Source organism: Erigeron canadensis, chromosome 9 (genome assembly GCF_010389155.1).
Source record: "Erigeron canadensis isolate Cc75 chromosome 9, C_canadensis_v1, whole genome shotgun sequence".
Taxonomy (NCBI): Eukaryota; Viridiplantae; Streptophyta; class Magnoliopsida; order Asterales; family Asteraceae; genus Erigeron; species Erigeron canadensis.
In genome coordinates, this window is record NC_057769.1 from 30,983,435 (window position 1) to 31,127,613 (window position 144,179).

Below are 144,179 nucleotides of genomic sequence, written 5' to 3' on the forward strand. Positions count from 1 at the left end.
AACTTACACACCACCATGATCATCTTCGACCACCACCGTGATTTTCCGACCACCGCGTCGCCGGAAAATCATGTGTAAGTTAACATACACATGTATAAGTTACACATGTGTAAGGTAAGTAACTTACACATGATTTTCCAGTGGGGTCGTCGCCAGAAAGTCTTGTATATCGTAGTAGATGATGATGGTGATTTGTAAGTTACAAAAAATACATGTCCTAATTGGTTCTAAAATAACCCACCCATATATATATATATATATATGAAAGTTATTTTTAGTACAAGGGTTTGAAAAAGTACAAAAAATACAAGGTATTTCCTCCTTCTTCTTCCTTCTTCCTTCCATCTTCGGCCACCACCACCACCACCACCATGATCATCTCCGACCACCACCATGATCCTCCGGCCACGACGACCATCTCCGACGAGACTTACACATGTGTAAGTACAACTTTTTTTTAGCATTTTAGGGTTTAAAAATTCTAGGTTTTTTCCTTCGCGAGACAACCACCACCAGCCTCCATCATCTCCGACCACCCCAACCACGGTGCCGGCGCCGGTATCAAGGGCTTCACCCGTACCGTGGCAAACTATCACCATCTCTTGGATCGCCGCCCATCAAATCCATATGATTTTCCATATGCGTCCCTTGACAGTCAGCTTAGAACGGATGAGGGCCTCTGGCCCGTACCGTATCCACCCGAAAGTTAACTTACACAGTGTAAGTTGTACTGACACATGTGTAAGTGTCGCCGGAGATGGTCGCCGTCGCCGAAGGATCATGGTGGTGGTCGGAGATGATCATGGTGGTGGTTGTGGTGGTCGGAAATGGAAGGAACAAGCATGTGTAAGTTAACTTACACATGTACTTTTAAGACACATTGAGATGAATGCTTTTAAGACAATTCTTATTAAACTTGCGATGTACGAATAATTTGACAACGAAAAAGAAACAATGGTATGTAATCTTTCTATATGATCAATAGGCAAATCTCATACCCGATAACAATATCACATATGTCCTCATGAAAGATAAAAATAATTTTGGAGATGACATACATTTATATGCTCATGGCTAGATGTGGTTGTAACATCATGTTTGGCAAGAGCGTTTGGAGAGCTTTACCTTTTAATTTTGAACAAAACGCTCCTATTGTGTTAAAAACTTTGTTAGGATGATGCTAGCTTTAACTTTTAGTTGAAAGAAAAAGCTTCAAAATAGCGTTTCATGAGCTTTAGTTTTTCAATGAATCTTTTAGTCATATTAAGCACACAAAAGCTCCAAACGCTATTGTGTGTTTTTGCCTAACGTTGGATGTGTGACAATTATGATGATAAAACAACTCATCACCATGTTAATTCTAATATGTGCTTTTGGATTGTTAGTAATGACTTCAAAAGAGTAAAAAAAAAACATAAATATATAACAAAAATAAATCTTTTGTACGTCTAAAACAAAATAAATGTGGATATTATCACATTTAAGGCTTAACATTTAGTTGCTTTTTTTTTGTTGATCTTTACCTATTCTACATTTTTCTTGATGTGGATAATATTAGTTTTATTTCATTTTATATATATATATATATATAAATAAGATAAATATTGAGAATAAAATATGGAGTTGCCACATAAGATAAATCATATGTGGCATTGTTAAAATACGTTTTAATTTGAGTTGGATAGTTTCAGAAAGTCAGGATTCTTATTGTTTTAATATATAGATATAGATATAGATATAGATATATATATATAGATGTTTAATATTAATATTAACATCAATATATGGTTTTTTTAACGACATTTTATTCTACTTCTAGACCTAAATTACACGTATGTCTGAAAACCAGAACTCTCAAAAAACCCCTATTAATTCACTCTCACAAATGTGAGAAGTGGGATTCGAACCAAGTGGATCCTCTAAAGGTCAAAAACCTTAGAGTCACCAACCCCATTGGCAATATTAAATTTAGATAGATGTTACTTATGAGCAATGATTGATTGCGTTGTGCTTTGCGATTGATGTTACGTTCTCGTTATTAGAGTATCTCCAATGGTTAAGCTTTTTTAAGAAAAGTTATTGATAAAGTTGATACTCCAATGGTAAAAATTATTAAAAAAATCTTTTAAATATTATATAATAACAAAACAAACATAAAAAAGAGAGTGTTATATTCTTCTAAAGACTTGAAGATTGTCAAGTTATTGATGAAAAACTTTTCACTCCAATAAATAAAAATTATGTAAAAACTTTTCTGAATAGTGAAAAGCTTTATAAAAAGTTTTATTAGAGATGCTCTTAACATATACAGTAGAACCTCTATAAAATAATAGTCGATAAATTAATAATCTCGATAAAATTAATAATTTGTCTAGTTTCAACTTGGAACCAGTACAAATATGGACTCAAATCAATAAAATAATAAGATAATAACTTTTCGGAAATCCTAGTGTAAATATATTGGTACTGGCGAAACTATAAATTAATAATTCCTATCTAAAATTTTTAAAATTATCTAGTAAAAATGAATTTATAGTCATTTGTTTTCTGTGGAAAAGGGCATCGGGAGTTACTTTGCCTGTTTAGTCATTTATTTTCTTTTTTAACTTTAAATCTATAATGAGTTTTTTTATATAAATTTTCTTATTGTACTTAAGAGTTTAGATGTTATCGAAGTTGTAAATTGTTGTTGCCACTTACAATGCTTCTTTTCAAATGACCGGTTCAAAGTTAACAAATCTTCCTCAAGCTTGTCATATATGAATTTCATTAAATTAATAATTTATTAATTAATCGATATAATAGTATCTCGCTAAATTGATAAAATATCCGGCTGATCCGACGTTACTAATTTGTAGAGGTTTATATAAATGATAGATATAAATTGTAGATAGCAAAAAGTATTTCGGTTTGGCTTAGAACTATAATTGAATACATGAGTTTTAACTTCACGACTTCACGTAGTATGTCAATTCGATGAACATCTTAACAACTTTGTACGGCGTAATCAACAAAAATAATGATAAAATCCCAATTGAAAACGAGTCAAGTATAGAATAAGTGAAAGTTTTCTCCTGATGACGAGTTTTTTTAACTAATCAAGTTGATCCCTATGATGCCAGATATCGAAGACGTACGACAATTTAACAGTAACATAAAATAGTAAGAGTAATTAAATATTTTAATGGGTTTTTTTTATTATGAAGTGATTCATGTGATATGCTTAACATATATTGGCAAATACAAATACAAATAGAGGAATAAGATTATAATTATGGTGTACTTAGCTTAAGTATAAAATACCCATATTTTAATATATATTAATCCATTAAAAACTACATGTGCCACAATAATTTATTCATTATACAATAAATGTTAACATATAAGTTTGTTAGATTAACTAGATCTAAGTTATAGATAACAATCACACATTCCCTTTTTTCATATTTATACGAAGTTGTCCGGAGGCTCTAAGAATCATGATCAAAATATTCATGAACGAATTGGTTATATCTACAATTGTAAATATTCGCTTTGTTAATTGTGAAATTATATGCTTAGCTAATTTATTCCACTTAATTATAAACATTTTTAGCTTCATGCCTTCAACCCAATTATCTGTATACAGTTATCAAGTTTAATTGAAACATACTAAAAATTTGTTCCTGTTGCAATTTGCAAACATTTCGATCAACAGTCTGTTGGAAGCAACAAAAGTTATACGTGACCAAAATGGGATATAAAAGAAAATGAAGGATCCAAACTGTAATTAACATGAAGTTTAGGAGTAAGTGAAATATTGAATCGTACGCCACTACGCCGTGCCGCTGTGGTGTGGTGGTTGAAACTTGAAAGGTCAAACTTTGACTTTATATCCGTGAATTACGTACAATACCTTGTTTTATTCGAGCGATTTTCTAAAAGCATGCCATAGTTTCCATTACTATAAATATTATATTGTCAACCATACAATATTTATATGTATACAATTTTTTTTATACACTATGCAAATTGACAACTTATCAAACTAAATTGATCACATGACGTTTTTTTTTTTTTTTCATTTAGATAACTATTTATTGTTGAACAGCAAAAGAAGTTCGTATGATTCGTCCAATACTACTGTACGGAAGATTGCACCACGCCATAAAATAACGAAAAATGGTCGAATATGACGGAATCATAGTTTGGGTTGAAAGATTTTTTTAATCTTGGTATGAAACTCTAGGTAAGTTAATGACGACTAGAGTTCATCCAAAAGAAAGTCTCAAAGTTTATATCTTATAGTTTCATAAATCATTTTAAAGAGCCATGTTTATCTCTATTGAAAAAGATTTGCTTAGTTTTTGCTAAGAGTGCGTATGAGATTAGTGAAGAGAATTATAATTCAAAATAATATGTGTAAGTAATTATATAGTAAAAAATTAAAATTTAAAAAAGGTTTTTATAAATTTTGGGTTCTTAAAATATCCTTTCCCGGGTTTATCTTTGATGACGTAGTGAATTAGTAAATTAAATTGATGTCCTTTTTTAGATCCTCATCTTTTAGGCGGGGGCAGAGTGGTCAGTGCGCGGGTTGGCGAGTTTATGGAGCCATACCGCCGGTATCACCACTGTCGGTGTCACAGGGTAAGCTCAACGGTTTGGTGGGAGGGTAATATACCCGCTACGCATAAATTGAGAGAGAAAGAGGGACATGACCATTTGAAGGGGGGCCATCTCAAATATATAGTTTTCCTATTTTTTTTTATTAAAAAATCAGTGAATGCATACATATATATATATCGAAGGAGAGATCGAGGAAAAACTGAAAAAGGTAACATGAGGGGGGATTTCTCTTTTTTTTATTATTAATATTATTATTTTCAAAACAAACCCTATAATATTGATTAGTTGACGATTCAGTTAGTTGTTTTTATAAATTGTAATTAGTTAATTAATGGAAATAAGTTTGTTTCTACTAATATTTAGATATATATCAATATATGTTATAAATAATTTGTTTTATTTAATTGATGAAATGACATGTTGTTAATTTAAAAGAAAAAGAAAAAAGATAAATTTGGAAGGGTTGAAAATTTATGGAGCGCTAATAAAAATGATTGGGAAGGTTGGTTGGAAGGGTTGAAGTGAGTTGGGAGAATGTTATTGGTTGGATTTGGGAGGGTTGATAAATTTATAAAAACCACTCCGCCCCCCTTACGACAGTAAAAAAGCTACTGCGTGTATTAGCTTTTTATTTTTTATTTCTTTTTAATTACGCAATAATTAGCTACTCTTTGAAAAATTAATTCGTCATTTATATACCGATGATATATGATTCATGGTTATCATTTTGAGTACTATCTCACAATTTAATATATTTTGTCATTCTTCTAAAATAATGTTGTTACTTAGTAAAAGTCATGTCGATATCCAACGCCGCATGTGGATATGTTCGCACCCATGTGGTTGTATAAGCAGCCGTACCTATAGTGCCGTACTTGACGGAGCTTTCGCTTTTTGTTTAATTAATCAAGTCGTCTTCGAACCTTTACTTGAATATTCGGCCACTAGGATTAGATTGTTTTATTTAATTACAGCTAGCTTTTTAAATTCAATTAGTACGTTAGCGTTACTAATCAGTTAAGGAGTTTATAATTCGTATAAGTTTGGTGGTTAAAAGATGACAAATAACTAGTTTGATGCTTTGTATGCGTGAAATGTCATTGATGAGAAGCGAGATTGGTCGATTGTGCGGCTTAGACAAAGATTGTGTTTATATGTTATCTATATAATTATTAAAAGAATAGGAAATCGAACGATTTTATAGCCTTTAACAACTCGAACCTATTTTATAAATTTGCCACATAAGATTACAACCTATGTGGCATTCTCATATATATATATATATATAAACACTCCGGTGATAACACTCTTAAAATAAGAACAGTGAGAACACTTAAAAACATCATTTTGATACATTAAAAGTACATAAAGCTAACATAATGCATAACTAATTATCATTATTTAAGTGTTGAACTACACATTGATCAGTCAAAATTGAAAAATCACGTTTTTTGTTGGATGCATCATTTTGATGAATATGCATCCAAGATGGATGCACAAAACAAAAAACATGATTTTCTCGATTTTGACAGACCAATGTGGTTAAATAATTAAATAATGATAATTAGTTATACACTATGTTAGTTTTACGGACTTTAATTGCATCAAAATGTAGTTTTTAAGTGTTTTTACCGTGTTTTTATTTTAAGGTTGTTCTTATTTGATTATCCTCCAATATATATATATATATAGGGAAGTGATAATCGTACCACAGATTTTGATGCATTTACCACACTGTAAATGTTTTATAGCATAGTGTACAAGTATGTAATGTATAACAGTAGTAAATTTATCAAATTCTGTTGTACGGATATCATTTCTCATATATATAAGGCGTGCGTCGGTTTCCATACGCGTCTCTTTTTTGGCGAAAATGGTCTATGTCGTTGAACACTCTTAGAATAAAGGTCCCCATCGTTAAAGACATTAAAAAGTTCTAACAATCGCTAACAAACGTTAAGTTTCGTTTGATGTTTAATGGGAATTACAATAACTTCTGCAAATCAAGTTCTTTTCTCTAACAGGGAGTTAGATCATTTTCTCTAATGAGTGTAACTATCGTTAAATGCTATTTGAGTGTCTAACAAGAGTTACAAATTAAAAGTTGTTGAAAATCATATCCTTTTCTCTAATGAGCATTAGGATATATAGTAATTGTGTTAAATTTAAAAAAAGAGCGTGAGTTTTCATCATGGTTTTACGTTTTTATTTTTGCTTATACTTTTAACTAAAATTATCGTTTTTTTTAGTTGTTTTTGGCTTTTTACAATTGATTGTACAAAGTTAACATGATATATGCGTCCATTTGTCTTTTAATTTCTACAACTATTTTTATGGTACTTTCCTTTTTTTTTTTTCTTAATCTTGTGTACCATTTGGTACCCATCATCCCTTCCCTGCAAAGTTATGATGCATGCGAAATGCCTCCACATGATACCCACAAAGTAATTGTGATAACCGTCTGAGACTAAGTTCAAACTCGTGACCTTTCGATCTATACCTGTGGGCCCAGCTTCTAAGGCAGCAAGGTGGCCACTGAGCTATGCCCAAGTGGTTACTTTCCATTTCTTTTGTGTTTCACATATAATAGTATAATGTTAGTGTGTTTTTTTTCCTGCTCCAATATATATTTTTACTTTTTTTAATTAATCATATATAGCTGCTACATGATCAATATAACTATTAATACAATTGATCATGTAAATGATTGTTATATCTTATGTTTGTATACGACAATATAAATTTAGACACGTTTAAACAAGAAACAAACAAAGCTGTCTCCTGCCAAAATAATGTATCTGAAAGCAACGTTATGTCTCTCGGGGCAACACCCGAGTAACATAACTAGTTTAATCTAATTAATGTAAATAAAAGATCTAGATGTGTATATATCTATACTTCTACAACAAAAAGAATAGACCCCTATGATGAAAGTTATATGGAGGGAAATGTTCAAAGTACCCTCTACGAAAAAACTTTCTCCATTGATTTTATTTGTAGTCATTCATACACACGCAAACTTTCTCTCTTTCTTTCATTTGTACCCATGTTAATGGTATCCGCTGCAACGCGCGGATACCGTACCATGCTAGTATGTGTAAAATAAAATAAATTGTGAAATCTAATTATTAACGATTAATTAATCCATTTAACGCACGAGTAATGTACATTTTGGCGCCTTTTCGAGAAACCGTTTGAAAAAACAGTTATTCAAACATCTTCTTTTCACCAATTAATAACCGCCATATGTGAGTGTCCGTACGCATAACCGTCACAACCGTACATAATCTATATATACATGTTCAATTTCCATCACCATATATTTTCTTACTCCCGAACACACATAATCCAAAAACCCGGCCTATACATACACACATCTATACGTATATCATTCATATATAAAGGAAATGGCACAAAAAGGTGGTAGCGGCAACAACGACAAGACACCCACTCGGCCCCCCATCATTGGTGGCCGGAATCCAACGCCACCAAGAACCCCCGGGGCCGAAACCCCAACACCCGCCACTCCACCGCCACAGCCCTCAACAACGTTGTCTATTGGGAGGGCAAGTACTTCTGGGGGCAAACGCCCCATGTCTTCTTGCATCTGTCCCGTTTGCGGCAAAGAAATGTACCATGAGAAAGCGCTAAACGGGCACATTCGATGGCATCCGCAAAAAGATCGTGACGCGGCGGCGGAAAGGGTGGCGAGGGCTTTAGCGTCGTCTGTGGCGGTGGTTCAAAACGAACAAGGGAACGCGTCGAAAAGGCATAAATTGCCTGATTTGAATTCTTCACCCCCGCCTGAAGACGAGGAGTGAAGAAGATGGCCTTTTCGATTTAATTAGATTTTATATGTCCAGATATATCCATGCAAAATGTTTATTTTAATAAATAAAAATGTGAAGACGTACATGTATATATACTCTTTGCCTTTAATTTGGATTTGGTTGATATTTATACATATTTAGTTTCTGTAGTATATATATTTTGTTTTCATTCTTCGATTCGTTATCGTTACTTCATGTATTATGATTGAATTGCTATCGAATTTGTGCATGCATATATACATTGCATGATGATTGTTAATTTTGTACTGGCCGGATGGATAAACGCAAACATCAGATTTGTGCATAAATGTTAACGTTTATTTTACTGTGAATTTAATTTAGTTTCTTTAAGATACTGTTATAAATTATTGATGTATGTTTGTTTGAAATGCATTTTGGATCAACTTTTGTATCAACAGGAGACAATCATGTATGTGATATATATGCATATAGGGGGACAATCAAATAAGAACAGTCTTAAAATAAGAACGGTGAGAACACTTAAAAAAATCATTTTGATGCATTAAAAGTCCATAAAACTAACATAGTGCATAACTAATTATCATTATTTAAGTGTATAGCAACACATTGACCTGTCAAAATAAAAAAAATCATGTTTTTTGTTTTATGCATCCATCTTGGATGCATATTCTTCAAAGTGATGCATCCATCAAAAAACGTGATTTTTTCGATTTTGACGGATCAATGTGTTGTTAAACACTTAAATGATGATAATTAGTTCTGCACTATGTTAGTTTTATGGACTTTTAATGCATCAAAATGATGTTTTTTAAGTGTTCTCACCGTTCTTATTTTAAGACTGTTCTCACCGGAGTGTTACCCTATGCATGTATATATATATATATATATGACAAAATTATCAATATGCATACATATATTATATGTAACATGAAATATATGCAAAACATATATTACATGAAATACATACATTAATTTAGGCAAATTCACATTACTAATTCGATCGGTGGCATTCATGTTACAATGTTAGTTTGGTGGAATGCATTGGATTTAAAGAAGTTTTGCAGATTGAATATTTGAAGTTTATTCATTGGTAGAAAAGTATATTGTGTTCCTTCATGTGGAGGGGAATGATATTTGTACCACATGTTTCAATAAATCTATCACATGCATTGCTTTAGTAACTTATATATATATATATATATATATATATAAAAGGGGAAGTGAGTATGGAGTTGTCCCCCATCTAAGCTTAGATGGAGAACTCCTCAAATTTGATTTTTATAATCATGAATATCATGGGGGCCATGTATTTGTTTTAAATTCAAACAAATAATAAAATATTTTTATGTGAGGGGTTCCCCATTAGATGGGGAACAACCCCATACTCACTTTTCCCATATATATATACCAGAGAGAAGGTTCTTAAGGAGAGAAGGGAGAGAAAGTTTGTTTTTTATTTTTTTTAACTTGTTTTTTTGATTTTTTTTTTTCTTTGTTTCACCTTTTTAGTCTTTTTTTTAATTAATTCAATCCATAGAAAAATTTTAAAAATAAATAAAAATTAAAAATTTCTAACCCGAGTTAGTGAGTTATACATGTAAGGGTACGGTACAGGCTTCGCCCTTAAAGATATTAATAAGGGGTAGCTGGTGGGAGTGATAAGTCATAGGGGTGATCGGTGATGGGGTGATCTACCTAACGGGCTTCGCCCTTAGTATTATGGCTCCGCCATAAGCCGAGAGGTTTCGCCTATAGCTTACGGGCTATGCCCTTTGAAAAAAAAATATTTTTAAAAAAATTTATATGAAATAAGTTAATTAAAGAAAGAATGAAAAAAGTGAAAAAAAATCAAAAAAGTTTAAAAAACAAGTTAAAAAAAATAAAAAACAAACTTTCTCACTCTTCTCATTTGATCTCTATCCTATATATATATATATATATATATAGTGTATGTTTTAAATGTTATCTTGTGTGGTAGATTTATTAAATTTGTGATATGAATATCATTTCCCTTTTGTGAAGGATGTTTACATTGTATATATTTTGGGAAGTGATATTCGTACAATTTATTTTGATGGATGTACCACAACTGTGCATTACTGGCCATATTTTGCATTATTTCAATGATTTGACTCAAACTGTTAACTTGCAAATACAAGAAGATGAGAAGGGGTTGAGCACTTCTTGACATCATGGGATCTTCCCTTTTTATTAGTTAATACATAATATGTAATCTTTGCTTGTTTTAGTTGTTAGATTACTAGTTATAGTTTTCTTGGAGTGGCATGTCAGTCTCTCTTTAGATGTTGCACTGATTATTAGTAAAGTTGAAAATAACGTTAGAAGATCTCTATCCATTTAAAACTCATATTTTTCAAGGGTTCTCCTATAGGAACACGCCCATTCGGCATAAACACCAAATACCCATCATACGTAAGTATATATTGATATTTTCCGTATGTTACTTTGACTTTTCTGATCAAAGTTTTAATATGGGCGTATAATGGAATATACAATGCCTCCATTTTACATGTGAAATACGATAAGGAAGGCATTTGATTGGTTCTTTGGTTTCTTATAAAATATGAACAGTGGGAACTAATTTGACATTAAAGATGTTCAAATAATTAATTGTGAACGGTCAGTTGAAGAAAACAATAGTTGATTTAACCTTTTGGAATAAAAAAAATATATATAAAAGTTGTGTTGATTGGAAGAAGTCGAGCACCCTCAAGCCCCTGACCAAATCCGCTGCTGAATATGGATTGCGCAAACAATGGTACCATCGGCATCAATTAGAGATCAGACTCGCCCATTGGTTAATGAAAAGCTACTATGCAGGCTGAATTGCGGTCACTGCAGAAGATTTTGGTGAAAAGCTAATAGTAATCACCAAAAAAGCAGTACGTCTAGTTTTCTTGGTTATACTTAATTTATGAAAGAAAAATATTAAGATGAAGACGATATATATTATCTACTGATATGATTGTCAACTAAGATTCAAGAAAGTACAATAAGAATATTCCCTGAGTAGCATTACTGGGAAAGAACATTCAAACAAAATCTGAGGTTTGAATATGCACAAAAATCTACTATAAGCTTAACTTTCCACTGCCATCACAGGATTTACAAGATCGAGCTGACAAGCATTTCGTGCAGTAACTCCATTTCTTCGGTAGCCTGTCAAAACATTTTTGTAAAATTTTAGTATGAAACCATGTTTTCGTATGCAAAACAAAAATTAAATCAAGTACTATATATACCCTGCTGTGTATCTAGTAGCCATATTCTTCGCATTCAATCTGGCTTTCTCGGCACTTCCATCTGACATTCTTTTCAGCACAAATCCTTCGCCTTTGCATTCAGGACATATCCCTGAACCACCACAATCGTCACAAGTTCTTGTTGGAACAGACTGTGGTTAGATAAAACAGAATTAGACCAATAATGCAACTTGCTGCTGCAGAAAAGGGCCCATTTTGTAGTATCTAGGAGATGCATATAGCTACATATACCTGGGCTGTCTCTATAGACTTGGTTCTCCTAGCCAAAAGGGTGGCAGCTGCACCCACCACTGTGGCGGCAACTGCAACAGAAGCAGCTGTTTCCGGTAATCCATGTGGTATTAAAGTTTCTTTTGGCTTTGCAGGATATGAGACAAAAGAACTTTTATAGAACATGGTGTAGTCTTTAAACTTCAATTCCTTCCCTATTTCAAAACGGCACAAGTAAAAACCAGATATGATGTCTGCCGCAGGTAACATGACTAATGGGCACACGAATAGAATTCATAAAACTATTAACACGAACTTAGGTCTTGCTTGTTTGTTAATGTTGGTAAGTTGTCCGTGAACATTCATTTGTGTTTTTGTTCGTTTATATCTTTCTGGTACAGTTTAAATACTTACTAAACTAGTACTCCTTATACTTCAGGAAAGAATACAAGCATACATGAAAACAATCATTTTAAACACAGTACTTCACGATATGTTTGTTTATGTTCGTTTGTTTTCTTTCTATAAGGTACGAATATGGAAAAGATTATTTTCTTAACAAACAAGTATCCATTCATTTAATGTTGGTGTTTGCTCGTTTCGTTTACATCCCTGACCTTTTGCTTCTTCTATTCCCTTTCTTTCCGTATATCAGATTTTGTCGTTAAACCTTGCAGCATATTCCATATATCATCAAAAAAAAAATGTGATTTTTTTCGTGTATCATTAAATCTTGCAGCATATTCCATATACCATAAAAAAAAATGTGATTCTCTGTGTTGACTTACAAACATATACTTAACCCCCTGCACCCTTTCAGGAGTCCAAATCTCACAAGTCCAAAGAAAAATATCTAAACATTGTTGTAAGACTACATAAACAAACATGATAAAAGACTATGGTCACTATCATATTAGTATTGTGTTGCTGTCATGTTAGACAAATCTCATATAAAGCAACCATTTTTAAATCGAGGAGGAGTTTCTTGGTTCGAATACTAATTACTTAACCGTCCACATTCAAAATTCTTCTAAATTATAACTATCTTCCTTAAGCCAAAAGCTAAGACTTTTCATACTATATACATAAAAATATTTCGAGAAAACGACATACTGCCAAAGGCTCCTCAGCTTCACAGAGAGTCCATTATAAGAAAGTGTAAGAATGTAGAGCATATTTTTGACTTAAAACCAGTGTCTATTTCTGGATGACAACTATTTTGTCTTAGGACTTCCTAATATCAATACTAGGTAACACCCCTGGATACAAGCAAATTATATATTGAACCAATAATTACTACCACACTATGTGCTAAAGAATTTTGATCCTCAAGATAATTATTGATACACATAACAATCAAGATAACAATCATAATATTTGATTGCAATTACCATGGACAATTTTTCACTCAAGAAAGCCACCCTGGCCCCAAAACTCTTAGGGCGCATTTAATTGTGGAAAATGATTCTAGTTTTCCATTTCTAATTTTCTAGAAAATGGAAAATGAAAAGTGGAAAACATTAAAAAAAAAAAAAAGTGTTTTCTAATTTTCTATAGAAAAGTGTAAAACAGTATTTTCAGTTTTTTTGGAAAACATTTTTGGAAAATTATGATTTGATCGCATTTTCTGTTTCCATGTTTTCTTGGAAAGCAAAAATGGAAAACAAGGGATAAACGTACGGTTTTTACATAAAAAGCTAAGTTTAATCTAATCAATAACCTTAATTATACGAACAACAAAGAATACGAATGAATCATAATTCTATAGTTAAATCACATATATCCAAAGTTATATAACTTTCAAAGACAAAGTATTAAGAAAGTGGAAGAATTATTTCATTGATCTCAAACAGCAATTTATAGAACTAGTAGAAACTATCCACTAACTACAAGAATAGTTCTTTAAGTATATATACATACATCTCTACAAGTATAGATACAGAACAGGAGTACAGCAAGCTAATAAATTCTAAACTTACAATATGAGAGTAAATTGTGAAAAGTAAAAAGGATTTATTTTTACCATTTGAGAATGAAGTAACAGGAATGATAGTCTGCAAAGAAAGCTCCATTTTGATGTGGTGGTGTTCTTGTGTAAATATCTAACATATAGATGATTTCTTTCATCCTGTAGTTTCTGTATCAGAGTATCACTTATCCAGTTATCCTACATAAAATCTTTTGCATTGGTGTGAAGTGACATGTATACCCTTTTTATGACCATATTGTATCTTGATAATATAAGTTTTTAGGAGAGTTATAATTGATGTTTCTGTGTGAAAAGATTAAGATTAAAACTCCAGCTTGCGTTTAGTTACCCAAAGTTTTTTGAAAATTTTTTATTTTAATTTAAGAAAAAATATTTTAAAAAAATGATTAGGTATTTTACTTTTACAAAACTTTGAAAAACTTATACAGTTGAAACTTTGAAAAATATAGAGAGTTTAAAGATTTCTAGAAAACTATATAAATGAGTTTTCATAGAGGAAGTTATGAGTTGGAAAACTTTTTTTTTTTTAAATTGTTACATTTAAACATGTTCTTTGTTTTTTCATGTTTTCCTTAAAATTATTTCTAAACAATTCAATGTATTTTTACAATTGAATACACCCTTAGTATTTAAATGTAGCTACGTTTATCATCCTGGTCGGTGACAGTCACACCCTTAAGACTAAATGTCACTACGTGAAGTATTTTTTTACTAGTAAAGACATGAGTAACTAAAGATTGAGAAATCACAAAACTGCAAAGTTCAAATTACATGAATAAACCATTGGAAAGTTTTAACTTCAAGGAGGATGATGCGTTTATGCTTCAATTTACTAATTGATTCACCTTTAAAATTCGTGTGCCTCAATATCGTCACATGGATTTAAAAAAATGGTGCATTCTTTTGAAGTTGTCAGATTTATAAACATATCAATAAAATAAAAATTGCTAACTACTAGTAGATGCATAAAAAACTACCGAGTATAATTTTAGAGAGACTCACGCCCAACAGAAGCACTTTCAGAATATATTTTTTGTCCATTAAAAATGTTTAGTTGTTTATAGACACATGCCAACACTAAACCGAAAAGGCTTTCAATTTTTATCGAAAAGAAAAACTGGAGAGCATTGTTTGTCCCAGCGACTGGACGATGCAACTCCAAAACATTAGGGAAATTAAACAACAGTAGTCGAAACAACCATGCCGAGTCCAAATTGAAAGATGAAATGTAGTTACAAGTTTCGACAGCAGAAGTGTCAACAGTATTCATAACAAAAGATTTCAGCAACTAATATCAATATATAATCCCACAAAAGCCATGACTTTAACATCATTATTAATGATAATTTAGCTGTATAAATCATCATCATCAGCTCCACCGGCAGATGCGGCAAATGGGTCAGAAGCAGCGGCAGCTTGCCCAGATGCAGCTTCTGGGAACCGGAATTCCGAGCCAAATCCACGAGACTGCTGCAGTGTCTGGGCAAATGCTTGATACTTCCGAATGTCGGCATCACTCACACTTCTGCGGGCATACTTCATGGATTCCTCAAAGTGAGCTGCCTTGATTTCCGCCACCTCGTCTTCATCTTCGTCCATAGAGTCTGGATTCTCGCTTCTCTTTCTTTCCCTCTCTATGTCCTTCATAAAACAAATAGCACAAAAAGATTAAGTCACGCAAAGCATTAAAATCATGTGAATTGGGGCCTGTTTCACGTTGTATTGTACAAGTGAACATATTCGATGGAATAAAGCTAACCAGCCATAATATACAAGATGCCTAAAGATAGTGTTCGGATGTATTTTTGTGGTTTAAGGTTGTGAGTTGTGACAGTTACATAGAGCTAATGTTGCAAGATAACAGCATACTAACATAATAATCTTAATGTTCCACATTGCTTATGACTAGTACATACACTGTTTGAGAAAATGTGTTGCACCTTGACAAAAAAGCCGAGAAAAAGAGAACATTTAACGACTAAACAGGCACAAAAATTTATAATTGGCTGATGTAGAACATGGCTAATGATATTCTAATTCATTAACCCTAATCATAACAACCAACTGTACGAGTGTTTGGCAACCTAAAGTTAATACACACCATTACAAGATTTCTTAAGAGAAGTAAAAATGCTTTCATTGTAACCGAACACACCAAAAATTGTCAAATTAAGATCTTCAATTTAAATTAATTATAAGAATGCTAATCACATTGAAAACAGAATGTCAAACCACCTCAGAAGAAGATATGGAAACTTACTTTCTCAATGTTCTCTCTGATAGCATACTTGCAAGCACGTTGGCATATCTCTGTAATATCAGCCCCGCTAAAGCCTTGTGTATATTTTGCTAAAGCTCTCAAATCAACATCCTTGGAAACTGGGGATTTCCTCATTGCCGCCTTGAAAATCTGGTGACGAGAATCCTCATCTGGTAGTGGGATATATATGAGTTGATCAAGACGCCCTGGACGGAGTAGTGCAGGGTCAATGATATCAGGCCTATTGGTGGCTCCAATTATAAAAACTGTCTTCTTGGCAGACATTCCATCCATTTCTGTCAATAACTGATTTAAAACTCGGTCAGCAGCACCACCTGCATCACCAGAACTACTTCCCCTCTGCAATGATCACACAAGTATTCATGAGACTGTCCCATAACAGACAAATTATCATGTAATTTCCTATCTATGTAAATAGAAACGCTCACCTGAGTTGCAATTGAGTCCAGCTCATCAAAGAAGAGGACACAGGGTGCAGACCCACGGGCCTTGTCAAAAATTTCTCTTACATTGGCTTCACTCTCACCAAACCACATTGTGAGCAATTCTGGTCCCTTGATACTAATGAAGTTGGCTTGACATTCGTTTGCAATAGCCTTTGCTAGAAGTGTCTTTCCACACCCAGGAGGACCATAGAAAAGAACTCCTTTTGAGGGTGACATGCCAAATTTCTCAAATTTCTCTGGGTGCTCCACGGGATATTGGACAGTCTATTATATTTGAACAAACCAAACAGATTCTCAATTTTAGAGAGAAAAAATGGTAACACTAATACTATAAAACTAAAGTGTCTAAACCTACTGTACCCATTAACATTACCTCTTGTAGTTCACGCTTAACATTTTCAAGACCTCCAATATCATCCCAGCTACAGTTGGGAACCTCCACAACCTGTTTACAATTTATAAACAAAGATTATAATATATCAATAAATAGTTCATTCATAGAATATAAATAAATTCTTCTTGAAAACACATACAGTCTCACGCAAAGCAGACGGGTTGCTGGTTCCAAGAGCTGTCTGGAAATGTTCATTTGTGACAGCCATAGAATTCAGTATCTCAGCATCAATAGAATCGTCTTCCAAGTCAATGACGTCCATCTTTTCTCTAATGCATTGAAGTGCAGCTTCAGTGCAAAGTGCAGCAAGATCAGCACCAACATATCCATGTGTTTCTTTAGCTATCTTTTCCAAATCAACCTGAAACATTATTTATTAACATCCTTGATCATTAGTCAACAGAATGTGGCTAATTATATAACAAGCATTTACACAAATAAACCTTACATCATCAGAAAGTTTCATGTTCTTGGTGTGGATGCGAATAACCTCAAGTCGTCCCACTTCATCAGGCACGCCAATGTCTATTTCCCTATCAAACCGGCCAAAACGTCTCAGAGCAGGGTCAATGCTGTTTGGACGATTTGTAGCACCCATTACAATAACATGTGCACGAGATTTCAAACCATCCATTAGTGTCAATAGTTGTGAAACAATCCTCCTTTCCACTTCACCATTAGTTTTTTCTCTTTTAGGAGCAATTGAATCAATCTCATCAATAAATATAATCGAAGGGGCATTCTTTTCAGCCTCCTCAAATGCCTTCCTAAGATTGCTTTCACTCTCTCCAGCCAGTTTCGACATAATCTCTGGCCCGTTAATGCAGAAAAAGAAAGCTCCAGTTTCATTGGCTACAGCCCTTGCTATTAGTGTTTTTCCCGAACCAGGAGGTCCATAGAGCAAAATACCTTTGGGAGGTTTAACTCCAATGGATTTGAAAAGTTGAGGATGCCTTAGGGGCAATTCGACCAACTCACGAATCTGAGCCATCTGTTTCCTCACACCACCTACATCATCGTAACCAATCTCATCCAACCGATCCTCATCATCCCTCTTAATGGGCTCACCCTCACAAAAGATTTCCGTGTCCGGAGCAACAACACAGTACTCTCCCGGGTCAGTCTCGATTACCTTGAACTCAACACTTCGCATACCTCCTCTAACCAGAAAATGATCCCCCTTTCTCACTGGCCTATATGCTTCCAGGAAGTAGGCTGCATTAAGCACAATTAAGATCAATTAGACAACAAGTTCATATTTACAAGCATATGTATCATTCTTTGGTGCTAATAAGACTTGGAACTTACGTTTCAAGTATGCATCAAACAAGTCCCCTGTGACACCTTCAATCGTGTCATCTAGCGGAAGAACATGGATACGCTTTCCATACTTCACATCTTGGCACTGATGCACGGAAACAACATCTCCCAGTCGAACCCTCAAGTTTGTTCTAACGACCTTGTTCATTCTGATCTTGGGCTCATCGCAACTTTCATCAGCAAGGGCGATACAGACTGTATCTTTTCTTTTCTTTCCCTGTAAAACAAATCAAAAGAACTTTTTAAGAAAGCCCGAATAATAAATACTTACTACCATCATAAAGCAAGGTAATTAAACATGGAAAACTGAGTAAAAAAATTATATGGTCAAAAGACTGATGTTACCACTGATGTGTCGCATGTTAACATCTTATTATAATACAGCCAGATCACTAATGACTTGAAATATTAAATAGCATCCCCTATACAAAAAGGGGTGTAACACAAATCACAAAGCCAGAATCTTTACAGGTTTGCTTGCAATGCAACAGTTAATTAACCGGTTAGTAATTAGGATTTAGGAAGCTAGATAAAATATTGAACCCATTCCAAACATATCAAAAGACCCAACAAGTAATCATAAACATATTCAAAAGAAGAAAAAAAAGGTATAAAAAAGAGGAGACTTAAAACATGAGTAGCCTATCAAGAGGAGTCTTAAAACATGAGGAGACATGCGGGTTCATCTATGAGTTTCTAGAGTCATGTGCACAATTAAAATTTATTAATTACTCTATTCTCGATTTTCACTTAGTTTGGCCGTTCTCGACGATTTACCCATACATAGTTCAAGAAAACCCTAACACTCACAACAAACATCACAATTCGGTTCTACTTAACTATATTCACATGTAATTAACACTCATCTCAACCTTTTATAAACCTTTGAGGCTTTAAATCTTCATAAAAACCCTGACTTTCACATTAAACATCATATATATCTACAATGACCTGTATATATATGATATATATACAGTGATCACAACTCAATTATATATAACAACTCATAGACAAAAAAGACATCAGAATCTTTCAAAAAAAAAATTTATAGATAAATTATTTATTAAAAAAATAAATATAAAAATAAAAAATAACAAAAATTTAAAAATGAAAAACCTTTAGAAGAATAGTATCGCCACGGAAGAGCTGCAATTTCTCCATAGTATTAGGATGCATAGCGACAACTGAGTTATCATCGTTAACTGCTTCATCAACTACTAATCTGTTTGGCGATTTCTTCCGTTCTAATATCGCCGTCGAAAAGTCCTTTTTGCCGCCCGCCGCCGCCGGTGGTGGCGGTCCTTTTCTGTAACAATAATGATTATTTCAATAATAAACAGTAAGAATTTAATCCGGATTAAAATACATCTGATAAAGTAAAATTAAATTTAGTATGTTGGACTTACGGTTCCGATGAGGAAGATTCAGGCTGATTGCTCATGTTTGGATGATGAGAGTGAATCTGAGAGAGATGAATTGTTGAACAAGATATTGTGTTTTGGATCTGATGAATTGGGGTATATGTATAGTTTTTATGTTTATATTTGACCCTAGCCTATTTACTGGTTTGCAAGTTTGGTCCACTAAAAAAGGTTTTCATGACTTCCTAGCCTATCGAGCATTCAGTCGGTATATAATACCTTATCATATGACGGTGAAGTCTTACATTTACCTTAATGAGAACGGGATGTTGATCATGAGACGTTACAAACAAGGTTGTAAAACTCCCCCGAGTCAGCTCGAGTACCCAAAATAAACTCCTAACTCTCCACCTTACTGAGTCACGAGTTCTCCAACTTGTTACAAGTATTCAAAGGGAAAATCCCCAAGGTTTTCCATCCCGAATAGAACTCAAAACCTTAAGTAAAACCGGAAGTGTCTCTGACCAGCTAAACATCATTGACTACTTTCTTTTTGTTTTTTCTTTTTCGTTTACAGATAATTTATTTTATAAAAAATTTAATATATTACTTGTTTTTCATCGGACTTACAATCCTAAAAGGAAAACACTATATTCATTTTCTCCATATATATATAAAAGGAATATATAGTTATCATGTATCTAAGTTTATGTATAATACCCCTCATCTGCCATTTTTTATAAAAATAAAATTCATGTTGGCTATGTGATTTATTTATTTCACAAGAAATATTGTAAAATTGATATGTGAGGAGATGTTAAGTACATGTTAGTCACATATTTATTTTTCCATATATATATATATACTAGTGCCCAGGTTCGTCCATTGGACGGATAGTCTCAGGATATATAAATCTAATAATAATAATTGTTAAACAAAAAGTGTATGACCAATATCACAACTTAATGAATACGAAAGCTAAAGAAGAAACATATGAAAATTAAGTCCATATAAATATTGATTTCAGTTTACCCTTTTTTTCAACTTTAGTTAAATAAGCGGAGAAACAAAAAGTGTATGACCAATATCACAACTTAATGAATACGAAAGTTAAAGAAGAAACATATGAAAATTAACTCCATATAAATATTCATTTTAGTTTACCCTTTTTTATTCAACTTTAGTTAAATAAACGGAGAAACAAAAAGTGTATGACTAATATTACAACTTAATCAATACGAAAGCTAAAGAAGAAACATATGAAAATTAACTCCATATAAATCTTGATTCCAGTTTACCCTTTTTTTTCAACTTTTGTTAAATAAAAAGAGAAACAAAAAGTTTATGACCAATATCACAACTTAATTAATACGAAAGCTAAAAAAAACATATGAAAAATTAACTCCATATAAATATTGATTTCAGTTTACCTTTTTTTTTTCAACTTTAGTTAAATAAAAAGAGAAACAAAAAGTGTATGACAAATATCACAACTTAATCAATACAAGAGATAAATAAGAAACATATGAAAATTAACTCTTTATAATAATAATAATAACAATAAATAATAATTATAATAATAAAGATTTTTTTATTATAGGTAGGTATATTTTATTAAATAAATATTAAAAAAATAGAGAATTAATAAGAAGAGAGTATTAGGCTAAATGAGGGGGATTAGGGGTGTCAAGTGTACCCCCAACCCTCTCTTTTAGTTATATTATAGATATGTGTGTGTGTGTGTGTGTGTGTATTTATATACTGAGGTTATTATAGGAAGTGTTTTAACGAAATAAATTACAAAAGTGTTTTATTTTTCATTTTTTACGCGTTATACTTATTCCCCATCATCACATGTGGCCTTCTTTCCTTACGCCTACCACCATCACCATTATCTTTTCGAGTGGATATAGTACGGGTGTAGTACTTAGCCGATTGGGTATAGCCAATTTAGGGGGCTTCGTTCTTGTTAGGTGGTTGGTGGCTGAACGAATTTAGATGGATTTGATCGAAGTTGTTGGATATGGTAAAAATGTTGCCCTTAACAGCCATGGCCCTGTCATGGATGGTGGATTGGTGGGAATGAAGTTAAGATACATGTTAGGTTGTGTTTGATTCACAAAATTTGATGGAATCTGATGAAATTGAATTTCATTCCTTAGTGCGTTTGGTTGTTCAAAGAAGTAGGAATCTCATTTCATGGGAATGTAAACATTCCATCATTTTAAATGATGGAATCTCCATTCCTTGGGGATGGAGGAAGGATACGACACTTGAGTTTTCAAAAAATCAAAAACATTCCGTCAAATTCCATTCCTTCAAATTTTAATTCCTTTGATAGATTTCATTCCTTCTATAAACATTCCGTGAACCAAACGCGGATTGTTTCTGTTTTTTAGTGTTAACTAAGATGTATGTTAGTAGTTACATGCAATTTAATTACTAAGATATAATGCATCTTATAATAACTAAGATGCATGTTAGTGTAATTAAAAATTGTTAGTGTAAGTAAAAATATAAGATATGTGTCTTGACCTACATCTTAATTAACGCTTATATATAGTGTTGATAGGAAAGCAATATTTATTTAACTTATATGCCTATTAGTGCTTTGTATAATTGTATGCTTCGCACAACTAACCTAAAAACACTATTAAAGAAAATTCCTCATTAATATTAACTTATAGATTATGAAAATAAGTTCCATAATGAATATATTGCATATGTTAAAATATTTTGGGAAAACACGTGACCTTTTATAAAAGCATGTATACATAAACTAATCTAGTAAACAAATTTAATTAAACGACAAGCATGAAGTTGTTATCTCACAACCTACCACGAAATCAACTCAATGTTTTGTACTTTGAAGGTCCACTTCGAAATTATAAAGGCATACTGCATAAAATAGAAATCACTTTTCGATCGATTCACGAAAATAGCAGTGACGTTTAAAAGTTTTATTTTTTAGAATGAACTTTCATTTATTCCCGAATATAGTAACATTTGACACGTGTACATGATGACATGAACATTTTTTTGATTACGTGACATTTTTTAATGACGTGACATACTTTATAACTACATAAAATAGAAAGGACCTTTCGATCAATTTACGAAAATAGCAGTGACCTTTAACAATTTTACTTTCTAGCAATAAACTCTCAATTATTGTCGGATTACTCAAACATCGACGGTGGCGGTGTTGGAGGTGGAGGTGATTTCTTCTTGATTTCTTCAACTAATTCAGAAATCGTCGGCGGTCTGTTCGAGTTCGAGCTAACCTTTGGACCTCCGCTATCTGGATGTCATCTCTCGACGAACTATTCATAAACACCCCAAATCCGGCCTATGAAACTCTCATCTTACCATGAACATCCTCAGCATCTCCCTCCGGCTAAAAACGACCTTTTGGTATCTAATTTTAAAGATTTGTTATCTAGAGATAGATAAAAATGACGAGAAGAAATACCTTGCTGGAACCGAAACTGAAACAGAGCCATGTCATTTTTTTGGCAAATGACACGGCTGATAAAATTTACATAATAAATAAATAAATAATAATCCGTGTCATTAAAAAATTGCCACGTGATAAAAAAAATTTCACGTCATCATGTACACGTGTCAAATATTACTATTTTCGGGAATAAATGAAAGTTCATTGCCAAAAGGTAAAACTTTAAAAGATCACTGTTATTTTTGTAAATTGGTCGAATGATGCTTTCTATTTTCTGCAGTTATTCCAATTGTAAAACATCAAGATCGAGCCTTAGAATCATAGCTGTAATCATAAGACAATAATAAATATAGATATAAATAAATATAAATCTATATTCCTTTATAAAACAAACTCCCCCTCACCTTCCTTAATTTTAAGAACTTGAAATGACACATTTACCTTCCATCTTAATACATCTTTATTTTTATTTTATAGACTGTGACTAAAATGCCCTTAAAAATAATCCAACCTCTATTTCTCACTCAAGCAAACACATATAGCAAAAACCCTAACTCAAAATTCTTCCCCCTTCTTCCACCTTTCCTATCCAACATAACAATTCATCACATCTCCGATCGCAATGAAATAACTTTTACGTTAATAACCACACCATCACTGTCGCTGTTACCGCCGTTGCATTGTGCGGGCACCAATCTAGTATAAGTATATGACGTTATTTAATCTTAATCTTAATATAGTAAATAAATAAAAGTTGATATAAAAGTTGTTAAAAAAAAGTTTGCTATGTCATCGGTGGAGTATCACATTAATCTCAAATACCGTTTAATGATCCTCTTATATTTAGTTGATGAGATATGTATTATATGTCACAAGGTGTGTTTGGATTTTTTTGGGAGCATGCGGTAATTTATAGGGAGCTTTTGGGGTTCAAATACCGACATGATTTGGTTAGGGGTGTTCTTTTTGACATTTTTACACATGTTGAGATCCTACAAGAAAGAAGTGACGATAGATTTTTTAACCAGAGCCATTGGAAGGGAGATCAACACTTAGACCCAATGAAATTTTTGTTTTTGGATGGATTATAGAAAAGCATCCATCCGAAGATCTAACAGGGGTCTCCCATCTTGTGGGCTTGGGATGTGGCATCTTCATGCAAAGTGGTTAAACACGAGAAGACGTTGGACAACCAGCACTTGTTTATACCATTTACATTTGATACTTTTGGTTTTCACGCACCTAAGGGCATTAAGCTACTTGACAAAGTCCAATGCTTCTGAACAGAAATGTCATGATGCTAAGGTCTATGAATGTAATCTATAAACGTCTTGGGTTTAAGATTTAGCAAAAAAAAACAAAAAACAAAAAACGAAATAAAAACATTAACAACGCAACTTGTTGCCCGTTTTACTTGATATCTAAAGTGTTGTTGATTAAATATTAATATGACTTGACAAAAAATATAGATGGAAAAAAAAACATACTAAGTTTTTATTTTTTTAAGTTGACATAATTTTGATAAATATATATCCATAAATTAATTTATCAAATATATTTATTGTATAACTAAAAGAAGAGGTTAGAGATATACTTAGCAAACCCTTTAAAGTCCTGTTTAAGCCTAAACTCTATCCTAATTATTTAGAGCCCTTTTTTTTCTAGATTTTTTTTGTTTGCTTATTAAATATATAATTATATTTAAAAGTTTATCATAAATCTTTTCTATCAAAACAAATATTTAAAAACTTTAAAGATATATAATATCCTTAAAACTCTCCAAATAAATAAATTATTATATATACAGTCTAAATTTTTATTAATTATTCTCATTTATATTATTCATCTTCTTTCTATCTTTAATAAACAAATCAAGTTAAGTAAATTTTTCAACAAAAAAACATACGAATTTTTATATTACTTTAAAAAAAATTTTGATATTTTGTTCGTGTGTGTTTATTATTTGATATTGAATTGTTATGTTATTTGTTATTTTTCATCTCTTTTAAATTAATTTGTTGTCAATTGTAGTTTGATAATGACTTCGTCTAATATAAAATGGTTTATTATTTTTAAATTTTTTTTCATGTTTTGTTATTTTTCACATGTTTATTATTTATTATTTACTATTTACCTTTGATATAATATATATATATATATACTAGATTATTTTTCCGCGTAATACGCGAGATAAGTATATCAATTTTTTGTAATAACATAATTAATAGTTATAGATGATACATGTTGAAATATATATTCTTGTTCCTCATGCATTTTCGTGCATCAACTTTATCATGATCTAAGGGTCAAGATCTTGTCTTATTTATTTTACTTTAATATTTGTTTTACAATAAGCAACTTCTATATATGTTTTTTTAAATATAACGACACATCTATTTATGTCGAAGTTGGTAAGTATCTAAAGTTAACATATTATCTTTTTGTTAATATAGAATCAAAGATCAAATTACTAACTTTAAACTACAATACATATATATTTTTATTTTTACTTCTTTACTCTTATATAAAAGGAATTAACTATAGAGTTGATTTCTATTTATAGTAGAAATTAATAAGTTTCTAAAAAAATAAAGGGATAACTGCAGAAAATAAAAAGCACCTTTCAACCAATTCACGAAAATAGCAATAACCTTTAAAAGTTTTGTTTTTTAGAAATGAACTTTCATTTATTACCGGGAATAGCAACATTTGACACGTGGACAAGGTGACGTAGACATTTTTTTTGATTATGTGGCATTTTTAATGACGTGTCATTCTTTATAACACAGAAAATAGAAAGGACCTTTCAAACAATACGAAAATAGCAATGACCTTTAAAAGTTTGCTTTTTATCAATGAACTTTAATTTATAGTCGGATTACTAGAACGTACACCTCGTCGGTGTTGGATGTGGAGATGTTTTTTTTTTCGATTTCTTCAACTAACTTAGAAACCGTCGACAGTTTGTTCGAGTTCGAGAAAACCTCTGGACCTTCGCCATCTGGATCTATCTCATGTGCGGACAAACTCTTCTTAAACGAACCAAATCTGGCGTATGAAACTCTCGTATCACCTGAACATCCGCAGGATCTCTCTCCGACGAAAATAAAGACGTTTTGACATCTACTTTTAGAGATTTTAAAACTCGAGATAGACGAAGAAGATATAGATTATGTCTCCTTTATGATCTTCATACACAACTTCTCAATGCTTGAAAATGGAAGAGACACAACAAAAATATATGAAAAGAAGGTGAAATTAGCTTCATAATATAATGACGAGAAAAAATACCTTATCGGAACCGAAACTGAAACGAAGCCATTTTGGGGGGAAATGACATGACTGATAAAAATTAAATAGTAAATAAATAAAATATAATGTGACGTCATTAAAAAATGTCACGTAATCAAAAATGTCTACGTCACCATGTCCACGTGTCAAATGTTGCTAATTCCGGTAATAAATGAAAGTTCATTTCTAAATAACAAAACTTTTAAAGGTCACTGCTATTTTCGTGAATTGGTCGAAAGGTGCTTTCTATTTTCTGCAGTTATCCCAAAAATATAGATTAACTTGTTATTGTAGGTCATCAGGTCAACATTTGGTCAACCATATAAAAATTAGAAAAGTATGTGGGTGATGTATATTAACAATTATGTTCAATGGGCAACCATGTAAATGAAAGAAAATACATTAGTCATCCAGTTCAATGGGCAACCATGTAAATAGAGATTAACCTGTTATAGCAAGTTATCAGGTTAGCAGTTGGTCAACCATGTAAAAAATTGAAAAGTATATGGGTGATGCACATCAATAATCCAGTTTAATGGACAACCATGTAAATAAAGAAAAGTACATTGTTCATTCAGTGACTTAACCTAAAAATAAAATGTCATAAACGCCAAAAAAAAAAACAAAATAATAATTTTTAAAAAGTATGTTATTGACTTAAACTTATTTTAATTTTTAAAAAGTATGTTTGAATTTAACTTATTTTATAAAATAACAATAATAATTATGAAGATTTTTAGAACAATTTATGCACCCGCATATAAACATATGTAGGTTGATGAAATAAAATAATATGACTCCAATTGGTGTTTGTTATGATTCTACTCATTAGCGCACTTTGACTATTAGATTTATAGAAATAACAGTTTTATTAATTTCTTTTAAGAGGTTTAATCTTTATTATTCCATCAATAAATAGAGGATTTTTAGATTATGTTTTTATAATACAAGTAAGGTATCCGCACAATGCGACAATGGTGGTGGGGAAGACGCAAGAACAGCTCCAAAGTGGGGGCATTAGGGGCAATTGACCCCACCCCAAATTATATATATATATTTTTTTTTATTTAGGGGTATAATTAGAAATTTGCTCACACATAAAAAAAATAAAAAAATAAAATATATATCCTTATCAGTGTCACATACGGATTCCAATTTTCATTTAGATCTCAATCTTCTGATGATAGTAACTATGAGAGCAGATAATCTTTATTCTCTTTTTCCATAATATTTTCTTCTTCAACATATAATATTACCTTTATTTGTTCTATCTTAATAAAAAATATCTATATATCAATATATGTTTTTCCCAATTATTAGGGTTTTTTTATTTTCTTTTGACTTCAATTGAAAGGTGAACTATGATGATCAAAAAGAAGGGTTGAAAGTCAGGGGGGGGGGGGTTGGTTTTGGGGAATCTGAGTATCTCACACAGAACACACTGAGCAATATATTACATGTTATCTTTTATTGATTTTATAGAACTTATTATTAAATATATAAATGAGTAGATATATATTATAATATAATATTATCAACTAGACAACTTATTATCTAAAGGTTGTGTATGAACTTGGATTGTTGTTTTAGTGCAGTTTATTTATTATTCTGTATTGATTTTTTAAATGTATTCTTTTTTATATTTATTATTTTTACTTATGTGTATGTTTTATTGTTTATATTCTACAATAACTAGGTTAGTTTGGTTAGTGATGGATATATTTCAAGTTAAAATACCCATGACATATTCTGTACAAACACCAATTAATGAGGAAAGCTTGAAAAGGGCAGTGACGGTTATACGACGAAGGTGTAGTTGAATCGTTATGTCGTCTTTTGGTATGGTTAAAGAAAATGTTGACATGGGTTGTCTAAGCTAGTGAACAGTTAGTGCTTTTGGTTATACGACGAATTGTAGTTGGATCGTTATGTTGTATTTTGGGTACGCATTTTGGTTGTAATTGGATAGTTATTATTTTTACCGTATATGAATTTATCGAAATTAGATCGTTATATATAAAAAAAATTTTACCTACATAATGTTTTAAATTTGCCCCCTTATGATAAAATTCCTGGCTCCGTACCTGGGGAGACGGTCTAGTGGTATCGGTGATGGTACTATTGGTGGTGGTGACGGTGTCAAGTGGTGTAGGTTGATATAATTGTGATAGTGAAAATTTTTAAAAAATAAGAGCTTAAAGTGTTAATTTTTAAAATAAAGATTATAGTGTAAATTAATGATTTGACATTTTATAAAAAAAAAATTTTCATAGTGGACGTTTACTAAAACTAATTTAGTAATTCCGTATATAACTGTTGTGTAACTATTTCTAAAAATGTGGGGTGTGATAATTTTTATAAAAGAGTATAAATATCTTTTAGATTTTTTTAATTTTGAATGATGGTAAACTAAATTATTTTTTTTTTAAAAGGTAGAGCGAATAAATTTTTTTGAATGATAGTAAACTAATGATATGAAAACCAAATGTACTTAAAGTACGTATAAGTTGATCTTCAATGTGTGGCAATTTGTATATGGAAAGTTAATACAAATAAAACATCACAACAAAGAAATTAAATGTAAGTAGACATGCATGTAGATTTGGTCTTACGATAAATATTAAATTCATATTTTTCTAATAAAAACATAGGTTAAGGGGTAGTTAATGGTATTTTATAATAAATAAAAGAGTATTTTTTGTCTAATCATATAAGGTATAAATATTAATATTGTCATTTAACAAAGTTAAAATAATTAAATTTGATCTAATGGTTATAAATCAAATATAAAATCCATCCAAAGGCTCTTATTTGTTTAATAATGATTTTAGGACTTTGTTATATATATTGGTATATATATATATATAACATGTATATATATATATTATATCTATATCTATATTATCTTATAAAGTATTTTGCTTTTTTTTTAAATCTCAAAAGATTATTTGAACTACCTAAATTACCCTTCTTCTTTATTCACTGATTTAAACATCTCTCCCTAATATACATATAATACTCTTAAATCTCAATCACCCCTTTTTCTCTTTTTCCCAAATCTCAACCACTCATTTTTTTCTCTTATCTATATATCATTTAATTTCTCTAATTAATTCAAAATCTTTTATCTCAAAAACCATATCGATAAATTATAAAAATTGATTGGGTGTTTTTAAAATTCCATGTTTTTTCATTAAAGATGTCATTCGTTATACTTTCGACGAATTTTTAAATCTGAGGACGGAACCCGTACGACTATAACATTTGGCTATCACACTCTATGACTTATCACCTCCAATGACCTATCACCCCAACATCGCACTGCCGCAACGCGCGGGTACTTTCTGTGTGTATAAACCTATAACACTCTTAATGAACAAAATAATCATAATATAATAAACGGTAGACCATTAGATCGTTCATAAAAACAAAAAACAATGTATCTACATTCTGCATACATAATTTAATTAGTATAAACCACCATGCCGAATCCAAACTTGAAAGATGAAATGTAGTTACAAGTTTCGACAGCAGAAATGTCAACGGTAGTATAACAAAAGGTTCCGCGGCTGATATAAATATATAAATCCCACAAAAGCCATGACTTAACATTTTTCATGACAATTTAGCTGTATAAGTCGTCATCATCAGCTCCACCGGCAGATGCAGCAAATGGGTCAGAAGCAGCAGTAGCTGCTGGCCCAGATGAAGCTTCAGGGAACCGGAATTCCGAACCAAATCCACGGGACTGCTGCAATGTCTGAGCAAATGCTTGATACTTCCGAATGTCGGCATCACTCACACTTCTACGGGCATACTTCATGGATTCCTCAAAGTGAGCCGCCTTGATTTCCGCCACCTCGTCTTCATCCTCATCCATAGAGTCGGGATTCTCACTTCTCTTTCTTTCCCTTTCTATGTCCTTCATTAAACATGTAGCACAAAAGGATTAAATCATGCAAAGCACTATGATCATGTGAATCCGGGCGTGTTTAACATATTGTACAAGTGATTATGTTCAATGTTACAATATAAAGCAGCTAACCAGTCAAACAAAATGCTGAAAATAGTTTTCCGATGTATGTTTATGGTCCAAGGTTGTGATGTGAATCAGATTTGCAATATAACATACTAATCTGTAATCTCTATGTTCCACATTGGTCATTGTAGGTACCGTAGTACCAATTTAGTCATTAAACCTATCAGGTGTTCCATTTTCATCCTTGTTTATGAATTGTACACTAACCAACATGCATCGTTCGGGAAAAGGAAAAAAAAAAAAAAGTTGTCACTTGACATCATAGCTGAGGAAAATAGAATGTTTACCGAATAACCCGGCATAAATATGTAAACTTACAAACGTAGAACACCGATATAAGTGTGTTGCTATTCTAAGACATTAACCCCAATCATAACAATCAGTTATTTGAGTGTTTAGCAACCTATAGCAATTTCTTTTTCCTGAACAGACCTATAGTTATTAGATAACCCGATCACGTAACTAAGTTTTTTTTTGCAGTAAAACACACTGATTATTTGCCTGATAAGTCAGAGGAGTAATACTGTTTTCACTATAGCCGAACAATGCAAAATTGATCATTGGCGATTTATAAAACGAAGTAACAAAACCTTACCACATTCAGAACACAATGTCAAACCACCTCAGAACGTGATATAGAAACTTACTTTCTCAATGTTTTCTCTGATAGCATATTTGCACGCACGTTGGCATATCTCTGTTATATCAGCCCCGCTAAAGCCTTGTGTATATTTTGCCAGAGCTCTCAAATCAACATCCTTGGAAACTGGGGACTTCCTCATTGCCGCCTTGAAAATCTGGTAGCGAGAATCCTCATCTGGCAGTGGGATATATATGAGTTGATCAAGACGCCCTGGACGGAGTAGTGCAGGGTCAATGATATCAGGCCTATTGGTGGCTCCAATTATAAAAACTGTCTTCTTGGCAGACATTCCATCCATTTCTGTCAATAACTGATTTAAAACTCGATCAGCAGCACCACCTGCATCACCAGAACTACTTCCCCTCTGCAATGATCACACAAGTATTCATGAGACTTTGTCCCGTAACAGACAAATTATCATGTAACTTACTAACTTCTGATCTATTTGAATAGAAACGCTAACCTGAGTTGCAATTGAGTCCAGCTCATCAAAGAAGAGGACACATGGTGCAGACCCACGGGCCTTGTCAAAAATTTCTCTTACGTTGGCTTCACTCTCACCAAACCACATGGTGAGCAATTCTGGTCCCTTGATACTAATGAAGTTGGCTTGACACTCGTTTGCAATAGCCTTTGCTAGAAGTGTCTTTCCACACCCAGGAGGACCATAGAAAAGAACTCCTTTTGAGGGTGACATGCCAAATTTCTCAAATTTCTCTGGGTGCTCCACGGGATATTGGACAGTCTATTACATTTGAACAAACCAAAAAAGATTCTCAATTTCAGAAGGCAAACATGGCAATAAGGTAAAATCAAGATATCTTAACCTACTGCACTAATTATCATTACCTCTTGTAGTTCACGCTTAACATTTTCAAGACCTCCAATATCATCCCAGCTACAGTTGGGAACCTCCACAACCTATTTACAATATATAAACAAATATTATGATATATCTAAAAATAGTTCATTCACGAAAACCAAATAATTTCTTTTGAAACCACATACAGTCTCACGCAAAGCAGATGGATTGCTGGTTCCAAGAGCAGTCTGGAAATGTTCATTTGTGACAGCCATAGAATTCAGTATCTCAGCATCAATAGAATCGTCTTCCAAGTCGATCACGTCCATCTTTTCTCTGATGCATTGAAGTGCAGCTTCAGTGCAAAGAGCAGCAAGATCAGCACCAACATAACCGTGTGTTTCTTTAGCTATCTTTTCCAAATCAACCTGAAACATTATTTATTAATGCCATTGATTACCAGTGGACTGAATGTTGTTAATTATACAAAAAGCATTTACAAGTAAAAAGTCTCACATCATCGGAAAGTTTCATGTTCTTGGTGTGAATACGAATAACCTCAAGACGTCCAACTTCATCAGGCACACCTATGTCTATTTCCCTATCAAACCTGCCAAAACGTCTCAGAGCAGGGTCAATGCTGTTTGGGCGATTTGTAGCTCCCATTACAATAACATGTGCACGAGATTTCAATCCATCCATAAGTGTTAATAGCTGTGAAACAATCCTCCTTTCAACTTCACCATTAGTCTTTTCTCTTTTAGGAGCAATTGAATCAATCTCATCAATAAATATAATTGAAGGAGCATTCTTTTCAGCCTCCTCGAATGCCTTCCTAAGATTGCTTTCACTCTCTCCAGCTAGTTTAGACATAATTTCCGGTCCATTGATGCAGAAAAAGAAAGCTCCAGTCTCATTGGCTACGGCCCTTGCTATGAGTGTCTTTCCGGAACCAGGAGGCCCATATAGCAAAATACCTTTAGGTGGTTTAACTCCAATGGATTTGAAAAGTTGAGGATGCCTTAGAGGCAATTCGACCAATTCACGAATCTGTGCCATCTGCTTCCTCACACCACCTACATCATCATAACCAATCTCATCCAATCGATCCTCATCATCCCTCTTAATGGGCTCACCCTCACAAAAGATTTCGGTGTCCGGAGCAACAACACAGTACTCCCCCGGGTCAGTCTCAATTACCTTGAACTCAACACTTCGCATACCTCCTCTGACCAGAAAATGATCCCCCTTTCTTACTGGCCTATATGCTTCCAAAAAGTAGGCTGCATCAAGCACAATTTATATCAATTAGACAGCAGTTTCGTTACGTACAAGAATATGTGTTATTACTTTGGTACGAATAATACTTAGAACTTACGTTTCAAGTACGCATCAAACAAGTCCCCTGTGACACCTTCAATCGTATCATCTAGCGGAAGAACATGGATACGCTTCCCATACTTCACATCTTGGCACTGATGCACGGAAACAACATCTCCCAGGCGAACCCTCAAGTTTGTTCGAACGACCTTGTTCATTCTGATCTTAGGCTCATCGCAAGTTTCGTCAGCAAGGGCAATACAGACTGTATCTTTTCTTTTCTTTCCCTGTAAAACAAATCAAAAGAACTTAAAAAGGAAACCCCAGATATAAATAATTATTGCCATCGCAAAGCAAGGTAAATAAACGCGGAAAACTAACATATTAAAAGATTTATATCACTGATATGTCACACGTAAACATCTTTTAATACAGCCAGATCACTTAAATAGCATACCCTAAGAGAAAGGGGCAAACAAAGATCACAAAAAACCAGAGTCATCACAGATTTGCTTGCAATGCAACAATCGACTAAGCGGTTGACAATTAGGATTTAGGAAGCTAAAGAAAATATTAAAACCCATTCCAAACATAGCACAATACCCAACAAGTCATAATTAAACATTTGCAGCCAATCAAGAGGTCAATTAAGTAAAGAGACACAATCCTCTACATACAACAGTAAAGCCACATGGAGATATAAGAATCTGTGATGAAAAAAACAAGTGAACTGTGTGACCTGCGGGTTTGTCTATGAGTTTTTAGAGCAATGTGCAAATACTATCTTAAACTATACTAAAAAAAGGTTATCCTAACCACTTATCAACTAATGAGAGGCCTTGTAATTGGCACGAGTTTTTTCCCTCCTTTTGCAGTTCTCACAGTTACTGTCTCGGGTAGAGTCTAGTTATTGGTACTTGAGTTATATCTCTAGACTGTAATTATAATTGTACTTGTGGCTGCTAGTGCCTAGCTAGTTGCCTTTTAATATTAATAGTTCCGCCGTTCCAAATTTAATTTATAACTATACGTCTATACATAAAGATGAATTAAGTAAATATTATAAGTATTACTTTGGTTATGTAATCAATGTTTTACAACAAATGTATTGTTAGAGAATACCAACCCGTATTTGACTTACAGTACCATATGTATATTTGAGAAAAAACGACATTTATATGCGAACCACTCATTTCGATAACATATGGATAAATGATATCATTACACATAATCTATACTATATTATAAAACAGATTTCCCCTGTCTAAATTTTAAGTTTCAACATTTACCTTCCCAAAATGCCCTTGCTATCTATTCTATATTTATCTAAAATAACTATATTACTCTTTTCTCTCTCCTCAAATATCAACCAATCATATTCTTTCTCTCTCCTCCATAAATTATTTATTCCTCCAAATCATTCAAAATCTTTTATCTCAAGACCGTACATCGATAAATTATAAAAATTGTATGAGTGTTCTTAAAATTCCGTGCTCTTTCATTAGAGATGTCATTCAATATACTTTCGACGAATTTTTAAATCTGAGGGCGGAGCCCGTACGGCTAAGACATTTGGCTATGACTCTCTTTGACCTATGACCTATCACCCCACCATCTCACCGTCGCAACGCGCGGGTACTTGCTCTCGTATTATTATAAGAGTTTTATCGTTACTTTTCTACGTGTATTTCGTGTATATACACAGGCCTACATCAAGTTGATTACTAAAAGAGAGGCTTGATTCGCTAACTACACTTTCACCCTTACATGTTTTAACAAAACACTAACACTCACGATAAACATCACATGTGAATTAACACAGAACATGGCAAGCTAAGTGAAGTCATTCAGAACTGGCAAGCACCCAGAAGCACTAGACTAATAAGCTAGATCTCACTACGAGACATTGCACGTTTAACCACACCCTTGCGTCTTGCACTAGAACAGAAAAATAGCTACTAAAGTAGTTTCTCTCGTGAACTGAAAAGGTTCAACCTCATATAGAGTCAAAATGCTACAGCTTGTTTATAATCTTGCAAGCAAGGCGAAAAGCGAATTTCTTAGCCGGCATACCCGACAAATCAAAAGAATCTAACGGTTCAGTGTCGATATTTTATAAACCTTTTAACAGTTAAAAAAAAACCTAACTTTCACTATAAACATCATAAAAATCTACGATGACCTACATATATATATGTATATATACATAATATTGACAGTGAATCACAACCCAATTATATATGATAGCTTCATCAAAACCCTAACATATATGCAAAAAAAATCAGAATGCTTCAAAAAAAAATTATAGATAAATTATTTATAAAAAAAAATAATAAATTAACAAAAATGAAAAACCTTAAGGAGAATAGTATCGCCACGAAAGAGCTGCAATTTCTCCATAGTATTAGGATGCATAGCGACAACTGAGTTATCATCGTTAACTGCTTCATCAACTACTAATCTGTTCGGAGATTTTTTCCGTTCTAATATCGCCGTCGAATAGTCTTTTTTCCCGCCCGCCGGCGGCGGCGGTGGTCCTTTTCTGTAATAATAAATATAATATTAAAATGAACCGAGATTAATAAACATTAAGAACTTCATTCAGGTTGAGATTAATGTAATAAATTAGATTCAGTTAGTTAGACTTACGGTTCCGATGATGAAGATTCAGGCTGATTACTCATGTTTGGATGAATGTGGATGAAAAAGGAGAAGAGAGTGAATCTGATGGATGAATTGTTGAACAAGATATTGTGTTTTGGTTCTTTGGCTGTTTTTATGTTTATATGTGACCCTAGCAAATTTAGGGGGGTGTAAGTTTAGTCCATTGAAAAAGGTTTTTATGACTTTTGGGAAAGATAATTTGAGACCAACTAAAAAAAGTCCATAAAAGGACCATTGATTTTTGTAACTTACACACCACCATCATCATCTACTACGATATACAAGAATTTTTTGTAAAAACACTAAGACTCTGGTGAGAACAGTTTTAAAATAAGAACGATGAGAACACCTTAAAAACATCATTTTGATGCATTAAAAGTCCATAAAACTAACATAGTGCATAACTAATTATCATTATTTAAGTGATTAACAACACATTCATCCGTCAAAATCGAAATAATCATGTTTTTTGTTTTGTGCATCCATCTTGGATGCATATTCATCAAAATGATGCATCCAACAAAAAACGTGATTTTTTCGATTTTGATGAATCAATGTGTTGTTAAATAGGGTGTTCACGGTTTGGTTTTTATCCGGTTAAACTGTAAACCGAACCGTTTAAAAAACCGAAAAAAACCAAACCGTTTTTGAATTTGGTTTTCGGTTTGGTTTGTAACCGAAACCGAATTATATATTCGGATTTTGGTTTGGTTATGGGTAAAGGATAATGAATTTGGTTAAACTGAAAATACCGAATAACTTATATTACTATTATGTATTATTAAAAATATTTAATTCGTATCTTTTTTTTATGGACAATTATTAATGTATTTTTTACTTTATATGTCTATTTGTTTATCATAATAACTTTTTTATGAAATTAGATAAATTCAATTTTGATGAATAATTTTTAATAATGATGACAAACAAGAGTTTAGTTGTTTCACTTATATTATTTGTTTATCTATATGGTTTAAATTTACTACTTTGGTGAAAATTGAAATTATGAACCTATTTTGGTTAATCACAACTTAGACAAAAAGAAATGGTAAATTTGTGTTTTTCATATTTGGTTTTTTCGGTTTTAACAGAAACCGAACCGAATTATAATTTGGTTTTCGGTTTGGTTTTTCTATTTCGAATTAGGTTTTGGTTTTGAAAAATAAAAATAAAAAAACCGAAAAACCCGAACCAAATAGACCAAATAACCGAAAACCGAACCGATGAACACCCCTATTGTTAAACACTTAAATAATGATAATTAGTTATGCACTATATCAGTTTTATAGACTTTTAATGCATCAAAATGATGATTTTAAGGTGTTCTCATCGTTCTTATTTTAAAACTGTTCTTATTTGATTGTCCCCCTATATATATATATATATATATTCCTATACAAATATATTAACAAACTATTATAAGAATAAGTATGGATCATTAGATGTAATTAATTAGGATAAGTTTTTTAGGAATCACTAATATCATGATATTATGTCATGTTACTTTTGTTGAATTTTCTTCTTGAGAAAATTTACTAAGTTTGAGTTTATTAAATAAGAATATATCCAGTAATTTTAGGGTAAAACATAAGAAAAACATTGTATTATTAAATCCTTAATAATAGTATTATATAAGTTTCAAAGTAAAGCAGTAAATTCGGGAGTTTGCAAATGAGTTGTTGTATTGAGTATCAACTATTGTGATCCAATTTAAGAAATTAATAATTTATTTGAAAATACCGACAATGATGGTTTTTAGGATGTTGTGTCATTTATATTATCTTTTTGAAAATTCATTTGTAAGGGGGGAAGGAGTCGAAAGGGAGATGGAAGCGAGATGGCGAGATGGGCGTTATGTCGGCTCCCACTTCAGCGAGATGGTGGCGAGATGGAAGGGAGCGGGCTGAAAGCTCGCTGAAGGTTGGAACGAGGGGACCGTTACAAGGGCTTAAAACGAAAATAATTCAAACGGTCAAGTGACCGTTAGAGGGGCCAAATGTGTATCTTTTTCGAAGTAAAAGGTTTCTTTTGTACCCACAAAACATTAAACCTCCATTGTTATATATATCTATATATATACACGGTTCATATATACATTACACAAACATATATACACCATATCTTAGCCAAAAAATCATGGATCCTAGAATGAAAAACACAAATGCAATGATGCAAGGTTGTGGACGGGCTAATCGAAACGAGACCGGTCTAGCACTCCATCAACAACAACCCGCTCGACCACAACATCGTCACCAACCCATTGCTCGGCAGCCACAACCACTAATGCGACCACATCGTCATCACGTAGTCGTTGACCCATTTCATGCGAGTGGGTCGAGCTCACAACAATACTATCGACCCGAGCCAATTACACCTCTAACACGAAACTCTATTTCTCAACCCAATCAGTCTGAATCTTATTCTCTCGATAATTTCGTGCTACCTGGTGCCAATGAGTTCAACCCTATTACAGACTTCGTTCAGAATGGTGTTCTATTGGAAGGTGAACACGAAGAAGATGCCATGCCCGAAACTCAAATGGAGGACCCACTAGGTAAGACCTTAGCCGATTGATATATGTTTAAATATATATCTATATTTTGTTTTGTGTTTAAATATAAATTTGATAAATAGATATGTAGATATGTAAACAGAATTGATAGTTGAATAGATAGATAGATGTTTCTGTTTTGTGTTCTTGGAATAGATATACGATAGATAGATGAATACATGAATTGTATATATGATTCTGTTTTTGTGTTCTCGATAGATAGATATACAAATAGATAGATAGATATACGATATATATGATTCTGTTTTTGTGTTCTTGATAGATAGATATACGAATTGTATATAAATCTGTTTTGATTTTGTTTTGTCTCTGTTCTTGTATGATTCTGTTCTATATATGAATTATATATAGATACAATGAAGTTTTGTAGACAATGAAGTTCAAGAGATTCAAGCACAAGACATTGGTGTTCCAAAGCGAATATACAGGAATAGAGCGCCGAAACAACCTTGGTCGTCGGGTGAGGAGGAAACTTTAGCGCAAGCGTGGATTCAAATCTCCACATGTAAACAAATCGGGAATGAACAAAATGCTAGTTTTTTTTGGAAACGGGTTTCGGAACATTTCAACAAAACCATGGGTAATGAGAACCGAACCCATTATCCTCTAACAACAAAATGGAGGGAATTGAATGGAGCATTGGGGTTGTTTAACGGATTGCACCACCAAGTGGTATATGAATTGATTTTGTTAATTTTGTAATTTGTTGGATTTGTGAAAGTGTTTAATTTGTAATATTCTTGGATTGTTAAAGTTGTTTAATTTATATTAGTGTTAAAGTTGTTTTTTTTTGTTATAATTGTAGACACGTCTTTGGCAAAGCGGTTGTAACGATCTTGATGTCTTCAACAATGCGTGCGAGTTGTTTAAGAAAAAAAACGACAAAGATTTTACTCATAATCGTGCTTGGGAGGTGGTCAAAAAACATGCTAAGTGGTTGGAACAAAAAAACGTCCAAGATGAGCTTTCAAACCATGACAAGCGAAGGAAGTCAATCGAATCGGGCCAATATGAGTCGACTAGCAATGATGACCCAATTTTACCGAATCTTAATGAAGACTCATCGCCTCCCATTGATAACCGATCAATAAAAGGAAAAAAACCCGTTGGTGAATCGTCATCCAAGTCAAGTGTCAACAATATTGTTCAAGAGTACACGACGAAGAAAGCTCAATTGTTAGACGAGAACGCATTGTTGCATCAAAAAGCCTATGAAAAATACATTGAGGAAAAGGAAGAAAAAAAACCAACTAATCGACACGAAGCAACAAAATGAAGATTACAAGTTTTTCAACAAATCACATCATCGAGCCACGGGGGCAATGTTGGAATGAGTCCTCAATCGAAAGCGTGCTATTGCCGAGAAGTATGGTTGGAATTGTGACTTTTAGAAGCATTATTGTATTTCTAATATTTGTGTAACGAACTTGTTAATTAATATTAATGTTAGTTTTTAACATAATTTGGTTAACTTTATTCTTAAAGGGTTTAAAATGCAAAGTTATTAATGTTAAGGATAAGTATTGAAAATTTTAAAGAAGAGGTTGGGAATATCGGATGCCACTAAAAAAAAGTTGAAAAAAAGGTTGGAGGGTTGAAATGATGTAGAGTAATTTGATTGGTTATTTGAAGGGAGATGAGAGGGTTAAACCCTTCCACTCCCTCCACCTTAACATTTCGGAAACCATTTGAAGCATTTGACATGTAACTTCTGCACAAAATCCAGTTAATAATTAGATTGTCATGATACTAGTTATTAAACTAAAAAGGTAAAAAAACTAACCTTTTGGAATCGTATGAAATACGAATAATAAATGACTTTTTGCAATATTGACTTTTGGGCAAACATTCTTTTTTCTTCGAAGTATTTTCTGCAACTCAATAATGACCTATAACTTCAACAATAATATGCGTCAAACATCTTATTTACAATCATAACTTGTTATATCAACCCAACTATCATATTCAACTAAACAAGCAAAGATCTTTCACTTTCAATACATAAACTAGTTGAACATCCTGAAACATCACACTCATGCTTACATGCATATACATAAACGATAACGAAACTTCATGATACCTTACATGGGGATAGATGGATCATACAATGCATAACAACTTCTAAAGTATAACTTCAACGTACAAACATTATGAAAATAGACTGCGTAAACTTGTTGTAAACGGATGCACAAGAACTAACAAAGTAACAATTTGTACATTACAAACACAATGAAAAGGATTGATAATACATTTTTACATGGGATTTGAACTGTTTGTGTTATGAGAACATACGTTAAAACAAAGTTGAAAGCTTTGCGCCCGTTAATGGTAATTTGAAAATGGATCAACAAAACTTGATGAGACTTTGAGTAACTGATTTGGTGGTGTTTTAAATGTGTTTGTGATTAAGAGTATGGGTGGAGGTGTTGGTGTTGGAACAAAAAGCGAAACGGTAAGTTTGCATATGTTAATGATAACTTGTAAATGTGGTCATGATAGCTTAAACTCTTTTATGAGGGGTGTTTTATGGTGATTACGGTGTTGTGAGTTAGGAGTGAGCAAAAACTGAACCGAAAACCGAAAAAACCAAAAACCATTGGTTTTGGTTTTTTAAAAACCGAAATTTTGGTTTTTTAAAAACCGAAAGTTGTGGTTCGGTTTTGGTTTTTAATGAAAAACCGAACCATAAAAACCGAACCGAACCAAAAATATATTTTTTAAGTGAAAATACACAACAAAATTATTTGTTTTAATAATTGTATAATTAAACAACACGTAAAAGATATAAATAGTTATATATAAAATTTGTTTGAAGTTTGTAAAACTTACTTTTATGGATTTGTTGTCATTGTTGTAGTGTTATTATTACTAATATTGTTTTGAAAACTTGTTGAAATTAATTAAGGTGTAATTATAGGGTATAAATTTATAAACTTTTGAAGCTCAATTTGACCAAAACCACAAGTAGTTAAAAACCGATTAAAACCGAACCGAAATAAACCTAAACCGAAAAAACCGAAACCCAAAGGTTTTAGTTTTTCAAAAACTGAATTATAACGGTTCGGTTTCGGTTTTAGTTAAAAACCAAACCAAACCGAACCAAACCGAACCGTACTCACCCCTAGTAATTCAAGTTGGGAAGTAATAAGTGACTGTGGATCATTAGAGCATATTGTTTTCTTCGCACGAGTCTTCATTTTATAGCCTTAAGGGGGTGTTTGGTAGGGTAAAATGGAAAAGAGAGAAAGAGAATAAGAATCACTTCTCTTGTTTGTTGAATGCAAAGAATGAATAAATGGGTCAAATTAGCATTCTCTTTCCCTGTTTTTCATTCTTCACAAAAAGCAAAGAATGCCGAGGAATGCACACAACAGTGTAAACAAGGAAGCCTGTATCCATTATTGAGATTCTTTTTTTTTTTTTGGAAAACAACGTACATCTATTGCTGTCCTTTTTTCTTACAACCAAAATTGGATTCTTTTATTATTTGTATGGATTTATGATCATTTGATGTATCATTAACGTAAAACCCACTTGCTTCTTATCAAAGGATCGTCATCTTCTTTGACATATCACTCACATAAATATATGAAGTTTTCTTACTTTTTGCTAACAATAATTTATATATATTGCATATATATGTATATACCCATACTAATTTAAATTGATATTCTAAGTCAGATGTGAAATCTTTATTTCAATATCTATTGTATTCATTGATTGAATAATTGTTTCACATAAAAACAAACTCCCATGGTGATACAACCAAAAAAGAGATCATTCTTCCCGGTATATCTTAATTCTTAGCTCAATCTTTTGTTTGGCCCCAAACCAGAGAATAAGTTTATTTCTTTTAAGGGGGTGTTTGGTAGGAGGGAATCATAGAGAATGAAAATAGTGAGAAAGAGAATGAGTATTTGGAAAAAAAATGGATTTAGTTGTTTGGTACCCACAGAGAATGAATATATATAAAAAAATAAAATTTTAAATAATAATACATTTATTACATATAACATCTTAATTTTTTTTTTCCATTCTCACTCATTCTTTACAATTTGTAGAGAATGAAGAGAATGTAATTGATTCCCCTTTCTCTTTTCTCATTCCCTTTCTTTGTCGCAAATAAACAAGGGAAGTCTTTGCTATTTCCTTTCTTTCATTTCCATTCCATCATACCAAACAAGTGTACTCTCTTTCCCTTCATTTCCATTCTTTAATACCTCTTCATTCTTTATAATTCTATCATACCAAACACCCCTTTAAAAGGCATCTTAAAAATCATTGATGTTGAATGAGTGATGGGTGATGGAAATAAATAAATATGATAACAATGTATATAATGATAACACTAACAATGTATATATCAAAGCTTTTAATAGGAGTTTAGTTATATCTGGTATCTAAATTTATATATTAATAATTAAAATATCTATTTATTTATATTATTTGAAAATAAGATTATCAGATATAAAATTAAAAAAGACATGTATCAGTTTGTTAAAAACGTTGTGTGTTGATCAAAAAGTGCTCTGATCCTATTTTACATAATCGGTAGATAAATTAAGATTAAGATATTAAAGTCTAAGTCTCTTTATACCAACCTTTATTTCCCTAATAATTTTTGGCCGACTCTTTTGAAATTTTTTAGCTATTAATATTTTAAAATACATAAAACTCTTTTTATAATACGTCACTTTTTAAAGTTATCTACAATAACTTTTTAATAAACAAACCTTCCTAACATATAACAGATATTACCATGAGGCCATATCTCGCTGCCTCCTCCGCATAATCGGTCGGACTCTTTTCTTGCCATTGCCACTATCAACAATTAATATGTGGCACATCGACATGTTTTATCCCCCCCAATAAAAGCGTATCACAACCAAAAGCATGTTATACCAAACTCTTGGAGTGTACACTCTTGGAATGATATGTTTCCCATAAGATATATGCATATCAAGGAAATACTTTTTTTTGTAACATGCGTTAGTGAGAAAATTAAATTTTAGATGTTTTGTAAACAAATTGATAAGAAGATTAAATAAATCTTAGATGTTTTGTAAACAAATTGATAACATAAATAACAATACTAGTATGCTAAATCTTATTAAAATATAAAAATATACATTTGTGATTTATATAAAAATAATGATTAGATTGAATTAATATTCATTCAATATATCTTTTATTTTGATAAGAATTGACTTTATTAAATATGCCTAGTTAATACGTCATAATACCAACTAGCAAAACCCAAAACTATGATAAATAACTATGACCCACTCAGCATTATCTTAAGCTCAGTATTCCTCATTTAAGAAGTTTTATGGACATATGAAGTCTCTCTATAAGAGATTGACTTGGGTATGCTCAAGTTCAAGTCTGAAGGGGCATAGTTTACCCTATTAATCATCGTGTCTTCGTACGAATTAGTAGGAGAGTGTTTTCCCCAATCAGATATTTTAAATAAGCATTTTTACTTCAAAAGAGCTATCTAGTACGGATCTAGTTAAAATAATGTATGCTAGACTTTTCATTATCACGTGAAATTCATTCACATTTAAAAAATATATATCTTAAATAATTGTATAATCTCTCGAAGCATGATCCATTATTTAAAGAAGAGCATATCTTGTGTTTATTTATTTCAGAAAAGAATATATCTTTTTGTTTTACTTTAAAAAAGTAATTACAGTAACACATAAATTATGTAAACACTTTGTACGGATCGATAAGAATTTTTATTTATATTACTAGCAAGTTTTAGTTGACTAAACAGCCCCCTACAGATATCACATGTAACAATTTTTAGCTAACATTAACATACCATTCTATAATACTAAGTTACTAACAACTTATCAAGATCATGCATATCTATATCAGTTAGAATGTATATATGATACTTGGATACAATAAAAAAAAAGTAAATCGTAGATAGGATTAATCTTTTATAGTATTTTTTTGTTTATAGTCCAGATATGAAAATCTATTGTTCCTATCGAGATATAAATGAATTTGGTAACGTATTTTTAGGTAGAAGCAACCAATTATCTAATTTGATCCTATAAAGTTATTTGACTTATTTACTTCAACGAAAATGATAATGTTAAATTCATTATCTAAAAAGTTTGTTTATGTAACAATTTGTGTATAAATAAACGTGCAAAATCTTTATTAGAAAAATCCATTTCATTCAGATATATGCAGCTTAAACATAATATTTCGCAATCATTTTTAAACTTTTTTCTCGCAACTATCAAGATATTCATTCACCTAGTGAGGTTCGAACATAATGGAGACACGGGCACCCACATGTGTTGCCACTAGGCCACCTTAAACATTTACGAGTAATTTCGTTTAAAAATTAAGGGAGGTTTTTATTATTTTATACAACATTAGGGGATGTTTATGAAAATGAAAGATGGAAACCAGCATGAATTAATGATGATTTTTCTTCATCTCTATTCTGTCTCTTGTCTTTCATCTCTCAAACACAAACCCCCTCAGATCCAGGTGAGTTTCTCACTCTTTCTTACTTACATTTTTTTTTTTTTTTTTAATATGTTGATTTTATAGCTTTTATTTCCTCAATTATACTTATAACATACTTATATATTTAGCTTATCATGCCTTTATTTAGCACATTTCTTGGTTACCCATTTCAGCCACTAGCTCACTGCTCAAAACCCAAATGAAATAAACTATATAATGTAGTAAAAATTCAATCTTTATGTTTCTTGAAAATTAAATTCATTGCCAGTTGAAATGAACCTTTTAATGTAGTAAAAATCAAATCTTTATGTTTCTTGAAAAATTAAATTCATTGCTCCAAACCCAAATAAAATAAACTGTATACTGTAGTAAAAGTCCAATCTTTATCTTTCTTCAAAGAAAAAGTTAGAATCTTGCATTCTTGCTTCGAGTTTAGTTTATTTTCAAGATTCGTGTTTCCATTCCTGATAACAAATGCAGGGAGGTTTCTGGGTATGGGAAGGGCAAGTCTTTGACTTCGATGTACGCGGCCTAACCAGAAAATACCCGTGACCATTTCCGAACCCTTTCCCTAGCCAGTAGCCACCCCAAGATGTTAACTTAGGGAGGTTCTAAGCTAAGACCTCTTGCGGGGACATCAGAACCCGACCACTAGGTCACCTTGGTGGTGGTTTTTCGTTCCTTATAGTATGTTGTTATTGTATAATATCATCGTTTATGCCGTATATTTGTTAAATGTACTTTTCAGTTTATGCACTTTGATTGGTACTTGGAAGGTGAAAAGAAAGTGTTGATTTTTAATGTTGGATGTTGCTTACTCAAATAGTGTTTGGTGGCAGGGTTTTGAATGGTTTGATGGTGTATTAAGTTAACTATAATAATGGAGGAAATACAATCTTCGGAAAACTATAGATCTTCATCGTCGTCGGCTAGTAGTCCTGCGAGTAGAGTGCCGTCAAGTAATTTTTTCTACTTAAGAAAACCGGGTGCTTTAAGACAACCAATTTCATTTGAGGATTCACCTGATTGGGAGGATAATGCACATGTTGAAGTTAGGGTGGAAGAGGGCTTTAGGGTGGAAGAGGGCGTTAGTGTGGAAGAAGGTGGTGATTCTATTAACACCGCCACTACCACCATTTCACCTTCTCTTTCAAAGCTTAATAGTGGGATTAGTGGCTCCATGCCATCTCCACCATTGCCTGAAGGTGCAGTTGTCGCAAGAAAGATTGCAGGAGCTACCATTGTGTGGAAAGATTTAACGGTTACTATAAAGGGTAAACGGAAATACTCTGATCGGGTGATCAAAAGTTCAAATGGATATGCTTTGCCTGGCACGATGACAGTAATCATGGGACCGGGAAAGTCGGGCAAATCAACACTATTGAGGGCCCTTGCTGGTATGCCACATTTGTTTAAATTTAATACAAATAAACATTAAATTATTGGTTTTTACCTCTATTAGATTTAACATGTTATCTTTCTTTTTTTAGGAAGGCTGGATGATTCAGCAAAAACATATGGTGAAGTATTTGTCAATGGAGCAAAGTCAAACTTGCAGTATGGATCCTATGTAGGTTTTCTTGATTGGTATTAAATGACCCCGTCAATCCGTCATTTTGTGGATCCTGTTGACTAATAGTTTTTTTTTACCGTTTATAGGGATATGTTGAGAGAAAAAACACACTTATTGGATCATTAACTGTGCGAGAGTTTCTTTACTACTCGGCACTACTTCAGCTTCCCGGTTTCTTTTATCAAAAAAAGAGTGTTGTTGAGGATGCTATACTTGCCATGTCACTAGGTGATTATGCTAATAAACTCATAGGTGGGCATTGTTATATGAAAGGCCTTCCTAGTGGTGAAAGACGGCGTGTCAGCATTGCTAGGGAGCTCGTGATGAGGCCACAAGTCTTATTTATAGATGAGCCTCTCTACCATCTTGATAGGTCAAATTCTTCATTTTTCTTGATCTTAAGTTGTCATTTTGTTCCGAGTTAATTATTTTACTTTAACTTAATAATTATCCGTTTTCAGTGTTTCTGCACTTCTGATGATGGTAACATTGAAGAAGCTCGCGAGCACTGGCTGCACCTTACTTTTCACCATTTACCAGAGTAGCACTGAAGTGTTTGGCCTTTATGATCGAATTTGTCTTCTCTCTAATGGAAACACACTGTTTTTTGGGGAGACACTGGCTTGCTTGCAGGTAATGTACCTAGTTTTTGTGTTTTCAATTCACATGCAATATTGATTGTAGGGAATGAGAAATCAAGCATTTTTTGTTGTTGTTTAATGGTTTGCGATTTAACCTACATTCATGGTTGTTGCTAGGTATCTTTACGATATAATAATAGGTGCAGTTATTAATTTATTAGATTTGTTGATTTTGTTCTATGATTTCTGTAGTTACTGAACATGAACATATTTTATGATCCATTCAGCACTTTTCAAATGCCGGATTTCCTTGCCCAATAATGCAAAGTCCATCGGATCATTTTCTTCGTGCTATTAACACAGACTTTGACCGGATTATTGCAATGTGTAAAACCTGGCAGGTAAATCCTTACCATACTTGCTGCAGTTAGTGTTGCTTATTTTGTTAATATTATGTAATCCTTATTAACAACTAACGCACATATTTAATGATGTAATTTTGATAGGACGACAATGGGGATTTTTCAAATGTTAATATGGACACTGCTGTTGCAATTCGCACCCTTGAAGAAACATATAGATCTTCAGCTGATGCAGCAGCAGTCCAGACGATGATACTTAGGCTAACTGAAAGGGTATAATTGATATAAAGATTATATGACCAAGGTAGATATACTGTAATTTGCGTAAGTTTCAGCTATTGTATAATCTATCTTTGTTGACTTATTGTCACAGGAAGGCCCGTCACTTAAAAGCAAAGGAAAGGCAAATAGTGCTACAAGGATTGCAGTCTTGACTTGGAGATCGTTGTTGATTATGTCACGGGAGTGGAAATATTATTGGCTTAGGCTGATTCTTTGTTTGCTTCTATCGTTATGTGTTGGCACTGCTTTTACCGGTTTAGGCCATTCGTTGTCTTCTGTCGGGGTGAGTTGCATAACTATGAATGTTCGTTGTACATAAGAGGGCAAAGTGTATTAAAAGTTAACCAACTTTTTAAAACCGTTTTCCAGATGCATACTCCAAAAATTACTGAACTTGGTCAAAGTTACTGTCACATCAACATTTTTTACCGGGTACCTAGTAGTTCAGAAAGTTTGGATGTTATGGAATCTTTTTCCAAGCAAAAAAATGATTTTCTAATATAGATCTTGGTCCAAATGTGGTTACCTTATTATGCAGTTAGCGCTACACAATACCACAACCGTCTGTCTCCTTTCCTAAAGTGATTTCAGTGTTCAAGTCTTTAATCCTGTGGTTTAACTGCAGACAAGAGTTGCAGCAATCTTTGTGTTTGTATCTTTCGCTTCACTCTTGAGCATTGTTGGGGTACCCGCACAGCTAAAGGAGGTCAAGGTAATTGTGATACTTAATTACTTATAATTTAACAGGTAGTAAATCATCAAGTGCCATATAAATAATATTTTAACTAACAACATTCATATGTATCATGCAGGTGTATGCTTGTGAAGATTCAAATCAACATTCAGGGGGATTAGTTTTCTTAATGGGACAACTTTTTGCAAGTTTTCCTTTTTTGTTTCTAATATCCATTTCATCAAGTCTAGTTTTCTATTTCCTTGTGGGGCTTCGTAGCGATTTCAGCTTTATGATGTATTTTGTGCTCAACTTCTTCATGTGCCTTTTGGTTAATGAAGGGATGGTGCTCATTGTTGCCACCATCTTGCAAGATATGTTCTGGACTATCTCAACACTCGTGTTCATACATGTGAGTTTTCTCCCAGCTGTTTATGTTAGTCACCCACATTTCGTTGTTAGTGTGTCTAAGATTGTTATTGGAAATTAGTTTGTATTATTAGTATTTGGTTTACTTAGTAGAGATATATTCTGTAACTTAGCTACCAAGTGAATTTAGTTATTAAAGAAACTCAGCTACTTAGGAAACTTAGATAAAAGTATTCTTACCTCTCAAGGAAACTTAGCGACTATTTGGTTCCTAGAATGTATGAGAGTTTGATTGATAGGAATTCAGAATATCGCATGTTAACCTAACATGACAAGGAAGAAAGTTTTATACCTATAAAAGGAAGGGCACTCCCCTCTGAGTAGGAAAATCATGATCGGGATGGTGGATTAAAAATTTTGATCAAGATATGTAGCTAGAGGTGGCGGCAAACGACTTCGCCGACCGCCGATTAGGAACTTAGGATGGTTGTGGGTGGTGTAATATACCATCTTAGTTGGTGGTGGGTTTTTAAGTAAAATTTATAATTTTGTAACCAGTTTTATTGATTTTGACAATTTTGTACATTAATAGTGTTAACTAAATTAATTAAGTGTATATGGTAGTTTGGTGGAAGGGTAATATTGTAATTTCTTCGTATTTAAATTTTTGAAAATTAAGACATGACTCATATGCTTTATGAAGGAGTATAGATTTGGTTTACTTAGTAGAAATATATTTTTGTAACATACCAAATAAACTTATAGTAGTGCTAGTGAAGTCTCTCAATTCATCATTGTAGCTTAATTTTCTTAATTATTGAGTAGATGTAAATAACGTTTCTTCTTGTGGCACAAGGAGTTAGCCTAGTGGTAAGGAAATCACTTGGTGACCTTAAGGTCTCAGGTTCGATCCCCGCTTGGCACAAAAAATAATTCATTTAAGGTACCTGTTACCCATGAAGACTAGGCCTACATGTGAAGTTTAAATACGCGGATTTGATCCTTCGCGGTGCCCAGATCATGTGGGAATTAGGATGGAGGTATTGTACCTGCATCATATGGCTCATATGGGGTGAGTTGATGGGTATCCAATTGTGGTACCGGGGCTAGGGTTCCTTCCATTACCCTTTTTCTCTTGGCTTAACAACCCGACTTACTTGATGTAATTATATGACCCCTTGCCGATGTGTAAATAAAAAATTTTCATGTTATTCAAGAAAAGTTTTTAACTTTTAAATCTCGTCTACTAAGAATACTTAGGGGCAAAGAAAAGGTCTATGTACTAAAGATTGTAAGTCTATATAAAGAAAGTAAAGGCTTAAGTGATGGAATATATTACAGTAAGCAAATAAAAGGTGATTGTAACTCTCTTTAAAGAAAGTAAAGGCTTAAGTGATGAAATATTTGTGATGAGTGATGACAATGGATGATTTTTTAACTTTAGCTTCAAATTTCACCAAATTATGGAAACTTTGTGACTTTCGTGACATCCGGCAAAGCATATTGTTGCAACTTTCTGAGATTTGATCATTGTCATATATAATTATCGATTAATAGAAAACAACTTGTAGATTTATTCAATCTAATATTGGTCTGTTCTAGGTTGTGATGATACTTTCTGCTGGTTATTTCCGAATCCGAAGTGCTTTACCTGGACCGGTATGGATGTATCCTATATCCTACATTGCTTTTCATACTTACTCGATCCAGGCAAGTTGATTATATGAACTCTTTAAAACTTAGGTAATATAAAAAGATTGCTTTATAATCTTGGAAAGTAATTAATTTTTTAACTTGTGTTTTAGGGTCTCTTGGAGAATGAGTATGATGGAACATCATTTGCAGTGGGACAGGTTAGGACGATATCAGGGTACCAAGCACTTCATAACGTATATGATGTTTCTCCTGATGCTTATTCGAAATGGAAAAATCTACTGATCCTTTCACTAATGGCTCTTGGGTATCGGGTTCTTATTTTTCTATTGCTACATCTTTGTGTGAAGAAGAACTCGTCTTTATTTAGAGTTGTGTGTTGTAAAACTACGACGAATGACAGAAGATGAATGAAAGAATACATATGCACTTTCTTATCACTTTTCGGCTGTTTTTGAGAGTGTAAATGTTTCTTTTAATTTGAGTGTTCCAATTTTGTTCTATAGGAAGCCATTTATAAGGTTGTATTTGTTATATGTAAAATGTAAAGTGATGTAAAAGACTTGGTTCTGATACCACAATGAGGAATTGCTAAAAGAGACCCGGTCCCGTGGCCCTACTCAGTTTGTCAAAAAGACCAAAGTTTGGGTTTGGTTTGATCCGTGGCAGGGACCGATGGATGGGCTCAAGTTTTTTTTAATTTCCCGGTAAACTCACTCGGTCTTGCTCTAAGTCCCATTTCTAGTCCTTGTCATAATTTGACTTGGCCAAAACGCTAGTCCAACTTGATAGGCTTGAAGGTGATGACGACTGTCATTTCAGATTTAAAATTTGGCAAGGTCAATGACCATGACCTTGAAAATTAATACTCGTAATTAATAAAATAAAATTTTTTAATCCTCCATATTATGTAGGAGCCTTAAGATGAAATCCCCTCATCAATTCTTAGCCATTGGATAGATTAGCATGATGACTATACAATTGGTCAAAGAGAATTTTACACCTCAAATTTTTACATAATTTATAGGGTTTATGATCTTGGAATCACTCGAATATTTATGGTATGTAATCAACTTTTAAATGTTGGTTATTGGATGTATTCAGGTATATATTAGCATGATGCAATCATATAACTTGTCACGTCCAATATTACGTTGTTAGTTTGCAAGTTTGTGATTGGTCTGGTGCATTCAATAACCGGAATTTGAAAATTCATTACATACGATGAACACTTGAGTGGTTCATTATATAACATAAATATTTGTGTATTTTTTTTATTACATTTTGAGAGCTTAACCACTAATTTAATTTTAATTTTTGGTTGAAAAATAGGGCTAAAAACCATGGTTTAAGTTTCTTGTTTGATGTTTTATTTTTATGTCTATTTGTAGTTACATTATCGCCTTGTTAAGTTGCTAGCGAGGTTGTTTTTTTAATAATAGTAGTTCAAATTTTTTTTTTGAGTAACTAGCATGGTACCCGCGCAATGCGTCGGTAATAATAGGAAAGACGGTCTGCTTTATTAGGGATTTTGGGTAGTTACGTAAAGGGAAAAAAAACAAAAAAGTCCAAGGGCAAATAAGGTATTTCAAATACAGAAATATTTAATTGGGGGGAGGGGATTTGCTTTATTAGGGAGTAGAGATTGATAAACTTATCCCATGGCAGTTGTAACCATCTTCCTAACCTCGGCCAACCACGTTATTAGCATAGTTCGAACTTAGGGGGTGTTTGGTAGGATGGAAAGGAAAGGTGAGAAAGAGAAAAGGAAAAACTTCCTTTGTTTGTTTGAGTTAGAGAATGGAAAGGATGTCCCCAAAATGCATTCCCTTTCCCCATATTTGATTCTACCAAAAAAATAGAGAAATGGATGGAATGATAATTTTGAGAAATGGATGGAATGATAATTTTATGAAGGGCTCCTTTCTACGTGGGAATACACAGTGAAAGACAAAATTGTGAGTTATAAATATTTAACAACATGTGCAACTCACATGTTCCCATAAAATGAAAATAATCAACCCTCTTAAGGATTTTTTCTAGGTTTCAAAAATTAAAAAATAATTGATACGTAACCACTTCTTTTCAAATACTATTCTTGTGATTGATATACTTTCATACTTTTAGCATATCCTTTTTCCTTCGTTACACTCGATTGTCTATGTATGTTTCTCTCTTAGATCTCCTTTTGTAAATATGGATTTACCATTTTTCCTTTTTCTTTTTTTTTTTATTAAAGAAAAAGCAAATTTCAAAATATGGATTAACTTTGTTATATGTGATTGACCCATATCATCAAAGTTTTGGATTTTAGCACAACATGTATGTAAGTTTTATATATTACTTTAATTGAAAAACATACGTTTTCGTATATAACTTTTTATTTGGAGATGCATTATGATGATGAGCTTCTATTTCCATTCTTACTTTTTTTTTTTATATCATAACCAAACATGTGAATAATTATCCTTCTCATTTTCACTATATGTTCTTTTGTAGCACCAAACAAGAGAATAGATTTCGATTATTCATGAGCATTCATTTTCTCTACATTTCCATTCTCACCTGTAATTTCATTCTTTATGATTTCATCCTATCAAACACCCCTTAAGACTTATGGTTAGTCACCAAACCACTAGTGAATATTATCTTTCTAAAATCAATGACCAATAAAGTCTCTATTATTATTATTGAACTATTTTCTTACATAATAAATCAGTTTAATTTTTTTTTTTTTTCTAAACAGCAATAAACCATGTTAATGAGTATTGAATATTTCCTTCAAAAGTCAATGATGAAACAGACTACGTGTTCTTTAACCTTTAAAGCTTTCCCTTTGAACTCTGAAAAAACCATGTTTTCTTTTGACTTTTAGAACTCATTTTCATAAAATCCAACTACTAAAAGTTAGTAAAAATCTCATTTTCATGATAAAAACACGATATCTTTTAGGCCGGTTCTTATAAGACATAGCTTCTTAGAATTTCTCAGGTGCCATCTCAGCGCCACATCACTCAAGACTCTCTTCAGGATTCTCTCTAACTGATAAGACAAACTTCTTGCAACTTTTTCGCCACCTCGTCAAATAATTTACAATTTTTTTTTGTTTTTAAAAATATTTAAACAAAATACTTTATTATTTAAAATAGCAACATTAAGCATCCTTGGCCCCATTTTCAATGTCCTCCTCCGTTTGCTTTTTCAACTTTTATTTTAACTGAGAAGTTGAGTAAAAACGCACGGCGGAAGAGTACTCTCGCTGACAATCCAACGTCCTAAGCAATGAGGATGCACCGGAGAAGAAGTTATAAGAACCGGTCTTAGTAAAACTCATTTTATAAATTCAAATACTCAAAGTAGATATAGATTAAGGTCTTTCAAATTAAACTTTGGCATTCATTGATGAGATCGAAATTCATGCTACTGTTGTTTCATACAGAATATTATTTCGCCAAGGATTTTGTTTCATATATTTAAAAATATACTATATTTATTATCATGTTACTTATGATACGTATATAGATTACTCATTACTTAACCCAAAACATTGGCCAAATGATATAATAATCATTTTTCAACCACTCTTATCAATAACTATAAACTAATAATATAATTAAGATTTGATATGTTGTTACTGATATATGTTAATCAATTTTAGGCTAATTAGTGTAGATAGATTAACTTTATTGATCAATTTCGTCAGTAACGTCATATAGATTTGACGGTGTGAAATGAACGCCTATTTGAATTTGTTATAATCTAAGGGGCAGAAGCGAAAAACTCTAAAAGAACGGGTGTCCGGGGATAGCACCGCTGGTACTGGAGTCTAAGGGGCAAAACCCTTGAATTGAAGTATATTACATATAAATATACAATGATGAGTGAAATTAGTTACACGCTATGATAATTCATATAATTTATTTACATTTTGAAGTACTGACTATTGAGTCCTTATTTATACAGGTTTGATAATACAAAATTTCCCCCATCTATTAGACATAATTATAACCCTCATAGTTTTCGTGAACACTTATATTGTCGTATGTATCCACTGATTAATTTTTATAACCGACGCTTTGTAATTTAGTAATCATATTTTTGAAGACTATAATAAGCAAAATGATATGTAGAATTTAAATTTATTCAGATAGTATGAAAGTGATAGATAAAGTGTGAAAAGTATGAGACCACAGTCATCCCGTTCCTTTTCATCATACGTGTGATACTGTTAGATACAGAGAGAAAGACAAGTGAGGAATAGATGGTGCCAAGCCTCCCCTGTGACTCCCGAATAGGTGCAAACACACTGAATTTTTAATAGTCCTTTCAAAGAATTCTATATATAATATGACCCCTTCCAATGATACGAAAAAATCGTATGTGGGCTCCATAGGCTAGAGCAACATGTTTTCACATGGTATCGTGTTGCAAGAATTTTATTGTATATATTCATCTAAAACTTAACATTGATTTTGATGTGTACATTAACAGCCCAAAAAAAGTTTGAAATATATTTAATATATTTACTAGTCATAACTAATAAATATAGATATATAATAAAGTTAATTATATTTGGTTCGATTCGGTTCGACTTTTTGGTCTTTTTTTGACATGTAAAATCAAAACCCAAACCAATCCTTCGATTTTTGAAAAACCAAAATCAAACAGTTTGATTATGGTTTTGGTGGTTCAGTTTTGATTTTTTTTTTTTTTCCATTCTTCAATTTTTCTGTTCGCTTTTTTCTAACCATACTTTGAAATACGTTAAATTCTTTTATTTTTAAACATATCTTCACTAATTCTTTTATATCAATAAACTTTACATCCGTTACTAATTTCCCTACACCATTCGATGCTGCCACAAGTCATGGACACTACCAGTATCCGTCACCACCCCATCGTCACGGTAACAACCTCATATTGTGGTAATATTAATAATCCCAAGTCGTAACCGAGTTAGTTGACCCACTACTATTAAAAATAAAATAAAAAAGACCAACGACCTATCCCCTTATTATTTCCACCCCCAAATCTTGTTTTTTTTTCTCCCTCGCTTTCTCTCAATTGCAAACTCCAATTCAATCAAAATGCAAATTTATTTATTTTTTTCCAATTCAATTCAATCCAAATCATAAACCCCTAATTTTTTAAGCCCTTGTTTCATCAAAAAAAAAAAAAAAAACACTAAAGTTGGTTAACAAAGAGACAGCCATGGTGGTGGCTGGTTCATCAACATCATGGTTATTAAACGGTGAAAGGGCTGTCGTTTTGCTCTTTGTTTCCGCCATTCTATACTCTGCCACATCATCATCAGTTGTATCTATATCTATTGTATATGAAAGTTTATCTTTTTTAATTATTACTGTTTTTGCCTTATTTGTTGAGATCTCAGTTGAATCTTCCCACTTACATTTCAACACCAGGTAATCTTTATCATCTCTCTATTTGTTTATATATATATATATATATATATTGTGATTATGAAATGGCCCTTGTTCCTAAAATTTGAAGTTGGTAGTGGGTTAACTTTGATAATTGGTAACAGGGAAAAGTGTATGAAAAGTAATAAACTTGTGGCGTTTTGCTATAAAAACTTGCATAATTTAAAGTTGACACGTCAGCGGCCACATCGTTATAACGAATACCACTTTAGCAGTTTCCAAGGTACAAGAGGCTACATGCATAGGGTCCGAGAGTTCGATACATACAATAGCAAAACGTGACAAGTTTATTACTTTTTTATGCAACTATCTCTATGATTTATTTTAGCTTAGGGTTAAGTATCTCGAAATGTAACTGACTATAATCAAATGTCTCTATTAAGAATGAACTAAAGTTATGGGCATTTTATGTTGACAACTTGGTAAATTGTCTAAATCATGTAATATGGTATACGTGGCAACCCATATGAGCTGCCACGTGCAAGTTGTTGATTGGTCGGTTACATGATTTGAACATTTTTATTAAGTTCTTAACACACAATATTAGTTGGTTACCACTATAGAGGTTTGATCATATTTAGTTACATTTCGACGCACTTAGCCCTTTAGCTTAAGAAGAAGATAAAAGGAAAAAAAAAAAAGAAAGAAAGAAAGATAACTTAAGTAATTCTCAGTTTTTTTGTGAAACTTAATTTTGAAAGTTTTTATTTGGGTTTGTGATTTTAGACCAGGTGCTTCATCAGGGATTCTTTTGGGGGCAGTTACCCTTCCCGGTCTTGCAGTTTCGAAGTTAATACAGTTATCGAGAGCTTTCTTGGCGAATGAAGTAGGCATTGAAGGTATATTGTAACTCCAACATATATATATGTGTATGTGTGTGTGTTTGTGTGTGGCATATCGAAAATTTAAATGGCTAATACGCTCATTAATACCAACTTATGAGCCTATGAACTTGAGTTAAATGCTTATACTCGTATAAGCCAAGAACGTCAAGTATATAAAATTGAGCATAATGGCATTACAAATTTTCATTAAGCCAAAAAGCCCAAAAATATGCTTCTCGTATCTTTAAAAAATATAAGTAGACTATATTTAATGGAGTTGTTGTTCACATTAGGTATTGTTTTGCAAATTCATACATGATTTTTTTATGTGTGCAGATGTTGAATATGTACGATTTCAATATTGGGCAACTTCTACAAGTTGCCTATGTGTTCTGGTTTTCCTTAGCTTTATTTGTCGACATCAATCTGATAAGACAAAGCCAGCTTCTTTTTATAGTGGTTGGAACATGAAACTAAGTATTAGTTCCATAGCCTTGTTTACAACCATGTGCTACCTGTCTTTTTCTGCAAAGTCTTCCAGTGGTAGGTTTTTAAACTTATTTTATATCTCAAGATTTAGTCTTTTGTGTTTTAGCTAGTATTTATGTTGAAGCGTGCCTTTTATTACTCAAAGTTATTGAGAAGTTGCTAAAATGGAAATTTGCACTTGGTTTTACTCATCTTGCAGGACCATACATAGTGTTTACTTTGTTGTGGATTGTCTGTCATGGATTAGCAGCTGTGAAATTCATTCAGCATGTACTCCACACTTTTCCAGCATGTGTTTCATTTGGTATGTCCTTCATGATCTTTCTTTTTCATTTTTAGTCATGGTTTTGTCACAATCTGATTGTACGTTGCTGAATTTGTTTTAGGGGAGGCACTTTTGGTTACAGCTGGATTTGTTGTATATTTTGGAGACATGTTTGCATTTACTATAGCAAAGGTACTATTACTTTACATGTTTTATAGTCACTCTTTTTTGGCACATTGTCGGTGTAATAGAAAGTCTCATGTGTTGCTCTTATATCAACATAGAATCCCATGTGATTCCATCCAACTATGCACATCTACAGAATCCATTTTTTTGGGGGTTTATAAAATAAAAATAATTGTCATCCAAGAGCCATTTGTAAAGGGAAACTAACAATTTATTTACGTAATAACCATATCTATTGGTGAGATGCCATATTATAGGTTGACGCTGAATTGTGTGTGAACAGATTAGCAAGTACCTTGTATCTTATGGGTTAACTGCTGTCTCGTATGGGGCAGAAAGAAGTGAGATAAGCATTATCATTCAGGTATGTTTGTTAAATTGCTCCATAAAACACTAATACTACTTATGTTATTGTATTTCAACTCCTTCAAAGTTTAATTGGATATTGTTTCACGGTTTTAAAGCCTGGCTACTTTAATGCCACATGCCGTACTCTATAACTTTTGGCTCTAAGTGTGTTATCTTGTGTGCAGGGAATGCTTCTTGGCCTTCTTCTTTCTCCATTGTTGTTCAAATTCATCCTTCAAAGATGGGAAGTATATAGCAACTCGGAAAATTCTGAAGTCATAGGACATCATGAGCGTGGACGATCTGTTATATTTTATGGCTCCCTAGCATTTATTTTATTAGCAATTGTTCCATTGTGGATGCAGTTTGTCCAAAATTTCTCTGTTCATCCCTTTTTATGGTACTGCTCAGCTCTATCGCTTAATTTCAATTTGAATATCTTTTATCCTTGCCCGTGGCCATTGCAAAAGATTGTGACAACTATTATGTGGTCATATAAATGTAATATGGAGCTTTTTGATTTATTAGCGTCCCTTACGCCAACTAATTCTTCTCGTCAGGGTGTTAGAGTTTGTTTTCTCTGAACCACATAAAAGGCTTTCTTTGTGTGTGTACTGGGTTGCCGTTATATGTGCATCCGTGCTGCGCTTTTACAATATCTCCAAGAACAGTAAGATTGAGCGAATTCTTCTCCGAAAATACTACCATCTGGTTGCAGTCTTAATGTTTGTGCCTGCACTTATCTTCCAGGTGATATGCATGTCCAAGCTTGGATTAATGCTTCTCTTTAGAGGTGGCAAAATAGGCAGGTTGGGTAAAACCGTAACAGGTCAACACCGATTTAGGTGGAAACAGTTTTAGTTGGGTTGGGTTGACTTGAAACACTTATGCCCACATTAAAATCTGATATATGTGTGATCTAATAATATTAAAAAAATTTCATATCTTGAAAAAAAAACTTGGGTCTACATTCGAGTCATCTGACCTCTTTTTCAGGTAGTAGTTTTCATTTTAACTTTTTGACCGTTTAGCTTTAAAACATAACCTGAATTGACCCGTTCCTTAGCATATGGATCAAAATTGCCACTTCTATCCCGCCTTTAGGTTGACCATATCTTGTTTGTTTGACTTTCTAGCTAACGCACCTAAATTTTGCATTTCTCTGTTTTTGTTTTCAGCCAGCGTTTTTGAACTTGGCTTTCGGTGCAGCTTTGGGGGTTTTTTTAGTGCTTGAAATTATTAGAGTAAAATTTCCTCTTAAAACTTGCTTTTGATGTTCTTAGTTGTTTTTTTAAAAGTTTTTTAGTTTTAAATTTCATTGTGGATCATATCATGTTGTATATATTGTTTGGTTGCATAGATAACATTGTTCATTGGCAGGTATGGAGAATTCGGCCCCTGGGACCAATTGTACATCAATTTATGAATGCCTTCACTGATCATCGTGACTCTGATCATCTTATAGTCAGGTGTTTATTATGTTCTTTCCTTTATTTCTAAATTGCATATAGCTTAATGTCAAAAAGCAGCATTTACTTAATGCTATGCATGTCTTTATGCAGCCACTTTTCACTTCTTTTGGGATGTGCGTTGCCTATTTGGATGTCTTCTGGTTTCAATGATCGGCCTCTAGCTCCTTTTGCTGGAATTCTGAGTCTTGGAATTGGAGATACCATGGTGAGGATGTATTTTTAAATAACATAAAAACATTAATTTAGATTAGAATATATTAAGTTATACTAAAATAGCATCATTGACTAGTGATCTAATGGATATTATAAACCTTTTTCTAGGCATCTATGGTTGGCTACAAATATGGAGTTCTGCGGTGGAGTAAAACAGGCAGTGAGTAATATCTTATTCTGGTTGGTAACTGATGTTCCCCTTCATCACCCACTAAAAAGAGCTTTGTATGTGTAGAGAAAACCGTTGAGGGAACCGCTGCTGGCATCACATCGGTCCTGGCCGCTTGCTCTGCTTTGCTTCCACTATTAGCAGCCACTGGAAACATGTTCACTCAGGTCTCTCTCTCTCTCTCTGTGTGTGTGTGTGTGTGTATCTACTCTATAATTATGAGAGGTGGCATGATGGATGGTTCAGGTAACTGGTTCGGGTCAAAATGTGCTGGTCTTGGCTGTGCCTTAAAATATTACTACATTAATAATTAAAATCATAGAATAAATACAATCTAGGTGGTTGCATAGACATAGTCTGCTACTTTTAACCCGTTTACATGTTTCCTTATTAAGCTAAACCCAAATTGTCCCATAAGTAAGTAAATGGGTCAAAGTTGACCCATCTGCCATCTATCATGTGTTCGTGTTTGCACGTACACAAACTCATATATAGATGCATTCTTGGCCTGACTCTTCATCACATACTGGTGCAGCACTGGTTATCTCTTCTGTTGGCGGTCACAGTGAGTGGTTTGCTGGAGGCGTACACCGCACAGCTTGACAATGCATTCATACCCCTTGTTTTTTACAGCCTTCTATGCTTGTAAATACTTTTAACAAAAGTTAGCATTAGGAAAACCCTTTTTGTACTCTTGGAATTCAATATACATATAAATAGAAAGCAGTAGATAAGTTCCCAAATAGCTAAAAAAAATTAACTGCAGATCTTACTGAACTATGAGCATGCTCTAATTTACGTATTACTTATTTTTTTCACCAAGTAAAAATGTGTTTACTTTCTGTTTCGATTGCCTTTTGTTTGTTGGTCGACTTGCTCGGTTGATCTTGTGATTGTTATTAACCTCCTATAAAGTTAACATTTCATGAGGGGACCAATTGATCAATCAACCGTCTCAAAGCATTTGTTGTTGTACATACTAACGACTCTACCTTAATCGATCAACCAATCAGAAACCCGATGTGACATAAAGGAATTCAAATATTCAATACAAAGATCTTTCTGCCGATTTCAATAACTGCATTACAACAATGTTTACGTGGAGAAATATGCATCAACTATTCATATCCTTGACATCCCTTGGTACTAAATTTGATACTTTTTTTACCCTCCTTAATATAGTGTATGGATCGTCTAGTGTCAAGAACACAATCTATGCTAAAACTTAATCATATATAACTAAATAACATCATTGTTGCATCAGTAAAATCACATCCTTTTCTCATTTTTATATAACCAAAAACGTTTTTAAAAAAATAATGGCAAAATTTACATAAACAAAAGACAGGACTGACTAGCAATAAACGAGGTGGTTGTCTTGTCTTAGATTAACTCGACATCACACAAAGTAATAAATAAAAAATGATATATATCATTGAACACTCTTAATCAGTCACACTTGCTACTCACTGGCATTGTTTCTGGGCCTTCTGGTGCACTTTTTTATATATATATTATGAAGTCCAGGTATTTTGTATATGTACTATTAGTACCCCATACTCAATATTTATTGAAGGTACAACTTCAAACACTCAAGGTACAACACTTCAGTTGTGTTGTGATTATCAGTGTGTGCTGGTCAGGCCCTGCTGCCTTGAGCTTTTAGTCATGCCAAGGTCCCATTGTCCCTGAAAACTCTCATGGGAGTGTTTTGTGCCCTTCATAGTTATCGGATAATGAACGATGCTTTAAACTAGAAGTGATGATAGAAAATATCGAAAAAAGGACATGATTATGTGATCATACATCAACAGAAGATATCATCGTCTTGGTATGAAATCAAAGCCAAAATTACCATAAACTTTCAACAATTATGTCACCCCTTACAATAATGTACTTAATTGAGGTTGTACGGAAGCGAATAAGTATTTAGTACGTGCTTTAGAGTAATAGTAATGATATTGGTGAATTTGTTTTTTTAGATTGGCAAGGACGTACTTTTTACATAGCATGACAAACTTTTGGTGAGTGCGATTTTAGAAAAAACAAAATAAACTTTAAGCAACTGGTATATAGTGTGACTGACCGAATTCTGATTTGCATTATTTACATTAATTGCCATGTGCTTAGACTTATTAGGGGTGTCTGAAATCACAATTTTAAAATGGATTTTGTTTTTTTCAAAGCGTTTTGAAAAACATGTTTTTACTTGCTCTTTCGTAAAGAGAAAACGCAGATAATCACTTTTTCAGCCAAAAATTCTTTCAGATTATTTATGTTTTAATTACATAGGTAATAATCACATAATCATTTTAAAACAGAATTGAAAACACCCTCTTAGTATAGAAACTAGTAATCCAAAAGTCTTGATTTAGGGCCAGATGAAGGATTTTGGTTGAGACATTCAGGACTACTACAAACAGTTGTTTCTCATGTGCTGGCCCATCAACCATCGCGAGGTTTCTGTGGATGATCTGCAAACCTGGCGATTAAATCGGGATAAGAAAAAATGAGTATATGACCCTTTGAATTTTAAGCGGTTTTACACACTTTTATCATGCCGTCGTGGTTTCATGAGTTACCACATGTATGTCATGCTCCCGTTACATCTTGAGCTTTTGGACTAGTTGTTAGATCTACTACGTACGTACTATACGCCCGATAATATCTTCAAACTTGTGACCATGTATATATATATTATCACATACGGGGGAAGTGAATATGGGGTTGTCCCCCATCTAAGCTTAGATGAGAACCCCTCACAATTGGTTTTTTTAATCCATAAATATCATGGAGGCCCCATTATTTGTTTTAATACAAATAATGTTAAAATATTTGTGTGTGAGATCTAAGCTTAGATGGGGAAGAACCCCATATTCAATTTCCCATTACATATGTATACAACTATACATTATTATACATAGCAAATATATACAATATTGAAGATAAGTTGTAATATTTGTCAATAAAGTAGGCATAGAGGTGACTTCACCTTAACAGGGGCCCTTTGTGCTCAAAAGTACAAGCCTCATGCACATGCAAATGCTCACAATATTTTTCTCCCTCGCTCTCTATCGGTGTATATAAGGATACAAAAGTCTAGAAATAGTGCATAGCAAACAAAGGGTACGTATTCGATACAAAAGTGTAGAAAACTAAAATGGCAAAGATGAGTAGTAGTAGTAATAAGAAAAACAATGGCATTTTGAAGCTTAAGGAGAGGCTGCAAAAGGGTCTTTTCTTGGCCAAGAAAAGACCAGATTCGTATACGGACCAAGAAATGGTCCCAAAAGACGTGAAAGAAGGTCATTTTGCAGTTATAGCGTCCGATGAATATGTTGAAAGGAGATTTGTTGTTCCTATCACGTACCTCCGCCATCCTTCATTTCTAAGACTCTTGGAGAAAGCTGCGGAAGAGTATGGGTTCGACCATGAAGGTGCACTTATGATACCTTGTAGACCGAGTGAGCTAGAGTGGTTGCTGGAAGAACAAATTGGGTCTTCTCAAGATGGTGAAAATTGGGTTTCTTACAAAACAATGGTCGAAAGTTGTTGAAAACATGAACATATTATTTTCATAAATCTAAGAATTGAAGCTTTTTCTGTTCTTTTTCGATTGTTCGTTATTGGTACGTCTATACGTGAATCCTTAACAAATGGAATCAAAGGGTTTTTTGGTGCCACTATAAGTCTTGTTAACCATGTACGTGGAGTATGAGTTTTCATTGGGTTATATGTATCGCCGATGAATAGAGATTGCATATAGTTCATGGTCACTATTGTGCCTTGCTACTAGGCCATTATGTGTGAAGGAAGATTTTATCTAATGATCTTTTAATTACTGTTCTGGAAAATATTTAGGATTATATCTGGTTTTGGCTACATGATTGGGGAGAAGTTAATTTTTTAGAGATTTTAGCATTGCTAAAAAGTTTTTATTAAATAAAAAGTTACGTTTAGTTAGAAGAGCTTAAAGTTTTTGATTTGAATAAAAAACTTCTAATCTAAAAGTTCCATAAACAAACTTCTAGTTTATAGTAGGTGCAAATTCTAACATCACCGCACAGCCTGCTTTGTTTTCTCACTGCTTGCTCGCGGAACGGCATACCGAAAAAAGAGAGGATTTTAATCAATAATGACTTAAAGCCGTTGCGCTATAATCAAATGACGTACGCGTTAGTCTTCTCCTTAATTCAAGTAACTACCAACCAATTGAATTATTAATTATAAGTTTTATGTCAAATCTTATCATTTACATTTTTAGATACTTCCCCTTGGTTATTGTTTTGTCTACGTTCTATATGATTTTTATTATATGTGTTTTTGTTGAACCTGTATTTTTAGTTATCTAGGTCACTTGTTGCTATTTTCTCTTATTCTTTTGTTGTCGGGTGTACTTAATAGACAGTTTCTAGAGGACTAGGTGTGTAGGTTATCTTTGTCGTTTTGTGAGCGTTTTTGTGAGTAGACTAGGATTAGTTTAGCTTAGCTTAGCGGCCTAAGGTACTTTGCTCCGTAGGTTGTTTAGAAATAGTTTAATCCCCTTAGTTTTTAGTCAATACATATGTATAGGTATGTTTGTCCTGGCGGTTTACGTTCCTCCTGTTTGAGCTCCTTGTTGAAGACGTTGTTTATTATGTTTCTACATTTTATGTTGTTATTTGCGTACTATGGTTGCTAGAGTTTATGTACTGTGCTAAGGTATTGTTAGGCCGTACGTTTGCTACTCTTCTCTACTCTTAAGGTAGCCATACCCAACGGACCCAGCTGACAGGTATATCGTCTTATCATGTTCTCGATAGACATGTATAAAGACTCCCTTTATGGCTTTTACATCTTCTTGGCCGGAGGTCCTTATGGAAACAGTCTCTCTACCTTTGGGTAGAGGTAAGATTGTCTACAGCTCACATCTTCCATAACCGCTCAGAGATTGGATACAATTGTTGTTGTTCCTAAACATTAAATGTATTTATAAAATTATAGCTATCATTACAACCATAGCTACAAAATGCCAACTATTAATTAATTAGTTTGCCAAACATAAATGGCCGCGGATGGGTCGCTTTAAGATGAACATGAACCAGTTTAGTTTGTTACCTTCATAAGCAAAACTTTTTTTATTTGAAAACCCTAGCCGGCCATTAAATTTTGGTTTAACAGATTTAGATTAATTGATTATTAGGTATATTTTGGGTCCATTGTCAGTTAATCATCTATTAATACCTTCTAAGATCAGTACATGAAGAACCATGAGACAACAAAGGAAAAAGGTGACAAGAAGAACTCACTAACCTCACTTAAAAAAGCTATATATGGGGTTTTTAACGAATACGAGTATATACTAAAATTCTAAAATCAATATATGGAGAACCGTTAGACAAAAAGGGAAATTAGGAGACAAAAAGAGTTAAAGAACTCACTTAAAAAAAAAGAGAGATAATTCATGCGCGTTACAGCGGTGAGATGGTGGGGGTGATAGGTCAAGTCATAAAATATGATAGCCAAATACCTTAACCGTACGGGCTTCGCCCTCAGATTTAAAAATTCGTCGAAAGTATATCGAATGACATCTCTAATGAAATAACATGAAATTTTAAGTACACTCACACAATATACTTTTATAATTTATCGCTATACGGTTTTTGAGATAAAATATTTTAAATGAATTGGAGGAATAAAATGATTTATGGAAGAGAGAGGGAAAAAAATGAGTGGTTAATATTTGAGGAGGGATAAAAATGAATGGTTGAGATTTAAGGTATTATAAGTATATTATGTAAAGATGTTTAAATTAGTGAATAAAGAAGAATGATAATTTAGGTAGTTCAATTACTTAATTAAGATTTGAAAAAAAAAAGGCAAAATGCTTTATAAGATAGTAATGGAATAGAGAGAAAAAATGAGTGGTTGAGATTTGAGGAGAGAGAAAAATGAATGGTTGAGATTTAAGGGTATTATAGGCATATTAGGTAGAGATGTTTAAATTAGTAAATAAAAAAGAAAGGTAATTTAGATAGTTCAATTACTTTGAAAGAAAATACAAAATGCTTTATAAGATAGTACTAAGACTATTGACATTTTAACGAATATATATTTCAACACTCAAAATTTATTATATTTTTCTTATTAACACCAATTTGATGTTTAGTTTGATTTATTTAAGTGGTTCAATTATTTTGGTATAAAAGAACTAGAATCACTAATTATGCAAATTTCGTTAACAGTCCATTGGTTATGAGATTAGATAGGTTTTGGTTTGGTTAAAGCATCATCTAGCTTAGATCAAACCAAACATTTATCCATAACTAAACCATCAATTATAAAATTGGCTATTATTCTCCTTAATTTTAAAAAATCGTCCACCCCAAAAGAATCCGAAATTAACATATCTAAATCTTTATAACCTCCAAATTTCTCAATTTTCTTTTTGATAAATCCGAATTACCCCCTCCGTTATTTATTTATTTATATTATACCTAATATACATATAATACCCTTAATAAAATTATATACAACATACATCCGTCAATTATAAAAATAACTACAGTAACCTTTTACATTAATTACTTTTAGATTAATAACCCCACCGCCACCGCCCCCAACGCTGTAGCCATAACGCCGTATCGTGCGAATATTTGTCGATGTGTATTAAAACATTCAAATGATGGGTAAACATATACTGTAATTTGATTCTCGTGCCACTATATATTATAGTAGCAAACTTGAAATCAAGAATGAACTCGCAAATATCTAGACACACATTTCTGATGCCGACCTCTAAACAGTTCGTCACGTGGAAAAGGTTCATTCGTCCATAGCGTTCAATGATTTGACCCGAAAAGGCCAAATGGTGTATGATATCATAATTCACATTGAAATACTGCAACGTGTGAAAATGTACATGAAATTGAAAGTGGAAAGGTGTGGTTTTGCGTCCGATTGGCTTCAACGCTCAGCTAAAACAGGGACCCAATCAACCAAGTAAATCCAGTGGCCTCAACACATCAACGCTTTCAGTTGACACATCACCGACGATGATATTATACAACAATCATATACTTTTCATAGTTTGAAGTACACATTCCATCAAATATCTAAAACAAGCTTATACTTCACAATGTTTCAAAATACTATTTTCCTACGTCTCACCTACACTTAACATAATCTCCAATTCGTTTCCTATATTTTTTCTTACACAATAACTCAAATTTTCCTTGTCATCCCTTTCCATTAACATTATTACCACTTACGATGCTAAACTAATTACGAAAGGGTGTTTCAGTCTTGGGTGTCAAGTTTCGGTCTTGGGTGTCATCACTATGAGAACATCAAAGATCTTTTTCATCATAGTAGTATGGAAAATCATCAATTCTTCTAAAAAATAGCCTAAAAATCCTTCTAATATCATAAACATTTGACGTGCATAATCCACTTGTTATCTTTTCTTTTTGCATTTCCCTCAGATTTTTCCATGTGACATTATCTTATGATTAAGAGAATTTTTAAACTATTTGATTAAGAAGATTAATCATTCCTTAGTAAAATACCAAAACAACACTCGCTAGTAGCTGGGCAAAAAACAACCTTAGAGCCAATATGGACAGAGGCCCAACTCCAAACAGTTCAAACAAAAGATCCATACATCCAAATATTCAATCATAGGGTATCTCTAGACTATAGAATATAGATAGTCATCAACATGGATTCATAATGTTAAATGAAAGAGTAATGATATATACAAACTAATCTGATAAACCTGACTTTTGGTTTGTCATGTGTCAAGGATTGACAGATTCTTATGTTTTTCTCTTATATCTGAGAGTTTCCACTATGAACACCAGATTTTGAAGACACAGGCTTACCAAATTAATCATATTTATCATTCTTAAACGAAATATGATGTATTACTATAACTGACAGCAAAGGCAGAGGAGGAATGGTACTAATCAGTAAGGACCCCACCCATCGTTCTCGTGTGCCTCCCTTTCAGTTTGTATAAACGTCGATTTGACTGATTTAATGTATATATACGGCTCTTAGTCAGACAGACCAGCCTTGCTCCTCAAGTGCTCCTTAAAAGCCATAATATCACCTTGCCAACGAGTCACGGCTTGGTTCTCACACACCCAAATCTCCTGAGCCACCTGGTTAATGAGCCTGAAGTCATGGCTAACAAGCACCAAACCACCATCCCAATCATTCAACGCGTCAGCTAGCGAGTCAATTGTTTCTATATCCAGATGGTTAGTAGGTTCATCCAAAAGTAACATATGTGGTTGCCTATATGCTAACCACGAAAAGATCACTCGGCTCCTTTGACCGTCTGAAAGGTTCTTCATAGGCATCACTTGTGCTTTCCCTGTCAGACCAAACCGCCCAATGGCTGCCCGCATCTTCTCTTCCTCGTTTCCAGGATACTCGGTCATCATATAAGTCAAAGCCGACATTTCTAAGTCGAGCTTTTCCGCCAAGTGTTGGTGAAATTGAGCTATCCTCAAGTGATTGTGCCGTCTTACCATGCCATCAAGTGGAACCAACTCCCCAGTCATCAGTTTTAACAATGTGCTCTTACCAGCTCCATTGGGTCCCACCAATGCAACCCGTGAATCAAGATCAACTCCAAAGTCAAGATTCTTATAAATGAGGTTATCAGGTGTGTAACCAAAAGAAACTTCCACAAACTGTAGCACTGGTGGAGGAAGCTTACCCACATCAGTAAACCGGAAAACAAGAACTTTATCCCGAGTGACCTTTTCTGTAAGACCACCACGTTCCATTTTGGCCAGGGTCTTTTCCTTGCTCTGCGCCTGTCGGGCCAGCTTAGCCGACCCATGTCCAAACCGAGCAATGTACTCTTTCATTGAAGCAATCTGATCCTGCTCCCACTTATACTGTTTCATCTGGTTCTCTTCTAGTTCAGACCGCGTCTGAACATATTGGTCGAAATTCCCAGTGTACAACTTCAATTTCTTATTTTGCATATGGATTATGTTGGTGCACACGCCATTTAAAAAGTCTTGAGAGTGCGAGACCACCACCAGTATGCGTTCAAACTTCTTTAGGGTCTCCTCCAACCAGACACAAGCTTCTAAATCTGCAAAACAAATAACATAGTGGTTATTACGCGAATATAGCTCACACAAAATGATAAAATTAGTGTTTTAAAACCAAAAGCGAACCGAGATGATTTGTGGGTTCATCAAGCAACAAGATTGTGGGATTCATAAACAGAGCACGGGCCAAAGCAATCCGCATTCTCCAACCACCAGAAAAGTCGCGTGTTTTCTTTTCTTGCATATTCTTGTTGAAACCAAGACCATTAAGAATCTCCGCAGCACGCTTCTCAGCAGTAGATGCATCCATGGCCTCCAAACGTTCATAAACTCGTTCCAAAGCTTCTCCACCACCATCATCCTATATCCAAACAGAAGAATACTTTTTAAGGCTTTGCCAATATATAAACAGTGACAAGTAGAAACTGGCATAACGGACTGGTTGGATAGGTAAAATAAACATGTTCAGTACTGGCCCAAAACAGGTTATTGGGTCAATCCATAAATACATTGTGTCCATTTTAATAATAAGAACTTGACTATAATTTCGAGATTAATAGTATTTACCATGATGATCCAAAATTCCAAATCTAAATATAAAAACGACTTGGGAGGTTGCATGCTTTTCAAAAAACCTGGACCCACTTTCGACCTAATTAACCAATTAGACCTGTTCTCATTTTACCTAACTTCCTATATGTCCTGCTTGAAATAAATTACTATCCAAATAAACACATTTCATTAATAAATGGACAAACATTGCCACCGCTACAAGCAGGTAAATAGTTGTAACCCTTCTAAACAACATTTAAATATCAAGGGTGTCAAGGTTTGGATAAGAACCTGTCCAATCAATCGTTCAGCTTCTTCCTCCAATTTCAGCCTCTCTTCATCGCAATTCATCACAGCCTCAAGTGAGGACATATCAGAAGCTTCAATCTCTCTCGTAAGATGGAATATATCCATGTGCGCTGGAATGGGAAGCTCTCGCAGTCCAATTGCAGTAAGAAGTGTAGATTTACCGCAGCCATTTAATCCAAGCAATCCATATCGTCTAAAAGGTCAAGTGCATGTGTCAAACTACAGAAACTAAGGTGTCATATATGGGGTTGTTGACTAGTTTCTCAAAAGGTTACATAATTTGGTCAGATTTCTGCTTTGGTCAACTATCTTTATTTCCAACCATGGAAGATAACCAAGTTTCAAACATAAAAACAAAAAAGACAACCAACTTACCAAGCATCGACAGATCATCAATTTAGCATGGTAATCTGGTATTAGAAGTTCAAAACTTGAGGTTTTCCGTACAAAAGTTAGGGACCACCGACGATGTTAGCACGGTAATCTGATATTAGAAGTTCAAAACTTGAGGTTTTCCATACAAATAGGATGGACCATCGAAGGTCTTTTTTAATAAAAAATGCTTAACCAAAACAAATATCAGAACGACCTAGTTCACCTTTAAACGCAGTAACTCCCCAAACAAATTAAGTATAAGTACTTTAACAGCAAACATGTTAAGCAGAATTAATATTTTTCAACTAAATACAAATGTCACAGACCTCCCATAGTTGAGCTCCAGCTCTGAATCAACAATAAGATCGTGTCCATGGAAAGTAAGTGATAGAGACTCTATCTGTGCCCATAAATTTGAATGTAAGCGAGGTGAACAACTTAAGTAATTTGGAGTCCACAAATTACCATCAGAGTCATAGGAGAAGACAACGCACAACATTTCAGATGTTTCAAGAAAATAATTGCTTTTTACTACAGTCTTGAACAAAATTGTCAACACTCAGCAAAAAAGAGGTTAATAAAACCAGGCAACAGTTGTGGCAGAATACCCTGATAACATACCCATCAGCCTGGGCATTCGTCTAGGTGCCATCACAGCATCCAGTGTATACTATTCTTAACAAATGAAACAATGAAGAATCAACCAGAGTGTAGGAGATAAATTCTTGAATATACAAATACTATCAACAACAGTAACAATATCAGTGCGGTGTAACATGAGATTTCGGCCACTGAGCTTCAAAATATCTAACTAGGAGCCTGTGAAATTGGAAAATCGATGCTTTTTTCACCCACTAGAACACAAAAGTGTCATACTATAGGCCTATGTGGGTGAAGGTGCTTTGTTTTTTGTCAAATAACTAAACATGTCAAGTTTACCATTAAAATCAAGTAAAAGTTTAATGTATTAGAAATGTTTCATATAGTAATTGCAAAATTAAGGGTTAGCTACATGGGTTTTTTGAATTTATAAAATAAAATTACGTTGTGTTATAAAAATGGAAATGGCTTGATATAACTCTAACAATATACCAACCTTTTGAGTTACATCATGTTCATTTAATCTTCTCCACCAGACACCAACAGTTTCATGAAGATTTGATCTTCTTCACCAACTTTCCACCATTGATGCCTTGATGGTTTGCTTATATCCAACTACATCATACCACAAATAAAGGTTTATATCGAAGTTCCTTTAAAAACAGATTTGAGATCGAGCACATATTGATCAGAATGCGCCCAGATCTAACTTTAACAAAAACGTATAAGCATAATATAGATTTGAAACCAAACACAAACTGAACTCAGAATAGAATAAACTGGTCCATGATTGACCAAACTAGCATTTTCAATAGGAAAAATATTAATCATAACCATCTGATCAAAGATCGGACTTACAAACGGGGCAAATTGCCCAAAAAGGGGCAATTAATTTCTTTTTTCTCAATGAAGAGGTGACCTTTTCATGACAACAAAGGAAGTCTTCGATCATTTTGAAATAAATGAAGGGGTAAACGTCACCTCAACACTACGCAAGTGTGGTGGTGCTGGTTTACCCTTTATTTGTTCAATTTGATTAGTGACTCCTCTTAATGTTATGAGATAAAGGTTAATCCTGTATTGAGAAAAAGATCAATTGCCCCTTTTTGGCAATTTGCCCTATATAAAGGTCCATACATGCACATTAAATTAATAAAATCCCTTTTTTTGCACTTGGAAATTTAACATCTCACTAAGGACAATCTATCAGAAGTGTTTGACTAATATCTATGACTCAACCTTGAAGAAGCAGATCCATATCATCACTTCTTTCGTAATAATGACTGTAATAAATCTAGTTTGAATACCACAAAAAGAATGATGATGCAATTTTTATTGGTGATACATTAAAAAGACATTTATAAAATAGCGATGATGTTGATAAATACTGATTAATACACATCGAACGTGTCATAAATTGTGCTTGAGTATTCTTTATTTGGTGACAAAAGTTGTTCTGCATTTGGTAAAACAGGACATCCAGATCCAATGACCCAAACTACCAGCAAGAAACTAAAAAAAATCTGTCAGTGTAATTTCTTTTGTACAAGCCTGAAAAACATCCAACAGAAAACATAACCATGAAGTTACTCTACCCAGACAGAGATCTAACCACAATAGAACTTTAACAAAATTCCAACGCTCTCACGGATTAACCTTCCAACATTAGTAACTCTGTAACTCGCAGATTATCATTTCAAAACTTGTACTCAAGAAACCTCTAAAATAAACTGATATACACTTCCAAACAAACTACCTAAACATACTAAACGACAAACGCTATCTATTACTCTACGTCTCTATAAGTCTATCCTTCCCTATATAATCGTCCATCATGCATAAAATGAAGCAAGTATATATTGTTACTTTCGTGTTCTCTTGCTTTTTACAAAAAACGGTTACTTCTACTAACAAATAGTCTTACGGCACATCATTTATTTACCGCTTGTTCCACTATAACAACACTAGTTTCAGTTACAATACACAAAACTTAATCAATTATATCTTACCATTCTATGAGTATCCAACTATTTCGACACAACACGAAAGTGGATAATTATTTTGCGCCGAACATAGTAGATTCCACAAACTAAATTTTCTGGTATCAGTCACATCAAATAAGGGAACTTTCCCTAAATTTCACCTAACACAGTAACACTCAAAAATATTATAAACATACGAGCATGGTACCCGCGCAATGCGGCGGGGACGGCGGTTTTGTGTTGTCGGTGATGGTATTATTGGTGGTGGTGGCGATGGTGTAGGATTGTAGGTTGATGTAGAGGTGATGGTGAAAATATTTTAGAAGATAAGGGTTGAAGTATAAATTAATTCATTAAAAACATAAAACGTCCAAGGGCACTTTCGGTATTTCAAAGACAGAACTTTCTAAAACTAAAAATAGGCTTTTGCTTTATTAAATAGTAAAGATATACATACACACACATAAAATATATATATATATTAAAAAAAAAAACTAAATAAATTACATATCTTATCATACTGTGTCAATCTATCTATCTATCATTTCTAGTATAAAACTAATAAATCTGAAACTAATGAAATGATTATATATTTATATAGTACATATAGAAATAGATATAGATATAGATACAGATATAGATATAGATAATAGATATACTTACTCTAATATCTCTAGATAAAGGATGAGAGCAGAGAACACCAGTACACGTACGATCAGAAACCGTAAGCGAACCGATTCCGTCGGTCAGGTTTTCGGAACCGATCGCTGCGGCTTTCTTCGAAGCAGCAGCTGCGACTGCCTTAGCGCCTCGCTTAGCAGCAGCTGCAGCTTTCTTTTGTGCTGCTTTCTTCTTACTTGCATCAGAAACCATTCCTACCTATATCTGTATCTGTATCACTGTATGTATATGTGTATATAAATATAAATAAAGAAAATAACTGAAATTATATTATATATTAGATATATGTATATAATACCTTGATGGATAGATTTTGGGGAGATGAAAGGAAGGCTCTAGAAAGGAATTATTATTAAGAGGAATTGGTGAAGATGGAAAGAAAAAGTGTATATATATGCATGGTGTATGAGTGAGATAGTGACACGTGGCATAAAAATGTGACTAGAAAGTTGTAAAAGGAAAAAAGATGGTTTGAATATTGGATTTTACACTTTTGTTGGTTTCTTATCAATCGGTTTACGTAATTATATATTACTGGGTTTTTGACCCGCACGATATGCGATAGTTTTAAAATTGTTGTATTTACTCACACAAAATACGTTATAAATTTATAGGTTCAAATCTTGAGGGGCTAAGGTTTACTTCTACTAATTGTCGTGCCGTCTAACGGATTAATAGCAGGTTTTCATCCCTACGTGATTCCTTTAAAATTTGAATGACATCCTAACTAAAGGATGTAGGGCCAATAAGTGCGACAAACATGATTTGACCATTCGAACGTTAAAAAATTTTCAACATATATATATTTATGAAGTTTACTTTACAATATAAAAGTTTCATAAAAATATAAATAAGGTTCGCCTATTAAGAGAAAGAGAATGGAGAAAAACACTTGACCGATGGATAATGAATAGTATGAATACATTGAAGAAGTGCTTGTAATTGTTATCAATAAAAAAAAATTGATTACATAGGCAACAATTAATGATTGATTGTAAATTGAAAATGATATTAATATGTGATCTTAAGTATAATGCATAGTATTATTTCTATGTTGACAAAATTTAAATATATATAAATGAACGTAAAATTATTTTAGATCTGATGAATCAATAAAATAGGGATACTTTGAAATTATAATATTATAATATTAATAAAGTAATCCGATGAAGTTAGAATTATTTTTTTTTAATTTTCTTTAAATATAATAAGAAAAAATAAAATATTCTTAAAAAAATATGGAGTTGCCACATAAGATAAATCTTACGTAGACAAATTTTTAGCATAGCTTTGACTTTGAAGAGTGCTTCAGAAAGCTCGGTTAACTACTGTTTTAATATATATATAGATATTTCATATTATATATATATAGGAGAGAGATCAAATAAGAAGGTGTCTTAAGAAGAGAAGGGAAAGAAGGTCTAATGAACCAATCAGAACGTGACATGTGGATTTAAAAAAAAACACGGTGGATTTTTGTAAATAAATCAAACTTTTGTCAGCCTGGTTCTGGGTCAGCTTAGTCTGAGTCAGCTTGGGTTATGATCAGCTTGGTTTGTCAGCTTGGTTGGGTCAGCTTGGTCAGCCTGGGTTCTAGGTCAGCTTGGTTGGTCAACTTGGGTTCTGGGTCAACTTGGCTTTTGATAAGCTTGGTTGGTCAGTTTTGTTGGGTCAGATTAGTCAGTCTGGGTTATGGGTCAGCTTGGTGAGCCTGGAATCTGGGTCAGCTTGGGATCTACATTTGTGCAGATTATGTGTAGTTTTGTATCAAGCTAACCAACATGACCCAACATGACCCAGACCCCAAGCTGACCCAACCCAACCCCAAGCTGACCCAACCCAATCCCAAGCTGACCCAAAACCCATAATCTACATTTGTGTAGATTGTGTCAAGCTGACCCAACCTAAGCTAACCAAGCTGACTCAACCTGAACCAGACCCCAAGCTGACCCAAAACCCATAATCTACATTTGTGTAGATTGTGTCAAGCTGACCCAACCCAAGCTAACCAAGCTGACCCAACCTGACCCCAAGCTAACCCAACCTGACCCTAAGCTGACCCAAACAGACCTGACCTCAATCTGACCAAACTTATCATGCTGACCAACTAAGCTGATCAGATCCCAAGCTGACCCAAACCAAGCTGACCAACCAAGCTAACCCATAACCCAAGCTGACCAAACCAAGCTGACCTACCAAGCTGATCAGAACCCAAACTGACTCAGACTCAAGCTGACCCAGAACCCAGGCTGACCAAGCTTCAAAAAAGTTTGATTTATTTACCAAAATGTCACCGTGCATTTTTTTCCATTTTGACACATGTCGCGTTCTAATTGGCCTATAGGACATTCTCTCCCTTCTCTCCTTAAGATACCTTCTTCCAGTATCTCTACTCTATATATATATATATATATATATGACCTTCACAACTAAGAGAAAAAAAATACTTTTAACTATTGATCTATGCCATTAAAATTTATAAACAAAATAATCTTAACCCTTAAAATTAAAAGTCAACTTTTAACTATTTAGATATGGTAACTCTTTATTATTATTTAATATACACTATTTAATTATGACATATATTTCTTATCTTTATATTTAAATATTTTATCAAACTCTAAATTAAAGTTTGTAACATTCTACTAATCCGCTCTATATATCATGCCATAGTTAATGTTTAAATTTCATCCCAAAATGTATGAAATGTTTCATACTACATTTACCTAATTTGAACTAATTAGTAATTCTTTATGGGGCATATAAAATGAAAGACGGGTTTTATAAAAAGATGAATAAATAGAAATTATAACATCAAAATATAAAAAATGTGATATAATGAATTTATGATATGATTTTTTTTGGTCAAAACTGTGGCAAGTAGTTTCACCATTTTAATTAGATTAATTTTTTATTATAGAAATACAGAATAATAGAAATATGACAACCATTGAATGAAGTAGAGAGGTATATGTGCAATGCAACGGTTATATTGGTGATTGCGACAATTAGCGGTGGTAGTGGTGGTGATGATGATAATGGTGACGAATGTGACATATATGAGTGCACACGTGGGATGATATTTATAAGGTTTTATATTTGAAAAAAACAGTTTTGGTTTAGAAAGATAATATTGGGTTTTGAGTTGGTGATATCTAAAAAATTTAACAATTATATGTAGTTTTTGGGTTTTTAGTTGATGGTGTCTAAAATATTTCATAAATTATATGATATATCAAACAAACTGGATTTTGGATTGGATCAAGTATTGACATGCTTAATATATACATATATATATATGTATATATATATATATATATCAAATCTCACTTTATATATGATATTATCCAAAAAGTAGGGTTGCCAACAAGTTCGGGTCCACGGATTGACGAGTCGAAAATCTCTTACCCTAACCCAACCCACTAAAAATTTCAGGTCAAAATTTTTTTCCTGTCAACCCGAACCCAACCCACCAACCTGAAAATAGTCGGGTTGGCGGGTCAAATGAGTTGGTCGGTTGACGGGTTAATTTCAGGTCAAATAGGTCATATGGGTTGCGGGTTGACGGGTAGATTTTAGGTCAAATGGGTCATAGTTTGCGAATCAAATGGGTTGGTGGGTCAACCTTTTAAAACTATTATATAAATTTAAATTAATTTTAGGTTGGCAGGTCGACCCGTTAACCCAAAGGGTCAACTCAAAAAAAATCAAGTTAGTGGGTTAATGGGTCGAGATTTCACAACCTTGACCTGATTTTTTTCGGGTTGGGTCGAGATTGACAACCCTACCAAAAAGCATATTTCCCATAATGTGTAAATATGTGATACATCGTACATGTATAAATTTATTTGATAACCCGGTCAACGACCGGGTATTGATTTAGTATATATTATTGGTAAAGCATAGAGAAAAAAATAAAAATAACTTTTAATCCTAACCATCTAAAATCATAAGCCCCTGAAATTCAAAGTCAAATTGCTAAAAATATAAAAGTCAAAAGCTATGGTAAGTTTTCAATTGTTTTAAATACTGTTGTTCAAATTTTATTATTAGTACAAAAATACACAAGAATCTTTACTTACATACTAAAGGAGGGTAACTTAGTTTTTAAAACAAGTGACGTGTCGCCAGGAGGAGACCTCCACATTGGAATTATGACATAGGCCATGACGATTTTGGTGTGTGTTTTGAAGTGTAAAGTATGTGCTGGAGGGTGTTTGGGTGGGCAACTTGATTTTTGAAAGTGAAAAGAAATTGGGCGGGACATTTGATTTTTGAAAGTGAAAAGAAATAGAGTGGAGGGACAGAGAGAGAAATACTAAAACAAAAGGTAAGTGTTACATTTTCTTACTGTCTCTTTGCTTTTATCAAGCTTCTTTCAATTTGATTTTGATGAAGAACACTATGAAGATATTGATTTCGATCCAAGCAATAAAAGTTTATGATATTTTCAAGGTATTTTTTTATGAACACTTTAAAAGTTAGGCTTTTTTGTTAATAATGGCTGGATGGATGGGACTAACGAAGCTACAAACAACCAAATCAAATCTAACCATGAAATCCTCTAAATCAACAAAAAGTTGGTCATGTTTCGATTTTCATTAGAGGTGAAGAAAATCAAGTAACACCTCACCTGCCGCTACTCTACAGTAAGTTCGATTTATCTTTTATGATTTAGGATTTTTTAAATCAGGGTTTCAAAATAAAAGTTTGATTCATCTTTTATTAATTAAGTATATATGTATGTGTATTTGAGTTTATATTTTGTTGATTCAATCTTTTATTATGGGTTCTAATAATTGGTTTTATTATAAAGGTTTTGAATTTTAGATTTTCACTTTTGGAAAGAAACCATCTTGATGAAGGAAATAACAAGGTACATAATCACTGTATATCAAAGTGGTTTTTAATATTATTTTCTATTTTAATTTAGGAAGGCTTGAATATTCATTAACTTGAGTTTGCAGGAATATACTTTTGTATGTTTGATGATATAATGCATGTATGAATGCTGACAATATAAAGTGTTTGATGATATAATTGAGATTTGATATGGGTTTTAGATAATCATTCTTTTTATATATAGATCTATTTATAGATCTGGGTCATATATATATTTTTAATATATATTTTGGTTACGATTTAAAAAAAAAAAATCGGTTATATGATGTTTATCAACAAAAAGGAAAATAAAAATATAATATATAAACACGTAATATTGGATACATATGTGCAGAATTCTTGGGGCAGGAGTGCAGGACCAGGCCGGCTGGAGAAAGAAGCTTTAGCATATATTAAGTAAGATCATTGCCTATATAAAAACTATATTTTTCGGTTCTTAATTTTCCAGAAGTAAATATGCAACTCTGTTTTTCGGTTCTTAATTAGTATTTTAAAACTAATGAATATCATATGTATTTCTTGATTAGTATTTTTACAACTTATATGAATATCACATTCTTGATTAGTATTTTTACAATATTAGGAGGATTGTAGTTCTAGCAGCATACTTGTAGCTTATGTATTTGTAAGTATGTATATGATCTCATTATGGATATTCAGCTGAGCCTTAAGAACAAAGCATGGGTTGATGGACAACAACTCTTTCATGACTGCAAGTATTTGTAAGTATCTATATGATCTCATTCTTTCAAATATCTGTGTATTGTGTTTAGTACTCATATTTACACATTTAGCAAATAAGAATGTAGTTTAACTCCAAATTCAAAAACCAAGTCTACAATGTGGTGGGTTAAAGCAGTTATTTAAAATGATTGACACAGATAACAATGGAACAATAATATTTGAAGAACTGAAACAAGGGTTGCAAAGAGTCGGCTCTAATCTACAAGAATCTGAGATTAAGGAACTTATGGATGCGATAAGTTACTTAATTTCCGTTTTCAAAAAGCAATGAATGTCTAACATGTATGTTTTGTTGATTTAATTGTGACTCTATTTGTGGCTCCAGTGGGTAAGAAATGGGGCCTTGACGGGTGTGTGTACAGGGGCTTTAACTGGTGTGTAAACTGTGGCCTTAACTGGTGGGTCAACTGGGTCTGAATATATAAAAAGTTGAAGGTTTGTCTGGAATATTTAGGATGGACATTGATTAAGTACTCAGTTGGAAAGATGAGATACCATCCATACAAGAGGACGAGCAAAAAGTGGAGCTTGCAGATGTTTCAAGTATAGAAGAGCATGTACAAGGCGAATGACTTGAGGTATTTGAGATAATAAGATGTTATTGAAAGAATCTGATGCACTCTGAAAATTGAGGTACTTTCGGGATTTTAATATTCTTTCTTTTACTGGTAGTTATCAAATATCAACTTTCTGTGTACTGACTTGAAGTTGGGAATCTAAAACACGAGTTTCAGTTCCTTGATATGGATTTTATTCTTTAGGTTTCAACTTTCTGTGTACTGACTTGAAGGTAGGTTCTCATACGTAAGTTTGACCTATTTACCTGTGAGTGGATCGGTTTGGATGGTCATTTAACCAAGCAAGTAGCATTATTGTGTTTTAATACTTAAAAGTCAAACCTCTTAATCTTATTTAAAAAATCAAATTATTATTTATCGAGTTATTTCTTTTAATGATGTTGAAGATGCTTATGTTTAAGTATAAACAAATTAAAAAGACAAAAAAGTGTTCACGTTTATCTCAAACTGTCTGTTATGACCCGCACGCACTGTGTCATGTTTTGAGCAGCTACCCAACCCTCCCATTTGGTGCCTTTGTGGTTGATCTTTGCATTTAAGCTGAAAAGTCACCATTATAAATCTATTGGTTTCAGGCCGAAGAACTTCAAAATCAAATGAACCAAGACTATGACATTGGGTGAGTGATGTAATATTATTTTTACTGAGCAATTGGTACCCAGATGTTGTTGGTATGTTTTTAAGTCTTTAACCTGCAATGTTATTTGTATAGTTCAACCATACGGGACAAAATTATTCCACATACTATTTCGTGGTTCATGGGCGAGGTTGTCCAGGAGGACGAGTTTGAAGGCATAGAAGGCGTTCTCTAAAACCAGATCAGTAACCCGGTAATATATAGTTTTCATTTGAATCTATAATTACTATTGAATTTACTATTCTACATAGTTGTTAATGCCATGAACTTCATTCAATTTAACAGGAGGTTACCAATGGTGATAAACAAGGATATCAAATCCCTGCCAGAACAAATATCTTCATTTTCGTAAGTACTCAATTGTGTTTTGAATCTTTCAGAAACCACATGTGTTTGGGTGCTAATTATTTTAGATTGATGTTGTTGCATTAGTGATTCACAAGGTCATAATTTTTCAAATAGATTTATAATTTTTCAAATAGATATTTTCTATAGATGCATCATGCATGTAGAAAACTTTCGGGTTGCATGTGTTTACCTTCGAATGGTCAAAATTGTTATTTTAAGTTTTAACTCATTTTTTAATTTTTTTTTTTTTAGCATTGAAGCACTAGCTTATTTCCGCGTATATGTGGTAATTAAAACAAAAAAGTTATACATTAAAATAATGAGATATTTAATATGCAAACACTATAAATGTTAATATTATAAATTATTAAATATATGTAATAAATAAAACCTTGCAAATTTGATTTTTTAAGAATGTTATCTTGAAACACTAAAATTATATATTCAATTTCATCTTTTGAAGTATTTTTTGTAGTCAATTTTTGTTGTAATTTTTTTTCCCTTTTTGTTGCATATTAATACTTTGAGATCTTTTGCAATTTAATTTTAAAAATTGTAACGTACAATTGTTCGTACATGAAAACTAGATGTTATAGATACAAACCAACAATTGATAGCAATAGGTAATAATAAATTAGAATAAGGGCACTAGAGTGTAACCAATTATGGCTGCATGATTATGTTATGTAGTGATCTAGATGAGGAACTAAATATTTGTTCAAAACAAGGACCCTTTTTGGTGAAAAGACCTATGTATTTATTTTTTATAAACAATATAAGGTCCTCACATATTTTACATCATTTAAATAAGATACATAATTTTTTTATAATGATTAAACAATCCCGTAAGTCGCTACACAACATAATATTCGATCATAGTTGGTTATGTTTAGGTGTCTGACCACTCTGTCTTTTATTTAGCAATCTATTAATTTGCCTAAAAATGAGTATAAACTCTCAAGCATAAAATTGAAAACTAAATATATTAATTTGAAGAACAATATTGAAATTTCTAGATAAATAAATGAAAATCAACATTGATTAACAATCATCGGTTGATAAAATTAAAGCTAAAAATTGTTAAAATTAAATATAGAAAACTACGTAAATCTTTGACTAACTTTTGTTAATTAGATTGATAATATTTCAAATAAATTTTGAGTGGAAAATAATGACTAATATAAGAAAAAGGAAATTAAAAAATATATATTTATTTGCAGACTTATTAATTATCACTTTTAATAATAATTTAATTAATATCAAGTATGACAGTGTTAAATTTAAAAATATAAAACTATGTAAAATCCCTGACTAACTTTTGTTAATTAGATTAATAATATTTCAAATAAATTTTAAGTGCAAAATATTGACTAATATAAAAAAAAGGAAATAAAGAAGTTATATATTTATTTGTAACCTTATTATGACTTTTTAATAATAAATTTAATTAATATCAATTATGACATAAGCAAATAATAATTTAAATAAAATTATGGGTATGGATACAACAAAATAATCTTTTATTATTATTAGGCATTTAACTTGAGTGAAAAATCACTCACATTCTAAATTTTCAATAATTTGAATAAATGCCCCATGCATTTTATGTATTAAAAATTAGAATGTGAAAGATTTTTCATACAAGTTAGATGCCTAACAACCTTATATTCTTTTCCCTTTTCAATATATCATATATATTACTCGTATTATTAATCACGTTATTACGAAAATTTGATATGTTCATCCCGCGTATTACGCGACCCGCGTAATACGCAGAAAAATAACGTGATTAATAATACGAGTAATATATATGATATATTGAAAAGGGAAAAGAATATAAGGTTGTTAGATGCCTAACAACCTTATATTCTTTTCCCTTTTCAATATATCATATATATTACTCGTATTATTAATCACGTTATTACGAAAATTTGATATGTTCATCCCGCGTATTACGCGGGAAAATAATCTAGTTTGGTATATAACATCCTCTATATAAATGATAGTTGCATCTAAAATACGGAGTATAAACCTAAAGTTAAATTAAAAGTAGGACTGAGACATGTTTAAAAGTTGAATAGAAATGAAATAAGTGCAACATATATCAAACATATATATGTATTCAGTTAACAAAATCTGAGTTTTTATTTATATAAAAACCGATAAGTTTACAGAGAAAACCTACAAACTTTTAATGATATTTCACTTTATAGGATATACTGGAAAAAAAACTTATTCAACAGACTTGCATTTTGCGCGGGATTTAAATCTAGTATCCTCCTAATTTCTATATAACTTGACATGTGTAGTCCATTCATTATCTTTTATCATCTCATTCTTTGATTTTTACATGTGTCTCAATCATATGATCAGAAAGATTATTAGGAAGATGAATTAGAAAATTTATCATCAAACATATACATATTTCATTCATACTCTCTAAACAAGGACATACGACTATATATATAGCCTTGCAAACAAAGCTAATGAAATAAGTAACTACTACTACTTGGAAACAAAAAAATGGAGCACGTGCCAAATGTTTTAAAAATCGTTATTTTTAAATATTATTTTTTTAGAGACAAAAAAAAACGATATTTTTGTCATATCAGTGTGGTGATTTTTTCAGGTATTATCAGTAGTATCGGAAATATCGACCAGTTTCAGTTTTTTTATTAATTAATAAACTTGGAGGAGTTTGTCTCATGACCCCTTTGTTTTATCGCTTAAGTTGTTAATACCGAACGATATCTTAATTATTCTTTGTGCTGATTTGTATCACGATATAACTAATAATTAATATAGATATATTGTTCATAAATCATAAAGATGAATGTGGGTTACATGTGGTATTGACTTTTGAAAGATAAAGCATGCAAACTGTAAACCTCACGATCTGATTTCTGAACAATATATACCGTCGTCCCAGTTTTTTTAGTAAACATGCAGTATGCATTTGTATCAATGTATCTAGTTTCTTCCACTAATTTAATTATTTGCCTCTAAAAGTAAAAACAGTTTGAAGAAATAAATGTTTGAAAAGTTAAGTTTAATGTTAAAAAATCAAATAAAATCTGCTTTATAATATAAAATATAGTAATATGATAAATTTAGATAACTATACTTTATAAAATATAGTAATATGATAAATTTAGATAACTATACTTCCTAATTTTCGAATTCCAACTTAAAACATATGAAATTTATTTTATTTATATATATAAAATAAAGGGGTTTGTTAAATACATCCCTTAAGGTGTATAAATTATTTATATATTTACCATGAAAATCAGGGGTGAGCGTTTAATATAGAATTGTATAAATTTTTTATACACGTGAAATAGGATTGTATTTAGCCTTTCCTTAAAATAAAACCAGTGATGGATTAGTGATTAAAAAAAAAAAGGGGGCGCTCAGAGTACTCCAAGGAATCCATATTAAACTACAAAAAGCAGTTTTCATGCATTTACTCTTTTTTTTATCATGTTCATCCCACCTCTTTGGGGAGGGGAGACTGAAAAGTAGTTTTTATTTAGCCCCATATAAACATATAACCGTCACTCCATTTCTCTCATTAATTTCCATCATCATCACCCCCATCTAATCCTAAATCATTCTATCCCACTTTCCCCATTTTAATTAATTCTACATGCACATTTTTCTCTACATTCATCATTACACATATATGGAAACACTCCTTCCCTATATCTAACCCCAACACAACACAAATATAACAACTCCCATCAACTCTACCAAATGGCCAAGGTATTTTCCTTTCCTTTTCCCTTTTTTTGCATTTTTAATTACTTTTTACATACATTATTTAACTTATAATTGTTAGTACTATTATTTTGTGTAGAAAAAGAACCGACAACAAAACAACAATCAAAACGACGTCGTCGTTTCCGGTGGTAATAATGATAATGATGATGCAAAGAAGCAATTAAAAGTAGTTCTTAAAATGGACTTACATTGTGAAGGCTGTGCTGGCAGAGTTGTGAAAGCTGTTCGCAACCTTGAAGGTAATATATACAATATATATATGTATATATACTCCGTATGTATTTAATTAATAGATATATTATTATAGAGAAGATATATGTATTTTTTTTTTCTTTCTATTTAGGTGTGGAGTCAGTGAGGATAGGAGACAGCTGTGAGTTAAACAAACTCACGGTGATCGGAAACTTAGATCCGGTCAAACTCCGGCAAAAAGTGGAAGAGAAAACCAAGAAGAAAGTGGAACTTATTTCGCCGCCGCCGTCAAAAAAGCAAAATGACGGCGATGAAAATACTAAAAAGAAACAACAACCACCACCTACGGAGAAAACAAAAACCGCCGTTAAAAAAGATGATGACAAGACGAAACCCAAGGAGGTACACATTAGCATCTCATTACCATATATTGCTAACGTGCGCATCTGACTTTTGACTATTTCATTAGTTTGAATAAATTTTTATTTATATTTTTTTGTTTTGTTAACTAGCTACCGGTGACAACGGCAGTTTTTAAGGTTGCATTACACTGTCAGGGGTGTGTTCGGAGGATTCATAAACTTGTTACCAAAACCAAGGGTAATTTCGCAATTTAGCCTCCTAACATTAATGATGTATATTTCTTTTGGATTAACATTAATGTTAATGAAGGTTAAACAAATCCTGGCTCCTTAAACTGCATTGAATAGTACTTATTATAAAATTCAGAGGTGAATTTTTATATGAAAAATATAATTTTTTTATTCACATTAAATGAAGCTCTAAGAATTACATAACCATTTTCAAATTTTTCATCAATCATATACAATTATACAAAACACACTTGACAATATATAGGATTACCCATTTGATAGAGGTATTTGCCTCTTGAAAGGCCACATAACATTGATGCTTTTTGGTGTTATTAATCAAAGCAGTATAAGACTAAAAGAATAGATTAAATTTGCCGCTAATATATATTATATTACTCCGTATACTGTATATATGTTAATATATATATATATATATATATATGGAAAAATGAAGGGGGTGATGTCACACACCTAATTTGGGTGAAATTTCTCTCACATACTAATTTTTTAATCCATAAATTTATAATGAATAAATAATGAGCCCCCATATTTTGTATAGATTAAGAAATTAGAATGTGAAAGGAATTTCACCCAACTTAGGTGCCTAACAACATCACCTTTCACTTCCCTATATATATATATATACACACTAGTCTTAATACCCGTACAATGTACGGTATTTATAAGATTGTATTATAAAAATATTTGATTATGTTACATACATGATTCGTGAGTATGAAATAAATAATGGTTTGCTAAATTATTTTAAATATAATATATGTTTAGTTAAAGTTTTGGATTTATCTTAAATTATTACATTCCCATCAAAATCAAACTTTTAAGCATAGTGAATGACGACATAGCCTTGTGATTTCGGATGGTAAGCTTAAATTTTATAAGTCTTCATGTTAATAACTTATTATAAGTAATATAAATAATAGGAATCGAAAAAGGAATAGCCTTGGTAAATATCAATATTTACATATATAACTTGGCATGCATATTTTGAATTATATTAAGATGTAGTTTGATAAGTACTACTCTTAAAACAAATCTAAAACAATACCTCTAGAGAGGTAAAAATCATGTTCATATATTTTTGTTTCTTTGATGGATTGGAAAAAGAAAGCTATAATAAATAACATGAATATATAACATGTAAATAGATATCTTGATAAATTAAATATATGATGATGTTTATATAGTAATCATAAAAAAATAAAAATAAACATAACCACATAAAGATATATATAGTATCACATACCATAATTCCATAAGAAAAAAAATTATGATCCATTCTATATGAATTAGTTATAAGTATAGGTCCTATAGGATACCAAATTAAAGTGATGGAGAATTTTGTTCACGGGCCAGATTTTATATTATATTTCAACAAAGTAGTTTCTTAATAAAATTAGGATTAATTAAAAAATAATATCGATAGGTAAAATCTTTTGTATGGAACTAATTTAGGATTAATATGCAAATTAATAAGGACACGTGTCGCTTAAGTATTATGCCACATGCCGTTTTAAGAAAGCCACAATCCTGTTTTAGTTTATTGATAAATATATATACGGAAAATATATATATATATACAGAAAACACTTTACTTTGAGTAATTAATGGCTTTTGTATTACCTGATACGTACATAAACAAAATCAGGCATATAGAAACAAAATGGAGATTGATATTTGTACCACATAACTTGATTAATTTACCAAACAGTATAAGTTTTACAGTACACTGTACAAATAATTAATGCATAATGGTAGTAACTTAATCAAGTGGTGTGGTACTAATATCACTTCCCATATAAAATTGGTCAAATATATAGAAACAAAATTAGGTATATAAAATTGGTGAAATATATAGTACGTAATTAATTGCTGAAGTGTAAGAGGACGGAGGACCTGATGATTTTTGTCCTGTGTCGTATATGAATATATATTATGTAATTATAAAACAAAAGCTGTAAATATTTGTTTAGAAAAAGTAAAAGTTTATGTGTAACAAAATTTGTTGCTTACGTTTCACTTTTTTCTTAGGAAAATACATGTTAGCATTTGACTTGGTTTGTGTTTCCATAGGTTGTGTGGATATATCGTTTGATAAGAGTAAGGATTTGGTGACGGTGAAAGGGGCGATTGATATGAAGTTATTAGGGGAGGCTTTGAATAATAAACTAAAGCGGCAAGTGGAGATTGTTCCGACAAAGAAAGATGGCGGCGATGGTGAGAAGAAAGGGAAGGGAGGCGATGGTGAGAAGGGGAAGGGTGGGAATGACGGAGAGGGAAAAGGCGGTGGTGAGAAAAAGGGGAAAGTACGTGGCGCAGAGGACGGGGAGGGGAATGGTGTTGGCAATGCGGGTATGCATAAGATTGAGAGTTATGGTCCGATGGTGTATCCGTATCCACAATATGTGTATGGGCCGGGTCATGTGGATGTGCTTGCTCCTTCGTTGTTTAGTGATGAGAACCCGAATGCTTGTGTTGTTATGTGAAAGAAGACTAATGGTAGTGATGTGCTAATGTGAAGTAAAATAGAAAGGTAAATAAGGCTAGAAATGCAGTATATACAAAAGTTTGTTATGTTGAATCTTGTTAGTTGTTGATGGAAAGGGAGAAATGGTTTTTGTTGTAACCAGCCAATGGTTTGGTTTAATGGGCGATTTTGGATGTAATGGCATGGAAGTTAACTTTTGAAGTACTTCGGTAATTATTGATGGGTTATGGTATTACACTATTACGACTTTTTTGCCTTATACTCTTTTGAAATTGATTGTGCTTTTCTTAATTTATAGTAGGTATTACGTCTATATTATTGGATTAATTGATATTAACATGGTTTAAATATCTTTGACTTTACCAATATAAATTATGACTGCTACAAAATGATTAGAAAGTACCGAAATGGAAAACAAGAAGCTGATTTAGTTGATCCATGGTCACATAATATTTTTTTAGAAAATGATCAATCAACCTAACACATATGCTTAAAATTTAATTTAAAATTTTAAGAATTTGACATGTGAATTTCACTAATTTTTTATCCTAATTTTGTCTCTTGATTTTTTTACATGTCATCATCTTATAATTAGGTTGATTATTAGATATACAAACTAGATTGATTTATCATTATCCGAAGCCCTAAAGGCTTCATTTAACATTTTCCTTTTAGTAAATACATTGATAATTGTAAAGTAAATGTAACTTGTTTTAGATAGTTGATCAAACACTATTAATAAGCTTATAGCAATGTTAAAAAAAAAAGCGCTTATCGCAACATCTTTTTTAGTTTTGTTTTCTCAAATAGTAAGAGGTAATTCAAATGAGATTTTGCTATTTATTGTTAACAATAAAACGTTAGTATATGTAAGGCTATCTCCAATGTTAAGGACATCCTTACGCGTCCTTGAGTTGTCACATCATATCCTTACAAATTCTTATAAATTTTTATACATCTTTATAAATCCCTCAAATCTTATGATTTTATCTCCAACCATACAAACATTCTTACATATCCTTTTACCTCTACTAAAAACAAAAATATATTAGATAAGTACAAGTAGGGACATGCCCTTAAGTAAGGGTATCATTCAAAAAATCTTTAATTTTGAACAAGCTTCAAAGATAAAAGATATCAAAGGACACCCAAAGACACCCCATTAGAGATAGCCTAAACAAAAGAATGGCATTGTGTTCTATTTCAACGAAAACAGTATCCCAATCGCCATGTATAAGTCGATGTTATTATGAATGTGACCTCAAAAGCTAGAATTAGAAAGTCTATTTGGGTCATGTATTATGTTATATATATGTAGTGTCATTTTCATATGTGTATTCTCGTATAATTGTATTATAATGTTTCTGTATATAACTGGCATGTACTTTTTGATGATATTAAATGTCTGCATTAACTTTTAAAAGATGGTAATCAAACTATGTTTAAATATTCGATTATATAAGTTTATCAGACAGATTTTTTTTATATAAAATGTTTCTTTAAATTGATCTAAGTAGTTCTATAATTATTGGACTTTTAAACTTGTATATATGTTTAGGTAAAGTGATAAATCTACAACAACTATTAGTTATCTATAACAAATATACATGTTTTACTGCACAGTTTATAACTGCGTAAAATATAGATTGTTGTAGATGACAAATAATTTTTGTAGATATATCATTTCCCTATGTTTAGGGGAACGGAATATGAAGCTGTTAGGCACTCAAGTTGGGTGAAAAATCTTTCATATACCTTTTTTTAAAAGATAAAAGACATGAGGGCCCAAGTATTTATTCAAAATATTAAAAAATTAATATGTAAGAGGTTTTTCTCCAAAATTGAATGCATAACAGCCCATACTCATTTTTTCCTATGTTCATGGGTGTTCATGTAAGAGCATCAGGTATGGATGTCATACCCAGAACCATCCAGAATGTCATCTCAACGCCACATCAACTTTTAGCATTTCATCCACTTTAAGTTGTTATGGATGCAGAACAACGCAGAATGAAAAAAAAAAAAATTATATAAAACTTTTTATTTACTTTTTATAAGATTACATAAGTTTTTACATTTTAAAATTATTTCTATTCAATAAAACTTATTAATAAGAAAATATTAAAATTAACCTCGTAAATATAGTTAAATACAGACATTAATAAATTTATCAAAAGAAATTGTTATAACCTAGATTTAATTAAAAAACAATACAAATATTATATTAACTTATATCTATACAATACAATAAGATGTATTTCAAAAGTTAGATAGTTTTGTGGTGGTGAAAGTTCACCTTATCCTCTCATTTATCAACTAGAAAGTCACATACCCATACGGCTACTTCTCTCGGAAATTTTCCACATACACAAAGGTAAATAACCGGTAGAGGTATGTAGAAAAACAGAGAACAAAAAGGAAGAAGAAGATCTCAAAGGTGAGTTATTTTACACAAGATAGGATATTCTACTCTTCTTTGTTTCTCTCTCTTCATATATATATATATATAAAAGTTATTTTGAAAAACTTTTTTTTTGCGAGAACCTTTGAGAATTTTTCAAATCAAGCTCAACCGATGATTATTCTCTACATGAAAATTATTTTTTGATTGTTTTCTGAATAACTTAGGTGTAGTTTTGAAGTTTATAATTGTGTGGAGGTATGGATTATCATCCGTTATACAATTATGTGAAGATTTGGATTCTTAATTATATGTGCACGAATATTGTTATGATTACATGTGATCGACTTGCATACATGTGATCATAGCAATATTCGTGCACATGTGATCAATAATCCAAATCTCCACATAATTGTATTACGGATGATAATCCATGTTCCACACAATTATAAACTTTAAAATTACACATAAGTTATTCAGAAAACAATCAAAAAACAATTTTCATGTAAAGAACAATCATCGGTTGGGCTTGATTTGAAAAGTTCTTAAAGGTTCTCGCAAAAAAAGGGTTCTCAAAATAACTTTACCCTATATATGTATATGTATATATATATGTTGATATATATTGTAACACTCGTTATTTAAAAACATTGATTTTAAAAAACTTTGCCAAACGACGTTTAAAATGTAGCGGAAAAGATCACTTTAAAAACTGCCCCATCCGTAATGGATGGTACCTTTCATAAATGGTGTTACTAATGTGCATCATCAAAACAATAAAAGTAAAATCCAAGTCATGACACCAACATAAATGCCATCATTATTACATGCATCATAAATCATAAATTAAGTAGCCAAACAATGGCTAAAAGGTGAAGTCTAAGCATTCAATGTCTAATGCTAATCTTCTTTATTACTTCTACCCATCTCACCGAACTAATCTTTTCCTAGATCAAGCTTGCTTATCCTGAATGCACAACATTTTCAAAAGAACAAGTGTTAGCTAATAAATTAGCTAAGTAAGATAACATGATTTGAAAACATTTGCCGTTTCATAATATATTAACAAAAACGTGACATAAGAGTTAATATCACATACATAGCATTGCAAACATTAAACATAACACAATAGGATCATCACATACCTAATGTGTCTAACTTTTCTTTCATGTCTTTCTTTCTTTACTTTATTTCCTTGCCTAAACATAGGCTAAGTGACTTATGCCACTTACATAGGGATGTGGGGTTGTGTGTAGGCGGTCATAGACCATACATGGAGTCCTCACACCCGACATGATGGGTAAACCATAAGGTGGTCCATCGGCGTCGTTAAGGAAAGACAATGTCTATCCAACTGAATAAATCGTTTATGCCTTTACGCATTGGTGGTTAGTTACTCCACCCGAAACCACGGGAGGTATCATGATTCCCAAACCACGTGACCACGTACGCACTAGCTCCTTGGAACTAGCACGGGTTAAACTTAACACACGATTGTACATATGCTCGAAACTTATTAATTATATTAGCTTAGGCTAACTTTCACCTAAACTAATCACATAAAATCATCTTTACTTTAGGGCCCTTAAACGTGCACGTGACATGGCAATCCTATTCATATGTCTAGTGACTAGGTGTTTAAGCCATGCAAACATTCATATAATCATAGCATTAAATCATTTCATATCACATGCATATCATCATACCGTTAAGACATACATAACTTACCATTAATCATCAATGGTAATTATACATATCCCATGAGAACCTCCCATATAATCCCATAATCATAAAAACATGCAATTATATTTATTTGGGGGGTTTAACTTATAAAAACTATGTTTTGTTGTTCCATCAGGTGATAAAAGATGTTATCTTACCTCAATCGAGTCCACAACAACTTACAAATATTTTACCGTGCTTGATACGTACTCCTAACAACCTATAATGATTATAGAATTAATAAACGAGGCTTAATTGACTTATAGTATCTATACGTGTCGCATGGACATTTACGCAACATTTCTAATATATCTCGAAAATATATTAAGTGATTGGCCGAATTCTTATCCTCCAAAGCAGTAGTTTATTTATTAGACTTTTGCACTACAATATGTTATTTGCCTAAATAATTTGAACAACACAGTAACCACAAGTATATCTAATTAACTTTTAGTAAAATTAATTAATGATTCATGAGACTAGAAAAATAAAAACTCTTGGCCACGTGATGGTGATGTACAGATGTTCATGCCAAATTCTTATCAAAGTGATTTTGCAATTAAATAATTAAACATGTCATACCATGTGCCATACTTATACATATATGTCCTTATTAAATCTTGAACAGAATATTAACATATTTACTACATGCATGAACTCCATATTAGACTACACTTACAAAACATTCTTTGTCTTCCTCACATATAAGCAAGACGCCATGACCATATTTTTTTTAAACTTCTATTTTTTTTTTGATATTTAACCACAATACGTAATATTCAACATCTTTTTTATGTATATTTAGACTACGACTACAGATTATCGACCACACAAACATGGTCTATAACCTTTCGAATAAAACCGACATGATGGTGTCAACTCGATGTAACAGTAGTTGTACAATATCTTTTCCGAAACACAGATTTGCGAACTAGACTTGACACAACAAATATTGGTTACTTTCATTACGATATGCATAATAAATTCTGTGATTAATGTTACTTATCGACCTATGAAACCACGTACTACTGAAACCCAAAAACTACTATTAAGTTTCGTACATACTCAAAACTTATAAATTCGCGTGACTTAAATCCCTTCGAACTGATATGTTAATAGAACCTAACACGCGTTAAGATGAAACTAGAAACCGATGTTACCTTAGTGTGATGCGAAAACCTGAGTCGATGATGAGACACAAGAGCAAGACCGCGAACTTCTTTGTTGTCCCTTCTTACGAAAAATTGTAGATTACTGTAGGGTTTTATTCTTCTTTTTAAATCGTTCGAGTCCAAAGAATGGTCTTGCAAGAGTATTTATATGTTAATTGGACCAAGAGACAATATGGCAACAGGAATGTCGGTTTCGATTTGGGCCGAGCTACAGCTATCGAAATTGGCTTTTAAACCGACGTACATTTCCTTTTTTTATTAGTTACTAAATTTTAATATATATACATAGGCTATTTACCTTAATACTTTTATCGGGAATATATATCGACATAACAAGTACATGTTAATATATAACGTCACTTTAATAATTTATTTTAATTTTTCTTAAATATATTTGTCATGGTCATATTAATCACATTATAACTATTCGCCTAATAAACTTAACGAACCCTAACGTTAACTAACAGAATAATCAAATAGTCAAACTTAAAAAGTTTGAGATATTACATATATAAATCCAAAAATTGAATACACAACAAAACAAAAGAAGACAAAACAAAACCCAACGCCGGAAAATGGCATACAAATGTCGAATGCCGAACCAAGGACCAAGAGGACGGTATGGTGAGGGGACCGGTGCCGATTGGCAATGTAGGATTCGGGGTCGGCATAAATGTACCATACCATATGCTCTAAGTATGCAACATTGCAACTACGTGCCCATATTTGATGTCCCCACATTATATAATTAGTTTTATAATTTCATAGTCAAACAATATATGTAATGTGATAATTAGAAGTTTAGAATTTTATTTTTGGTTTTTTGAGATTTAACTTTTCAATGGAACTCACTGATGTGTGAAATTTAGTTATAAAATTTATAAGACACGAATCACTGAAAAACTGACTACAATACACTTACGGGCAGTGTGCCCGTTCGTATGCAGTATAGTAACTGGTAAATCCGAGATCGTTCACAAGGACTTTTGTAAGCAATTGTCTAAATAAAGTGATTCAAGAAAGAGTGGGTTTTGTGGCCGAATTGCCACTTTGTAAAAGTTAGTTGAAAAAGTCAGTAATCCCGAAAGATTAATCGTAAGAAATTCGGTATGACCGGGGCAGGGATCGTCCGCAAACGATAGTAAAAATGATTGTATGGAAACAATGATAAAAATGACACCTACTTGGATCAGCTCATATGCCAATCATCGGGTCTAAACATTACTTGCATTTGTTGAACGACTCAAAAGATAGACAAGACGAACTTCCGTTATACTTGACACTTTAATAGCTCTAAATATAATTATCGCTTCCGCGTTTAATTTCTATTCAAAACAATTAAGCATTAAGATCCAGAGTTGATTTTTACGATTTAACATTTAAAAGCTTTCTTCCGAACTGCTTATTCACCTAATCAGATTCCTCTATCATAAGTGTTTACACATTCAAAGTGAATTTAATTGTTTAAAATCTTTATCGTTAGTTTCTTCCGAACTCTAACGACTTTAGGTTAATTATAGACTGATCAACTTTTTCATAAACCAATTGACAATGACATAGATTTCTTCCGAACTTCTAATTACAATTATCAATCAATAAATATAAAAGACAAAAACAATATTTAAATTCAAATAAATATGGATCTTTGATTAAACATAAAACCTTGTTCAACGATTGCAAGTAACATTAAATTGACCCTATGACATGTTCACTACCCAAGCGGGTGTAAAGAGATTTAGCCTCTCATGATGAAAAGATAAAAGCAAACAATAGCATATGAAGACATAATGTACCGAATGTAGAAATCGTTCCAAGAATGACTAAAAATCTAATACGGAATGATGAAAATAATCCAATCGTAATCTTGATCTTCAATGATGAATAAACTGATGAAAACCCTCCTTTATAGATGCAAAAATCGACTGGAGAAAAGAAGTTAGGGTTTTGGAATGATTAAGCATGCTATTTATAAGTTTCCAAAAATTCAAGTGCAGATTCGGCTGTAGCTGCGAGGCAGCTTGGTAGCTGCGGCGCAACTCACCTTGACCGTTGTTGACCTTTTGACTTCTGTTGACTTCGAACTAGGAGAGTTGTTGTGCAGCTATACCTTTCTGTTTTTGAGCTGCTGCGCAGCTCTTCTTGATTCCAGCTTTGACTTTTGTTGACTTTTTGCAATCTTCATCCAAATGCTTCGGCAATCATCCGTAAGCACTTATTTCACTTCAAGAATGTCGTTTTCTTAAGAAATACGCTTAAATACTTGTCAGTAACCTAAAACACTAACAAATACCATAAACGCACCAATTGTATACAAAAATGATTCATTAAAACATGCTAAATCAACTACTTTCAACGTGGAAATGGGTATAAAATACGACATATCACTCACATACACATTACGAGTAGTAATTAGTTTCATTTTCATTAGCGAAAAAAAAAAGAGTCTGGTATATCACGTACAAATTAGTTGGAACTAACTTTGAAAGTTGAACTATTGAATATGGGGGAAGGGAATATGAGGCTGTTAGGCACCTAAGTTGGGTGAAAAACCCCTCACATACCTTTTTTTAAAAGGTAAAAATCGTGGGGGGCCATGTATTTATTTAAAATATTAAAATATTAGTATGTGAGGGGTTTTTCACCCAAGTTGGGTGCATAACAGCCTTATACTCACTTTTCCCATTGAATATTCATCTTTGTGTATCAAGTTTGTTGAACAATGTATTGATTGGTACAGAAAATATGATAAAATCATATTTTTGTCTAAAATGCTTCAAGTAGAATTAGGGATAGTTAGCTACACCATATATGGGGAGTATAAAAGAAATCTAAGTTGAAAAATATATGCAGTTTAGTTAAAGGTAGTAATTAATTGATAAAAATAGTCCCACGATCTTCTTTAGTTAAAAAGAAATTAAGTTGCAGTTAAAGTTACATAATTTTTTTGGAATACCGACTTTCTTCTTTGTCAAAAATTCTAACTAATGAGCCGGAATTTCGCCTAGATTTTTGTATGAATTTCACTGGTATTCTTTGTATATGTAAAGAAGATGAGTCTGATACGAATGCTACATGGAATGTATCGTTTTTCGTCAATGACTGAGCGGCTGAGCCATAAGACACCTTTTGTTGACTTAAAATTGATAAATGTTTTAGGTAAAATAAAACAAGTATTAAAGTAAAACAAATAAAACAATAGGTTATAGTGCATCACTAAATCATCGTAAATCAATGTTTCTTAAATTTTCGTGCATCAGATTTATCATGATCTAAGGGTCAAGATCTTATCTTATTTGTTTTACTTAAATACTTGTTTTACAATAACTAACCCCGTGATAAATAACTCACTTGTTCACTGTAAAATTAGTGTTAATTACAGTATTTACCCAAAATAAAAAAATAGAATTTGTCTCAATTTCTTAACAATTTGTCCTGAAATTAAATCACCATTAGTTTTACTTAAATACTTGTTTTACAATAACTAACCCCGTGATAAATAACTCACTTGTTCACTGTAAAATTAGTGTTAATTACAGTATTTACCCAAAATAAAAAAATAGAATTTGTCTCAATTTCTTAACAATTTGCCCTGAAATTAAATCACCATTAGTAAGGGAGTTCTGTTTTTTTTAGCTACATCTTGTATCTAGTATGTACACTCAATGTATTAAATACCAGCTCGTATTAACGATAATACTGGTATTGGAAAGTACTCCGGTACAACTATCTTGGTATTTTGTTCGATATTTTCACTATTCAATGCCAGCCGATATTTCTGAGATTTAATCTGGCATTACCTTTCCGGTATATTCATTTTTAAAGTTTTTCTTTTTGAATATGTTTAAAAACTATTTTGTGATACCGGCCTTAATGTTATTTTTGTTATTCGTGAACTTTAAAACTTATATTTTGTTATAAAGTACCTATTCGGTGAGTATTATTTTTGAGTGGATTGTAATTGTATTTTGATAAATTTTGTTAAATTATAAATAATTATGGAGGATTTTTATAATAAAAAAATTAAATTAAATTAGTCGTACAACTAACCGTACAAGTTATATCGAGAAAAAATTACCACACCAGTACGATCAAAATACCAGTTTTTAAAACATTGTATACATTTGTACCTAGTTGTCAAGGTTGCTATTGGGCCTCGAGTTTTATCTCATTAAATCGCTTTTTAGCCATAGTTCCAATTTCAATTCCACGACATAAATCTTGTACTACTATATACGACAAGCGTGATATGGCTAGAAACTATTTGCATCCAGTAAGTTTTCAACATTTGAGCACCATGTACAATTGTACAAATGTACAAAAGTTATAAGAGTTGTAAAGATGACCAGATTTATAATTACTAATTAACTCACAAGAGTTGTTTTTTTAATGTTTGTAAGCATGTTGGCTTTGTTTATTCTCATGTTTTCATTTGGTGTGTAAGGATACAATAATGTGTTTAGCGTAGCATCGTGGGGACTATACTTATAACAATTCACTTCTAACCCACTTCTAACACTATTTATTACTTCTAGACACACCAAGAATACCCCCTCCTTATAACTCCTACTTTTAACCCACTTCTAACACTATTCATTTATTATTATATTATTTCATTTTAATTTTTCACAAAACTAAACAAACACATTTTATTATATTTAAAACACATTACATTACTTAAAAATAAAAGATACTACAATAATAAAAAAGACAGCACTGGAAAAAGAAATAAGTAGACTGTTTTAATGTTATGACCCTGACTGAGTCCATCACATTTTGTGCAGTCATGACCCTGACTAAGTCCATCAACATGTCCAGAGCAGTTTATGTCCAAAAGAAATAAGTAAGCTGTTTTAATTTATGTTGTACGTTTTTCTTTATTTCCGTTTGTAATGTTATTTTAATTATGAATAAACTTATTTTTATTAAAGTAGACTTGTAATAATTAAGAACATTACGATAGTAGTAGAAACAAAACACACAATTGAAACTGCAGTTGAGCCTTGCTTCGTGGTCCTCCATTGGTCTCCTCGTTGAACATTTCAGTAACATCAGTCCAAAAGCAGTTGCCGGGATTATTCGTTTCAATCCTACCCGTAACAGGGTCGGGTCTCCTCGTCACCCAACATCTCGACAAACAAAGATCTTCTTCTTGAGTCCACAGAGTTCTAGACATTCTGAATGTTTTATGAAAAATGGGATATGAAATGGTTTATTGAAGTTGAAAAGGAGTAGAAAGAAATTAAGTTGTGATATGAAATGGTAGTGTGAAGTTGAGTATAAATAAGGTTTTGAAAAAAAAATAATAATAATTATTTGCAAAAGTAGCCGTTGTATTCAAAATGTTAGATTAAAAAATTGTTTTTTTTTACTTCGGGCCCCACGCTGCTTCTTCTCCCGCGTCTAAAACCGAACGCAGTAGCACCAGACGCGGCTAGACGCCGCCGGTGCTACTAACGTTCGGCACTTCCTGTGCGTCCGACGCCATGTCGACGCCTTATAATGAGAGGCCTTAGAGCCATGTTGTAGGTTAGGCCTATACTTATAAGGTACCGCTTCTAACCCACTTCTAACACTATTCATCACTTCTAGACACACTAAGAACACCCCTTCCTTATAACCCTCACTTCTAACCCACTTCTTTTCCTATTCTTCCCCTCTAACACATCAAAGACGCACTTCTAATATTAGAAGTAACCCTCTAGACGCGGGCTAGACGCCGCTGGTGCTACTAACGTCCGCTGCTTCTTCTGCGTCCGACGCCGGCTAGACGCCTTATAAGTATAGGCCTTAGAGAGTTGCAACTTAATGTGGCATTTTAATTGCTTTTGGTGTGCCCCTTTGATTTGGTTCACTAAGGTAGCCCCCCACTCCATTCCCCTCTTTGTAGTATAGCCTTTCATCCGAGTTACCTATGGCGCTAGCTAGTTGAGCGAGTTATGTTTCGATAGTTTATGTTGTACACAGTGGGGGAGCCAGGATTTACGGTCTGGGGTCGTCAATTTTTTTTCTTTCAAGATAATAATAAAAGTAAAATAAGTTGAGAGTATAATATTTAAGTGTATATTTTGTGGGGTTGTCATTACTTTTAAACTAAAAAAATACATAAAAATTACACTAAAAATATAGAGTTCCATAAAAATGTGGGGTTGTCATGGCCAAATAGCTCCGCCACTGGCTGTACGTCTTGTGCTATATTTTCATATAAGTTATACTTGTACTGCTAATGACTCCTCAAGTATTATCAAACAAAGTCATTTTGTAAATAGCTACAATCATTTATACAACTGTTGAAAATGATAATTAATCAAGAGGCTTATTAGTAACTGGGCTTGGTTTGTAAGACTAAAGGGTATGAGGCCAATATGTATCCTTTTTTGAACTAACTATAATTTTATTAAAATGTTTTGGCAAGGTGCCTAGGTAATAAAAAAAATAGTACACTTACAAAATGGAAGAAGAACTCATCACCTATAACGACCATGAAAGATTAAACTTCCTATCACGATTAGAAATCCAACACGATTAAATTCTGGGATGATGTGTGGTTCGAAAGTACCTCATTTGCAATCAAATTCCCACGCCTGTATAATCTAGAGGTTGATAAAAGCGCTTTTGTTAGTGAAAGATGGAATGGAGCGGTGTTTATGTGGAACTGGAGAAGATATGTCTCGGTGTTTATGTGGAACTGGAGAAGATATGTCTGGGTGGATTAGAACAATCACAACTTCAGCAAATTTGTGATAGCATCAAGAATGTGACTTTTGTTAATACTTCTTATAGATGGGTTTGGGACTAAAATCAAAATAAGGACTTCACGGTTAAAGGTGTTAGAAATCATATTGATAATACTTGGCTGCCTAGACATTACACAGCTACAAGGTGGAATAAGACTGTTCCTCGTAAGGTAAACATCTTTATTTGGAGAGTGTTGAAGGATAGGATTCCTATCATATTCAATCTCTGGTTCAGGGGGATTCATAATAATTCTCTTGTATGCTTTTGTTGCAATAATGGTATTGAGACTCTTCATTTGTTTGCTCACTGTCCTATGGCAACGAAAGTATGGAGCGAAATTACGAGATGGTTGGGTTTAAATATCCCCCACAATTTGGATCTAATTGAGTTGTTGGATCATGTAAACTTGCTCAAACATTCCCCAAAAGTTAAAAATGTCATTACTACTATCATCTATGCGGTTTCGTGGGAGCTTTGGAGGTTTAGGAATGATATTGTTTTTGGGACTTCCAAGAGATGTGATAAAATTTTAGTCGACACAATTGTTCACACTGCTTATTTTTGGTACAACAACAGGGACAAAAAATCAAACATTCCTTGAGACGAGTTGCTTAAGTCCGATAAATATTCACTAGTACTAGTGAATATTTGGTTGTGTCTACACTTAGTCCCTTTATCTTGTCGTTGGATTTTCTTGGTAGTGAGTTCTTGGCGTCAGTTGTTGTGTTTCTAGACTTCTTGTAATCATGTTTGTACTTTGTGACTGCTAGTGCTTTGCTAGCCTAGTCTTGCGTATATATAACATAGTTTTTTGACGTTCAAAAAATAAAATCCAACAATAAGATGTAGAAACATTAGACTATTCTTGAAAGGTTTGGAATATTTTTACTTTTGTTTTTGTATAAACAAAATATAACAAGATCGAGGTCGGGAAAGTTTGGATTGGAAATCCTCGAAAACCTTTTAACATTCGGGTTAAATCGGTTTTGGACCGATTTTTTCAGGGGTTTGCCATGCAATACCGTGACTAAAATACGGGAAATCTATAAGACCGGGAATTGGACCAGCAGTTTTCATCGTCAAGTTTCAAGTGCAAGTTCATTCCTAGAAGACACGCATATGTAAATCTTTTTCTCGAGTTTGCTCACTTTGTTTGATTTACAAGCATTTGCAGAATCATTGTTTTTGATTCATCGCTTCTCACCCTCTAACTTTCAATAGCTAATCGTATTACCCTTGTAAGCCATTCATTTTTACTTTGTGTCTTTGACTTTTTGTAACATCCACGCTTACATATAGACATATAGTCCACAAATGCATAAGCTATTCATTTTTACTTCTTAAAATTATACCTTAACATTAATCTTAATACTAATGAAAAATATCCAACATAAGATCTGATATGACGTATTTTATGCCCATTTCCCATAGCTTAAAGTGTCGTTTAGTAAGGTTTACGAGTCGTTTTCTTATACATTTGGTGCGTTTACGGTATTTGTTAGTGTTTCAGGTGGAAAACAGGTACCTAAGCGATATTTTGCAGAAAACGAAGTTCCTGGAGCAAAACAAGTGTTTACGGATGTTTCACGTGGCTCGTAGGTGAAGAATCGAAGAAAGTCAAGGCTGGTCAAAAGGTCAATGCTGGTCAACTTAAGAGTGCGACGCACTTTCACATGTGCGTCGCCGTTATTCGTGTCAAGGAAATAAGTGCTTCGCACTCCCTTAAATGTGCGACGCACAAATTCAATAGACGACAAGGCCAGTCAACAGAAGTCAAAGTCAAGAAAGTCAACGAGGAATGTGCGACGCACCTGGGCGCCGAATTTGCATAATTTTGTGATTCATATAAATAGCTTGAAAACATTTCCAAAAACCTATCTTTCACTTTCCAGACGATTTTAAGAGCTTTTTCTAGGGTTTCTCTTATATTTCATCATTTTGGAGGATCTAAGGCTCGTACGGAATCATTTCGTTATTCGATTTCATTTCCTTGTATTCGGTAACAATGAATTCTTTCGTTTCGATTTGTTATTTCATATTTAATATGAGTGGCTAATCGCCTTTTCATCCATCTTGATGGAGTGAGACATTATGTAAGGATTGCACAATTTTTATTAATTTAAATGATTTGATTTAACGTTGTGTCGTGATCTTAATCTATTATTTCTTTATTATTTAATTGTTGATTGCGAATAATTTATATTCATTTCTTGGTGACGACTAGGGTTTGGGTATAAGTTGTTTTGATTGCTGTTAGAAGCAATTGGTTCTATGACGGGTACGGTAGAAGGTAATCAATAATTAATAAGAATTAACGGGTTAATGGTCGGGTACAATCAATAGACACAATTGTTATCTGAAATGACCAAAACCATTGTTAAACTAGAGAAGTTATAAATAGGCGTCTCGGGGTACCGGTCTTAATAATGAAACTAGTTTATACAAGAGAATCAAATTAGTTGTTAACTTGACGGGTACGGGGTTGGTGATTAATTTGAGTCTCGGTTGTTAAATCATTAAATTGAATTTGAACTTCATCAAAAGTGCAATCCTAGCATATGTCGAGCGAAGTCGAGATGGGTGACCTTTAAATTCTTGTTTTAAACTACAATCTCCTTTTCGATTAATCCTTTGGGATTACTAATTTCTAAACTAACTACTTGCAACGTGGCACATCGGCCACAAAACCCCCATTTTTACTTGAATCATTTAACGTTTTACAAATGCTTGTTTAAGTCCTTGCGAACGATCTCGGCTTACCAGTTTTCACTATACTGCATGCGATCAGGTACACTGCCTGTGAGTGTGTAGTAATCAATATTTTCGGTAAATCGTGCTATAAATTTTAAAGCTAGATTTCGCACATCAAAATCCAATTGATCTATCGAAATTTATATATACATAAATTAATACGGAGTATATAACTTTGTTCATTTTTAAGCTTTAACAAACATAATAGTTCCCCATTAATCATATTGATTACACTTCTTCTGAGATTATTCCTGCATGATGTGTAACAACTAAATATGTTTCAAGTTGTCTTACCAAATTATGTAGCTGAAGAGTCTCTATTACAACAATAACAATAACAAAAATCGGTTAAGTCGAAACTTGAAAACACTTGTACAGTAAAACCTCTATAAATTAATAATGTTGGGACCGAGATATTTTATTAAATTATCGAGATATTATTATATCCATAAATTAATAAATTATTACTTTAAAGAGGTTAATGTATCACTTTTAAAATTTTCATATCCAATGTACATTCACACATTAAATGACACAAGAGTCCAAAGCAAATTGCTTTCAACACGATAAAATTTGTTCCATGAATTTAATCGGCTCAAGTAATTTCAACGATGTAAACTATGGAGAAGACATTCGTGAGCTTGAGAACTTGATTACGGGTATGCATTATTAGCACAAAATGGATGTGAATGAGTTACGGGATTATCCTGGTGAAAAATAATGAATGTTATGAGATTCAAAACATTGAAGAATTTGTGATGGATACTGTTCAAAATCTAGTTGATGATGAAGTTGAGAATGATACAGTAATTTTTGAAATTGATCACTCGGAAAAAAAAATTATAAGCGGCTAACAACTCTTCACAACTTTTGTTGCGACAATGTCTCAACTCTTACGTGCAATGTACAAATTTAAATATATATTTCAACATAGTTATAAAGTTTAAAAAAAACAAGTGAATATAGATTTCATTTTTTACTAAACAAAATTAAAATTTTGGAATATTTAAGGAATTATTAATTTATAGTTTTGATGAGACCTATATTTTTATCTTGGGGTTTCAAAAAAATTATTATCATATTATTTTATTGATCGGTGTCCAATTTTGTACTGATTATTAGTTTTATCGAGATTATTAATTTATCAAGTATTAATTTATCGAGGTTATTAATTTATCAAATACTGTATTAATTTATAGAGATTCTACTGTACTACTTTAACAGAATCTATAATACACACATAAAGAAACCTCCAAGGACCATTTATGATATTTTGGTAATCATTAGGGCCAATAACACAAACGCTGCACACATTTACTAATTACTACTCCATTTTTTACTTCCAGGCAAAGTCGCCGGTTTTACGTCACCCAAATTCCTACAGTAAAGCATATATTTATTCGAGAATTCCAATCCTAAAATGTCTATATCTATTACCACCAACTTCTTATCTCGATTCTCTATAATCAAACCCTATCATTTCGCATCTACAATACCATCGATATTCACTAATTATCATTCAACACAGGTCTTATAAACATTTTATTGTTATTTTTAATAAACTTGATAATAATTTGACATAAATACTTATAATATTTTCAGGTTTCTGTAAACCGACGTCGTTTTGTAACGTATGCGATGAATCCGGATCTTGATTCACCGGCGAAAAATCCAGGGCTCCGGAGTGACCCGCCGGATGAAGCTACTAAAGGATACGTCATGCAACAAACGGTATTATTTTATTAAATTTTATTTCTGTGTATTTTTCTGCCTTTTTGAGCTGTTGCATAGTTGAGTATTGAATTTGGCTAGAATGGACTTGAATGATTTGTGCAACTGCCATGCTTTTTTTTTTATATGTTGATGTTTTAGTTGTTTCGCTTTTAATGATGGTTTAGTTGTTTCACACGAGAGAAAGTACCCGCGGTAAGATGGTGGGGTGGTAGTTCATAGAGTGTGACAGGTCATAGGTTGTGATATGTCATAGAGTGTAATAGCCAAATGCCTTAGTCGTACGGGCACCGCCCTCGGATTTAAAAATTCGTCAAAAGTATATCGAATGACATTTCCAATGAAAGAGCATTAAAATTTAAGAGCACCTATATAATTTTTATAATTTATCGATGTACGGTTTTTGAGATATAAGATTTTGAGATAAAAGATTTTGAATAATTTTTGAGAGAGAAAAATGGGTGGTTGAGATGTAGGGAGAGAAAAAAATGAGTGGTTGAGATATATATAAATGTATTGTACCTTATGCAATAATAGGTGTACATTGTTGATTGTTGAAAAGTTGAAAAAATTTGGAGGGAACAAATGCTTTATAATGTAGTAGAGATAGAGATATAGACAAAAGTTATATTGACAATATATATATATATATATATATAGAGGAAGGGTTATTTGAGAACTTACAAATAAAAAAGAACGCGAGAACAATTCTGGACCACTCATTTTCTTATATTTTCTCTCTTTTCCATTAAATAAGAAAATTCACCGAAATCATTTAAAATGCTTTGTCTCACAAACCATAAATCGTTAAACGAAATAAAAAGCATGGGTAGTCTTAAAATTTCATCCTCTTTCATTAGAGATACAATTCGATATAATTTTGACGACTTTTTAATTTTCGTTTTTTTTTCCCATCGCGTTCATCCTACACATTTGTAAGATTATTGTTTTCACATGTAAATTAGTAAATGAGCATATGTACACAACAATGAAGGTCAAGGGCGGAGCCCGTCAATCCATGGCAGAGCCATGGTAGCCAAGGACGGAGCCCGTCAGTCCATGGCGGAGGAATAGCGGCTAAGGGCGGAGCCCATTAGGTAGATCACCCCCTATGACCTGTCACCCTCTATGACCTATCACCCTATGACCTATCACCCCCACTAGCTTTGGTTTATAAATATCCTTAAGGGCAAAGCCCGTTCTGAATCATAATTTTGTTCAACCTACACATGTGTAAGTTATGTATAACTACCAAAAAGAAAACGAAAATTAAAAATTCGTCAAAAGTATATTGAATTGGATCTCTAATGAAAGAGGACGAAATTTTAAGACTACCCATGCTTTTTGTTTCGTCTAACGATTTACGGTTTGTGAGTTAGAACATTTTGAATGATTTGGGTGAATTTTATTATTTAATTGAAGAGAGAGAAATAGGAAAGAATGTGTGGTCTAAAATGGTTCTTGAGTTCTTTTTTTTAGGAGTTCTCAAAATAATTCACCCTATATATATATATATATATAGGGTAAAGTTATTTTGAGAACCTTTTTTTTGTGAGAACCTTTGAGAACTTTCCAAATCAAGCCCAACCGATGATTGTTCTTTACATGAAAATTGTTTTTTGATTGTTTTCTGAATAACTTATGTCTAACTTTGAAGTTTATAATTGTGTGGAGCATGGATTATCATCCGTAATACAATTATGTGGAGATTTGGATTCTTGATTATATGTGCACGAATATTGCTATGATCACATGTATGCAAGTTGATCACATGTAATCATAGCAATACTCGTGCACATGTGATCAAGAATCCAAATCTCCACATAATTGTATAACGGATGATAATCCATGCATCCACACAATTATAAACTTCAAAATTACACATAAGTTATTCAGAAAACAATCAAAAAAACAATTTTCATATAAAGAATAATCATCGGTTTGAGCTTGATTTGAAGAGTTCTCAAAGGTTCTCGCAAAAAAAAGGGTTATCAAAATAACTTTTCACTATATATATATATATATATATATTGTATCTTGTAGGCTGGAGAAAAGGCGTATCCGGTAAACATATATGAAACATATACCAGTTTACTTTAATACTCATGTTACTGCAGCCTGGGACGGAGGCAGCATGGGGGTAGTGTAGGGAGCTGTCGCCCTGAATTTGGTACAATCTTATTTTTATTTTATATTTTAGGTATATTTGGAATTAGGTAAATATAGTAAATACATACAAAACATAAAACCAACATTCGAAATTCGTCCCCCAAGATAAATTTCATTGCTCCGACTTTATTTGGAGCTCACTCCATCATTTTGCTATATAATAATCTGGACATGAAGGCTATCAGCAATAATTGTCGAAAACCAAAAATCCTCTCATTAAACCCACTGGTGCCACAATACAAAGACCATAACAGAAGTCCAATGGTTGTGCCTCTGTTTTGGGTGAAAAAAAGCTCACGGGTTCCAATCTTGTTGAAAACACTAACTGATCTGTTTCTGCTAGAGGGCGAACTCCTAATGACTGCAATAATTAAAATACTGTCACCAATGGGACTCCATTCTATCATTAATCAACATTTTTCACTTGGGACACCCAAAGGACCAGTCGTCCTTTTTCAAAAACTCATGATAGTTCTAAAATTAATAATTTGCATTAGTCCACAGCAATTAACCAAAACAGATACAACTATTGGGCCAAATTTTTGCATACGACTTTGAGTTCTCCGGTAACAAAAACAAATTATTCGCTGTAAATTTTGTGGTTAAATCTTTATTGATGACAGTGTCATGATAACCAAGCCGATTAAGTTTGTATGCTGTCTATAACCGAAAAGGCCTAATTCCTTTACCTATACTATTTGTTTGAAGCTGAGTCTAAATTTTCATCTTAAAAACTAGATACACTGCCACAGTGCCACTTATATGCCTGATTATGTGTTAATGTATGCTCTTAATATAAATGCCCAGTCCGTAGCTGCAAACGCGAAGTGGCTAAGTAGTGATGGAAAAGAATTTGGCCCTAACAATCTCAGTCCATCTTCAAAAAAGGCCATTTAACCACAACCTCTACAGTTTAGCTTGAAACATAATCTGTGTTATATCAGCATATCAAACACCAAGACAACACATGTTTTCAATAGTCAAAACTGCATTGTAGAATCTAGGTATGTGAGACATGACCTGTTGAGGAGGGCTCCAGTGAGTCCAGTCTTTGGGATGTGTGATTTAGGAATACGAACATGTTGTTTGCTCACTGTAGTTTTGCTCAACCTGCGTTTAGTAAAAAATTCTTGGTAGAATAGACATGTCACAGACTTAGTCAAATGTTTTAAACTCTTTATAAGTATAGAATATTATTGAAGTTGTTAATTTACTCTAACTAATCTAGACTAAACTAAACTAGACTAAAGGGGACACATGTTGTTTAAAGGAAGCGTTGTGTTAGGAAAGCCTTAATTATGTTTTTGTTATATATTGGTATGTATATATATAATTTTAAATAGGAAAATTGATAAATATATGGAGTTAGTAATATCAAAAAAAGGTTTAACAAACTAATGTTTGATCAAGGAAAGAATAGCATGCCGTTAAAGAATGGTTCAATTTTGTGTTAGTTATATTGGTAGATTGATAAATAGACATTTTAGTACATACTTAAAACCATTAAAACAAAAAACTGAAATTGTAACAAGATGAAAGTTCGAGTTATAAAAGGAAAAAAGTGAAATAAATAATGTTCACAGACTGTATCGGTCACTCAGAGATTTCTATATATGTGGTAAGTATATTGTTTGATTTTAGATTGGCATAAAAGTAATATATATATATATATATATTCGTTCTATTATGTAATTATTTTATTTTTTTTAGAACGGCACGTTCTATTATGTAATATATGGTCTGTTATTATACATTATAATCTGTTGTCAAATAGATTGTTTCTACTTTCTAGTGAGAGACAAATTTATTTTGTTACTTACTAAGTATTTTTTTTTGTTACATGAGACATAACAAAAATAAAAGAACATATTATTTATTAATTAATAAGGACAAGTGTTGTTTCAAGAATACGCCAAATATTATACAAAGGATGCATCAATTCTGTCTTGGTTGTATTGGTAGATGTGTGTATGTATATGAGCTTGACTTAGGGTTTGGTTTAGGAGACTAAGTGCAAAAAAATGTATTCAACCTGACACGTTTTGTTGTCGATTGTAATTGGTGATGTGGATCGTTTTTGATGACGTGGCAATCTATATGTCATTTTGATTTAGTTATTAGTTATGACTGAAGTGAAGTATGAAGTATTTATGTAAGTATTTATGTTAAATGTATTGTTAAGAAAAAAGTTGAATCATTTAAGAGGATGTGCTAACTGTTTACTAACTTTTTTCAGATGTATCGGATTAAGGATCCGAAGGCAAGTCTTGAGTTCTACTCGAAAGTACTTGGAATGTCGTAAGTCTTTTTGTTTCATGTTTATATTACTTTATCTATGGCATTTTTGTTAAGGTGCTTTTCCCTAGGTTTCGTTAAAATATTTCTATTGTGGTAGCTATAGCCTATAGGATCTGAAATCTTGTGCAGATTGCTTAAGAGACTGGATTTTCCAGATATGAAATTTAGCTTGTACTTTATGGGCTATGAGGTGAGACAGTAAATGACATAGTTTGATAAAACGTTTTCTTTTCTATGTGATTGGAGTATGTAATTGTGTCAATAAACTCATGTACATATTAATCTTGTCAGGATATCTCATCAGCTCCCATTGATCCGGTTGAGCGTACCCAATGGACATTTGCAAAGAATGCTACTATTGAGCTTACACAGTATGATATATCTTCATGCATTCTTGTTCATTGTTATCTCCATCCGTATTTCTGTAATAGCTAACTTACTGTAACATATTTCTAGCAACTGGGGCACTGAGACTGATTCTAAATTCCAAGGGCATCACAATGGAAACTCAGAACCTCGAGGATTTGGTATGCCATTATCTAACATATATTTTCCAGAAAAATCTTTGGATATTTTCATGACATAGTATAAGTGTTAACGATACAAACATTCTTTTCTTTGCATTCAGGCCATATTGGTGTAGCAGTTGATGATGTACAGAAAGCCTGTAGTAGATTCACAGACCTCATGGTTCCATTTGTTAAAAAGCCCGATGAAGGTAAATTTTCTTCTCTAGATTTTATTTTATCTTCCGACCTGATGATGCTTTAGGTGCTAATGATATTCACATTTGTTATACAAATTTCTATAACTTTCCACCAGTGTACATTTGCATTATATGCAAATGTGAAATCAGCAAGAGTTACATTCACAGTAACATGCTGATCGTTTAAATTTTTAAGGTTATCATACTATCAGTGGTGCAATATTATTTTGTAACAGAAATTTAGCTTATTAAGACACCCAACAACATTTTGGTATTTCTTTCAACTAATTTTGTTATAAAAATTACCGTTTCCTTTTAAGATCATACTTTTAGGTTGTATGTGATTTATCATTTGTTCCATGCCTTTCTAATTTTTGTACAGTATCAGTATATGGAACCATTAGTTCATTATACTCTTATATTAGTTATTGCGTATTATGTATGGGGGCAGTGACTGCGCTACGTGTAACCCAGGGGAATGTATGTGTGAAAAGCTAGAAGTTTTTTGAGTTTCTAATCTCTATTACATGTCTTGCATACGCATACCAAAAATCAAATGGTCCAACGTTTAAAGCCATTGACAAATGAAACTACATAAGAAAAGCATTACTAAACTAATACAGAGAAAAATTTGTCACAATGAGAAGTTAGCAGTGTATCTAACCCACGACATCACTGCCTGAAATGGAAGACCAAAATAAAGCAAGAACTACTTCAGCTCAACATTCACCACATTCAGCTCAACCCCGCTGCTAGCCCCTGAATTGACCTTTCCTATCTTGCAATATTTAATCTTTAACAGCCCTTTCTCGGTTTCTCCTTTGCTGCGTGCTGTCACCTACTTCATGTACCTGTAGTTGATAAATTTATATGATATGAATATTTATTATGTTAGTATATAGTGATTTTTATAATATTCATGAACCTTTTATCACTGTAAACTTAGAATTTGGAACTCGTAAGTTAGAAGTTTACTTGATTATTAGCGTTGTCGCACAACATGGTTTTCTACATGTATAACGAAGCCCATATTACTCATAGAGGTAAAGTTACATCTAGCCCAAAGAGTAACCCAAACCTGGAAAATGGTGTGTACCCCTCTCTAGGTTCCTGGACCAGCCACTGCATGGGGGTCAATCTATGAATTTCATCAAGTGGCTTTATGCTTGACATGAATGAATTGCTTTAAGTGTCTCTTTTAAAAAAAGCAGTTATGGAAACCACTTTCAGAGTGCACACAAACAAAAAGTATTAGCTTTATCAATGCAATTTTGTAATTGTTACGTGAATATATGTTTATTTTTGCTTTACAAACTTTTTTCTGTTGGATTAAATTCCATATTTGACCAAATTAGCAATGTTATTGCAGGCAAACTGAAAGGGATCGCATTCATTAAAGATCCTGATGGTTACTGGATTGAAATATTTGACTGTAAAGGCATTACTAATGTAGCTATGGCTGCTGGCTCCAAAACCTGAGTAAAGGTAATTCCTGACGGCTAGTGGTTTGAGATGTGTTAAAAATGTTGTCTGGAAAAAGCAATTATATCTAAAAACTTGTCTAAAATATAGGATTGGTAATGTGATACTTTGACATTTTAACCTAACGGTCTTTGCAGGAGGTGTTTCTGTTTCGTGATGAAGATGAGCTTGTAATAGTAGTAAAGTTCAACTCTTGCCAGCTAGTGTTATTTTATTTTCTATTTTATTTTCTATTGTTTGTTCTCATAAAGTGCATTCGTATCTGGAATAGCTTTGTTCACCCTCATAAAAAGCATCTGGCCTATGTTCTTGTGGGAATGAAGAAGAAACATGTTGAAGGTACAAGAAAGGCTTGAATATGATACACCTTAACCTATGCTTGAACTTAATATGATACTTCAGCCAAGTCTTTTAGCTCAAGCTCATTTCAAGATTGATTTAGACTTGCGAGATCAAATAGCTTAAATATATTGCTAAGAAACTATGCTCAATTAAGAGAAGTACACTTGAGTTTTCACATAGATAAACTTAAGGAGCTAGCTTGAGTGTACTTCAAGCTTTAATAACAAGATAAAGCTCTGAATTGTTTGGAACCCTCTTCGCATGATCTCCAAAAACTTAAAAGTGTGAGTCAAGTGCTATGACATCCGGACTCGTCTTGTTTTGAGTAAGATAAAAGTTAATTTAATGAAATGAGCTAATGTCGAGTTTGATCTAGAGTAACTTCATCAGGGCCGGCCCAAATGAATACTTATATTAAATCTTCATATATACTTCTACCGGCCATCATATACCAACATGACAATATAATGCTTCATTAACATATACCAGTCATAGTAGCCAATTGGTAAGGTCTTTGATCTTGGAAGGATCTATCTGTGTTTGAGTTCCACTTTTCACATTTGTGAGGATGGATTATAGGGGGTTTTCGAAAGTCCTGGTTTCTTGACATATGTGTAGTTTAGAAGTAGAAGGAGAATAAAATGCTATTAAAAAAATAAATAAATAATAACCAGTCATGTCAAAAATGAGGTATAAAAGTCAAGAGGTAAGATGTACTTTTACCTAAATTTACAAGATACATAAACAAAAAAGAACCTCGAAAGACCATTTATGCTTCTTTAGTAACCACCGATGATACGTACATACATATACAAGAAAAACATATCAAACAATAAGCATACAATAAGCATTTCCATTTATAATCACCAAACATTACACAACAATGCTAGCGAGGGAGTATAGACAATAATCACATACATCGATCGACTTCTTACAACAAGCTAACATGAACACCAATCCCATCCAATTACCACATGACACTCAAAATACGAGGCAAAAAATGCGGAACAACCAAGTATGTGACTCCGATAAGTGCTTCTCACTATGAGAGTCTCAAGATGGCACACAGATGACATAAAAAAGTACAACTTGTCCTATTAAGCAGGGCTCATTAGTATTTAAGGGCCCAATTTTAAGTCGTCAACAATATGTAAGCTATACATACGTATATACTAGACTACTAGTTATTTAAGTAACTTTCCTTGAAGATACGTTGGTTATATGATATTTTACTTGTACCGTAAAAAATGGACTCGCTTGCCAACTAATTATTTTTTTTCTATTTGCTTTTGACTATTTTGTTGTAGTTTTTTTTTTTCTTTTTTAAATTACGTTTTAATTGGTTAGTGGTTCAAAAACCCTAGCAGTGACTTAGACTAAGACTTAGTAGTTTTATTACACCGTAAAACCATTATCTTTCCTTTTTTAACAATACAAATTTTGCTTATGGAACTATACTACTTTAAATCTTGACCATCAGTTAAAATTTAATGGTCAAGATTTTCTCACTTAACTAGTCAAATTGAAAAACTTGAAGAAATCTTCATCCTTTTATTATTGTGCAACTGGGCTTCCAAAATCCACAAGACGGCCTTGTTGCTATCACTAGGTGCTTATAAAGATGACATTGGATGACCCTCATTGAGGATAACCTCAATAACCAAAATTCCATTTAAATGGTGCTTCTCATTGGTTGCGTCCCAAACTAGCACGCGGGATATCTAAACTCCTAACCCCGCTCTATAGCTCGTCGTCGTCATTCAACACCACCCAACATTCCGAGAGAATAAAACCGTCCTTTTGGTCAAAAAATATATATATTTTTTTAAAATTAAAAAAAAAAAAAACTAGTTAGGTTGGGCTGCACATGCACATAGTCACATGACATGACTCACATGCATCTTTAAACATGGGCCGAGAATAAAACGGCCTTTTGGGCTGCTAACACTAATTCTGCGTCACTGACTCACTGTTGCGCTGGTCAACAAGATTGACTTCATATCAGCTGCCATAATTTGAAAAGTTTATACCGACCATCATTTGCGTCTGTTCTTCCAATCGCCACTAGTCTTGGTCAAATATGTTTTGCATTAATTTATTGTTTATTGCCGATAGCCGGGCTGACTTTGCTAAACACCATTCCGTATATATATACTGATATACAAATACACACGCACACACACACACACATATATATTTTCAGGCAAAACTAATTAACGCTGGCCACCACAATAAGCTTTCTATTTATTCAATTTCCTAGTAAATTAATTAAAATGTCTATATATATAGCTGCAAATTCATTACCTCGATTCTCTATAACCAAACCTTATGATTTTGGATCTAAACTCCCTTCATTTTTCACTAATTATCAACCCACGCAGGTATTATATATATACTCGTACTAATTACTACTATTATATTTATTCTTCTTATTATTATATATATATATAAACTTGATAATAATTTTAATCATCTCAACATTTTCAGCTTTCCATTAACCGACGTCGTTTTGTAACGTATTTGTTGAGCCCGGAGGATGAAACGACAGCGAGAAATCCGGGGCTCCGAAGTGACCCGCCGGATGAAGAAACAAAAGGATTCGTTTTGCAGCAAACGGTATTATTTCATTATCAATTTCTTTCTACCACTAGTACTAGCTATGGTTAGACTGTTAGAGACATAGTTAATGAAGTGTTACAAAATTTTGTATAAAAGAGATAAATACGCAAAAGAAAAATTAAATAATAAAATCAGTGGAGTTATCCGAGTTTATCGTATTAGTCTATTATTGAAGATTGTGTGTGTATATGATGATGACAAGTGAGAAGCTAGAGGATATATATAGCAGTGTGTTTTGTGAGGATGTATTAACTGTTTACTAACTTTTTGTAGATGTTTTTGATTAAAGATCCGACAGCCAGTCTTAGGTTCTACTCCGTAGTTCTTGGAATGTCGTAAGTAGTTTTTTTGTTTCATGATTATATATTACTCTATCTATGAATTGAAGCTGAATTCCTTCGTTGCGATATTTTTGTCTCATTGTTTAAAATTTAAATGCAGATTGCTTAAGAAATATGATTATCCAGATATGAAACTTAGCTTGTACTTTATGGGCTATGAGGTACGACAACATGACATTATATAGTTTGATTAAATGTTTTCTTTTCTTTCTGAGTGGAGTATGTGATTGTGTCATTAAACCATATATATATACAAATTAATCTTGTCAGGATACCTCATCAGCTCCTACTGATCCGGTTGAGCGTACTGAATGGTTATTTGGAAAGAGGGCTATTATTGAGCTTACACAGTATGATATATCTTCATACATTCTTGTTTCATTCCTATTTCTGTGTTAATTAGCTAACCCATCCTAACATATTTCTAGCTACTGGGGCACGGAGACTGATCCTAATTTTCAAGGTTACCACACTGGGAATTCGGAACCTCTAGGATTTGGTATGCCATTAAATCTTAAATACATTCTCAAAAATAATGTCAGAATTTGTGCTCTTTGGATACATTTATAACATATTAGTATAATAGTTAACGATACATACATTCTTTTCAATGTATTCAGGTCATATTGGTATCACAGTTGATGATATACATAAAGCCTGTAGTAGATTCGAAAAGTTTAATGTTCCATTTGTTAAAAGGATCGATGAAGGTAACTTTGCTCTTCTTTAAATTTGATATTATTTTCAGACCTGATGATGCTTTATTAGGGGCTAAGCTGTTCAAATTTGTCAGAGCATATAAATTTGTATAGCTTTCTAACAGTATAGATTTTACATATATTTGAAACCATCAAGAGTTACATTCATAGTATAAGTGTTAACATGTAGGCCATTTAAACTAATCATACCATCAATGGTACGTGCGATGTAATTTCGTAACAAAAATATAGCTTATTAAGACACTCAACAACGTTTTGGTACTTCTTCTAGCTAAATCTGTTATTAGGATCACCGTACTCTTCTAAGACATACTTTTAGGTTCTATGCGATTTAAGATTTGTTCCATGCCTTTCTAATTTTAGTACAATGCTAGTTAATGGAACTATCAGGGGCCCTTTGGTTCTCATAATATATGAGATTTTGATGTATCCGAATTTAGACTATTTTACGTTAGCCTAACATGACAAAGAAGAAAATTCAAATTCCATTCTACCAAACATCATACATTCGGTGAACCAGACGGCCCCTTAGTTGATTATAATCTTATATAAATTATTGCGCGTGTGTAAAGCTACGCCTTACAAGAAGTGATGATGCTACGTCTAATCCAGAGTACGTATGCTGAAAAGCTAGAGTTTTTGAGTTTCTAATGCCAATTACATTTCGTTCATACCATGCTACAAATTGACCCATATCAAAAAATCAAATGGTCCAATCTACAAAGCCAAAGTGGCAAAAGTCAAAGCTACCTACATAAGAAAAACATTAGTGAAGTAATGAATTATAGAAGATTTTGTCACAATTAAAAGTTCGCAATGGTCACTGAATTAGCCTTTCCCCTCCGGCAATACTAGATTTTTTACAACCTTTCTGTAATTGTTGTGCGAGTGTATGTTTATTGTTGTGTGAAAGTAAAACTATATTTATCTATGCAATTCTGTAATTGTTGCGTGAGTATATGTCTATTAATATTGATAACAAACTTTTTTCGTTGGATCAAATGTCATATTTGAATAATTAGCAATTTTGTTGCAGGTAAATTTAAAGGGATCGCATTCATTAAAGATCCCGATGGTTACTGGATTGAATTATTTGACTGTAAAGGCGTTACTGATTTAGCCAGGGCTGATACTCCAAAACCTTAGTAAAAGGTAATTCCCAACGGCTATAGGAATGAGATGTATTACTAAATTATTGTCTGAAAAAAGCAATTATAGAGTATCTAAAAACTTGTCAAATGTTGTATTGGTTTCGTGATATTAACTTTGACATATTAACTTAATTATCTAAGAATTTTTTTTTTTCTAACATTGTACATATATATAAATTAATAATTAATATGATTACTCGGGCTATTCGAGTCATCCAAATCTTTGTATGTTTTGACGGATATATCAAAACATTTGAGTTCAGATTAAACCGAATAAACTATCAAAACTTAAATAAATTGACCCATATGACCCAAACCTATTTGGATATATATGTAGATCTGGTTATTTTTAATAACTCTACCAAAAATATACACATCTTTTTTATACCTTGACTGTCAAAAAAATAAAAAATAAAAAGTTTTATAGTGGTATTTGTGTAAAGTATAGTATATTACTATGTAATTAAAAGAACGAAATGCATTTTGGTCCCTATGTTACACACTAATTGCAACTTTGATATAAACATATGTAAAGTGGTGAAATCTATCCCTATGGTATCACACTTGTTTCATTTCCGTTTATTTTCTACCGTTAGTGAGGGGCAATATTGTCTTTATACACAGAATGGACCATTCCTGCAACTAGGTGAACTTTATTTCCAAATCTGAATATTTTCTTCTCCATCAATACAAAACATACAAGCCCAATAATTTAATGTATGTTGTTCCCTTTGTTAACCTTTTTCCACAAATACCTGTTTCTACATCTATATATATCTATGATCTATATCATAATTCAATCTTGTTTAAGGAAAAAAAAAATGAATCCATGCATAACAAATACCCATCTCATCGGAATTTAAGAACACCCATCTCCGGCCACCACCCACACCAAATACTTGGCTAACCAGTAACCACCACCATACACAGCCACCATCTCAAACCCAATATTCCGATCTGAAAGTTCAACCACTGTAGCATATCCGTTCTAAAACCCAATTAAGGGCGGTTTGTTTGGATAAGATGGCACATCGCGAAACATGATTGAAACCATTGATGTATTGGTTTTGCCGGCGGTGGTCCGAGTGATCGGAATATTCCATCGGGCCATATCCTGAATTTTCCATTGATTGTGTGTGTGGTTTTTGGTTTACTTGCTCGTTAAATCCATCCGCTATTATTTTTCCTGCCACGGGCCACACCAGTGAAAAGTTCACATTTTTCAGGCACCCTTTTCTAAGAATTGATCAAATCCATATTCGGGTCGAGTCAAGAACCCATTTTCCAGCAAAAAGGATGTAGGGTGTTGGAGGTAAACATGGGGGTTTTAGATTTGGGAAAAAAAAAAGTACTAGTCATGAGTAGAAGATAGTGAGTGAAATTGTTGAGAATATCAACCATGTTAAGAATGATAAACATAGCTTTGTAAGCATGAAGATGTAGATAGTGAAGATGCTATGAAGAGTGATAAACACAATATAAAAAATATTCAAATTTGGAAATAAAGTTGACCTAGTTGCAAGAATGGTCCATTTTCTGTACAAAGACAATATTGCCCCCTCACTCACTATTGGAAAATAATCGAAACGTTATTGTTAGACCAAAAATGCAACGGATGTGATACCATAGGATAAGTTTCACCCCTTTTCACATGTTTATATCAGAGTTACAATTGAAATACATTTCGTTCTAATTAAAATATAAAGATATATGTTAATATATTCTATATTTCTATCAAACAAGTGTCAATTTTGATGCTCTTTCTTCAACGTCCAATTATTAAACTAATGTACGTACGTAGGTGTTATTTGTTTAATTTATATTATACAGTTATCATTATAATAATATAATAATATTAATATGGCCAATGATAGTTAGCTTGCTGAGATTTTATATATAAATAAATTGAATCTAATGGTCAATTAACTAATTGTTGTAGCTACAAAGCATCTTCATGTGCCACACCCAATTCATTTGATTTGTGTCACCATCTTCATATATATGACTCTTTCAAATTTTTATTTACATTTAGTACTTATGCATACGTTGAATTAAGTAAATGGTCTTATACTCTTATTAACTATATATAAACTTTAAAAAAACTATAGACCAGCCAATGAGAGGTAAAGATTAATTTGAACTTATATTGATTAGTCAAGGTTCCAGCTGATTAGTCAAGAAAAGTACGTAGTTGAATCATTAATATAAACGTTGGATCATTTACGTAATTACGTTAATTCTTTGGAAACTAGAAGGAAAGAAATTTGCTTTTGGCAAACATAATAATAGCCTAATAGGGACTAGGGATTTTAATCAGCTAACCAGATTCTAAAGATTATATAGATATAAACGCACACATAATCACATAAATGATACTAGGGGTGTAAATAAATTCATGCACAACCATACATAATGTGTATATGTATAAAACAATTATTGTTATATATGATAATTAGGTTTTATGTAAAATAAAACAAGTATTAAAGTAAAACAAATAAAGCAATAGGTATTTTCTCACTGAAAATCACTGTGCAATATGAAAATAATTATGCATCGATTGTTTTGTGAATCTTTGTGCATCATTTTAACAATGATCAAAGGGTCAAGATCTTGTTTTACTTTAATACTTGTTTTACAATATTCAACCCCATGATAATAAAAATTGTTAGTGATCACTCAATTGATCGAAAATAACATTAATGGTTATTTTTATTTGGAATTAGGCTGCATCTTGTAGCTTAATGTTGGAGTACTTCATTTACTCTATCACTTAGAATGTACATTTTTTTTTTTGAACAGCGCTTAGAATGTACATTTGATTACAATAATGCTGTGTGTTCACTGATATATATTCGTTAACTAGTTTGTAGTTTGCTTGGTTACTTTTCGACTTGGATAAACTGCTTTGTATTTAGAAGTATACTAGTTGAAGCCCTTAAACGAAATAAGAGTATAAAAATGTTTGAAGTTTGCCATGTAATGTCAAAAATACAAACCAATTAATCAAAAGTTCAAGAATCTCTGTTTTTCATTGTCAAGTAAAGTTTAGATTGCAGATTCACACACACCCCAAGAAAACTGTGCCAAAGAGATCTTAAATCTTTCCTAATTACAATAGTAACTGTCATTTAGTTACTCCCACAATCATCACATCAGAAATAATATGTGTTGTCTTGTTTTCATCATGAATAATTAATATTTTTTTCATCAATGCAAGTAGCTATTGATGTTGACATTATTGCTGCTACTACTACTACTACTCTTGTTTTTGATATCATCAATCACTTGCTTCATTTCTTCAAGATTCTTGAAATTATAATCATTATCATGACCTGTCATAATGAAACCATGATGATTTTGATTATCTCCAAAACTCTGTAAATTAGCAAATTGGTCTTCTTCTTGCTTGATCCCATGATGATCTTTGTTATTGTAACTACTTATTTCAGAAGTAGAACAATCACTACCAAACATTAGCATCTTTTCTTTGACTTCTGGGAAGTAATAATCTTTGTTCATATTATTTTGATCTTGAAACCCTAAATAATAGTTGTTGTTTGAGAGCATATCAACTAGAGAGCTTGATGATAATTGTGGTGGTGAAAAGAGATCACTAACAATAGTGTGGTTGTCAACAATACTAGTTGTAGTGGTGGTGAGAGAGTTGACATTATTGTTGTTGTTAACATTAATGAAACTAGTTGGTCCGGAACCTGGCGCCATATATACGAGATTGGGTATTGTTGTTGTTGCTGTATTCGTGCAACTAAGGTTATAATTGTTGCAAAATAATGAAGAAGCATTATTATTCAAGAAACTATTAGAAAGTGGTGGTGATTGAAGTGGCAGAGATGGGTAATTAAAAGATTTTTGAAAAGAAGAAGGAAGCATAGCCAAAAGCTTCTTTCTAAGCTTTGTGTTCCAGTAATTCTTGATATCGTTATCCGTCCTTCCTGGTAGTTGACCAGCTATTATTGACCATCTGGACATATATATATATATGCCAAGCATAAATGAAGAAAAAAAAAATCAAGTTTCAATGTGCATAATCAAGAAAAAAAACTACTACATAAAATATGGACCAACAAAAAGTAGATTATTTGATATATTTGACTTGGCATGCATGCATGGATCCATTTATGATCTATATACCCATAATTGTTACAAAATCCAATTTAGCATTTCATGTATGTTTGACCATTCATGGAAAAAATTGTAGTATATTTGTACAGTAAACATAGAAGTCATAGATGCACAACTTGTACAGAAAAGTACATAATCATATATAGCTAGGTACAAAAATGAACCTGACTTTTTGTATGAGATTATATTATAAAAAATAGCAAAAGGAAAGATCTAAAAAAAAGAGGTAATAAACAAACCTGCTTCCAATGGTAGCATACAAGCTACATATGATTTTATCTTCATCTTCAGTAAACTCACCATGTTTAATATTTGGCCTAAGATAGTTTAGCCATCTCAACCTACAACTCTTTCCACATCTTTTTAAACCTATTTAATTACACACCCAAAACACATAACATTAATTAAACACTACTTTTTCTTGCAAAAACTACACTCACACAAATAAACAAACTTAAAAAAAAAAAAATACATATTTATGCATGTATATAGAGATATATGCATGTGTGTGTATATACCAGCTTTGTGTGGAAGAGCAATCCAATTACCACCAGTACCATGTTTGTCAATAAAATCTTTGAGCTTTGCATCTTCTTCAGGAGACCAAGGTCCTTTTTTCACATTTGCTTTGTCACAACAAGGAGCTCTTCCCATTATTATTTTTTTTTTTTTCTCTCTCTCTTTTAATTTGGTTGTAAGTGAAAATCTCACTTGTTTAGTTGACCTTTGTTCCAAAAATATAGTAAGTCTCTCTCTTATCTGTATGTATGTGTATATATGATCTGGTGTATAAGTGGACAATTTTGTCTGGTGGGTATGCTGGTTGGCTTTTTCTGGAGTGGGAGACTTTTTTTTAGTTTTTCAATGAAAGCGAGTCTGTGTAAAGACAAAACTAACAAAACTTGTTCCTTCAATTTAATAAGATGAGGTGAATCAAGATCGGACCTTTTGTCAAATTGTCACGATCTATAATATGGATTCACTATTTATTGACTTGCCTTTATTTTACAAACTTCCTACAACCATCACTATAAAAAAAACATTTATTCATATCTATTTTTTACGTTTGCGGATCAAGTATAAACGGATGGTTCTAGATTATGTGGTTTTATTCTAGTTCACGCTATAAATCTTTTCACCCAATACCTAATAGGAAAAAACTCTCTAATAGGTCGCCCAAAAACATAATAATATATTAGTAAAAAACCTTATCCCTTTAAACTCGAATATGGGTCTCCCAAATCTAAGTCCTGGCAGAAGACTTCTTTACCACTAGACTAATATTTTTCTTCATACTTTTACAATGTATAAATGTTAATAAACTTTTAAAAAATCATAGTAATCTTTAGGTAGATCTGTTTTTAGTAATGGACTAAAGAGTAGCCATATATCTAGCTTAATTTGTTCATTTTTGTGTTGGTTATCGAGCTCCTTTATGAATCTGTTAAATTTGTGTAAAATTTGTTATGAGTTAACGGTGGGGATGAGCAAAAGACATGTAAATCGAAACCCAACCTGGAATCAACCCTCCTGAAAACCAAGAAAATGTTAAGAACCCGTGATCTGCCTGTAACCAGTCTGAACCCGACCTAAACCGAAATGAATCGAACCAAACCTTTACGGGCCGGATCACGATTCCGTTTTTCATCTTCTCGCGGGTCACGGGTTAACCCAGTTCAGACCGGGTCAGGTCAAGTTTCGATGCGTGTGCATCTCTAGTTAACAAATTTGTTTGAGTTTTCTTATGGTGTAAAATATTTTATAAAAAAAATCCCTTCAAATTATGGGTGTTACAACTTGTAACTTACAAGTACACATATCCTAGTCTTAATTTATCTCATAACATGATTTTGAGTTTGATGTATCAATCAGATATAAACGACTTGATCCTACATTATCATTTGATTTGTCAACACAGTCTCATAATCATTGCACTGATCTACTTTGCTTTTTTTGATCTCGATGATGGGCGTACCTTAGTAAATAATTGAACAACGATATACTAAAACAAAATAAAAACACGTTACTTTTGTTCAATATACCGTTAAAAAAAACTTTAAAAAATATAAGTTGTTTGCAAATATCATCAATTCATCATTGAAACATGTTAAAGTTTCCCTATTTCATACTTAATACATACGGACATTATTTATACATTCAGACACTTAATATATTCAGCACTTAATAACTAATAAAAAAAACGAGCCCTAATGTTTTTCCATTAACTATTAATCTAATATTATACGCGCATAAATAAAACTGTTTATATCTCATATGCTTCATACACTGTCTATGACATGATTGGGTAAATTTTACATTGACGATATTTATATATTCTTTCGTCATTATTAATGTGTATAATAAATAACAGTGATATATATATATATATATATATATATATATTAAATTATGTGATATTATTTAATATAAATTCTAAATTATACAAAAATAGTATAGATAATAACAATGATAATAATGATAATGAATAGCTTGAAGTACAATGTGGTATTTAGGACTGAGCAAAAACCAAACCGGAAAACCAAAAACTGAAAAAACCGAAAACCGAACAAAACCCATTGGTTTGGTTTTCTTTTTCTAATACCGAACCATATATATTTTAATTTTTTTCATATTTATATCATATTACATTTATATTTATTACTTATAATTTGTAAATATGTTAATATATTTAAACTTTTTATCCTTTTGGTGTACAAATCTATATAAATTGTACAATATATTTTAGATGAAAATGTCCAATAAAAAAAATTCGTTTTCTAAAAGTTATACCAATTTTAACACCTAAAAAATATAATTAGTCAATAATAAGCATCTTTATATTTTAGTTTCTATACTAGATTTTAGATCCGTGTTAAATACACGGGTTTACATTGTTATAGATTATATTATTATCAAAGTTTAACTATATGCAAGCTAAATAGTCTTATTAACTCAAAGAAAACGAAGCCAAAAAATAATCCTGGAAGATGTTAAAACGTAATTAAAAATAAATATAGATGTTTCATCCAAAAAATTGAGCTTACATGCATGTTTAGCTAGCAATCATTGAGTGGGTGAATTTTACTTGAAAATTTGAGATTAATCGGAACACTCATTATTCAAGTAGATTTCTAAAGTTCGGAATTAATGAATAATGGATTGAGTGGTATATCTTTTTGCTCTATTAATAAATAAATGTACAGTCAATTTTTAAGGTAAATACATGTTATGAATAGTATATTAATGGAAGTGGACTGATCATCTACTAATACTTCAATAAAAGGAAAATAGTACAATTACTTTCAAAATCTTAATATATTTACATTAAATTTTATTTATTTTATAGTAATTAATTTTATATTTATATGATAGAACGTATAAATAAGATTTATAATAGCTATTATTCGATTTATTATATATTAACTATTATTGTATTGGATATATATCAATTATTATTCATTATCTAATATATTGGAATTAATGGTTAAAAATTATAAATTTGTGATTTGAAAAAACAAAAAATGTAGATTAAATAAATTATAAATTAAGTATTTAGTGAGGGTAAAAAGTGTAAATTATTGATGGAAAACAAAAAAGTGTAAATTAGTGAGATTTTTTCTACAAACATTAGTATAAATATAATATATTAATATATATGGATAATGATTATTAGGATTTTTAATTTATAATTAAATTAATAATGACGTCATCAATTTTCAATTTGATAAACCGAGAGCTATGCTTGGTTAATAAGTTATTAGGTCAATTATCTTTTAGTATATATAAAAATCATATTTTTTTCTTAACAGTTGTAAGTTAAACATAATAAACAAAAAACGTAAAAAAAAAATATATTAAAAAAAGTCCAAAATAAAAACCGAAACCGATCCAAACCAAACAGAACAAAACCCGAATCCAGTGATTTTGGTTTTTCAAAAACCAAATGGATCGGTTCGGGTTTCGGTTATAAACAAAAACCGACCCAAACCGACTCATACTCACCCCTAGTAGTATTGACTTGTTAATTTCTTACCAAATTCATCATAAGTTAATAGTTATTAAAACTTGATTGAATGCATTGATGCACGATGATTTTCATTATTCATTGTGTTTTTTATTGAAAAAAAACCTATTGTTTTGTTTGTTTTAATTTAATATTTGTTTTATCTATACTCTTTTATAAAACTAACTACCCCTCCCCACTTTTAACTTTCTACTTTTAAAATAACTAAAATACCCTTAACTTTCAACACATTCTTAACTCACACAACACATCTACCCAAAATATCCCTAAACTATTTTCCAACCTTATTAATCCAAACTTTTTCTCTTCTTTTTTCACTAATTTAAATATTTTCATCTAATATGTTTAATTAGTTATAATAGTACTCTTCATGAGATTATTTACAAAATACATCTTTTAAATCTTAAAATAACGACACTACCCCTTTTTACATTAATTACTTTCACATTAATAACCACACCGTTACCGCCGCCATCACCACCACCACCACCGATCGCCGTGACCGCTGTTGTATTGCGCGGGTACCCCTCGTTTAAACTAGAACCTATGTAATTATGTTTAATCAATAAAATAATAAAAGAAATGATGGAACCCAAATTTCATCTGGGATAGCTTAATGGCAGGGCCGACAAGTGAATTACAAGTTCCGGGTGCAAGATGAACAAAAGGGACCCATATAATGAAAACAATCAAAAAGAGACCCATATAACGAAAAATATATATTACTATAAGCATACAAAAAAGGGTATAACAATTGCTTATATCATTAAACAAAAAAAATGTTCTTATTATATAAGTAGTTAGAACTTACCTTCGTTGAATATTATTAAGTTCTTCGACTCGTCTTTAAAACAGAATCATTGATTAAACTTTTATAATCAATACGATTTAATAAATCATTTTCAATTGCTATTAATATTAATATACTCCCAAACTTAAAATGTGTGAATATTATTATTATAATTATTATTATTATTATTATTATTATTATTATTATTATTAAACTATTAATTTATACTGTAGATTTGTAGTGTATATAATTTTAGGACTTTAATATTAGTCTTCATCTTAAATTGCATTTAAGTTGTAATCTAATATTTATGGATCCCTAAATTAATGGTTTTAAATAAAATGTTTAAATTATATATATATATATATATATATGAACTTCTAAAAATGAGGGGCCGTTTTAATGTTGAGGCCCTGTGTGCTGGTCTACGAAACACTTGCCAAAATCCTCCACTGCTCAATGGTCAAAGGCTATCACTGTTGTGTGTCAAACCTCATTATGTGAGTTGCGTTGCAAAACTCAATTGTGCCTAGCTAACAACACTCCAAGCAAGAGAAGTTATTCGAATAACAAATGCTTTTTGAAAAAATTAGAAAAAAGGGAACAACTAAGACTGAGAGGAGTAGCCCATTAAGGGGCATTCCCCTGCCAAAAAATGATTTGGAACGCCCCTCATTGGCCCCCGAGGGCGTTCCGGGGCGTTCCAAATGTAATTTTGCCCCTTGCCCGTTCATTTTTAGACTGAAGGGAGTAGCCCGTTCTTTGTCTTGGAATTCGTTCGGAACGCCCCGGAACGCCTCTCCTCGGCCCCGGGGGGCGTTCCACTTCGTTTGAAACCGTGCCCATTTTGAAATCGAACGTGTCGGATGGCTTTGGCTCTATCTGTTTGACCGCATGGGAAACCGGAAAAGGCATTAAATTGTTTTTTTTTTTTAAATCCTATTTTATTATCTTATATATATATATATATTATACCTATATATATCTATCTTCATCTTCTTTCTATCATCTATATTTAATTTTTCTTTCAAAAAAAAACACACCTTTTCCAAACACAACCGAAAATGTTTCCAAATCAATGGGGGTTGAACCTTTTTCCGAACCAAAACGCGGGTAACACTCAAAGAACACCCTTCCAACCCGACTTACTTGATGATCCTAATCTTCACCAAAACTCGGAGTTTATTCAATCACTCGGTACAATGAACATTGGATCACCGATGACTCCGCCAGGAAATAGGACACCGTGGATTCGACAAGATAATTTCGGTTTTAATTCCTCTCCGTCGGGTTTCGCTCAAACACCCGGCGACATGTTTGGTAAAATTTATATATGCTTTCGGTTTATAAATATATATTATTTTTGGTTTATATATATATATATATATATAGATATGGTTCTATGTTTATTTGTTTGTTTTTAAGATTCACAACGGATGATCAATACACCACCGGCGGGTTCCTCTTTCGATGATTTGGAGGCGGTTCAAGAAACACAACCCGAAGTTAGTGTTTCGTCTCCTCAAAAAGAGAGACGAAAACATCGAAAGAGAGACACCGACGAGCCGAAGAAAATATCATCCCAACTAAATTGAACGGAAGCGGAAAGCTTGGCGTTATGTCGCGCTTGGGTTGATGTTTCCGAAGACCCCAAATGCGGTATATATTTATTTATATATATTTATATAATTTACGGTTTATATATATATATATTTATATAACTTACGGTTTATATTTATATATATTTATATAATTTTCGGTTTATATATATATTTATATAATTTTCGGTTTATATATATATATTTATATTATTTACGGTTTATATATATATTTATGTTTATTCACGGTTTATATATATATATATATATATATTTATGATTTTGTAGCAAATTATCAAAATGCTCGGACTTTTTGGTTGAAGGTTCAAGAGGGTTATCATACAATCTTGAATAGGTCGACGTACCGAGGCATTGAATCGTTACAGGGGAAGTGGCGAAAAATCTGGACTAGCGTCACCAAGTTCAATGCTATTATAACTCGGCTTAGTGGTTCGGGTTATCAAAGTGGTACAAGCGAACAGGATTTGATTAGTAATGCGTGTAGCGAGTATAATTCTCTAAACCCGAATTTTAATTTTTTTAAAGGAATGACAGTGTTTGAGGAGGAGTTCAAAGTGGGAGGTTATTCAAACTATGGAGTCGATGAGTAAGTCAGGGTGAGCCGAGTTCAAAAAGGTCTAAGACGACATCGGACAGTTTGGGACAACAAAGTGTGGGGTCATCTGCGAGGGTTGCTTTTGACCTTAATGATACTGATGAGGAGGAACCGCAACCACAACTGTCTAGGTTGAGCCATCCGGTTGGGAGAGATCAGGCTAAAAAAGCCGGACGTGCGGGGGGATCACGGAAGGGGAAGGCAGCGGCGGCGGATGAGGAGGCGTTTAACTTAGCGGTGGAGATGCGGACTTTGCAATAACAGGGCAAGCAACGCCAAGAGATCGAACTTAAGAAGCTTCAACTCAAGTCCAAAAAACAACGAAGCAAAGATATGGAGTTATTGGCTAAGGACTTGTCTACCGTCCATCCGGCTAACCGAGCTGCTTTGCTAGAGGAGCAGGCTAGGATTCGTGCCGAATATGGATATGAGTAGTTTTAGTATGTTTTTATTAAGTATTTTTAATTTGAATTTGTATTGTATTTTTAATTTGAATTTTAGTAAGTCGTTTTAATTATTCGAAGTTTTATTTACAATTTTAAGCTTTATTCTATATATAAATAACATATATAATCAATAAATAACATATATAATAAATAAATTACATTTAATAATTAAAAAAAAAAATGAATGCCTTGGGGGCATTCCTCCACCCCAAAGGAATGGGGGGAATGCTGCTTATGATTGGTACAGGACACTTGTCAAGCATGGAGTAGAGGAGGGGCATTCCCATAACCCTCTACTCCTCTTAGTCTTAGACTATCCGGAGCAAGGCTTTCTTTCCTGGGGACATCTTGCGACACATGACAGTCCAGTCATCAAGGGACATTTCTTTTTATTTGTTGGAGCAAGGCGTTTGATAGAAAGCCCCAACATGGACCCACTAAGATTCCTTCTCTCTCATGCATGTGTGTGTGTTTCTTTCTTTCTTTTTGGCTTCCCCTTTCTCACGCCCCTTCAATTTTTTTGTCAAAGAAAGCCCCTTGGGGCAATGTTCTAGGCTTTCTAGGGCTTTCTAAAGGTGAAAAGTGGGAAAGAAACGCCTTGCTCCTGATAGTCTTAGAAGGCTTGCCCCTTATACTATATTTGCAGGCCACGTGGCATTTATTTGTGGATGAGGGGCGTTCCCTCTTTCACTACTCCTCGTAGCCTTAGGTGATACAAAAAGAGGAACGGAATGAAGCATTATACATTTATAGGCTTATGATTTCAATGACCTAATTTGTGTAAGTAATCATGCTTTTCTAAATGGAATCTTCTGCAAAACGCAGCGATATGGCTATTCTACAATTCTTGTCTTTGGCATGTGATGTCCTTGAAACCCTTTAATTAGTTATTATATTATATTATATTATAATATATATTAAAAATAAAGTATCGAAAAACGTATAAAGAATAGTATATTTTTAATTTTCTATATTTTCACCACATAAGTTTCAATCTTTACATTTTTAGCACTAAATTATAATACTTTTTAGTAAACTTTTTGCTCTATTTATTTTCACCACAAAAGTTTCAATCTTTACACTTTTAACACTAAACTATAATACTTTTTAGTGTGTAAAGAATAGTATATTTTTTATTTCTTTTATTTTCACCACATAAGTTTCAATCTTTACATTTTTAACACTAAATTATAATTTTTAGTAAACTTTTTGTTCTATTTATTTTCACCACAAAACTTTCAATCTTTACACTTTTAGCACTAAACTATAATATTTTTTATTATTTTTACTTTCACCACAGAAGTTTCAATCTTTACACTTTTAGCACTAAACTATAATACTTTTTAGTAAACTTTTTATTATTTTTATTTTCAATACAAAACTTTCAATCTTTACACTTTTAACACTAAACTATAATATTTTTTAGTAAACTTTGTATTCTTTTTATTTTCACTACAATATTTGAACTCTTTACACTTTTAACACTAAACTTTCATAGTTTTTTAATTTTCTTTTATTTTAAGGTACGGGAAAGCGTTTATAGAATAGTATACTTTTTATTTTATTTTTTATTTTCACTACAATAGTTTCACTCTTTACACTTTTAGAACAAAACTATTATAATTCTTAGTAAACTTTTTAATCTTTTTATTTTCACCACAATATCTTAACCCCTTACACTTTTAACACTAAATTTTTCTACTTTTTGATAATCTTTTATTTTAACTACAACAATTTAACCTCTTACACTTTAGCAACAAACTTTTTAACACATATATTAAAAAGAAATGTACGGGAAAACTTGTAAAGTATAATAAACTTTCTTTTCATTTTATTTTCACCACAACATTTTAACCCCTTATACTTTTAGCACCAAATTTTTATACTTTTTGATTTTCTTTTATTTTCACCACAACATTTAAGTCTATTATACTTTTAACACTAAAATTTTATGCGAACGACTTTCACTTTCACACAAAACTTTTACAGTTCATTTTTTAATTTACAAATGTCAGTTTTTAATAATTTGAATAATACGTGTTTTCTTCAAAAAATTTATGGCACATTATCTCTTAAATAATATTTTTTTATTAAATCGTTAACAAATGTAATGTCTCCCGGGGCAACGCCCGGGTGACATATCTCGTTATAATATAATAACTTTTGCGATTACTTATTCTCATAATCTCATATTCTCATGTGTTAAACTCTGTTGAATATGTAGTGATGATAACATAATTGGATAAAATAGTATGCTCCGCCAACAACTTTTAATTAAAACATGGAAGCAGCCTCTCTACTTAAGTATAAGTAAGGTTTGCCTACAACTTAATCTCCCCCATACACCGTTAAAGAATTGGGGCTCACAATCCACGAAAGACGACGCTGAGCAGATTCTTTCTTTCTTTTTTCTCCATCATACAACTTTTACCTAGCTCACTCTTACACCCGACTATACTTAATTAGCATATATAAATATATTTTTTATTTTAATGTTCGTTCTCTCTTGTTTAAACTTATATGAAGGTAAACAAACACAAAAAATATAATTCCATTTGTTTAATTGTTCATGTTCATTTTTAGTATATTGAACAACATATTTTTTAATAGAAGCCAAGTGATTAAAAAGGATTCAACAGGCCAGAAACCAAAAGTAATTACAAAAAGAGTTTTAATTGCTATCATCAGAAGAGATACTAGACTTCTTAACTCTATAGGCCCCTCCTTATAATAACTCACTTCTAACCCACGGTCTAACACTATTCATCAGTTTTTCTCTCTTCTAGACGCACCAATAACACCTCCTCCTTATAACCCTCACTTTTTCTCCATTTCTTCCACCATCCATCCATTATTTTTCTTCTTCCCCCTTCAATGGTTGCGTCTAAAACCGGAGGAGAGGCAAGAACGCAGTTGCAGACGCACCAGCTGCTAGCAACGTCTTCATGGTGGGGGGCGTCGGACGTGAGGCAGACACGAGGCAGAAGTGCTATAAGCATGGGCCTTAGAATACCAAATAGAGGAATAATTAACAGTAAAAATCGAATAGCAAAACGTTACTAGGTTTCTTTGAAAGAAAAAATTGTTCATGTTGATTTGCAGGGGAGGCCCGAAAGGGAGGTAAGCAAGACCTCCGGCCTAAACACAATTTTGAAAGGGGCACAAAAATTTCAAAATTTTCTATGTATATTTATATATGTAAAAGTATAATATATTATATTATATAGATACAAATATATTTGATTCTAATAACAAGCTAATACTTAAATTGTAAATATATAATATTTTAGGTACTCAATATGTATATAGATACAAAATTATGTCCTTAGTAGTAAATTATACCAATTTACTTTAATTAATAATCAAAAATCTAAATAAATTTTATATGATAAAAAGGAAATCCTCCTGACACTTTTTGAAGGTCTTGAAACAGCTTGGTTATTTTCCGAATGCAACCATTGCATATAGAATATTGTTGGCTATTCTAGTCACGGTTGCATCTGCGATTGAAATCTTATTTACGGTCAACATTGTCCTAAGAAAGACTTAGTGGATTAGCGATGATAGCTATTGAGAGTGAAATCTTAGAGAGTATAGACTGCGAAGAGCTAATCAACCAATTTGCTATGAAAAATGCTTGACGAGCTTCTTGAATCATTGATTATATGTATTTCTAATACTATCATTTTGTTATTGTTACAACGTCTCAATTATATATAAAAAAAAATTTGCTTATATATTTAGATTTCTAATAGCTGGGGGCATTTTTTTCCCGACTCAGACTGAGCACTTGAATTTTCAGGCCGCCACTATTCATTTGTTTCCCTAGATGAATTTATAGGATCAAACATAAAATGCATATTCGTGTCATGAGAACAACACCCGGAATATATGTTGGGGGTGGGGTGAGGTTACGACAAACATACTATTTTTTGATGCGAATGATCAAATAATTCCCGTAACTTTATTTTTAGGAGATGGATTGGTTTGTATAAACCCTTGTTATTGGGTGACTGATATTCAACTAAGTTAATAAATGAGTTGGGTAATTAATTTGGGTAGATATGGGTTAAAAATATCTTAAGGATATAGGAGTAGATCTAATATGTATTGCAAAAAAGTTAAAAGTTGAAAGATAAGTTAAATATTTTAAAGATTAAAAAAGTTGAAAGAGGAAAAAAAAATTCATTTTATAAATAGACGAGAAAAAGGTACCCGCGTGTTGCGGCAGTGATGTAATGGCGGCGGCGGTGATAGCAGTGACAGGTGGTGGTGGCGTCGGAGATTGGTGGTGGTGGCGGTGCCGCCGGTGAGTAGTGAAAGTTATTGATGTAATGTGACTATGATGTATGATAAATCATGCATTAGAATATATACAATGTTAAAACTTAAAATCAACAATGAAATTTTAAGTTCAACGTGGAAAATGAAAAATAAATTTTGTATTTATAATATAGTATAGATAAAAAGTAGTATCTAAGTCAAGCTTACCTTTTTGATGGTAAACTGAGATGGGAATCTAGGATTAACTTTGGTAGCCTCTTATGAGTCTTATGCACCCAGGCGGCCTGGCCAAGGATGTAAAACCCACGCATGGACCCATATCTTTAATTATGGGCCATTATGCTAGCTGGCCTCCAGTGGCGGAGCTAGTAGGGGTTAGGGGTATTTAGCCCTCGCCAACTAGTGAATGATAAAGGAGTTTGTTTTGGGTGATTTATTGAAGTTAATATAGAAATTAAAGCTTGGATCTGCATTTTAATTGCGGACTTATGTGAGAATTGATTATTAAGGTCATACATGACAACATAAATATAGTAAATTAAATGAAAAAAATGACAACTTATTAAAAATTTAATGTGGCAAAAAACAAAAAAACGTTACATAAAAAACCATATCATCTCTTAATTATATAAAAAAAAATAAAATGAAAAGAAATACAACACAACCAAGGACTGCAGGAAGATAAAAGAGATATCCCTTTGACCCTTTCTCATCATTATTATATTACACCCCCATAATTAGTTAGAGTTATAAGTATTGCCCCTAAACTTTATAAAACAAATATTTTGGCTATACTAACTACCTTTATGCCATTCATGAAAAAGGGTTAAATACATTATATTTTAAACTTGATATTTAAAACTGAAAGATTTTATCAAAATGTGAAACTTAAATCCAAAAAACACAAACTTCTAAATGAAAATGAATAAAAATAGAAAGAAAACAGAAATAAAGAATATATAGATAAAATGGATTTTCCTACGTTGCAGCTTTTTTAGTTGGTTAAGCAAGATCAATTTCCAAATTTATGCAATTGTCCTAGTATCATTTTCCAAATTTATGTAACTGTCTAGCTAATACTGTCATCACTTTTAACAACTCGACAAGAAGAAGAGATAGCTTGAAAATCAATGATTATCCGATGAAATTTTGGAACATAGTAAACGAAAGGTCAGAGTTGAAGTCATGGTGGCTTGAACTTAGCCCCCCCCTAATTGATATTCCTGGCTCCGCCACTGCTGGCCTCAAACTTCATAATTTCATATTGTGGTTTGTTACATTAGGCAAAAGGGGAAACCATGAGTTATTGTCTTAAAACTAGATGAGCAATGCTTGTGTCTGGTCTTCAAGCCACAGCCCAGAGGATATTAGATTATTAGTTGGTTGACTTGGTTCCATGAAAAGATATATTAGCAAGGTTCGACAAATATATAAAATTCATCTGGTCTAAATTCATTGAACAGACACTCTATTATTTGCAAGAGAGTTGTGTTAATAATCTTCGACATGGGTTAGCTTACCTGTAAAATCTACGACTTTTGAGGTGTAAATCCAGCGAATATGAAATCAAAATTTACTACGAATCTCATCTTAATTTCGCATTACAACTTGTGCCTAATATACGACATATAGAAGCAACAACGATATCTAATCATGCTAATTATGAAATAGCCCAAATACACAAACTTATAATTGTGAAATAAAATCAATACACAAACTGATAAATGGGGTTGTGAAACATATATAGATCTTAACAAACAAAGAATATGGAAATGAAGAATGATTTTGAAATATATACAAGTCTCGGATACTTTTATTTTGGGATAATTGCATGTGAAGTACTTCAACTTTGATACTTTTGTTATTGTGAGGCTCGTACAAAAAAAATTGCTTTTAAAGGGAATGAAACCGGATAAAACGAATTTAGTGGGGCTCCATACTGGTAGACAGTAACTTTTTAATTTTAACTTAATTTAAAATTATTTAAATAGATCAAATTACAATGTGTACTACCACGTAAACCGCCAAGTCATTAGTCACGAGTACACATCACCTAAAACATTAACTCCTTTGACTTTATAAAATTTAAAATAACCATATATCAAAATAAATATAGGTATATACATCCATCCATTATGTCGATATATGCAAGACATCCATCTATCTCAAATTGAAGGCAAAAAGAATTGGATTTCATGTTTCAAAATCCATCACTGTTGTGTTCTTGATTTAAGACAATAAAACCCAAGTTCCAAAAAGTCCCCAAATTCAATATTTCAATCTATATCTATATATCGAATATATATAACACAATATCTGCCATTCCATTGAATATCATTCAACATCATCCAACAAAAAAGAAGTGCCCCGTCAAACTTTATGTTCGCCGGAATCCTTTGCCACCATTGTAACCTTTCTTCATATCATTGGATTTCTTTGCTGCCGCTACAACGTCCCCGTCAGTTGGACTCAGTTGGCCACCAAAATCTTTACACACTTCAAACCATTTCTTCGATCTACACGGGTGGTTTGGGCGTGGCCGGAAAAAAGGAAACCAATTTCCGGCAAAGAGGGGCGGTGCTGGTGTGACAAGGAAACCATTAACACGATACCAACATTCACATATCTCAGTGTTTCCTCGGGGTCTGCCATGTCGACATGTTTGATTTAGGGGATATTAATTTAGGTTTTGGATATAGGTTATGGTATGATTTAGGGTTTAGAATTGGGGAGGAAATATTTATGATTTAGGATAGAAAGATGTCGACATATATGTATGTATTTTGTTTATATTTAGTTTATCATTATATTATGTACATTGAAAATGATCTGGCAAATTTGTAAATAAAATAATGAAAAAACTGGCTATTTACTGGACACGTAAGCAATATTTGATCGCGGTCCCACAAAAGTAAATACATCCGTTTCAATGCCCTTTAAAAGTAATTTTTTTTTGTACGAGCCTCACAATAAAAAAAGTATCAAAGTACAGATACTTTCCAAACGATTAGCCCTTTTATTTTCGCAAGTATACTTTTATACAACCGAGGGGTGAATCAAAGTACAGATGTTTCTTTACACCAAACAGAAATAACGCCACTAGTCTCACCTAATCTTTTCTTTCCTAGCTCTACTCGATACCATAAGTACCCAAGCATTTTCACATTTCAAATAATTGACCGATCGAACATTTGAGAACCTCGTATCATTTCCCGCCTTCCAAATGTACCAAACATGTGATGAATACGATTTCTTTGCTGGCTTCCCCCTCCTTCCTAGTCCAACCTTTTTTACTTATCTCAATTAAATACTTAACCGAGAAGATCTAATCTTACACGAAGCATTAACTTGCTGGCTGCTGCCAAAATGGCCGTCGAGATTACACAGGCACTAAACAAATGTGGTCCGCTGTCTCTTCGCCCTCTTCACATAAAAACGCAAATCTTATCCCCAAAATTGCAATTTCGAGGCATCAAAGGACTTTTTGAAAGCCCAATGAGAATCAATCTCTTAAAAGTTAAAATTGAACCTAAGCCCATACATATGGCTATGGGCTGCTTATTTGTATCCAATATCGATTACATATTCTGGGCTCTGGCAATATTGAATATCGGTGGTATCATGTAATTATAATATTGAGATATCTAGAGGAAAGGTTATTGAATAACTCACAAATAAAAAAGAACGCAAGAATAATTCTGAGCCATATATTTTCTTTACCTTTCTCTCTTTTCAATTAAATAAGAAAATTCATCAAAATCATTCAAAATACTTTATCTCACAAACCGTAAATCATTAAATATATATATATATATATATATATAGGTAGTCTTAAAATTTTGTTCTCTTTAATTAGAGATGCAAATCGATATATTTTTGATGACTTTTTAATTTTCGTATTTTTTTCCTTGTACTTGTGTACCTACACATGTGTAGGATCTTTGTTTTCACATTTAAGTTAGTAAATAACCATATATACACAACAATGAAGGTCAAAGACGGAGCCCGTTAATCCATGGTGGAGCCATGGTGGCCAAGGGCGGAGCTCGGCAGTCCATGGCTGAGCCATAGTGGCTAAGGGTGAAGCCCGTTAGGTAGATCACCGATCACCGATCACCCCCTATGACCTATCACCCTCTGTGACCTATCACCCCCACTAGCTACCCTTTATGAATATCCCTGAAGGCGAAGCCCGTTCCGAATCACAATTTTCGTTCAACTTACACATATGTAGGTTATGTGTAAGTATCAAATAGAAAACGAAAATTAAAAAGTCGTCAAAAGTATATCGAATTACATCTCAAATGAAAAAGGACGAAATTTTAAGACTACTCATACTATTTATTTTATCTAACGAATACTGTTTCTGAGATAAAACATTTTGACTGATTTGGATGAATTTTCTCATTTAATTGAAGAAAGAGAAAGATAGAGGAAATATATAGCCCATAATTGTTCTCGCGTACTTTTTTATTTGTGAGTTTTTAGAATAACTCACCCCATGAGATATCTATTGTTTCTTCTATACCTCTGATGATGATTAACACAAAGTACTGAACTTACGTTCCATATAAGTCAGCCCTTAAATTACAAAGGTTTCAAAAATCATATTAATCTGTCATTTGAACTTGTTCTGTTTTCTTCTTCTTCACTTTATGAAAGCCCAATGAAAATTAATCTCTATTGGACCTATGCCCTAAACATATGGCTATGAGCTGCTTATTTGTTTTTCATATATTTAGATCAAGTTAAGTATATGACTATTTGTATCCAATATCGATTATATCTTACTTCTGGGCTCTGGCAATATTGAATATCGATGTATTGTAAATGTGTAATCTTAATCTTAATCTTAATATATACAATAAGATAGTTGAACTAATGACTTATTAACCAATCACATTGCTCGATTTCATCAAATTGACTTTTGATAATGTCATTATTTAGATAAACTACAAATAAAAAATCCTAATATTCATTATCCAAATATATTATTATATTATTATTTATGTTAATATGTAAAAGAAAGTCTCATTAATTTACACATTTTTGTTTTTCATTAATTATTTACATTTTTTAGCCCTGAATGCTTAATTTATATTTATTTTTAACCATCAATTTGAGAGAAATTTTTAAAATTTACAATCATTTAATTAAATAAAAATTTTTTCAACATATTAAATATTTTCTACAAAAAATTATTTCAAAACCTAATGACTTATTAACAAATATTAGATTAGATTTTTATAATCATAAATATTAATATTTAGTTTATTATTTGATATAAATACAATGTGACGTCTAAATACATATCCCAAACACGATTTACAACAGCGGGCTACTTAAATCCTAAATTCAAATCAATATAAACTCCATTCAAGATTCATTCTATCCTTCAATCAAAAAGGTGCATAATTTTCTCCTTTTTTATATATTAGTTTTGCATATTAATCTTTAAAGTTACAGTTATCACTCAAATCAAGAGTCCTAATTGTTATCAAATAATATAAAAACAATCCTAATTGTTATCATATTATCATAGAATAAGTGATTGAAAATAAACCTATGCGTGTTATAGACACGCAACATGATTAAATACACATACATGAATGTCAAGTACAGGATCACAAATATGTTTATATCTTTTATTCTTAATTATCTTTCATAATAATATCACATTATGAGTACAACTGGTTTCAAAATATTCTATAATGGAGAAATTATTATACATAGCATGTGGCTTGTGGAATGACTACGACAAATAATTCCATGAATATGTCGAGACTAATAATGACAGTGACAAACATATGATTATTGTACTACAACTTGTAAAATATAACACTTAAAACCGTATTTTTCAAAATTATAAGTTTTTATGACTTAAATGTATGAACATCTAATATTGATAATATCATAAACCTCGTGTCCAGTGTTGGACACGGATCTAAAATCTAGTATTGAGATATACGTACATTGTTTCTTCTATACCTCTGATGATGATTAACACAAAGTATCGAACTTACGTTCCATATAAGTCAGCCAATAAATTAAAACGTAATCTGTCATTTTCAGTTCTTCTTTTATAACTTTTTAATCAACAACTATATTCAATTAAGTCTGATTTTATAATTAAGACAATATAAACTAATGCATTTTGAAATATACTTGACTTTAAATATTGTTTTGCTGGCCATTGAATTTAGTTTTGGATGATGACACTCATAGTTAATAAAATCAAAATATATCATCTTAATGTATTAATAAGATTATCAATATACGTTAATATAGATTCTAATCATTGCAAGTTGCAATTAATGATTTAGAACAATAATTTTATGTATCTATACAAAATGGACAAATAAATTGGGGAAATTATATGACATGATTTAACTTTATGTGCAATATAATCAAGTAAAGACAGCACTTTTCAAGCAAATATGAACCATCATAATAAATCCAAAGACATTTGTTTTGTTTCATAAAAGACAAAAGGTAAGAGCTCAAAAGAAAGAATCCAACAATTCAGACATCTTATCTACCTGATAATACCATTAAGATCTCATAAATTTGCCTTTTCAAAAGAAAAACAAAATCTTATAAACTAATGAGCGTCGTGTCGTAAGAAATCCGCTCAATACATATTTATTTATTTTTCCAATCCTTTGGAGTGGTTTTGGTGTAGAGCTATGGCGAGCTCGGCATGCTTTGCAAGCATAGACAACACCCCCATCGATCCCTTTGGCACCGAATCTTTTCTGTTTCTTTCGATGTAGCCACGTATACCATAGTCCATAGGAAAACATCATCTCATTTTCTTGCTTCAATCACCCGGTGCTTTTACACCATATATGCTTCGCTCTTGGTTGAGTACGTAATTAGGGATTTGTGGTAAAAAGTTTTGTCGCTATTATGAAACAAACGTAACGATATTATTTCAATTCAAAGGTACCCCATAGGAGTAGGTATGTCGGTTGGGCTCGCTAGTAGTACATTTTTGTCAAATCTCAACTTACCAAAAATATAATATGATTGTCAAATGCTACTTAAATTCATTTGTGGTCTACCTTGATGATAATAATAATAATAATAATAATAATAATAATAATAATAATAATAATAATAATAATAATAATAATAATAATAATAATAATAATAATAATAATAATAATAATAATAATAATAATAATAATAATAATAATAATCTATATTATATCTATAATCTATAATACCTAATAAATCAAACCTTTATTTTTTTTATTAAACTTTAAGCCACATTACTAAAACACCCTTACACACTACCAAAAAACTTTACACATATATATCTCATATTCCATGAGTGTCCCTCTATGAAAACATACAATTTTCATTAACTGCACTACCCTTTTATATCAACCAACTTTATATTTACAACCATACCGTTAACGCCATCGTTATATGTCGTCGTCCCACTGCCACATTGTGCAGTTATCCTCACGTATTATAAAAAGAATAGCTTTTAATTTTGAAAGTGCATATGTAATATTTTCACTTACCATCCCTTCAAATATTTTCACATACACTACCTCTTAACATTAATCATTAAATTACACTATCATTATTTTAACTTTTAAAATATTTCTATGAACCCTTTACACTAATTATCTAGACTCATCTACCACTAACAGTCGCCCTCACCATCACATTGTCGCCACCACAACCATTGCCGCATTGTGCGGGTAACGTGTTAGTAATAATAATAATGATACATCCGTCACGTTTTGACTAGCCAAGTCTTGTTCTTCTGACTTTGACAGTAAATATTTGAATACATATCTTTTTCTGAATTTTTATCGATAATTTGTCACGTATCAACCAAGAACGGAGCTAAAGGGGTAATTCAAAGTAAAATGTAATTCAGCGTAATATTTTTTTGTAAATGTCTATTTATAAAATATGTTTGATACTTTCGAAAAGTAATCAATTCTCAATTAGACTTTTATGTCAAATCAATTAGGAATTTACAATATAGCACAAATAAAAGAAACAAACAAAATATGCGGTTGATAGTTACCCGGATATCCTCGATGGCGTGCAGGATTAATTTAAGTTATGGAGACTGGACAATTTATATTTTTAAAGGACTAAAATCTATAGAATTAATGTACATATACAAAGACAATAAGCATTTCTTATAATTAATCACTACTGAAACGGACCTTCGCCTTTTTTATTTTATAACTAACATTGTACCCGCGCGATGCGGCGGTGGTTTGATCATGACGACGACTGGTGGTGGTGACGAACTATTGTTGGTGGTGGATGTAAGTAATTGATGTAAAGATATAGTGGAGATATTTAAAAGATAAGGGATTGATAATGTAAATTAATTAATCAAGGGTAAAGTGATAATTTTGCATCTAACACTTTTATGAGAGAGAAAGTGATAATTATTATAAGATAGTATAGATAATTGTAAGAAAACAAAGATACATGTAAAAAAAGACTTAAACTTAATTATGATATATATGTATGCTAGAATGTTACCCACACCTTGCAGCGATAATAATTTGCGTATGCGAGAATGGTGTGATGACGGTTATTTATGTTGATGAATGACGATGTTGGTGAGTGGTGTGACGAAACTTATAAATTATAATATGAACAAAGATTTTTGGTTAGTTATTTATGTGGGAAATATGTAGCAAAATTGAGAAGATAACTTGTCAACTTGATTCTTCAAATCCAACACCAATATGTAGGTAATTTGAGGGAAAATTTCCCACAGATGGTTTTCTGGTTTCGAAAAATTCGTGGGTATATACAGATTTTTTATGGTGTAATTTGTTTTACCTTAATATTTGTGTTATCTAAAACCATAATGTATTTATTCAGTATGGTTGGTTAGTGATGACATACTCAAAGCCTATTTCATTTTGTAGGGGTGTAAGAAATGAACCGGAAAACTGAAAAACCGGTCCGAACCGCGTGATTTGAAACCGAAAAAACTGAAACCGGAAAAACTCGAAAAACCGAAAACATAAAAACCAAAGTGTAACGGTTCAGTTACGGTTATCAATATTCATTAACCGCGGTTAACCGAACCGAATTTGATATATACCGACATATAATCATATATATGTATATTTACAATTTTACACATATAAGTATTACATAAATACATCATTTACATATCTCTTTAGCTAATTTTTTATATATGTTGTCTAAAATAGTAACAATTTTACTAACTTTCTTTCACAATCTATGATTAATTTGGGATATTCTAAGTAATTTTCTTACATATAAAGTTGTTAACTTTGTTTAAGATATTTATCAAAAATATTAGTAATAGCATATAAAAAGACATTTTTAAGTAGTAAATCATGATACTCTTAAATGGAAACTTGCATGGCATAAATATAACGTTAGAGAAAAGTAAATCACAATTAGATGTAATGTATATTTATTTAAAAAACAAAATATTAATGTAGTTAAATAACAATTATACATAGAAAAATTAATTAATGCAATATAAATTGACTAGTATAATTGAATACTTAAACTTTATATTAACATAACTTTAATAAATGGCTAACCGAAAATAATACCGAAATTAATCAACTTTTTCGGGTAACCGATTTGCGGGTAACCGAACTTAACAGTTCAAAATTTCAAACTAATCGAACCGAACCAAAACCTAAAAACGGTTCAAAATTTCTAGCTAACCGAACCGAATCATTTTGCTTTGTAGTACTCCGTTGACGTAAAGCTTTATAAAGCAAGAGTTGCCAAACATATACTTTATCTATTCTATTCTTTTGTTATATACCACTCAGTATAACCAAACATAGGTAATTCATCAACCTCCACATAAAGCAATCACGAAGCCTAATTTCCATCATCACGTACGTACCACCTTTGGGATGATACATCTTAGGGATGAAGCCTTGCAATTTGTATATGATAATGTCCTTCATTATGTTCTTTTTTTTTCACGTTATCCTTTACTCGAAATTACCATCATCTTAGCAATGATGACCCTTGAAAGAGCCTTCATCATCCACCATTCGATCTATAATCGTATAGTTTTGTTTTTATTTTTTGGTAGAAGTTATCAGAATATGATAACTACTCTCATATAAATTTTAATTACTTACTCATATGAATCAATTGGATTTCTCATATTTTTAGTTCTCTTTGTCGGTTTTAACAATCTTATGAAGAAATAACTTGTTTGAATGGATATGTTTTGAAGACAATGCGCAAGTAACTTTCTGTTTGGGCAAAAGATGAGACAATGGGTAAACAATAATTAAAGTGTGACTAACAATGCTCAATATAAACTTAAAAGTCACTTAAAAATGACTAGGGATAACATGTAAACTAATTAACAACATATTTATATCATCTACAATAAATACAACTTCTTTTATTCAATTTAATATAATGACCAAATTAAGTATTTTTTTTTTTTTTTTGTTAATGGTGATTTGATCATAAGGTGATCGAATAGTGGCCAAATAATAGGCGTCCCTAATTAAAACCAACGATCGATCACTGAAAATCTGATAACACTCGATCAAAAAACATCTAAAAATCAGATCTGTCAATGATCCCAATGGAACACTTGAATTTGTTTCATCAATGAAGATAGTATGGAGAACTTTTTAGTACGTAGTAGTATATGTTTATAAACATTTACAAATTATGCAATACAATGGTAACGTACTTGTACATATTTGCTATATTCTTAATTCTGTCGGCAACCAGATATCTAAATTGAATAACTTCAAGTGTACGTAGGTCCATATTTATAGAAAAATGTAAGTATATTGACATATTGTCGCCTTCCCATTATCACCCAAAATTATCAGTCTACTATTCTACAAAAGAGGCTTGTGATCGAACATATGCCAATTAATGATAAGAATTGCTCACCAAATCTATCATTAAAAATATATAAAGTACATGTTTCTAGTTTCTATACCCTACCCTGCTTGTAAGAAAGTTATGTATCATGTGTCACAATTTAATTTCCACTACATACGAATCCAAGTAGCTTGAAAATGTATGTTTTTGGATCCTGTAGCTTTGATATTGAACCTCTTGGTTTTGTATAACATTTACGGGTTTCCGGTTTGCCTTAAAAATAAGCCAAAAAGTATCTACCGTTAATTAAGCACATTCTTGAAGCGTGCGTTTTGAAATTACTACTTATAGCATCATGACTAGTGTCAAATTAAGGTTGAAGCTTCATGAGGGGGCCGAAAATCACATGATTCAGGGCCGGGTATTCAATTCAGATTGACGTTCCGGTTCGAATCTGGTAAAAAAAAGCTAATATTGGTATAAGTTTTTTTCAACGATTCTTACATATAAAAAAAGAAACCAAATAGTATTTTAACAAACTTATAACTAAATTTACTTATGAAAATTTAATTTATGGCAGTAGAATTACAACTTAACCTGACGACATTTAAGATCTTTTAACTAATCGATCGACAACTGATATGGAATCAATGCTCATGGGGTTGTCACACACTTGTTGAAGCTTTGTTACGTTTACTTTCATGTTCATCATTTTTTCTTTTGACAAAAAATCAATAACTTCGAGTTTTTTCATGATACACCTAGTAAAAACATAATTAATTAACATAATAATTATATACGACAAAACTATTAGGAGTTTAGGAAAAATCACAATAAAACACTTAGGTCACATTTGGTTTATAAATTTTAATGAAATTTAAAGAAATTGAATTTCAGTCATTTTGTTTCTTTGAACGTTCGTGTACGTCACGGGATGGCTAGCCGTTACATCTATTCGGGCAGGCAGTCACTAGCGACCGATCCACGAAGTCAGGGACCACAGAAGAGAGAAAACCTACCAATTTAACCGTTACAGAAGACACGACGTTAAAATGAAAGTAAAACATCGTCTGCTCAGATTCGAACCATGGTCTCCCAGGATCCAAGCATCATTGCAGAACTTCGGAATTAGTCATTTAATGTGTTTCATTGTTCAAATATGAAAGAATTTAATTCCGTTGAAATAAATAGTTAGTATGATATGTTAGACAATAAACTGTTACAAAGTTATTCAAAAGAAACCTTATATATACTTTAAATTTTTTAGGCTAAAATACTTTTTTCGTCCCTGTGGTTTTTGGAATAAGCATTTTTCATCCTCACGGTTAACTTTTGGCTAAAATCATCCCCGTGGTTTGCATTTCGTCCCT

The 144,179-nt window shown here is 32.3% G+C and overlaps 12 protein-coding genes across 15 annotated transcripts; 7 read left to right on the top strand and 5 right to left on the bottom strand.

Moving 5' to 3' along the window:
• Window positions 1-11,369: 11,369 nt before the first annotated feature.
• LOC122580914 lies at window positions 11,370-14,050 on the bottom strand. Its single transcript, XM_043753059.1, has 4 exons — window positions 13,938-14,050; window positions 11,936-12,129; window positions 11,684-11,835; window positions 11,370-11,600 (listed from the first exon to the last, which is right to left on the bottom strand). Exons 1-4 carry the CDS (start codon window positions 13,984-13,986, stop codon window positions 11,513-11,515), a joined length of 483 nt encoding a protein of 160 aa, XP_043608994.1. The 5' UTR covers window positions 13,987-14,050; the 3' UTR covers window positions 11,370-11,512.
• A 1,043-nt stretch (window positions 14,051-15,093) lies between these two features.
• On the bottom strand, window positions 15,094-19,848 carry LOC122580909 (cell division cycle protein 48 homolog). The gene is made up of 9 exons (XM_043753055.1): window positions 19,752-19,848; window positions 19,462-19,651; window positions 18,334-18,562; window positions 17,474-18,240; window positions 17,165-17,386; window positions 17,005-17,076; window positions 16,614-16,895; window positions 16,165-16,524; window positions 15,094-15,545 (listed from the first exon to the last, which is right to left on the bottom strand). The coding sequence occupies exons 1-9, from the start codon at window positions 19,784-19,786 to the stop codon at window positions 15,252-15,254; spliced, it is 2,451 nt and encodes an 816-aa protein (XP_043608990.1). The 5' UTR covers window positions 19,787-19,848; the 3' UTR covers window positions 15,094-15,251.
• A 9,994-nt stretch (window positions 19,849-29,842) lies between these two features.
• On the bottom strand, window positions 29,843-36,002 carry LOC122581062 (cell division cycle protein 48 homolog). Its single transcript, XM_043753203.1, has 9 exons — window positions 35,908-36,002; window positions 35,614-35,800; window positions 33,317-33,545; window positions 32,455-33,221; window positions 32,145-32,366; window positions 31,986-32,057; window positions 31,600-31,881; window positions 31,141-31,500; window positions 29,843-30,376 (listed from the first exon to the last, which is right to left on the bottom strand). Exons 1-9 carry the CDS (start codon window positions 35,940-35,942, stop codon window positions 30,080-30,082), a joined length of 2,451 nt encoding a protein of 816 aa, XP_043609138.1. The 5' UTR covers window positions 35,943-36,002; the 3' UTR covers window positions 29,843-30,079.
• Window positions 36,003-38,058: 2,056 nt separating this feature from the next.
• On the top strand, window positions 38,059-39,770 carry LOC122583563. Its single transcript, XM_043755954.1, has 3 exons — window positions 38,059-38,476; window positions 38,865-39,166; window positions 39,300-39,770. Exons 1-3 carry the CDS (start codon window positions 38,059-38,061, stop codon window positions 39,768-39,770), a joined length of 1,191 nt encoding a protein of 396 aa, XP_043611889.1.
• Window positions 39,771-44,924: 5,154 nt separating this feature from the next.
• LOC122582677 (ABC transporter G family member 3-like) lies at window positions 44,925-50,922 on the top strand. The gene is made up of 12 exons (XM_043755105.1): window positions 44,925-45,010; window positions 45,829-46,386; window positions 46,480-46,559; window positions 46,649-46,935; window positions 47,024-47,195; window positions 47,431-47,544; window positions 47,650-47,778; window positions 47,879-48,070; window positions 48,413-48,499; window positions 48,600-48,872; window positions 50,432-50,539; window positions 50,635-50,922. Exons 2-12 carry the CDS (start codon window positions 45,870-45,872, stop codon window positions 50,890-50,892), a joined length of 2,217 nt encoding a protein of 738 aa, XP_043611040.1. The 5' UTR covers window positions 44,925-45,010; window positions 45,829-45,869; the 3' UTR covers window positions 50,893-50,922.
• Window positions 50,923-55,507: 4,585 nt separating this feature from the next.
• Window positions 55,508-60,654, top strand: LOC122581369 (dolichol kinase EVAN). The gene is made up of 14 exons (XM_043753589.1): window positions 55,508-55,905; window positions 56,650-56,762; window positions 57,084-57,290; window positions 57,436-57,540; window positions 57,623-57,693; window positions 57,971-58,051; window positions 58,221-58,435; window positions 58,596-58,785; window positions 59,214-59,279; window positions 59,416-59,504; window positions 59,598-59,712; window positions 59,829-59,880; window positions 59,956-60,056; window positions 60,425-60,654. The coding sequence occupies exons 1-14, from the start codon at window positions 55,694-55,696 to the stop codon at window positions 60,536-60,538; spliced, it is 1,731 nt and encodes a 576-aa protein (XP_043609524.1). The 5' UTR covers window positions 55,508-55,693; the 3' UTR covers window positions 60,539-60,654.
• Window positions 60,655-63,020: 2,366 nt separating this feature from the next.
• LOC122583893 (auxin-responsive protein SAUR50-like) lies at window positions 63,021-63,781 on the top strand. Its single transcript, XM_043756266.1, has one exon. The coding sequence runs from the start codon at window positions 63,050-63,052 to the stop codon at window positions 63,443-63,445; it is 396 nt and encodes a 131-aa protein (XP_043612201.1). The 5' UTR covers window positions 63,021-63,049; the 3' UTR covers window positions 63,446-63,781.
• Window positions 63,782-67,404: 3,623 nt separating this feature from the next.
• Window positions 67,405-73,791, bottom strand: LOC122581984 (ABC transporter F family member 1-like). 4 transcript variants are annotated; one of them, XM_043754319.1, is made up of 6 exons: window positions 73,740-73,791; window positions 73,424-73,645; window positions 70,505-70,578; window positions 69,786-69,996; window positions 69,069-69,303; window positions 67,405-68,983 (listed from the first exon to the last, which is right to left on the bottom strand). In XM_043754319.1, exons 2-6 carry the CDS (start codon window positions 73,631-73,633, stop codon window positions 67,926-67,928), a joined length of 1,788 nt encoding a protein of 595 aa, XP_043610254.1. In that variant the 5' UTR covers window positions 73,634-73,645; window positions 73,740-73,791; the 3' UTR covers window positions 67,405-67,925. The 4 variants fall into 4 exon arrangements, with proteins under 4 accessions (XP_043610254.1, XP_043610253.1, XP_043610255.1 ...); XM_043754318.1 differs by having other exon boundaries at window positions 73,424-73,659; window positions 73,740-73,788; XM_043754320.1 differs by having other exon boundaries at window positions 73,424-73,639; window positions 73,740-73,782.
• A 10,454-nt stretch (window positions 73,792-84,245) lies between these two features.
• Window positions 84,246-87,965, top strand: LOC122583941 (heavy metal-associated isoprenylated plant protein 3-like). Its single transcript, XM_043756312.1, has 5 exons — window positions 84,246-84,415; window positions 84,510-84,672; window positions 84,777-85,027; window positions 85,138-85,225; window positions 87,310-87,965. Exons 1-5 carry the CDS (start codon window positions 84,407-84,409, stop codon window positions 87,720-87,722), a joined length of 924 nt encoding a protein of 307 aa, XP_043612247.1. The 5' UTR covers window positions 84,246-84,406; the 3' UTR covers window positions 87,723-87,965.
• A 15,908-nt stretch (window positions 87,966-103,873) lies between these two features.
• LOC122581299 (lactoylglutathione lyase-like) lies at window positions 103,874-111,311 on the top strand. Its single transcript, XM_043753501.1, has 9 exons — window positions 103,874-104,033; window positions 104,108-104,236; window positions 108,642-108,703; window positions 108,833-108,893; window positions 108,995-109,074; window positions 109,160-109,230; window positions 109,332-109,421; window positions 110,779-110,894; window positions 111,029-111,311. Exons 1-8 carry the CDS (start codon window positions 103,926-103,928, stop codon window positions 110,886-110,888), a joined length of 711 nt encoding a protein of 236 aa, XP_043609436.1. The 5' UTR covers window positions 103,874-103,925; the 3' UTR covers window positions 110,889-110,894; window positions 111,029-111,311.
• A 1,995-nt stretch (window positions 111,312-113,306) lies between these two features.
• LOC122582142 (lactoylglutathione lyase-like) lies at window positions 113,307-116,203 on the top strand. The gene is made up of 8 exons (XM_043754498.1): window positions 113,307-113,614; window positions 113,721-113,849; window positions 114,126-114,187; window positions 114,294-114,354; window positions 114,464-114,543; window positions 114,622-114,692; window positions 114,814-114,903; window positions 115,949-116,203. The coding sequence occupies exons 1-8, from the start codon at window positions 113,507-113,509 to the stop codon at window positions 116,056-116,058; spliced, it is 711 nt and encodes a 236-aa protein (XP_043610433.1). The 5' UTR covers window positions 113,307-113,506; the 3' UTR covers window positions 116,059-116,203.
• Window positions 116,204-119,270: 3,067 nt separating this feature from the next.
• On the bottom strand, window positions 119,271-120,860 carry LOC122583564 (transcription factor RAX2-like). Its single transcript, XM_043755955.1, has 4 exons — window positions 120,725-120,860; window positions 120,446-120,575; window positions 119,834-120,045; window positions 119,271-119,764 (listed from the first exon to the last, which is right to left on the bottom strand). Exons 1-4 carry the CDS (start codon window positions 120,858-120,860, stop codon window positions 119,271-119,273), a joined length of 972 nt encoding a protein of 323 aa, XP_043611890.1.
• Window positions 120,861-144,179: the final 23,319 nt, after the last annotated feature.

What these genes read in the sequence shown, in the direction of transcription:
- LOC122580914 (XM_043753059.1), bottom strand. Translation starts at nt 13,986, where the DNA reads ATGGAGCTTTCTTTGCAGACTATCATTCCTGTTACTTCATTCTCAAAT. An exon ending in AGTCTATAGAGACAGCCCAG is followed by an intron (nt 11,836 to 11,935) that starts GTATATGTAGCT and finishes ATCTAACCACAG; the next exon opens with TCTGTTCCAACAAGAACTTG. An exon ending in GCTACTAGATACACAGCAGG is followed by an intron (nt 11,601 to 11,683) that starts GTATATATAGTA and finishes ATGTTTTGACAG; the next exon opens with GCTACCGAAGAAATGGAGTT.
- LOC122580909 (XM_043753055.1), bottom strand. Translation starts at nt 19,786, where the DNA reads ATGAGCAATCAGCCTGAATCTTCCTCATCGGAACC. An exon ending in GCGATACTATTCTTCTAAAG is followed by an intron (nt 18,563 to 19,461) that starts GTTTTTCATTTT and finishes TTTGTTTTACAG; the next exon opens with GGAAAGAAAAGAAAAGATAC. An exon ending in ACATGAAACTTTCTGATGAT is followed by an intron (nt 17,387 to 17,473) that starts GTAAGGTTTATT and finishes ATAATGTTTCAG; the next exon opens with GTTGATTTGGAAAAGATAGC.
- LOC122581062 (XM_043753203.1), bottom strand. Translation starts at nt 35,942, where the DNA reads ATGAGTAATCAGCCTGAATCTTCATCATCGGAACC. An exon ending in GAATCTTCATCATCGGAACC is followed by an intron (nt 35,801 to 35,907) that starts GTAAGTCTAACT and finishes TTATTATTACAG; the next exon opens with AAAAGGACCACCGCCGCCGC. An exon ending in TCAGAGAAAACATTGAGAAA is followed by an intron (nt 30,377 to 31,140) that starts GTAAGTTTCTAT and finishes TGTTTAATGAAG; the next exon opens with GACATAGAAAGGGAAAGAAA.
- LOC122583563 (XM_043755954.1), top strand. Translation starts at nt 38,059, where the DNA reads ATGGATCCTAGAATGAAAAACACAAATGCAATGATGCAAGGTTGTGGA. An exon ending in TCAAATGGAGGACCCACTAG is followed by an intron (nt 38,477 to 38,864) that starts GTAAGACCTTAG and finishes GAAGTTTTGTAG; the next exon opens with ACAATGAAGTTCAAGAGATT. An exon ending in ACGGATTGCACCACCAAGTG is followed by an intron (nt 39,167 to 39,299) that starts GTATATGAATTG and finishes TTATAATTGTAG; the next exon opens with ACACGTCTTTGGCAAAGCGG.
- LOC122582677 (XM_043755105.1), top strand. Translation starts at nt 45,870, where the DNA reads ATGGAGGAAATACAATCTTCGGAAAACTATAGATCTTCATCGTCGTCG. An exon ending in ACTTGCAGTATGGATCCTAT is followed by an intron (nt 46,560 to 46,648) that starts GTAGGTTTTCTT and finishes TACCGTTTATAG; the next exon opens with GGATATGTTGAGAGAAAAAA. An exon ending in TACTTAGGCTAACTGAAAGG is followed by an intron (nt 47,779 to 47,878) that starts GTATAATTGATA and finishes TTATTGTCACAG; the next exon opens with GAAGGCCCGTCACTTAAAAG.
- LOC122581369 (XM_043753589.1), top strand. Translation starts at nt 55,694, where the DNA reads ATGGTGGTGGCTGGTTCATCAACATCATGGTTATTAAACGGTGAAAGG. An exon ending in TCCAGCATGTGTTTCATTTG is followed by an intron (nt 57,541 to 57,622) that starts GTATGTCCTTCA and finishes AATTTGTTTTAG; the next exon opens with GGGAGGCACTTTTGGTTACA. An exon ending in TTGGAATTGGAGATACCATG is followed by an intron (nt 59,713 to 59,828) that starts GTGAGGATGTAT and finishes ACCTTTTTCTAG; the next exon opens with GCATCTATGGTTGGCTACAA.
- LOC122583893 (XM_043756266.1), top strand. Translation starts at nt 63,050, where the DNA reads ATGGCAAAGATGAGTAGTAGTAGTAATAAGAAAAACAATGGCATTTTG.
- LOC122581984 (XM_043754319.1), bottom strand. Translation starts at nt 73,633, where the DNA reads ATGGTTTCTGATGCAAGTAAGAAGAAAGCAGCACAAAAGAAAGCTGCA. An exon ending in CTTTATCTAGAGATATTAGA is followed by an intron (nt 70,579 to 73,423) that starts GTAAGTATATCT and finishes TTATGGGCACAG; the next exon opens with ATAGAGTCTCTATCACTTAC. An exon ending in CTGAACGATTGATTGGACAG is followed by an intron (nt 69,304 to 69,785) that starts GTTCTTATCCAA and finishes GTTTGGATATAG; the next exon opens with GATGATGGTGGTGGAGAAGC.
- LOC122583941 (XM_043756312.1), top strand. An exon ending in AGCTGTTCGCAACCTTGAAG is followed by an intron (nt 84,673 to 84,776) that starts GTAATATATACA and finishes CTTTCTATTTAG; the next exon opens with GTGTGGAGTCAGTGAGGATA. An exon ending in ACTTGTTACCAAAACCAAGG is followed by an intron (nt 85,226 to 87,309) that starts GTAATTTCGCAA and finishes GTGTTTCCATAG; the next exon opens with GTTGTGTGGATATATCGTTT.
- LOC122581299 (XM_043753501.1), top strand. Translation starts at nt 103,926, where the DNA reads ATGTCTATATCTATTACCACCAACTTCTTATCTCGATTCTCTATAATC. An exon ending in TCGAAAGTACTTGGAATGTC is followed by an intron (nt 108,704 to 108,832) that starts GTAAGTCTTTTT and finishes AATCTTGTGCAG; the next exon opens with ATTGCTTAAGAGACTGGATT. An exon ending in CTCAGAACCTCGAGGATTTG is followed by an intron (nt 109,231 to 109,331) that starts GTATGCCATTAT and finishes CTTTGCATTCAG; the next exon opens with GCCATATTGGTGTAGCAGTT.
- LOC122582142 (XM_043754498.1), top strand. Translation starts at nt 113,507, where the DNA reads ATGTCTATATATATAGCTGCAAATTCATTACCTCGATTCTCTATAACC. An exon ending in GATTCGTTTTGCAGCAAACG is followed by an intron (nt 113,850 to 114,125) that starts GTATTATTTCAT and finishes AACTTTTTGTAG; the next exon opens with ATGTTTTTGATTAAAGATCC. An exon ending in TTCGGAACCTCTAGGATTTG is followed by an intron (nt 114,693 to 114,813) that starts GTATGCCATTAA and finishes CAATGTATTCAG; the next exon opens with GTCATATTGGTATCACAGTT.
- LOC122583564 (XM_043755955.1), bottom strand. Translation starts at nt 120,860, where the DNA reads ATGGGAAGAGCTCCTTGTTGTGACAAAGCAAATGTGAAAAAAGGACCT. An exon ending in TATGCTACCATTGGAAGCAG is followed by an intron (nt 120,046 to 120,445) that starts GTTTGTTTATTA and finishes ATATATGTCCAG; the next exon opens with ATGGTCAATAATAGCTGGTC. An exon ending in ATTTTGCAACAATTATAACC is followed by an intron (nt 119,765 to 119,833) that starts TTAGTTGCACGA and finishes GTTCCGGACCAA; the next exon opens with CTAGTTTCATTAATGTTAAC.